Raw genomic sequence first — 144,179 nt, 5'->3', positions numbered from 1 at the left:
AAAAATAAGCATCTAATGCCTTCAAATTCTTTCAAAATAGTTGTTGCTTCACTCTTCTGGTCTTCTTGCAATGCTAGACGTGATTATATCCTTTGAACAGTCTTTGAAGCATTAACTCTTTTATCTTCTGATGATCTTCCGATCCTGATGAAAGACAACTTCTGATCAACTTGCTTCTGATGACGTCATCATTTCATGAGAACTTGACTTCATAATCACTTTTCTTCATACGCTTCAAGCTTTCTTTTTGTTGATTCCATTGCTCTTAATTTGTTCTTCCAGAACCAACAAAATATACTTAACCTTGTATTTGGTCCTGCACACTTGAACAAATATTCGCGTATCCAATTGATAATTTTTAATACCTTGTTATCATCAAAACTCTTAAAGGGTAATGTTAAACACATTTTGTTCCAACAATCTCCCCATTTTTGATGGTGACAAACACTTAGTATTTAAAAATGTTCAATTGTTGTTAATTTAATTAACAAGTTAACTTTAAGGGTATGAGGTTTGTAAGCTCCCCCTGAGTTCTATCCATGTTAATTAAGGCCCCGTTTGGATAAATAGCTTATAGAGATGCTTATAGCATTAAAACTTATAGACTAGAGCTTACATCATAAGCTCTTATACTCAATAAGCTCTTTATGTTTGGATGTGTTACTACATAAACAATTATAAAATATTAAAATAGTTTTAATTTAAAAATTAAAGAAACAAACCACGACTAAAAAGCTTTATAAGAACAGTATTAAAATATATTCATAATTATTTTTTATTTTTTTGAAAGATATTCATAATTTTATTATATATATACGAAACTATTAGAAATATGTTTGTAGAACTTGAATGAGTTCTATAGGCCATATGTGAAAATATTCAAAATTTTAAGATATGGTCTTTTTAAAAAAAAAAAAATTTAGACAAGACATGATTTATGAATGGTGGTAACAGCATAGTATAGTAACGTAAAAGAAGAAAGCTCATCACAGGATTGTTAATATTCATTAAATCTAAAGAAGGAAATCATAATTAATATTGTGAAAATGATTAGGTAGATGAGATCACATGATGATTATTATAATAAGACATAAATTTAGTTCATTAAATTTAGATAAAATGGAGGGTGAGGATGTGGAGTAACTTTTTAGACTTATTCTTGGAGTCAATATATCCCTACTCATATATATATATATATATTGACACGATATTTCTCAAAAGTTTTGGTATTTCTGTGTAAATTATTTTGAGAAAATGGTTGTAGAACTTGAATGAGTTTAACATTTTTTTTTTCCATTATGTTGAACGATTGTTGTAATTTACACAGAAATACCAGTAGTCATATATTTTATTTTGATCTGTTAAAAAAAAAAAACAATATATGTTTTTTTTTACAAAGAGTTTAATATTTATAAAAAAAAAAACAATGTATATAAATTAAATTAAAGTAAATTAACATAAAGATAAAGAAAGATGCTTTGGCGAAAAAGAAGAAGAAGATACTTGTGTTAATAAAGATAAGTAAAATACTGATCACCACCGCAAAAGACATATAATAAATAAAATAAAAAATATAGACTTTGAAAAAAAGAGAACAGCAAGAATCGAAGTGGGTGACATATATTTGGCCATAAGCTCCGTATAAGCTTATGAAAATATGGTATAAGCGGCTTATAAAATTGGTATAAACTATTTTTATTATTTACCCAAACGTATTTGAAAGAGCTTATGTTAGTAGATAAGCTCCAATAAGCTTAAAATAAGTCAGTCCAAACGAGGCTTAAATTCATCATTTAAAAACGAAATAACAATCAGAATTAATCTCACCTTAAATAGACTAAGAGATAAGAAGAATGTTCTATTAATTTAACTTGATTAGAATTAAATTAATGGGGCTCAGAGCCTATCATAAATACTATACATCCACCCCCCTTTTGTCATCAACAAAAGTTAAAGAAAAATATAAAGACAAAAAGTAAGAGATGAGAAAAACATAGTGAGAAATTCATTGAGTTCAGAAGCGCAAAAAATTAGTTCAGAAGCAAAATATTAGTTCAGAAACACATAAACATTTCAGAAGCTAAAAATGGTTCAGAAGCATATAAACATAGAAACTCAAGAGTAAAAACTAAACAAGCTAAAAGACAATGTGTGCAACTAAGGCTTGGCTTGTTTTTGGAACATTTCCATCATTTCTTGGAATTTCCTATTTGTGTTCTCAGATTACTTCCTCATTTTTTCCTTGAGATCATTATGGCTTCTTAACAAATTCTCTTCTCTAATCCTTGCTTCTTCAAGCTTTGCTTCTGTAGATGTCTTGTATACAAGCATCAATAGTTTCTTATCTAGAAGCTCTTTCTTCAGCTGCTTGTTTTCACTCTCTAGTTTAGCATTCCTTTGCAACAAAGACAAATATGGTGAGGCTTTCTTGACATTTATTTTAGATAACCAAGCTAGATCCAGCTCCATAGAGTGAATACCATAAGGAATAAAGGTGTCTTCACAAGAGTTCTTCTGACTTCAACTTCTTGCAAGTTACAAACAATCCCTCTTAGCCAGTCTTGGAGTTTGTTCTGAGAAGTGTCTTGAGCATCAAGAGATGATCTTTGAAGTCCAGTCAAGACAAAATCCACTCTTTCTTTCAACCTCCTCCATTGCTTTTCATAGTTATCTTCATGAACCAGATTGTTCCTTACTTGAACTAACTTGTTCAGGTCCTTAAATATGTTCTCACACATATTTGCTAGTATAGTAGAATCTAGAAACAGGGTGGGTGGAGAAAGGACATTTGTGGTTTTGGCAGGAGCACAAGTTTGAATAGCTAAGTTTGAAAATGAAAGAAGGTTAGTGGTAGAAGGTTTAGGGTTAGGTGTATGAGTTGTGGTCTCAGAAGGTTGATCAGGAACAAAATTTAAGACCACAGTAGAATATGAGCTTGTTGACTTACTAAGAAATCCAGGTTTGACCTAGGAGTTAGTTTGCTCATCCCTACCATCAGAAGAATCTGATGTGATCATAAAGTCAGTATCATTGATTTGGTTAAGAGAATTGTGAGACTTAGGTTGATCATCAATGATGTGTTCAGGAACATGTTGTTCAGGAACAGATTGACTTTTCTTGGCCATTTGTGAGTTTGGTGCTTGTTGTTGTGAGCTTTCTAAAGTAACTCCATCAGAAGCTACTTCAGAGGCTTTTTCTATATTGGGTTCAACACCAGGTAATTTGTAACACCCCGTTTCCCAAAATCAATTTAATTATAAATTATAAAATCAGAGTTCCACATTAAACGGCATGTCACACTACAAAATATAAATTCTTAAATAGATTAAAACTATTTAACAACATCCTTCATTAAACTGCAGCGGAATAATCTTTAAATTAAACTCCATTATCCAAAATAATCTTGGCATTAAGCCTCAACATAAAATATTCCATCAATCATAGGGCTACAACAACATTAACCAAAATTTGATACATAGAATGAATTTAAACAATGAAATCCCATCCCACGTATCAGAGCCCTAGACACTTGAGCCACCACCAACTACTCAGGATCACCTGCAAGTTACCCATAGGAAGGGCAACATTTTCAAGCAGAAGGGGTGAGATTCACAACAAAATATAGATAAAGAATACATCAATTGAATCTAACACCCTATCATAAATCATCAACATTATTATTGTTTATATAACATCATTTTCGCATCTTATCACAATATTAATTCATACACCTCTCAACAATATATACAACTTATCACCACTCCACTAAGACTCCTCTAAACACCCATGCATGTGGTACCAAAAATCAGGGCCGTGACCCACACCGCTGTCGAATGGTTAAAGCATTCTCAACAGGACATAAGTCCTCACCACTACACCACTTTGAGTAACTAGTACTCCACCACTTTGAACGACTAAGCATTCCAGAGCCGAAGCTCTCCCACTGTTATGTTAATGCAACTAATCCCCATAGAGTATATCTACATACCAACCAACCTAGACATATACATATATATGATTCACCAACCAACTTACACCTTTAAGGGAATTTAATTAAATACAACATTCATTCAGTCAGCATCCATTCATCAAAACCAACCAAAACATCCAGGGAAATATATATCAGCATACAAGCCATGCAATAATTCAACCAAATACACAATCCAAACAACAACAGAAATTAACCAACCAAATACTGGGCAGCTCGCCTCGCGAGCTCATCTACTCGCTATGGCGAGCTCAGAAAAACAGGTACTCGCCATGGCGAGTTGGAGGCGAACTCGAGGCGAACAGAAATATGGTGCTCTCGGGAAAATGACATTTTTCTCACTCAAACCTCAATTCTAAGCTCCCTAATCATCTTTTACACTTAAAACTTGCTCTAGTCCTCTTAAGAATCATCTAGGTACACGAAACTACCCAAAATACGGCTTATAACAACTTTTTCAAAATCCAGATTTTTACAAGGTTACTCGCCATGGCGAGCTGTATCACTCGCGAGGCGAGCGATGAAGTTGTTCACTCGCTATGGCGAGTAATGGCTACTCGCGAGGCGAGCGATGAACTTCTGTACGGGCAGAATGCAGGTTTTTCCCAAAAATCCCATTTTTCCTCAATTCACTCCCCAAATTAGTTTACAGATATGCAATGAAAGGTTTTATGCACCCAGAACCCATTTCTACCCTCAATTCCATGATTCCTACACCCAAAACTCCTTAATCAACAAAAACCTAATTTCTCCCAATCCTCACATAAACCTGTTAGAACAAAATCAACATTCAGAATCTATATAATTGCGGTAAACCTCACCCTTACCTTAGAATTGCAGAAAAAATACAGCAGCAAATGATTCCTAAGCTTCTCTCCCTTGCACTAGCTTTTCTCCCAAAACCAGACTGTTTTCACGTAAAACTGTTTTCTCTATTTTTCTTTCCTTTTCTCAACTCCCAAAATGTAACCTCCCACTCCCTAATTAGCAATTAACTCCCTACTAATTATGTTAATTATTTCATAACCCCCAAGATAATAATTAATCCTATTCTTATATTATTTTAATTATTTAATAAAATAATCATATAATAAATAAATATACACTACATAAATCACCAAAAATCACAAAAATGACACCACACAATTAAAAATAATTAAATAAAAATTAGAGTGTTACATAATTCACCTGAGTAGTGATTAGCAAGTTCATCCAACACAGATGTGTTTAACATTACTTTTGAGAGTTTTGATGATAACAAGGTATTAAAAATTGTCAATTGGATATGCTAATATTTGTTCAAGTGTACAGGACCATAGACAAAATTTGATATCATTATTAGGTTATGAAAGAGCAAATTAAGAGCTAAGGAATCAACAAAAAGGAAGCTTTAAGCATCTGAAGAGAGTGCTCCTGAAGTCAAAGTGCTCCTGAAGTGATGACGTCATCAGAAGCAAGTTCATCAGAAGCAAGATCACTAGAAGCTTCATTTCATCAGAAGATGCAAGACTTAGAGCTTCAAAGGTAGTTCAGTGGATTCAATCTCGTCTAAGCATTGCAAAAGACCAGAGGAGTAAAGCAACGACTATTTTGATAGGATTTGAAAGCATTGGATGCTTGTTCTTTGAAGAGCGTTGACATAGTACAATTGTACGAAGTGTACAACCACTATCTCTACTACTCAGTTTGTGTCTCTGCTTAAAGACAAGAATAACAGCTTTGCCTGCAACAATGTTTCTACATAGTGGGAATGGATTTGAAATTGATCTTTCATAAGACAATAACCATATCAGGCAAAAGATCATTAGTGATTGATAAAATCTTCAAACGACTCTTATTTTGATGTGCTGACAATTCACAACGTCTCTTTCACACCTCTATATAAAGGACTGAAGACTTAGAGAATGGCAAGACTCTACTACAACTTGAAAGCGCCAAAACTCTACTGAAATTGTTCTGCATCAAAAAGTTCACTTAGAATTTCTTATCAAAGTTCATATCTTAGTGTTATCATGGTTTTTGGGTGCCAAGCCATTAATTGGACTTGAACCTTTCGACCGTTGATATCTCTCTTTTTTCTTGGGAAGGGAAAAAGTGAGAAAAAACCCTTAGATCCTAAGTTCGGGGGTCGTTTTCGCTACGGGAAGGTGTTAGGCACCCGGAGCGATTATGGTACTCCATAAGAGCCGTTCTCCTAAGTTGATTTCTACGCTTTAGTTTTATTGCCTATTTGTAAAAAAGGGAAGGTATGATTAGTGAAGAATGGGGGTGAGAAGAAGTAAAATTTGATTTTATTTCGGCTTGGAGGAGTTTTGACTCATTGCCTACGTACCCTTTTAAGGGATCAAAACCGATCGTAGTTCATTCTCAAAAAATAGTTTTTGTTTTTGTTGGTTGATTTTAAGTTTGAAAAGAGATTTTGAAGAATAGAGATGAGAGGCCTCAAGGGCACGAGATTTGGAAAAAAGTGAGGTGGAGTTAGCTTTTTCAAAATGAAGTCCAAGTATAGTTAAAATTTATTAGAAATTTTACTTAAGAAAATAAAAGGGAAATAAGGAGTTTTGACTCCTATTTTATTTTCAAAAAAAGTTTTCAAGTGAGGTTATTTGCATATTTTGGAAAAAGTTGGATTTTCTCTAAGTGTTTAAACCTAAGCGTTCATCTAACCATACAATCCTAGCCATACATCTACACATGCAATCCTAGGCATACATCTAGGGTGAGTGTGTGCGTGCCGGTGCGTCATAGCGTCCATAGTCCATATTACAAAAGTTGCCTAAATACATTCTATGGCCCCTTTGCCAAGCTACAAACCAATGATGACAAATTACATCACCAAATGAATTAAAACTTGCAAAAATAAATGCTAGGCTAAAGAAAGTGAAGGGGTGGTGAAATGCTATGAAATGTATGACACATGAGATGAAATGGTTAGTAATCACAAAGCACAAAATAGTAGGAAATAAACAAAAAGGAAATTGCATAGGAAAAGCAAGAGAAAGTAATAAAGTGGTAACAAACCTAAAAAATTTGATATGATACCTAAAGGTACTTGTAACCCATAATCATCACATCATAGCAATTTTGAAAGAGATTTTGTTTCAAGCCATGACATGAAATTAATAGAGATACATGCAAGCAAAGTATCACACCAAATTCATAGAGGAATTTGACACTTCATTCCTTAAGACACACACTTGTTGCTTGCAAGACAAGAAATTTACCAAATCATACCCAAAAACCAGCAAGAAAGCACATGACCAGAGGCATATTCATCATAAGATTGGGTATCATTTATTCATGTCACACATCAAAGTGTCAAGAACAAAAACATAACCAAAATAATACCCAAAAATGTAAACACACATGGAAATTAGTTCATGCCGTTTTACCATTTTTTTTATGCAAAAATACCATAGAAATACCAAAAATATATCAAGAAACAACTAGGATTTTTTAGGAATTTTTTGTAAAAAAGGTGAGCAAGCAACAGGTGCAGATAGCAAAGACATATGGTGCAGATAGCAGGAAAATAACAAAAACCGTAAAAAACCTAAGCCCAAACCAAAGCCCAACACACAAAACTCAGATTGCACAGGAGACGTTGGATCAATCTAGAGGTTGAGAAAGAAAGGGAAGAACCGAAAATAAACCGGACCGGTTCAACTTTCTATATATATGCTTCTAATCTGGTTTTTTTTTCACTTTTTCCTCTTCCTTCTCTCTCTTCTCTCCTCTAGTGAGAGAAGCTCTCACTTCTCTCTAAGATTTCCGGTCATCTTCTCCGGTTAACTTCTCCGTTCCGGCGCGGCGGATGGCGGCGGCGCCACCGTGCCGGAAAATCAAACTGCTCCGATTCGAGAAATTTTTACATTTTTAGATATCCTTTTTTATATACTTCTCGAATCCGAACTTAGATTTTTCAAAAAAAGCTTGAATCGGAGTAGATCTGAGTTTGAATCTTGATGAAATTTTTGTAAAAGAAACGGTAGAAAAAGGAAGAGAAACGAACGAAGAGGATGCTTACCTCTTCTTGCTTTCTGTTACGGCCCTTGCTGCTTGTGCTTCGCGTGCTTGCTCGCGTCTTTGCTTGCTTGCGCGCGTGTTTGCTTGCTTGTTTGCTTGCTTGCGCGCGTGTTTGCTTGCGTGCGCGTTTGCTTGCGTGCGCGTTTGATTGCTCTTTTGCTTGCTGTTTCTTTGGTTCTGTTTTCTTCTTCTTCCTCTGTGCAGATTCGGTTTTCCTTCTTTTTTCCCTACCGTGATCGGTGCTTGAGTTCTTCACTTCCGGTGAGGAATTCGCACCTTGTATTGCGGTGGAATCGATTCAATGATGAAGATTCGTACACGAATCTCTGAGAATTGATGATGAATTTCAGTTAGGGTTCTTTGTGTTCTTGAGGAATTTTTGCTTTTGATCTAACAGAAAAGAGAGAGAAAATGGGAATTTGTTTTTGGTGATGTGTATTGTAATGAGTGGATCTCATCTATGTGGCACTGTGAACAGTATTTATAGCTGACATGTGTGAGTGATTGGACCATTAGAAAGCTGACATGTGGCATTGGAAAAAAAAAGAGGCGCTGCCTTGTAATTTTTGACTTGAAGGACCTGTTTGCAATTTTGAAAGAAATAGGGACTGGACTGAAAAAATAAAAGCAAGGACTGAAATGAAATAAAAAAACTTTTTGGACAAAAATGCAATTTTGGAACCTCAATTGAGGGACCAAAATGTAATTGAAATAAAATTGAATAAAAAACGCAATTTGACCAAACGTAAAGCGAAACAAAAATAAAATCGACAAAACGGACTAAAACGAACCAATGGCCTAAATGAGGTACTTCAAAGTAACCTCTCTATGCCGAAATTTTGTGTGAAATGACCAAAATGCCCCTAGGGCTAAAAATGACCTAAACAGATTCAAATTGACTTGACACTGACTCAGATGCAAGTTTGAAATGAATTTAACAAGGTTTACTGATGAAATGTTAAAAATCAATCTGAAAAGACTCAGAGACAGTCACAAGGATGAAAATGGGTTCCACTGCAGGAAATGACCAAAATACCCTTCTGTACGACTTTTTGCAAATTTTGAAATAAACTGTAGAAAAAGCAATGTAATGATTCAGAGACACTTTTGAATGACTTACAAGACAAGTAAAGACATTTCGAAAGGTTTTATGCAAGAAAAACATAGGTAAGATTGTGATTGAAAATACTGCGAGGCAGAGACAATTTGAACTGTGCAGTTGAAATTTGATAATTGGCAAAGTTTGAAATGAAATCGGGCCCAATATTTTTAGGTCCAAAAACAGGGTATAATAGCTGCCCCTATTTAAGTTTCTTTGTCTGGAGAGTCAAGAGACGGAGTCTTTGGCTTGACAGGACGAAGATACTTAAATATTAGCATTTGCACTGTGTTTGGACGTAAAAATACGCCTACCCATTTTCAAATTATATGCATGCCATGCATCATTTGGATTATGAATGCAAGACCTCATGGGGATTGGAATTAACAAAATATGTCGTATCCATTGCGGGATTGGTAGACATTGACAAAGATAGTGAATAACAGAGTAACGGGAGACTAGAAACAAGTTGGACAGGTACAAGCTGTTCTTGGATTCAAACTAGCCACTTGACCGGGGATGAAACAAACAGACAACTGCGAGTTGTTCTTATGGATTCGAACTGGTCACTTCACAGGGGATAGAGGTTACTGGACAAACATGAGTTGTTCTTATGGATTCGAACTGGTAACTCACTTGGGGACATTGGAAAGTGCGAGTTGTTCTTATGGATTCGAACTGGTGACCCGACTGGGAAAAAGAGAAAATTGGCAAGTACGAGTTGTTCTTACGGATTCGAACTGGTGACTCGACTGAAAACAAGGCAAATAGACAGGTGCAAGCTTGTTCTTGGATGCGAACTGGTTACTCCACCGGACCGAAACAGATAGACAGGTACAAGCTGCTCTTGGATTGAGCTAGTCACTTGACCAAACGGAAACATATTGACAGGTACAAGCTGCTCTTGGATTGAGCTGGGCACTCGACCGATAACATAAGCAAATTGACAGGTACAAGCTGTTCTCGGACTTGAACTAGCCACTTGACCAAACAGAAACATATTCACTGGGGATTGGTTTTTTGACGAAATATAGATTGAGATTGACTTGACGTCGATTTGAATTGAAAGGCAGAAATTGACCGATATTATTGGCTCACAAGGTTTTGACAGAGAACCTGACATGAGTATTGAATTGAGACTGATGTTGACATTGGAAGTGCGATATGCGTGGATGATATAACAGTTTCATTAAATGCATGGGCACGTAATATGCATGATTATGCATGTATGAATGCTTGTAATGCATGACTGTTGGCATTTTGTAGGCACGACTTCACGGGGAAGACAAGACATCAGAGTATTGGGCACGTAGTGGCTCGTGCTATATTACACATTCTTGGAAATCCTCTTTGGAGATGACGTCGTTGGGAGACGTGTCGGAACCATGGCTGAGGGCAGGTAGCTATGCAACTTGCTGGGGATAGAATCTTGGGAGACTCTACTGGAAATAATGCCGGATGTACCGTGGATGTCGCATCTGTGGTCAATGCTTTTTGCATGTTATTTTCTCAACTTTCATCATTCATTTTTTGCATCCCATTTTTGCATGGATCGCCCTTTCGGGTTTTCGATCCACCGGGGAAATAAATTCTTTTCAATGCCCCATTTTTGCCTGAATTGCCCTTTCGGGTTGTCAATCCAGCGGGGTGCTCATTTTTGCCTAAGTCGCCCTTTCGGGTTTTCAACTTAGCGAGCTCATTTATTTTCATGCATTTTCATTCTGTTTTTTCATTCTTGCCATTGACCACAGACTATCCTGGAGGAGAACCCGCTTGTAACATATATTGAAATAGTCATCAACATACTCTCGCTCATGCATGTTTCATTTGAATGTACCCTGTTGCTCAGGTTTGCTTTTCAAAATAGACAAAAAGTTTTCAATTTTTAAAAAAAATGTTTGTTTCAAGCATTGTCATTATCAAAATAGAAGGAAAATGTTTTGTATATAGCTTTGAAAGTAGAAGAAAATAGAGTTTTAAACAAAAGCACAGGCTCAATTTGATGTATAAGAGGGGTGGTCAGCCGAAGGCGTGACTCCACGGATTTACAAAGCTTGGAAAATGGTAATTTTATTGGTTGGTGGTACATTGAACACAGTGATCATGACATTTCCTAGAAACTTTGAATTCGCAAGCATTCGCTTTTGATGAAGATGGTCATTAACAGCTGCAGATGCCCCAAGGGGGACGGTGGTTGGCCAGATATAGTTACTTGCCTTTTGTTTCAACCTCATTTTTGCATGAACCGCCCTTCCGGGTTTTCGGCTCATCGAGACGCTCATTCTTGCCTGAGTTGTGTACAATCTCAGCGAGCTTTTCATATTTGTTTTTTTGTCCCTTATTTTTGCCTGGACCGCCCTTTCGGGTTTTCGATCCACCGGGAAGCGCATTTTTGCCTAGGCCGCCCTTTCGGGTTTTCGACCTACCACGCTGTTCTTTTCATATTTTTAGGCAAAGTATTTCTTGACTATATCGGCATTCACTGGATTTGGAAGTTCTACACCATCCATGTGTGTAAGGATTAAAGCACCACCGGAGAAGGCCTTCTTGACAACATAAGGACCTTCATAGTTAGGCGTCCACTTGCCCCTTGGGTCGGGTTGTTGGCTTATCCTCCTTTTCAATACAAGTTCCCCTACCTTGAATTCTCGAGGATGGACTTTCTTGTCAAAGGCAGTCTTCATTCTTGCTTGATATGACTGTCCACGAGCCATGGCATCCATACGTTTTTCCTCAATCAAATTCAACTGATCATACCGGCTTTGGCACCATTCAGCCTCGGATAACTTTGCTTCCATGATCACACGGAGAGATGGGATCTCCACTTCCAAAGGAAGAACTGCTTCCATACCATATACAAGAGAGAAAGGGGTTGCCCCGGTTGAACTGCGCACAGTAGTACGGTAGCCATGCAGAGCATAGGGTAGCATCTCATGCCAGTCCTTGTAAGTGGTTACCATCTTCTGGACAATTCTCTTGATATTCTTGTTGGCGGCCTCAACGGCACCATTCATCTGAGGTCTATAGGGAGAAGAGTTATGATGCTCAATTTTGAATTCTTCGCAAAGAGCTTGCACCACATTGTTGTTCAGGTTGGTACCATTGTCGGTAATGATCTTGCTGGGAACACCATATCGACAGATGATGTTGTTCCTGATAAACTTAGCTACCACTTGCTTGGTCACATTGGTATAAGATGCTGCTTCCACCCACTTGGTGAAGTAGTCAATTGCCACTAAGATGAAACGATGACCATTTGAAGCCTTCGGTTCAATTCTTCCAATCATGTCGATGCCCCATATTGAGAACGGCCATGGGGATGAAATAACATTGAGAGCATGCGGAGGCACATGGATCTTATCAGCATAGATTTGACATTTGTGGCACTTTCTGGCGTGCTGGTAGCAATCATGCTCCATGGCCATCCAGTAGTAACCTGCTCGCAACAACTTCCTTGACATAGTATGCCCTGTAGCATGGGTTCCAAAGGTACCGTCATGTACATCATGCATTAACTGCTCTGCTTCGTGTTCATCAACACATCTTAGCAATACCATGTCATAGTTTCTCTTGTACAGAATATCTCCATCTAACATGAATCTACTGGCCAATCTTCTCAAGGTCTTCTTGTCTTGTTTGGAAGCACCCGACGGATACTCACGGCTCAGCAAGAACTATTTGATGTCGTAGTACCAGGGTTTATAGTCAACCACATTTTCACCAGCCTGATCGATCACATCCCCAATAGCAAACACATGTGAAGGTCTTTCAAGGCGTTGCACTTTGATTATTGGCACATCATTCCAATGGTTTACTCGAAACATGGAGGATAGAGTAGCAAGAGCATCAGCCATTTGGTTCTCATCACGAGGAATATGGTGCAGCTCAACCTTTGTAAAATATGTCAGCAAACGTCTCGCATAATCACGATAAGGAATCAACTTAGCATGGTGGGTCTCCCATTCACCCTTTATCTGATTGATGACGAGCGCGGAATCTCCATAGATGTCGAGGTGTTTGATTCTCATGTCAATTGCTTCCTCGATCCCAAAGATGCATGCTTCATATTCAGCCATATTGTTGGTACATTCGAACAGAATTCGAGCGGTAAAAGGAATGTGATGCCCCTGTGGGGATACAATGACTGCCCCAATTCCTTTACCATAAGCATTGACAGCACCATCAAAGACTAAACCCCACTTGCTATTGGGATCTGGACCTTCATCAATCAACGGTTCTTCGCAGTCTTTGGATTTCAAATACATGATCTCTTCATCGGGGAAATCGAATTCAATTGGTTGGTAATCATCAAGAGGTTGGTAAGCAAGGTGATCGGCAAGAATGCTACCTTTGATTGCCTTTTGAGTTTTGAACACAATATCATATTCAGACAAAAGCATCTGCCAGCGTGCAATCTTCCCAGTAACAGCAGCTTTCTCAAAGATATACTTTATCGGATCCATTCTGGATATCAACCAAGTTGTATGATTCACCAAATAATGGCGCAGGCGTTTAGCAGCCCAAGCTAGAGCACAACAAGTCTTCTCAAGCATTGTATACCGAGTTTCACAGTCGGTGAACTTCTTGCTTAGATAGTAGATGGCATGTTCTTTCTTTCCAGTCTCATCTTGTTGACCAAGTACGCATCCCATGGATTCATCAAATACTGCCAAATACATAATCAAAGGCCTTCCTTCCACGGGTGGGACAAGGATAGGTGGTTCCAGCAGGTAACTCTTGATGCTATCAAAAGCTTCTTGACATTCATCATTCCATACAACAGGCTGATTCTTTCTGAGTAGCTTGAAGATCGGCCCGTAGGTTGCGGTCATGTGAGATATGAATCGGGAGATGTAATTCAAGCGTCCGAGGAAACCTCTGACTTGTTTCTCGGTCTGTGGAGCTGGCATCTCTCGGATGGCCCGGACCTTATCAGGATCGACTTCAATGCCTTTTTGGCTGACAATGAAGCCTAATAACTTCCCGGATCTGACGCCGAATGTACATTTGTTGGGATTCAATCGAAGCTTGTATTTTCTCAACCTTTCAAACATCCTTGTCAAATATTCAACATGCTGCTCCTCATCTGTTGACTTCACAATCATGTCATCCACATATACTTCGACTTCTTTGTGAATCATGTCATGAAACAGAGTAGTCATTCCCCTTTGGTAGGTAGCACCAGCATTAATTAGGCCGAACGGCATCACTTTGTAGCAGAAAGTACCCCATGGAGTGATAAAAGACGTCTTTTCTCTATCTTCAGGAGACATTTTGATCTGATTGTAACCGGAGAAACCGTCCATGAAGGAGAACACCTTAGACTGAGCAGTATTATCAACAAGCACATCAATATGAGGTAATGGAAAGTTGTCTTTTGGACTGGCTTTGTTCAGGTCTCTGAAGTCAACACACATCCGGACTTTACCATCCTTCTTTGGCACAGGTACAATATTGGCAACCCATTCAGGGTACTCAACTGTCATGAGGAAACCCGCATCAATCTGTTTTTGAACCTCGCTCTTAATCTTGAGAGCCATATCTGGATGAGTCCTTCTCAATTTCTGCCTGACGGGAGGACATTCAGGCTTGGTGGGGATCCGATGCTCCATAATCATAGGATCTAGACCTGGCATATCTTCATACGACCATGCAAAAATATCCGGATATTCCCGGAGGAGTTGGATGATCTTCTTTTTAACCCCTTCCTCTAGAGCAGCACCGATCTTGATTTCTCGCTTGTTCTCCTCGGTACCTATGTTGATAAGCTCAATCTCTTCCTGGTGAGGCTGAATGGCTTTCTTTTCTTGCTCAAGTAACCGAGTGATCTCATATGGTATATCACCATCCTCTTCATCTTCGGCTTCATACACAGGGAATTCAAAATTTGGAGGAACTGTAGGATTACTGTGTTCAACGGGTTTATTATGGTTCAAACTGCATAGAATGGTTGAATGATTTTAGAAAATGGTTTTTTTTCTTTTTATGCAGTTCTTTGAAATTGATAAGAAAAATAAAGATGTTTTGGTTTTTTCTGGTATTACCATTATTTCCAAGAAAAAAAGAAAAAAAAATCACTAAAAAATAAAAGTCGTGAAAGAAACGACGATTTTTGTTAATAACGGCGATGCCGAAACAAACACGCCCTTCCAGAAATATCACTTTCGCTTCGGGCAGAGCGAGAGGATGGTTATTTTGAAAAACAAAACACTTAAGCAACAAGACACATTATTCGGAAACATGCATGATTGAATGAATGTTGATGGCATCACAATTTCTCGCAATGCCTCCTGGTATAACAAACATAGGCCTAGGACTACATCCAGTCGCCTCTTCAGTAATTGCATTGATAAACTCAGCACTGTAGAAGATTCATGTGGCATTGTACTTGTAAGGAATAGCCTTTGTAGAAGTATAAGGTACTGGTCCGGGCAGCCTTATCACTTAGAGGCTCAACATTCTCTTTTGAAGGCACGCTCTTGACGGGCGGATCATGAAAGACTGGCACAATCACACAGACGTCGCTGACAGTCAAATGATTGTTGTTCATCAAGCTCTGGATGTCATTTTGAACAACGCAGCAACCCAAAGGATTACAGAATCATTCTTGGCAATTGGCATGATCATGGTCAAACAGAGAGGCTTGGCATAACTTGATGTGTAGTGGCACCAGAGGAGTTGTAACATTACGGACGTCAAGTCCGGGAGCTTCCTCATATACCTCAATCATGTTCACAGCAGCGTGATTTGGAAGAGGGTTGTCGAGGACATGTGGGACATTATTCTCAAAAGTCAGCTTTCCTTGATCAATGAGCTTCTTCACGATATACTTCAAAGCATAACATCCCTCGACATCATGACCTAGGGCACCCTGATGAAAATCACACTTGAGATCAGACCTGAACCTTGGAGGCAGCGGATCAGGTGAGGGCTTACCCTGTCTAGTTGTACAATGCCCTCTTTGGAGTAAAGTTGGAAGCAACTCAGCATACAACATTGGTATAGGAGGAAAAGTTGGTCTAGCATATTGCTGCTGCTGCTGTTGTTGAACCGGCAACTGTTGTTTCATCTGTTGAGCAACTGCATTGACGGGAACCTGAGGTTGGCCCGGTGGCAAAGGGTACTGATGATAAAACGGTGGGAAGAACGGATGCTGAGAGTACGGCACATATGGGTATGACGGAGGCATTTGAGCTGCATTGATAGGAGCAACGGTAGCCATTGATTGACCGGCTCCAGCTGACACCATTCCCACTTCCGTTTCTTTCTTCTTGTGGTGTCCATTACCATACCTCTTCGATGCATTCACAGAGGATTCAGCTTTCTCGAACACAATGATTCCATCCCTGACGGCTTCCTCAAGACGGGTTCCCATGGTGACCATCTCCGAAAAGTTGTTCGGGGCAGCGATGATCATTCTCTCAACATAATCCTTCTTCAAGGTCTTTAAGAACGTCTGGGTCATTTCTTCTTCATCTAAAGCAGGAGTGATACGGGCAGCTGCCCCTCTCCACCTTTGCGCATATTCACGGAAACTTTCCTCTTTCTTCTGAGATAGGGACCTGAGAAACTCCCTATTTGGCTTCAGTCGGGTGTTAAACCCATAGTGGCTCTTGAAAGCAGCGGCTAATTCATCAAAGGTATGGATGTCATTCTTGCTCAAACTAGTATACCACTCTGCGGCATCCTCCATCAAACTATCCTGAAAACAGTGGATCATAAGGGAATCATTGTCTTTGTAATTGCCCATCTTTCGGACGTATTTGATGATGTGGTTTTGAGGACAAGTTAGCCCGTTGTACCGGTCGAAGTCCGGGATTTTGAAATTTTTAGGAACATGCACTTTTGACACTAAGCAAAGGTCTTGAGTTTTGAAAGAGTCCGCATTCCCCCGATTGGCTTTAATCTCATGACGGAGTTCTTTAGCAAGTTCCTCCATCATCTCTTCCATGGTCTTGGTTACGGGGATGCTTCCGTGCTGCGTGTTGATGTTAACACCTTGGGGCAGGGTATGCACAAGAGGCTCAGTGACAGCTGCTGTTGTTTGTGGCAAAGTAGCATTGATGGAGCCAGCATTTGTTGCAGGGATCAGAACATTGTTAGCAGTGCCCGAAGCGCCTGCTGCAGTACTGGGAGTGAAGAACGGTGGAAGCCCATACGGAAACCCAACTGGCATAGCAAAGCGAGCGTCTGCAGAAGTGGTTGGGAGCACGCTTGTAGTCACCGGTGCAGTTGTGGCTGTAGGGATAGCTGTAGCTGATTGCTCTTGAGCAGCTAGCAGAGCAGTCATGACATCATGAGCTTTGGCCAATTCCTCCTTTAAAGTGGCTAACTCGGTGCGGAGCTGAGCGTTCTCTTCTTCCATAGCCTTTTTCTTTCTTCTGTATTCTCTGGTTCGATCGATTCTATCAGGTTCGTAGACCCTCTGAGCACGAGCCACTTTTCACACTGAGGCAGAGAAACCAGGAGAGAGTGAGCACTCGGAAGCCTTTGTGACCGATGCATGATGCATGATATGCAAATGCAAATGCGAAAGACTTATTTTTTTCATCGAAGGATTTTTAAACAAATTAGAAATCTTGCAAATAATCAAAACTACATAGTATTTTCAAAAGGAAGACTTCGAAATTTCAACAAGATAAACAAATGAAGCCCTCAAGCATAGGAAGTAGTCGGAAGATCATCGGACTCGGAATCTGAATCACAGTATCTGTCAAAGAAGTCTCGTCGTCCTCTGGCTCTCTTGGAATCCCTCATAAGCAGCTCGTCTTTCTCTTCCAATTCCCTCCGGGCCTTAGCTAGTTCTTTCTTCAACATCAGATTCTCATGAGTCTTCTGCTCATCTCTACCATCCAGAGTCATGATTAGATTCTCAGCTTGATCGTACCGAGCTTTCCACACTTGCTTCTCACGACTCTCCATAGCTAGATGCTCCTGATACATATCCTGAGTCGCGGGGAGCAAAGGTAGAGGCACAGATGGAGTAGATGAAGACACGTATCTCATAGCTGGATAAGGCATACCAATCTCCTCAGCTCGATCTATCACCCACTGAGTATAGGCCTCATGAGCAACACCAGATCTCACACCTAGATGCTTCACACTCTTCCTTCGAACCTTGGACCAAGCATCCATGAAAGCTTTCCTTTGTCCGGTAGGAGCATTCGTGTAGAAGAAGAACTCTGGAGATGTGGCAAGATTGATAGGCTTCGACTTCATAGAGAAACCAAACTGTCTCATAGCAAGCTCGGGGTTGTAGTTGATTCCTCCACGGGTACCAAGAAGAGGTACATTGAGAAAGTCTCCACAACCCATAATGATTTTCTTCACCTGAGCGGCAGGAGTGAGCCAGACGACCTCATTAGGAGTGAGGGCCATAATCCGCTGCGAGTAGGACCAGTTCTCCGAGTTGTCATGGAAGGAACTCGGAAGGTGCGAAATAAACCACCTATACAAAAGAGATATGCAGCAAAGAATATACCCACGGCCCTTGAGAGTCCTGTCATGAATGGCGTGGTAGGTATCCGCTAGCAAAGTAGGAACCGGGTTCTTGGAATGAAAGATCTCGATAGCATTCATGTCCACGAAGTTGTCGAGGTTCGGAAAGAGAAGGAACCCGTAGATAAGCAAAGCAAGAATAGCCTCGAGTGTATCCTGACGAGTAGTACTGAGATTAGCCTGATCAAGAAGATACTTTGAAGTGAACCCCCGGATGTGGGACTTGGTAATAAGATGGTTAGAGACGTCGGAAGTCTTGAGGTAGAGATCCTTAGCAATAACCAGAGGAGTAAGAGAAGTCCCGGGACCGGTGAAAGGCGTCTTCTCGGCTATAGGTAAACCCACTAGATTGGAGTAAGCCTCGAGAGTAGGAACCAACTGGAAGTCCGGGAAGGTGAAGCAACGGAAGCTTGGATCATAAAATTGCACTAGAGTGTGCACTAGCTTCTCGTCCACATCGGTTCGGAGCAAAGTAAGCAATCCCCCATACCGGAGTCGGAACCCTGTTTGACTCTTGACCTTGAGTGCCAACTCTCTTAAACTGACCAAATCCACTTCCTTGAACTTGTAGCACTTAGTCTTCTTCATACCTGTGATTATTTACAAAAATTTCCATTTGTTTAAACCCTTCGATGAATGCATGAAAAATGTTTATGCATGAATGCATGTATGCATGATTGTGTTGTTAAAGAACAAGGTGGGTTGAGTTTCAAAGTAACGGGGCCACGGATGGACACGGCGTCCGGTGAACTAAGGCTTTGGATAGTAGTAACCAAGGTTCTAACACAGTTCCCAAACTGCAACCTCTCTTACATATATCATGGTAGTACAGGACGACACCCGTTCCATGATTATTTGTGAGAAGGTCTAGTTTGAGTGTAGTATCGCGTGACGACTAAAGTTTGAGACAACACTCAATTTAGCCACCGCACTACGTCCTAAAAAAGGCTAGGATGGGCTTGGTAACTACGGTTCATAGCTTCGTCGAACAATTGAAAGTGAAGTGCCTAAGCATGACAACACACGCCGACAATATCACCTTCAAAATGCCTCAGCTATGTGAGATTGATCGCATAATCCAATACACGAGGCAACCCCCGGATCGAATTGTCGATTATATCTCTACCTAAACATAAGTTCACTCAGCCCGGGTATAGGACTTTTGATATTCTCACCCCACACGTCAAATGAAAATAAACAAGTATTCACATATGTAAGCAATAAAACAAAGCGTAAATATGAACTAAGGAAAACTAGGCGCGACCCGTTAAAAAGAGTCCCCAGTGAAGTCGCCATTTCTGTTATCATGGTTTTTGGGTGCCAAGCCATTAATTGGACTTGAACCTTTCGACCGTTGATATCTCTCTTTTTTCTTGGGAAGGGAAAAAGTGAGAAAAAACCCTTAGATCCTAAGTTCGGGGGTCGTTTTCGCTACGGGAAGGTGTTAGGCACCCGGAGCGATTATGGTACTCCATAAGAGCCGTTCTCCTAAGTTGATTTCTACGCTTTAGTTTTATTGCCTATTTGTAAAAAAGGGAAGGTATGATTAGTGAAGAATGGGGGTGAGAAGAAGTAAAATTTGATTTTATTTCGGCTTGGAGGAGTTTTGACTCATTGCCTACGTACCCTTTTAAGGGATCAAAACCGATCGTAGTTCATTCTCAAAAAATAGTTTTTGTTTTTGTTGGTTGATTTTAAGTTTGAAAAGAGATTTTGAAGAATAGAGATGAGAGGCCTCAAGGGCACGAGATTTGGAAAAAAGTGAGGTGGAGTTAGCTTTTTCAAAATGAAGTCCAAGTATAGTTAAAATTTATTAGAAATTTTACTTAAGAAAATAAAAGGGAAATAAGGAGTTTTGACTCCTATTTTATTTTCAAAAAAAGTTTTCAAGTGAGGTTATTTGCATATTTTGGAAAAAGTTGGATTTTCTCTAAGTGTTTAAACCTAAGCGTTCATCTAACCATACAATCCTAGCCATACATCTACACATGCAATCCTAGGCATACATCTAGGGTGAGTGTGTGCGTGCCGGTGCGTCATAGCGTCCATAGTCCATATTACAAAAGTTGCCTAAATACATTCTATGGCCCCTTTGCCAAGCTACAAACCAATGATGACAAATTACATCACCAAATGAATTAAAACTTGCAAAAATAAATGCTAGGCTAAAGTGTCATACCCCAAATTTTGACCTAAGGCCCCACTGACACACGTCTCCGAACTCGGATCAGACTCACATTTCAGTGAAAAATTCGGCAGGGAGGTATTTTGAAATACCTCATAAAGTTCCGAATCGGGCCCTCTTCTCTCAGTCTTTAATTATTTATTTCCATCTTTTATTTTTTTATTTATTTATTTTATTCTAGAATTCTAATTTTAATTTTAGTCCAAGATTAGATTAAATTTTTCTTTTTTATTTATTTTATTTAAAACCAAAAAATATAGATATTATCCTTTTATTATTAATTTTTCTTTTTTATTAAATCCCAAAATTGTCCAAAGTCCCAAAAATGTCCATGAGTCCCAAGAACAGTCCAGGTTCATGCGTAACAAATCACAAACCATCATCCTCATCCTCATCCAGTCTGTTACGCGCCTATCTCCATCTCAATCTCCTAAAATCTGCAATTTTTGTAACAAATTCTTGTCCCCAAACAGCACTATAAATACATAACCTGCATAACAAAGAAAAAGGCAGCAGAACACAACAGAACACGGGAACAACAAAAAACAGAGGACGGCATCGCAACACAACACACAACAGAAGCCAGAGAGACGCGCATAAGAAGCAAAATCGCACAAACACCCACACACGGCATCGCAACACGGCACAGGCGCACAACACACACACGTACACACGTACACGCACGTACACACACACGTACGCAACACGGCATCGCAGCACAGTTTCGGGCTATTACACAACAGGTTTCGTCAAACAGATCGCAAACCTCACTCAAAGCGGCCGATCCAGAAACAAACATCACAGAACCAAACGAATAAAGGTAGTAGTATCTCTTTCTTTTAGATCTAGGGTTGTTGGTTTTGATTCTGGAAATTTCAAATTCGTAAACGAATAGAGGAGAGAGAGTCGAGTGAAAATAGCAAAAAAAAATAGGAGCTTCTAGCTCCGGCACGGCAGCGCCGCCGCCTAGGCCGGCCCACCGTCGCGCCGGCCGCCCCTCACCTTCGCCGGAGAAGAAGAGAGAACAGAGAGCTAGAGAGAGGAAGAGAACGGAAGAGAGAGAAAGAAAATGAAAAATGAGAGAAAAAAAACCCTACAACCCTTATATATCCCCCAAACGGGTCAACCCATGACCCATGACCCATGACCCACGACCCGGTTCGTTTCCTTAAACCCAATTCTTTTTTTTTTCTGCTTTCTGCACACCCCTGTTTACCACTGCACCCCACCATGTGTTTGGACTTTTTTTATTTCTTTTTCGTATTTATTTATTTTTCTTAGCATTTTAATTTTATTGCAGACCTTAGAATGTAAATAGGTTTTTTATGTAATAGTCATAGATTTTATATTTCTAATTTAGGGTAGCCGCGCTTTTATTCTTTATGCTCCGTTAGTTTAACAATTATTCAAAAACAACAAAAACATGCAAATAACCAAAAAATCACAAAAAATATTTTTTATAATAAACCTTGATCCTAAATCAAGTGATCGTCCTTTTATTTTATTTTCTTAATCAAACTTCAATCAATCTAATCATCTTTGAGTCCTTTTTCTTTAAAAAACACAAACAAGCTTATTTTGCCACTTGGCTTTTATTTTTAAAACCTTTTTCAAAACTAATAAAAAACACACAACCAATCAAACGTCGTTTTCTACCCCGAACTACGAGGTTTTGATCCCTCACGGGTACGTAGGCAGAGGACCATGTCCTTCCAAATCAATAAAAAATGTAGATATTTAGGTCTTTATTTTCCACTTTAATTCCTTCTTTTCAAAATAAGCAAGCAAGTTATAGCACGAAAATTAAATAAAATCCAAGAGGTTCCCGTAGAGTACTACGGACATAAAGGGTGCTAGTACCTTCCCTTTATGTAACTAACCCCCAAACCCAAAATCTTTTCAATATGGGGTTGTTTGAACTTTTTCCCCCTTTTCATAATAAAATTAAATGTTCAGTCGTGAAATAATTAGTGAGTCAAAAGCTAATCAAATAGCCTTGATCTCCAAAAAATGACGCGACAGAAATGGCGACTTCACTGGGGATACCCCCTAAAGAGGGTTGAGCCTAACTTGGCCTTATTTAATTCTCTATGCTATAACTTGCTTACAACAAAAAAAAAAAAAAAAAAAAAAAAAAAAAAAAAAACAAAAGATGGAAATAGTTGTATATATCTTCTCTTTTCTTTCTTCCCTTCTTCTTAAATATGAGTGGTGAGATAAAGCCCTACACCCGGGCTTGAGAGAAACATAAGATAGGACGGTGGTATAACCAAAGTGCCTTTCCGAGAGTCAAGTCTCGTGTTTAGGTTCATGTGGTACAACCCCACTCAATGGAGGGATCTTGAAAGTAATTTATGTTGGCATGAATAGTCGTGTTGGCATTATATTTTCAAGTGACCGTCGAAGTTGAGGACCTTTAGTTACCCTTAACCCATCTTAGCCTTTTAAGACGTAGTGCGGTGGCTAATCAAGAGTAGTCTTGAATTAGTTGATACGCGATACTACACTCAAATGAAACTTTCCTACGGATATTATTGGATCAAGAGTAGTCTTGTAACCTGATAACATTCGAAAGTAGTTAATGACTTTGGGAACTTGGTAGAACCCGTGATACAGGTACATCTGAAACCATAGTCCCTACCAATTGGCATTGTTACCCTTAACTCCAACATTGTGGACTTAACCTCACCATGCATTCCATGTTCTTTAGCATAATCATGCATTCATTCATAAAAACTTCTTTTTTCTCTCACTAATATCGAAGGACTTAGATAAGTTCTTGTAAACATCCAAGATATGGACCTTGTAAGAAGGAACACCAAGAAATACAACTTCAAAAAATCTTAACTAAGTTTAAGCTTTTGTTAAGAACTTTTTTTCCTTGGTTTCGTTCTTACTTTTGAAAAGGGAACCAATTGGAACATCTTCACAATTTTCAAATAAAACAATGTTCCTCATCAAGTTTACAATTACTTTGACCAGTCCTTCAAAAAATGTGTCTATTTTTGCATAAGCATGACATGCATCATTTTGCATTCATAATTTCCAGTCTGAGTCTTACACTGTGTCTTTTCTGCAAGAGGTCAATCCATCTCAAAAGAGTCATGGCATCCTCGTCTGAAACCCACTCGCATTTACAACACTCGAACAATCATGAGGAAAAGATGGAGTTCCTCGAACAAGAAAAATCAATTGCTCCGTAAGGAAGTGGCATCCATGCGAACTAAGATGGATGAAATGACTGAATTGATGAAAGCATTGACGGCTGCACATAATCAACCGCCACCTCCTCCTCCTATCAGTACTCAGGCCGAAGCAACTGTCTCTATTGTCCCTGAATGGACGATACCTGTCAGTACTCCACAAAATTCAATGCCAGAAGGTCGTCCTTGGGGTGTCCCTATTTGTCTCAGTGAAGTATTCTGCCCTATTGCTTCTGAAACTCAGATGCCTACTCATCAATATGCAGCTCATGTTCCTCCGCTTCCTGTAAGAGCTCCTCCAGTTGTCATGAATTATTCAACACCTATGATGCATACCGTTCCACAAAATGAAGAACCCATCTTCCATTCAGGGAACATGGAGCCCGACGATAGAGTAAATGACTTGCGGGAAAAATATGATGAAATGCATCGAGAAGTGAGGGCTCTCCTCGGGAAAGAAAAATTTGGAAAGACCGCTTATGATTTCTGTTTGGTGCCGAATGTCCAGATACCTCACAAGTTCAAGATTCCAGATTTTGAGAAGTATAAAGGGAACTCCTGCCCTGAGGAACATCTGAAAATGTATGTAAGAAGGATGTATGCATATGCTCGGGACGATCAGGTCCTAATTTTCTACTTCCAAGAAAGCTTGACTGGCCCCGCCTCAAAATGGTACACGAATCTAGACAAAGCAAAAATCCAAACTTTTCGGGATCTATGTGAAGCTTTTGTGGAACAATACAGTTATAATGTGGATATGGCTCCAGACCGAAGCGATCTTCAGGCAATGACTCAGGGAGACAAGGAAACATTCAAGGAGTATGCCCAGCGATGGAGGGATACCGCTGCCCAAGTCATCCCGCGTGTAGAAGAGAAAGAAATGACCAAGCTCTTCTTAAAAACTCTCAATCAGTTCTACTACAAGAAGATGGTCGGAAGTACGCCCAAGAATTTTGCTGAGATGGTTGGTATGGGTGTACAGTTGGAAGAAGGGATCCGAGAAGGACGATTGGTCAATGAAAGTGTCCCCGCAGGCAGTTCAAAAAAGAAAGACCAAGAAGTGAATATGGCGAAAGGTCATCCTCGACGACAGGCTCATCCGCAATTAAATCCACCTCATCAGGCTCAGAAAACACCGCAGTATGATCCGATTCCTATGAAATATGCGGAGCTGCTTCCTTCATTGCTTGAAAGAAACCTTGTCCAGACCAGACCACCTCCGCCGATACCTAAGAAATTACCGGCTAGGTGGAGACCTGACCTCTTTTGTGCCTTCCATCAAGGGGCACAAGGTCATGACGTTGAGCATTGTTTCTCCTTGAAGATTGAAGTCCAGAAACTGATTGACGATGATGTTTTGCCTTTCAAGAATTTGAATCCGAGCGTGTAACTGCAATTGGGTTGATGTTTATGTCTTCTTCTGCTACTCGATTTGTTTCTAGTGATATGTTTGTTTTTTTACTACCTTTTCAAAAAAACATCCTTTCGTCCCGCCCGAGATGAAAGTGAACTGGTGTAGGGCTTTTTGCTTTAAGAATTGTCATCATTTATAAAAAAGGGTCGTTTTGATCCCGACTTTGCTTTTATTTTGTGCTTTTTCTTGGAAAATGGTAATACAAAAAACCAAAAAAAATCTTTCTTTAATCATTCTCAAATATCTGCATAATCATAACTTATACTTACTTGTCAAATTCAATAATCAAATCATGCATTAATAAACCCGTTGAACACAATAACCATGTACTCTCTACCAACTTTGAGTTCCTTGTATCCGAAGACGAAGAAGAGGAAAGTGAAGAGGCTCCCGATGAGATCTCTCGCATACTGGGGCATCATAAGCCGTCAAAGCTACAAAAATCATGAAGATAGTTCAGAGGATGGCAATCGCTTACAAAGACTAGCTCGAGGTGCTATCATTTTCTTTGCTCGGATATCCTGCTTCAGTACACATTTCAACAGGGGCATCCCCCCCTCCTTCCCTCAAGTATACAACATGGAGGTCGTGCTTCCCATGGAGGTCGAAGTCCCAACAATAGGAGTTCTGCCGAAGTCTAAAGCTTTATTAAACTTAAAATGCATGACGACCTTGTACAATCATGTCAAAAGAGGTTGAAACAAACTTCCAACAAGAAGGTTCGTCCCCGCAAATTTCAAGAAAGAGACTTTGTGCTCAAAAGGATACTATATTTCCAATCAGACTCCAGGGGCAAGTGGACGCCTAACTATGAAGGCTCATGTGCAATGACTTTTACAACTATGGATAGTGACAAACTTGCACTTCCTATGAATGCCGGTGCAGACAAGAAATACTCTGTCAAAAATAAAAGCTCGGTAAGTCGCAAACCTGAAAAGGCGGCTTAGGCAAAAATGAGCGTCTCGGTGGACTGAAAACCCGAAAAGGCGGTCCAGGCAAAAGTTAGAGACATGAACAAAAATGGTTATCCTGATAGATTGAAAACCCGAAAGGGCGATCTATGCAAAAGTTAAGGATCAAAAAGACAAAGTAACTGCATCCGGCCAAGCACAATCCACTTGGGGCATCCAGCTATCAAAAGACCTCCGACTCGAAGCATCTGCAGATCAAAGACTCGGAACAGGGGCATTCAAAGTTGTTAGGGAGAATAATGGTTACTGTGTTCAATGTACCCTCCCCATTACATTTACCATTTTTCCAAAATTTTCAAAAATCCGTGGAGCCATGCCCTTGGCAGGTCACCACTCAATTCATCAAACTTGAGCCTGTGCCCATTTATTTGGAACTCTCATTTATTCTATTTGCATAATTTCTTCTATGTTTGATAGCAATACTTAAAGCAAAAATTTCAAAATACAAAACTTTTTTTACATCTTTTGAAAAGTGTGAACAACAAACGCACCCCTTCGAACTCGTGAGTAGGTGAAGTGTACATCAACATTCGCCTTGAGAACGGTTACATTCCGGAGTAGAAACATGGCTAAATACTATGGAAATGACCTCTACTTTGAGCAAGATGCTGTCACAGTCCAAAAATACGAAAAAATATTCCCGGTGGACTGAAAACCCGAAAGGGCGGTCCAGGCAAAAGTTAGGGATTTAAAAAAATAAAGCAAAAAGGACATGACACTCTGTGTCGATTTACAAATGGCGACTTCTTCCATATCTTTTATTAACAATGGGCTTTACCCCCCAAGAGGCATCAGTTGCTACCCTGTGTCGGATCTTACACCGTCAACGGCTCGATTTGTTCACAATAGTATCATCTCCAAGGAAGTTTGCCGAGTGTTTGTACTGTGATGTCAGTCCGCCTCCCATCTTACCTGTCTTGTCTCGTTCCATCGAGTCACATGGCACATACGGTCTATACAGTCATACAGTCACACATTCATACATTCACATTCTACATTCATACAATCATGCATTCATCAATGTTTTGCATATATTCATACGTTTATGCGTACACAACATATGCATAACATCAATTCACACATAATTGCATCAATCATCCAGAATTTCGTTTTGGTCGTGTCTCTTCAGTTCGGTCTTAACTTATCGTTTTGTGAACCCGCAAGTTTTTAACAAATGAACGTCTTGTTTTACTTTCTTTATCAAAAGTGTCATCCCCAGCGTAGCTGTTCCAGAGATGTCACCAATCAAACATTTCAAGTGGCAAGTCCCAACCAACGGACAACTTGCATCTCACTTTTACCTTATTTCAAGTGGCAAGTCCCAACCAACGAACAGCTTGCATTTATCTCTTTACCTTATAACAAGTCACCAAGTCCACCAGCGGATGCTTGAGTTCACCCTTTTATCTCGTTTCAAACTATCAAAGTCCACCAACGGACCGCTTGAGGTTACCCTTTTATCTTGTTTTTTCCATTTGTCTTCGTACGACTATCTTACGGATAGTAGACAACGTCTGGTTTCGTCTTACCTTTTTACGACTACCATACGAGTAGTAGGTAATCTATGTCATTTGTCTTCCTACGACTATCTTACGGATAGTAGACAATGTCTTGTTTCGTCTTACCTTTTTACGACTACCATACGAGTAGTAGGTAATCTATGTCATTTGTCTTCATACGACTATGTTACGGATAGTAGACAATGTCTTCTGTGTCTTACCTTCATACGACTGTCTTACGGGTGGTAGGTAATCTCATTTATTTGTCTTTATACGGCTATCTTACAGATAGTGGACAATGTTTTCTTTCATCTTGCCTTCATACAACTATCATACGGGTAGTGAGGTAATACAACTCTTGTCTTCTTACATCTACCATACAGATAGTAGACAACTTTTTTCCCCCAATAGAACTACAATATTCCCCTAGCAGAGTCGGATCCCTTTCTCAAAGAATTTGGATATCCGTTGTCATTTCTCATTCGAGTCAAATTATCTTGCATTCATCACATCAACGCTTCCATGCACTCATACAACCACAAACTCATAACAATCATGCATTTACTGATAATCATGCATTCGTGCGTACACAACATGTGCACGACATCAATTCATACATAAACTCATCAATCGATTCGGTCATGTCACTTCGGTTCAGTCTTAGTTTACCATGGCGTCAAGCCGCAAGTTTCTACGAGTAAAGCGTCTTCCATTTCAAATTTCAAAGGTGTCATGCTCGGCGAAAAACCGTGCTAGGTCATGTCACTAATCAACGTCAATTTCAACTTTAGTTTCGAAGTGTCATCCCCGGCGGAAAGCCGTACTAGTCATGGCGCTAGTTAATCTCGATGTCAACTTCAACTTTAAGTATCATCCCCAGCATAGCTGTTCCAGAGATGTCACCAATCCAACTTTTCGAGCAACTAGTTCCAACAAACGAACAACTCATGTCAATCTTTTATCTTTATGCCCAGCGACCGATTCCAACAAACGAATAGCCTATGTTTTTTCTTTCGAGCAACTAGTTCCAACAAACGAACAACTCGTGTCAATCTTTTATCTTTATGACCAGCGACCAGTTCCAACTAACGAACAGCCTGTAACAAGTGGCCAATTTCAACCAACAAATAGCTTGTATCCTTCTATTATTTCATTTTCAAAACCAAGTCCACAAATGGACATTGGAGTCTGAACCATTGCACTTTGTTTCGAGATGTCGAGACAATGAGGAACAACCATCTTCCCCAGTGAAACCAGATTCCCCAGTAAAGTCGGATCCCTTTCTTCGAAGAATTTGGGTATCCCAATGTCTTTTCATTCCAGTCGAGCCGTCTTTGTCATCATGCATTCATAATTAAATCATGAGCATTCATAAACATCTTAGGTCAAAATTGGTGCACTTTTTGTATTTAAGTCTCTTCGGCTCGTCGAGTCAAAGATTTTACCTTCAAATCTCTGAGCGAAGAAACTTAAATAGGGGCATCTGTCATACCCCAAATTTTGACCTAAGGCCCCACTGACACACGTCTCCGAACTCGGATCAGACTCACATTTCAGTGAAAAATTCGGCAGGGAGGTATTTTGAAATACCTCATAAAGTTCCGAATCGGGCCCTCTTCTCTCAGTCTTTAATTATTTATTTCCATCTTTTATTTTTTTATTTATTTATTTTATTCTAGAATTCTAATTTTAATTTTAGTCCAAGATTAGATTAAATTTTTCTTTTTTATTTATTTTATTTAAAACCAAAAAATATAGATATTATCCTTTTATTATTAATTTTTCTTTTTTATTAAATCCCAAAATTGTCCAAAGTCCCAAAAATGTCCATGAGTCCCAAGAACAGTCCAGGTTCATGCGTAACAAATCACAAACCATCATCCTCATCCTCATCCAGTCTGTTACGCGCCTATCTCCATCTCAATCTCCTAAAATCTGCAATTTTTGTAACAAATTCTTGTCCCCAAACAGCACTATAAATACATAACCTGCATAACAAAGAAAAAGGCAGCAGAACACAACAGAACACGGGAACAACAAAAAACAGAGGACGGCATCGCAACACAACACACAACAGAAGCCAGAGAGACGCGCATAAGAAGCAAAATCGCACAAACACCCACACACGGCATCGCAACACGGCACAGGCGCACAACACACACACGTACACACGTACACGCACGTACACGCACGTACACACACACGTACGCAACACGGCATCGCAGCACAGTTTCGGGCTATTACACAACAGGTTTCGTCAAACAGATCGCAAACCTCACTCAAAGCGGCCGATCCAGAAACAAACATCACAGAACCAAACGAATAAAGGTAGTAGTATCTCTTTCTTTTAGATCTAGGGTTGTTGGTTTTGATTCTGGAAATTTCAAATTCGTAAACGAATAGAGGAGAGAGAGTCGAGTGAAAATAGCAAAAAAAAATAGGAGCTTCTAGCTCCGGCACGGCAGCGCCGCCGCCTAGGCCGGCCCACCGTCGCGCCGGCCGCCCCTCACCTTCGCCGGAGAAGAAGAGAGAACAGAGAGCTAGAGAGAGGAAGAGAACGGAAGAGAGAGAAAGAAAATGAAAAATGAGAGAAAAAAAACCCTACAACCCTTATATATCCCCCAAACGGGTCAACCCATGACCCATGACCCATGACCCACGACCCGGTTCGTTTCCTTAAACCCAATTCTTTTTTTTTTCTGCTTTCTGCACACCCCTGTTTACCACTGCACCCCACCATGTGTTTGGACTTTTTTTATTTCTTTTTCGTATTTATTTATTTTTCTTAGCATTTTAATTTTATTGCAGACCTTAGAATGTAAATAGGCTTTTTATGTAATAGTCATAGATTTTATATTTCTAATTTAGGGTAGCCGCGCTTTTATTCTTTATGCTCCGTTAGTTTAACAATTATTCAAAAACAACAAAAACATGCAAATAACCAAAAAATCACAAAAAATATTTTTTATAATAAACCTTGATCCTAAATCAAGTGATCGTCCTTTTATTTTATTTTCTTAATCAAACTTCAATCAATCTAATCATCTTTGAGTCCTTTTTCTTTAAAAAACACAAACAAGCTTATTTTGCCACTTGGCTTTTATTTTTAAAACCTTTTTCAAAACTAATAAAAAACACACAACCAATCAAACGTCGTTTTCTACCCCGAACTACGAGGTTTTGATCCCTCACGGGTACGTAGGCAGAGGACCATGTCCTTCCAAATCAATAAAAAATGTAGATATTTAGGTCTTTATTTTCCACTTTAATTCCTTCTTTTCAAAATAAGCAAGCAAGTTATAGCACGAAAATTAAATAAAATCCAAGAGGTTCCCGTAGAGTACTACGGACATAAAGGGTGCTAGTACCTTCCCTTTATGTAACTAACCCCCAAACCCAAAATCTTTTCAATATGGGGTTGTTTGAACTTTTTCCCCCTTTTCATAATAAAATTAAATGTTCAGTCGTGAAATAATTAGTGAGTCAAAAGCTAATCAAATAGCCTTGATCTCCAAAAAATGACGCGACATAAAGAAAGTGAAGGGGTGGTGGAATGCTATGAAATGTATGACACATGAGATGAAATGGTTAGTAATCACAAAGCACAAAATAGTAGGAAATAAACAAAAAGGAAATTGCATAGGAAAAGCAAGAGAAAGTAATAAAGTGGTAACAAACCTAAAAAATTTGATATGATACCTAAAGGTACTTGTAACCCATAATCATCACATCATAGCAATTTTGAAAGAGATTTTGTTTCAAGCCATGACATGAAATTAATAGAGATACATGCAAGCAAAGTATCACACCAAATTCATAGAGGAATTTGACACTTCATTCCTTAAGACACACACTTGTTGCTTGCAAGACAAGAAATTTACCAAATCATACCCAAAAACCAGCAAGAAAGCACATGACCAGAGGCATATTCATCATAAGATTGGGTATCATTTATTCATGTCACACATCAAAGTGTCAAGAACAAAAACATAACCAAAATAATACCCAAAAATGTAAACACACATGGAAATTAGTTCATGCCGTTTTACCATTTTTTTTATGCAAAAATACCATAGAAATACCAAAAATATATCAAGAAACAACTAGGATTTTTTAGGAATTTTTTGTAAAAAAGGTGAGCAAGCAACAGGTGCAGATAGCAAAGACATATGGTGCAGATAGCAGGAAAATAACAAAAAACGTAAAAAACCTAAGCCCAAACCAAAGCCCAACACACAAAACTCAGATTGCACAGGAGACGTTGGATCAATCTAGAGGTTGAGAAAGAAAGGGAAGAACCGAAAATAAACCGGACCGGTTCAACTTTCTATATATATGCTTCTAATCCGGTTTTTTTTTCACTTTTTCCTCTTCCTTCTCTCTCTTCTCTCCTCTAGTGAGAGAAGCTCTCACTTCTCTCTAAGATTTCCGGTCATCTTCTCCGGTTAACTTCTCCGTTCCGGCGCGGCGGATGGCGGCGGCGCCACCGTGCCGGAAAATCAAACTGCTCCGATTCGAGAAATTTTTACATTTTTAGATATCCTTTTTTATATACTTCTCGAATCCGAACTTAGATTTTTCAAAAAAAGCTTGAATCGGAGTAGATCTGAGTTTGAATCTTGATGAAATTTTTGTAAAAGAAACGGTAGAAAAAGGAAGAGAAACGAACGAAGAGGATGCTTACCTCTTCTTGCTTTCTGTTACGGCCCTTGCTGCTTGTGCTTCGCGTGCTTGCTCGCGTCTTTGCTTGCTTGCGCGCGTGTTTGCTTGCTTGTTTGCTTGCTTGCACGCGTGTTTGCTTGCGTGCGCGTTTGCTTGCGTGCGCGTTTGATTGCTCTTTTGCTTGCTGTTTCTTTGGTTCTGTTTTCTTCTTCTTCCTCTGTGCAGATTCGGTTTTCCTTCTTTTTTCCCTACCGTGATCGGTGCTTGAGTTCTTCACTTCCGGTGAGGAATTCGCACCTTGTATTGCGGTGGAATCGATTCAATGATGAAGATTCGTACACGAATCTCTGAGAATTGATGATGAATTTCAGTTAGGGTTCTTTGTGTTCTTGAGGAATTTTTGCTTTTGATCTAACAGAAAAGAGAGAGAAAATGGGAATTTGTTTTTGGTGATGTGTATTGTAATGAGTGGATCTCATCTATGTGGCACTGTGAACAGTATTTATAGCTGACATGTGTGAGTGATTGGACCATTAGAAAGCTGACATGTGGCATTGGAAAAAAAAAGAGGCGCTGCCTTGTAATTTTTGACTTGAAGGACCTGTTTGCAATTTTGAAAGAAATAGGGACTGGACTGAAAAAATAAAAGCAAGGACTGAAATGAAATAAAAAAACTTTTTGGACAAAAATGCAATTTTGGAACCTCAATTGAGGGACCAAAATGTAATTGAAATAAAATTGAATAAAAAACGCAATTTGACCAAACGTAAAGCGAAACAAAAATAAAATCGACAAAACGGACTAAAACGAACCAATGGCCTAAATGAGGTACTTCAAAGTAACCTCTCTATGCCGAAATTTTGTGTGAAATGACCAAAATGCCCCTAGGGCTAAAAATGACCTAAACAGATTCAAATTGACTTGACACTGACTCAGATGCAAGTTTGAAATGAATTTAACAAGGTTTACTGATGAAATGTTAAAAATCAATCTGAAAAGACTCAGAGACAGTCACAAGGATGAAAATGGGTTCCACTGCAGGAAATGACCAAAATACCCTTCTGTACGACTTTTTGCAAATTTTGAAATAAACTGTAGAAAAAGCAATGTAATGATTCAGAGACACTTTTGAATGACTTACAAGACAAGTAAAGACATTTCGAAAGGTTTTATGCAAGAAAAACATAGGTAAGATTGTGATTGAAAATACTGCGAGGCAGAGACAATTTGAACTGTGCAGTTGAAATTTGATAATTGGCAAAGTTTGAAATGAAATCGGGCCCAGTATTTTTAGGTCCAAAAACAGGGTATAACACTTAGAAATTCTACAGTCTTAAGAGTATGTATCTGAATTGTATTGTGAACACCACTCATTGTATATCAAGTGTTCAACCTCAAACAATTTTATGTGTAATTTTGTTTGAATTAGAAGTCTCTTGCAGTTGTGCTTGAGCATTAGAAGTTTCTTGACTGTGTTCAGGAGCATAGGAAGTCTCTTGCAGTTGTGCTTGAGCATTTGAAGTCTCTTGCTATTTTTAGCAGTGAGCATTTGTAATCAGATATTACATATTTAGTGAACTGTCCTTGGATGTGCAAAAAAAAAGTGTTCGCTAAAAAAAGTGTTCCTTGTACTCGACTCACTAACCTTAAATTCCTGGCTCCGCCCCTACTAGAGAGAGAAAACTAGGTCTGGCTTTACCTTCATTTTCTTTTATTTCCTCTCATATTATCTGATTTATCTTCTTTTATTTTCCTTAAAGACCGAAAATAATTTTTTCTTCTAAAGCACTAATTTGGAATATACCAGTTTTTCTTAAGAATAAATTAGTTTCACTCAAAGTAAAAATATTACTTGCAAAGAAAACAATGTTTTCTCTCTTGGAGAAGGTTAATAAGTCTCCTTTGAAAATTGGTTAAAGTACTAAAATACTCGTAAGTGAGTTTGCAATAAAAAATAATGTAACTATTACTCTCTTTGTCTCATAATACTGGAGCTTTTTGTTCATTTCACGCATATTAAGAAAAATGATATAACTGAAAGAGAGAGAAAAATGATCAGTTTTGAGTGTCTTGTAGAGTATTGGTGCATTTTCCATTATTATTGTTGAGATTTGGCTTCAAAATTGTGGTCTGGAAGAACAGAGAAATCGTGACACGAATTTGGCATCGTGACACGATTTCATGATGCCGTGAGCTGGTTTGCAGGGTGCCAAATCGTGACACGATTTGGGAAATCGTGACACGATTTGCAAACTTGCTCGTTAAGTTTCCATGATAAGGACTGGTCGTACCTTGGGACGTACGCACCAATCGTGACACGATCTGGAAATCGTGACACGATTTTATCAGTGGAAGGCTAGTATTTAAGTGTTCTTGTGCAGATTTTGAAGAGAGTTGGAAGAGAGAGAAACTTGGGAAATCAAAGGGAGTAACTCTAGGGTTTATGGTCTTTGATTAGAGCTTCTCTTGGGTTGGGAAACATTGTAAACACCTTGGTGAGTGTAAATCATTGAGTGTCTTGTTCTTGGTGAGATTGGGAGAAAAGGGTAGAAATTAGGGTTGTTCTTTGTGAACTTGTAAAATCTAATTTCTTGTAACCCTTTTGTATCTCTTTTGTAAGAACTCGTTGATAGTGGATTGGAGAGTTCAATCTCTCCTCCAGAGTAGGTCAAGTTTGGACCGAACTGGGTGAACAATCTTTGGTGTCTTTGTTTTCCTCTTCCCTCTCCTTTTATCTTGTGCTTGTGGTTTGTGTTTTTCACTTTGTTTCCTAGATTAGATCTAGGTGTTGTTATTGTTGATTATTGCTTGCACCCACTTAGTCATTGGTTACTACTTTCCTTTGCTCCACATATCATACTTTGTATTGGTGTGGTTTTGTACGGAATTCACAACAATTGGCGCCCACCGTGGGGCATAGGAGTGATTTGGTTTAGTGAGTACCATGGGTTCAAAGTGGGGTATCGAGAAGTTCACCGGGATTAACGATTTTGGGTTATGGAAGGTGAAGATGAAAGAGGTGTTGATACAACAAAAGTGTGAGAAAGCTTTGACTATAGTATTGATTATATGTGACTGCATTGTTCACCAAGAACATGATTGCTTACTGATTGATGTATTATATATATATTTCTATGTGAATATATGATATGTTGATGAATCTCGTTGTTAAGAGTCGTTGTGTCATAGTTGACCAAGTTGTGGAGTAAGTCATAATTATTTATGCACAGTTGTCGCTGTTCATGTCGTCGTTGTTGTAGTTGAGTTGTATGTTGATATACACAAAGTCGAGTCCATTGTACACTCATAAACCGTTGAGGGCTCATGCCCTGGAATGCTTTGTCATTCAACTGTTGAGGGCTCATGCCCCGGAATGCTTAGTCATTCAACGTGTTGAAAATAAGACCACGTCGTTGTTGTCGTTGATGTTGTTGTTGATGTTGTTGTTGATGTTGTCGTTGATGTTGTTGTTGATGTTGTCGTTGACGTTGTTGTTGATGTTGTCGTTGATGTCGTTGTTGATCATGTTGTTGTCGGTGTTGTTAACGGAGATATCGTCGTTGTTGTTGATTGTGTTAGTTGTTGTTGATGGAGATATTGAGTTGTTAAAATTGAAGAAGTATGAATATTATTATTGGATATATGTTGTTCATTATGTTATTTAATTAAGTTGATGATTTATATATCTATTATTATTGTTTGTGAATCTCACCCCTTCTGCTTGGAATTGTTGCCCTTCGTATGGGTAACTTGCAGGTATTGAAGAATATTAGAAGTGGTGGCTCAAGTGTCTTAGGGCTCTGATACGTAACGGGATGGGAAATTGTTGACATGTTTTCATTCCTTATGTATCATTATGAACCTATTGATGTTGATTTTAATCTTTAAAGATATTTTTGTTGAGGCCAGGTGCGAAAGATTTATTGGAAGTTGTTTAACGTTGAAAAATATTGTCCGCTGCGATGACTGTTATGATTTGACAGAACTATTATGAATAAATAGTATTTTATTCTATTTTAAGACTTTTTGAAAAGCAATGTAACACTCCGTTGTTGATTTAACTCTGATTTTATTTATTAATATAACTGTTGGGAAGTCGGGGTGTTACAAGAGGCGGTGGTAACAATACTCGTGATCAACCTTTGAGGTGGAGTGGCAAGGTGGAAGCATAGTGGAAGTACTCATTTGAAAGTTGAGGTAGAGAAAGCTCAACTTGATGTGGAGTTGATGACACCGAGAATGGTATGACTATGGAGGCTTTGGGTGTTTATGCTCTAGTTGTGAGCATGTGAATTCTTCATGAGGACGGAAGGTATTTCGGGGTTTGAAGAATGTATTGTGTGGCTTGTGTGATTACCTAAAAGATCAAGGGTGATCGGATGCAAGGTGATCCTCGAGGAAGCGGGAGACGTTCCGTGGTTGAAGATGGTTTGGTGTAGTCTTGTGGAGCAACTTGGTATAGTTGAATGCAAGGGAAAAGAAAAGGGGGATTGGTGGTTGATGGTTAAAGTGACATCACCATCAAATTAGAAGTCAAGGTGGAGAAATGTTGAGATTTGGCTTCAAATTTGTGGTCTGGAAGAACAGAGAAATCGTGACACGAATTTGGCATCGTGACACGATTTCGTGATGCCGTGAGCTGGTTTGCAGGGTGCCAAATCGTGACATGATTTGGGAAATCGTGACACGATTTGCAAACTTGCTCGTTAAGTTTCCATGATAAGGACTGGTCGTACCTTGGGACGTACGCACCAATCGTGACACGATTTTATCAGTGGAAGGCTAGTATTTAAGTGTTCTTGTGCAGATTTTGAAGAGAGTTGGAAGAGAGAGAAACTTGGGAAATCAAAGGGAGTAACTCTAGGCTTTAGGGTCTTTGATTAGAGCTTCTCTTGGGTTGGGAAACATTGTAAAGACCTTGGTGAGTGTAAACCATTGAGTGTCTTGTTCTTGGTGAGATTGGGAGAAAAGGGTAGAAATTAGGGTTGTTCTTTGTGAACTTATAAAATCTAATTTCTTGTAACCCTTTTGTATCTCTTTTGTAAGAACTCGTTGATAGTGGATTGGAGAGTTCAATCTCTCCTCCAGAGTAGGTCAAGTTTGGACCGAACTGGGTGAACAATCTTTGGTGTCTTTGTTTTCCTCTTCCCTCTTCTTTTATCTTGTGCTTGTGGTTTGTGCTTTTCACTTTGTTTCCTAGATTAGATCTAGGTGTTGTTATTGTTGATTATTGCTTGCACCCACTTAGTCATTGGTTACTACTTTCCTTTGCTCCACGTATCATACTTTGTATTGGTGTGGTTTTGTACAGAATTCACAACAATTATAAATACAAAATAGAATATATCTAATTGAGGATAATGAAAGTAGTATTAATTAAAAATATAATTGAAAAAATAATTAAGATTACGTTGAAAAGTAAAATGTGTCTATTATTTTGAAACAATTTTTTTTGTGTGCAAATAACTCAGTTATTTTGAGACAAAGGAACAAACCAAAAAAACTTGTATTACCAAAACTAGGTTTCTATTAGTAGATTTGATAGTCAACTGATTGGCAAGAAATCTAAAGTTGACTCGACTCATTGTCGAAGAAAAACTCGCACACTAAAGGAAACTAATGCACAAAATCTAGACCACGTCAAGAGGAAGATGCTTCCTTCATTGGGGCCCCACATAACCAATAATACATATAGACTTGTTGCTAAGAAGATGAAGTTGTGTTCTTTAGGGATGTTGCTTTCGATTTTCCATATCCACACATACTATAGACTTTTATCTTATGCAGTGACATATACGTAGAACAATACATGAATTAAAACATCAAAATTGCCGTTTGAGAATGAGATTGACCAACGAGCATATGCTAGTAGTCACACAACATTATAAAGGTTTATGATATTCATTCATTAGATCTCAAAAAAAAAAATATATTATGAGCTTGAAAAAATATTTAATTTCAAATTTCTTTGGTCCAAAAATGTGGATGGTCTTTCTTCTTATTTGCGGTTTGGTTGAGGGAACTCAATCTGCCACAATGACATCTCAACTTCAAATGGAAGCAAATGCTATATTAAATAGTGGATGGTGGAACACTTCTGATGCAAACTTCAATATCTCTAATCGTTGTAATTGGCATGGTATATCTTGCAACGATGCTGGAAGCATAATAGCAATCAACATAAATTACTCTTTGGGGAATGAACTTGCAACACTTAACTTGTCTACTTTCCACAATTTAGAAAGTCTTGTTATAAGGCCATTTAATCTATATGGGACTATCCCAAAAGAAATTGGTCATCTCTCCAAGCTCACTCATCTTGATTTGTCTAACAATCTTCTTATAGGTCTGGTACCTCCTTCACTAGGAAATCTCTCCAAGCTCACTCATCTTGACATCTCTTACAATAAACTTGTAGGTCAGGTACCTCATTCACTAGGAAACCTCTCCAAACTCACTCATCTTGATTTGTCTAACAATCTTCTTGCAGGTCAGGTACCTCCTTCACTAGGAAATCTCTCCAAGCTCACTCATCTTGACATCTCTTACAATAATCTTGTAGGTCAGGTACCTCATTCACTAGGAAACCCCTCCAAACTCACTCATCTTGATTTGTCTGCCAATATTCTTAAAGGTCAGGTACCTCATTCACTAGGAAATCTCTCCAAACTCACTCATCTTGATTTGTCTGCCAATATTCTTAAAGGTCAGCTACCTCCTTCACTAGGAAATCTCTCCAAACTCACTCATCTTGATTTGTCTGCCAATATTCTTAAAGGTCAGCTACCTCCTTCACTAGCAAATCTCTCCAAACTCACTCATCTTGATTTGTCTGCCAATATTCTTAAAGGTCAGGTACCTCATTCACTAGGAAATCTCTCCAAACTCACTCATCTTGATTTGTCTGCCAATATTCTTAAAGGTCAGCTACCTCCTTCACTAGGAAATCTCTCCAAACTCACTCATCTTGATTTGTCTGCCAATTTTCTTCAAGGTCATCTACCTCCTTCACTAGGAAATCTCTCCAAGCTCACTCATCTTGATTTGTCTGCCAATATTCTTAAAGGTCAGGTACCTCATTCACTAGGAAATCTCTCCAAACTCACTCATCTTGATTTGTCTGCCAATATTCTTAAAGGTCAGCTACCTCCTTCACTAGGAAATCTCTCCAAACTCACTCATCTTGATTTGTCTGCCAATTTTCTTCAAGGTCATCTACCTCCTTCACTAGGAAATCTCTCCAAGCTCACTCATCTTGATTTGTCTGTCAATTTTCTTGATGGTCAGGTACCTCCTTCACTAGGAAACCTCTCCAAACTCACTCATCTTAATTTGTCTGTCAATTTTCTTAAAGGTCAGCTACCTCCTTCACTAGGAAACCTCTCCAAACTCACTCATCTTGTTATTTATGGCAATTCTCTTGTAGGTAAGATACCTCCTTCAATAGGAAATCTTAGATCTTTAGAGTCCCTAGAGATTTCTAACAACAACATTCAAGGTTTCCTTCCTTTTGAGTTGGGGTTACTGAAAAATCTCACTACATTAGATCTGTCTCACAATAGACTCAATGGAAACCTGCCTATTTCTCTTAAAAATCTCACACAATTAATATACCTTAACTGCTCATATAATTTTTTCACTGGTTTCCTTCCATATAACTTTGATCAATTAACCAAATTGCAAGTTTTGTTGTTAAGTAGAAATTCCATTGGTGGGATCTTTCCAATTTCATTAAAAACCCTTGACATTTCCCACAATTTACTCATCGGTACGCTTCCTTCCAATTTGTTTCCATTTATTGATTATGAAACTTCCATGGACCTCAGTCACAACCACATTAGTGGTGAAATACCTTCTGAGCTTGGATATTTTCAACAACTTACTTTAAGAAATAATAATCTCACTGGAACAATTCCCCAATCTCTCTGTAAAGTCATTTATGTGGACATTTCATACAATTGTTTGAAGGGTCCCATTCCAAATTGTCTTCATACAACGAAGATCGAAAATTCTGATGTATGTTCATTTAACCAGTTCCAACCTTGGTCACCACACAAGAAAAATAATAAATTAAAGCACATTGTTGTCATTGTTATTCCGATACTTATTATTCTAGTCATAGTCTTCTTACTTCTCATATGTTTAAATCTTCATCATAATTCTTCTAAGAAGTTGCATGGAAACTCAACAAAAACAAAGAATGGAGATATGTTTTGTATATGGAATTATGATGGAATGATAGCATATGATGACATAATCAAAGCGACAGAAGACTTTGACATGAGATATTGTATTGGAACAGGAGCATATGGAAGTGTTTACAAGGCACAATTACCAAGTGGCAAGGTTGTTGCCTTAAAGAAACTTCACGGCTATGAAGCAGAGGTTCCATCTTTTGATGAGAGTTTCAGAAATGAAGTGAGAATTTTAACAGAAATAAAGCACAAACATATCGTGAAGCTTTATGGTTTCTGCTTGCACAAAAGAATCATGTTTTTGATCTATCAATACATGGATAGAGGAAGCTTATTCTCTGTCTTGTATGATGATGTAGAAGCCCTGCAATTCAAGTGGAGAAAAAGAGTTAACACTATTAAAGGAGTTGCATTTGCTCTTTCATATCTTCATCATGATTGCACTGCTCCAATAGTGCATCGAGATGTATCTACTAGCAATATCTTGCTAAACTCTGAGTGGCAGGCCAGTGTTTGTGACTTCGGCACAGCTCGACTCCTTCAATATGATTCATCCAATCGAACTATAGTTGCTGGAACTATTGGATATATAGCTCCGGGTAAATTAACCATTGATATTTTTTCTTTTCATATTCGGTTGTTTTCTTCATTTTTGTATTATGCTCATCGTGCATATTCATAACTCCTCATTAATAACATACATGTTCATTAGTTTTTCATGCTAAGTAGTAATTTTAAATTATTTTCTTTGGATTCTTTTAAATGCTCATTATATAATTTGATCAATGCAGAACTTGCCTATACTATGGCTGTGAATGAAAAGTGTGATGTATATAGTTTTGGTGTAGTGGCACTTGAAACTTTAGCTGGAAGGCACCCTGGGGATTTATTGTCATCACTTCAATCAACATCAACACAAAGTGTCAAACTATATCAAGTATTAGACCAGCGTCTTCCACTTCCAAATAATGAAATGGTTATACGTAACATAATTCATTTTGCCGTTGTTGCCTTTGCATGCTTAAATGTCAATCCTCGTTCTCGACCAACAATGAAATGTGTGTCGCAAAGTTTTGTCACCAAGCTTCCACGATTAAGTATTCCTTTCAGTGAAATTTCAGTGCAGCAACTAATGAGTGAAGAACTCAAAGCATTGTTTTATATTGCGAACCCTTGAAAGAAAACTTCAGAATGAATTAAGTTGAGTGTGTTATTATTCAATAATAAAGACATTGCCTTTTTATCCCCAAAAGTTGTTGAAAAATGCTGTAAAACTTTGTTGTTGTGATACATCAAACATAAGTATATATGTATTCACATTTCTGTTTTTGTATAAAATTGAATTACTTCTGTTTCAATTATTATGTTAACTGAATTAAAAGATAAAGGTATTGCAATTGATTCAATCAATATCTCAAGGTTTACAAATTCAACAAAAAAAATTCTTGATGTACTTGGTGATTATTATCAGATGCATTGCCTTACTAGTTAGCTTCCTCATTAGCTTGAGTGCAATGAGAGCAAGTGGCTAAGGATATCAGGAATGGCATTCTTATTCTGCTGTTCTTTTAGCCAATATGTCTCTAAACATTTTTTCTCTTGCTTCCTCATTAGCTTCTTTCCATTGTTCGAATATTTCACTCCAGAAAGCTATGGGACTCAAAACTCCCAAAATTTCACTCGTATTCAAACTCCAGTGTTCCATTAAAAATTCGGCATAGAATGATTGGCATTAAACACATAAAATGTTCAAAGGTGAGTGAATTGCTACTGCATAAAGGAGCATGAAACTAGCGAGTCCAAATTACACTACAGTGCTATAGCCACAATTTGACAACAGTTGGTACAAAAAGTGTATTGCAGAATAATACCAATTTATTTAAACCTTTAAATTCCACAACGCTATAGTGGTATGTCGCCGTTATAGTTGACATTTGGTCACACTTAGAACTAAATAGCATATCCCGAAACAATAGCAATTTGTTCAAATTTGGGAACATTGCTATTTGACAACACCGATATACCATGCTGAGAAGTCAAGTACAGACAACATCAAGAGCAGTGAATGCTTAAAGTTGAGTATACTACTATTGTTTTAAACTAGCAAGTACAAGTGTGCAATATAGACCACTGTTGTCAATTGTGGATCACAAAAAATAACGTTTTTTTTCAATAAAATCAGTGTTGTCGATGGAAGAAGGCCAAAAATATCAGACCAAATTGATATCAAGTCTGATTTTTAATTTTTAAGAGAGAAATGTTTTTTGTGTAGAGAGAAGACTTTTAGATGATATAGTAAGGAGAGGAAAACTAGAATTAGGTTGTTTGGACTTGTAGAGAGAAAACTTGTAGATGCTATAGTAAGGAGAGTAGATAAGATGGAAGATAGTCAGATTTCTAGAGGCAGAGGTAGACCTAAAAAACTATAAGAGAAACTATTTAGAAAAATCATTAGATTAATGAGTTGGATTAAAATATGGTTTATGATCGAACATTAAGGCTTAATTTGATCAATGTAGTCGGCCCCAATTAGTGGGATATGGCTTGCATGTTTTTGTGGTCTTAACCCTACGGTTCTTAGGAGAAAGGGTCTTAGATAATCCGGAAGGAGGTACATCTTTCCTATAATGTGGCGCTCTAAATGGATCGAGTTGAAAATAAAGAAACTCAACTCTCAAGCACAGAAATACATAGAAGAGATTGCGGCTATCGATCAACAAAAACAGTTTGATTTTTTGAAGTTTGCAGTAGACAATTTTGGTGTCAAGTCAGTACCTAGGTCTGAGGGAATTCAAAGGACTAAAGTAATGTGAAGAAAGAACAGGAGAAGAGCTGAAGAATTTGATTTATCATCATATATGTCTAACCATTGTTTTTTCTCGTACTATGGTATGGAATTACTTTGTTTATTGTAGTATTTTCTTTTGCCAATGTATTTTGCTTTGATAGTAATCTTTTTTTTTCTCTTCTGCTGTCCAGAGAATGAAAACCGAGCTCATGATGGTCCCGTAGAAGGTTTTCATGATGATGTCGTGGTAAGTAGCCATAAGATATGTTCCTACATTCCATGAGATTCTAAATTTTTAATCCTTTTTTTGAATCAGCAAATATATTAAGCAAGGCTAGCACAAGGAGTACAAAACCCGCAAAGGAGGAAAAAGAGTACATGAAAGAGGTAATGCTAAACGATATGTGGACAAGAGTACAGAACGTATGAAAAGGTAATGCCGATAATGTTGGGGAGATCAAGTTAAACGATATGTGGACATCTGTAGATCATCATAAAGATAATGATAAATCCTTCGTTAACATTATTGAAAATGTTGAAGCATTGTTGTCGCAAGTTGAGAATTTGAAAACTTGGATTGATACCGTGAAATATGAAAATCCTGGAAAGTTCTGTTCTGCAACTCAATCGAACATAGTTGGGCAATCTAATGGATTTAATCGTTCTGTTCATAATTCTGCTTCTTTTGCCGGTAAAGAAATTCCGGTTCCAGGTAGTTTTGCTAATGCTTCATCCCAGCATAAATCTGATTTATATGTCGAAGATCAACTTATGACCGACAATACATTATCAACTCGTGATGGGCTAACTCCTTCCATCGAATCTGCCAATAGGACCCAATTTGAGGTTCAGGGAGAAAATGTAAGCTTTATTATTTGAAATTTATTTCAACAATTTGTATGGCATTCGTGTTTTCCATTTTTGGCATTCATGTTTTCCATTTTTATTGCATAAGTTTCCACTGCCTGCACCATGCTATAGGTTTTGTTTAGTTTCTATTATGCAATCTATCCTTGAAGAAAGTTGTTCAAAATTCACAAGAGCTAATGTATATTTAAATTCTCTCAACCTGTCATAACCTGGCCATGGTATCTGTATTCTTTGTTGTGTACTTTTAAGTGTTGTCAACTGCGGATCACAAAAAATTGTGACTCGTTTCTCTCTTCCATGCGGATAATTTGAGTGTAAGTTTTTGTATGATTGAATTGTGACCCTTTTTTCTTAAGAGAAACTACTATTTATACAAATAGAAATAACTGCCTAGATTTGATTTAAAACTATAACTGCATAAAACTAACTAATCTTAGCCATTTGATTTGAATTTCAAATGTATATCGAACATATCCGTTATCTTCTGTCCTTATCCAAAAGGTAACCGCCTTTCGAAATCCTTCCGTCCATCGAATTGAGACACGCGCCTTCGATCATCTCAAGTAACATAATTTTGATAGAGACGTAAGATCAAATCCCTAGTTTTTGCTGGGTTGACCTTCTTTGACCGTATTAAATGATAGCCTTTAAAAATATTGGCTAACACCGCTATTCTTCCATCTACTAAGGTTATATGTTAGAATGGAAAACTTTGTCCATTTACTGTTATAGGATCATTGCAGACATTGTAAATTTGTAATGTTGTCATTTTCTTGTAATGTTACGATTCAGCTTGAGGAGAAATCCAATGAATCAGTTGAAGAGCAGAAATGCATTTCCCCAGCTCAAGTTTCAGACTCTGACATGGTCACATGACTCATTTCCCTAGGAACACAAGGAAGGTAAGGAGGAAGTTTGGTCCTTTGAGTTTGATTATTTCTTCAAGAGTTTGTGGATGCAAGATACAGTTATTTTTTAACTAGGAATTTGAAATATTAAAATTGTAAGTCACACTTTGTGGTTGGTTTAAGTAACACTCTTTTTAACAAGGGTGTTACTACTCTTGTAAAAATTAAGCTGTATTCTAGGTTTGAAGATGAAGAAGTGAGAGATGATTTTTTATATTTATGGGTTTTACAGTTGAGTTGAAGGGATGATTTTTTTTTTTCTCCTTTTGAGATTGTGTAATGAAGATGATGATGAATACGACGGAACAAAATGAAGAAAGATAAAATAAATTTTAAATTACATATTTAGTCTCGATGTATAAAGACGACTAAGAAGATGAAGAAAGACAAAAAAATTGAAGGAGAGGACCATGTTGAATGACAAGTGCAAAAATCAGGGACCATAATTTAAGGATTAGTAATTATGGGACTATAATTGAACAAAAAATATATTTAAGGGACTAAACATTCAATTTAACATATATTCTAATCTGAAGTATTATGAGTGTGTCATTGTACTGCACAACATTAAATTATGAGAGAGAGGACACAGCATTGAATCTCCAACAATAGAGATGAGAGGACTCAATGGTGTGTTTGTTTCAAGTTTACCAAATTTATTTCTAGGAATAACATTTCTTGGAATATAAAGATGGGAATTTTATTCCAAGGAATTTAGGAAAAATATGTTTGGTTAGCTTTATAATATTCCTAGGAACCATAAAAATAGGGATTATAATAGGTAAACTATTTATGAATTTATTTCCATCTCCATGAGAACTTTATTCCCACCCTTTTCCTTGGGAAATTTTTTTCTATTCCCAGGAACATTTTATACCTGGGAATAAAATTTAGTAAACTTGTAACAAACATAGGCATATACATTCCTATCATTTTATTCCCGGGAATCAACAATTATAACTTGAAACAAACACACCCCCTAAGATATGAGAATTGAGAGTGTTGAGTTGGTTTTAGCTTTTTTATTTATTTATTTATAAGTGAAACAAATACAAACAAACTTGATGATATTTGTTTGTTTCAGTTGACCGGTTCATCTAAAAATCAATTGAATATTTAATCTTTCAATATAAAACAAATAAACACCACAACAACAAGAAGATAAATTAACATCGCTGCATAAAACGGCAAACAACACATCGTCACATTCAGACAATGATATCACGAAGAAAAAAAAAAACCAGATCTACTTTATCTTCTTTCATTTTCCTTAAAGACCGAAAATAAGTTTTTTTTTCTTCTGAAGCACTAATTTGGTCCCATAATTACGGTTTTTCTTAGGAATACATTAGTTTCCCTCAAAAGTAAAAATAACTTGCAAAGAAAATGGTTTTATACGTTGGAGAAGGTTAATAAGTCTCCTTTGGGTATTGGTTAAGTACTAAAATAATTGTAAGTAAGTTTTGTATCAAAAAATTGTGTAATTAATCACTCCCTTGGTCTCATCATACCCAACTCTTTTGTTCGTTTTACGCATAATAAAAAAAATTGTATAATTGAAAGAGAGAGAGAAAAAAATGTCCGATTTTGAGTCTCTTGTCCAGTATTGATGCATTTTTCATTATTATAAATGTAAAGTAGAATATATTTAATTAAGAGTAATGAAAGTAATATTAATTAAAGTTATGAAAAATAAAATGTGTCTATTATTTTGAAACAAAAAATTTTTGCGCAAATAACTAAGTTATTTTGGGACGAAGGGACAAAGCTAAAAACTTGTAGATTTGTTAGTCAATATTGTAAGAGTACTCGTTAGCAAGAAACTCTGAAGTTGACTCATTGACGAAGAAAAACTCGCACACTAAAGGAAACTAATGCACAAAGTCTAGACCACGTCAAGAGGAAGATGCTTCCTTCATTGGGGCCCCCAATAACCAATAATACCACAAACTGGATGGGAAAAAAATAAATCATGTCTCCTTCAAGACTTATCAGAAAGCATGAGTGTTCAAACAGGATAGAAGAAATCTAAGTTGCACCTGCTACCTTTCCTTGATTTGTATTATAGTTTAATTTTTACCAAATGCTAATGTTAACATTGAAATAATTTAACTATGATGAACAGTTGATAAGTCCAATGATGTAGAGATTCAAAATTAGATTAGTGCTAATAATTTTTACACTACATGTTTGCCAAAATTATTTTCTATGTATGGTTTCTATTTTCTAATTTAATTCATTTAAACAACGTAACAGGCCCAAATTATTTGTAAGAGGGCTTTATACTGTTGTTATTGTTATTTTGTCTATATTTTGGACTTTTTTGGGCCCCAATAAGAGGGCTTTACCAAAAAAAATTAATTAAATTGAACTTTTTTGTTTTTTTCGCCTAATATTTTGTGTATATTTTGGAAGATTAAAAAGTGCAAAGAGCTTAGAGTTAAGTTGTATATTTGTTTTAAGATATTAAGGTAATGATTTTAACAACAAATCTTATTGACCGAAAGGATTGGCTGAGAAAAACCAAAAGCACTCAAATGATTGTAAGCAGTTGCGCACATTTGAATTTGTTAAGTTTATTTTGGATGAAAACCAATTTCGAACACCCGAAACTCACTATACATTCAGCTGTGTTCTGTCACGGTTCTTGAATACTCATTTTGCACTTTTCCGAAACACCTGCCAGGAACTTAGCTATAGCAGCGCGCGTTAATCTTGGATGCCTCATGGGATCCCGGCAACCATCATTCGTCTTGATGCAAACCATCTTCGGCTCTTTAGTAGCAGAGCCTTCTCCAAACTCAATGGTGATCGCATCCAGTGGTTTTAGACCGAAAATGTTGTAGTGAGCCCTTCAACACTCTCAACTGGCCTTTTTCCCAGCGGTTTTCTTGCTGGAGTATCAGTTGCTGCAACAGCCTCTCCCTTGTTGCTTGAATCACCTCCTTCAAGAGCCTCCAAAATTAAAATGAAGCATAACAGTTAGTTTCTTTGAGTAAATTAAAATGAAGCATAACAGTTAATTCAAATCTTTTAGAGCTGTTTGGTATCATTTTCTGGGCCATCGAGATGTTTCCACGTTTCTGCGGCTCGTTTGTATTCGTTCTTTTTGGTGTTCTATGGTGTTGCTTACACCTAGTTCTGCATAAATGAAATGAGAAGTTTCAGAAAGAAAAAAAAACATCAAAATTACAAGATATTGAGTTTAAAATATACATTGAAGAAACTATAAGAACATACTGCCACGCCGAATAGACAAATAATTTCTTATGTTCTTTCTTGCTTGCTTCTTTTCAGCTGATAATTTTAGATGATAGAAACCGCATTTTTACAGGCCTTTCATTATTATACTTAAAACCACAGTGCATGCTATTAAAACAGAAATATTTACTCATTCTTTCATTCTTTATGCTCCTATTATTGCATTAAAACAGAAACCTATATGATTATTCTTTGTTAAGAAAACCCATACGTGGAACGATCTATAATGGCTATTATCAACTGAAAAAGCTCATAAATTACCTGATCATCAAGCATGCATACCGCCAACTTCATTTGGATTGAAATGGTCCGGAGTAGTCCAGAGATTAATCACACGACCCTGGATTTGAATGTCAATCTTTCTACCAACAGATACTGATAAGGAGAATATGGCAGCCAAAACATAGAATATCATAAAAAGGTCAAATAAAGATAGCTCACCACATTGTCATTATGATATTCTATATTCATTGTCAGTTAAAAAGGTCAAATGGCAGCCAAAAGTTCATCACTGGAAGGTTTTTCACTGAACACATCTCTTCCTTTAGCTGCATTGCATCTTCAAGCTCTCTTCAACTGTATGACATTCGAAAACTTAGCTACGCTGGATAGAAATATCAAAATATTCTATAATATCAAGCTTCAACTGCAGAATCGGATACAAAACCACAGTAGAGGCCAAAGAAAAATGTTGAAGAATATCAAGCTTTCAACTACAATGAATTCAAATCAGTAAAAATAGCAGACACTTCTATAGACTCAAATCATTATGAATGAAAGATGAAAACAAAATGGCAATGGCCTCAAAGCTTTATTAAATTGTAAAAAATGAAGAAGGAGAAACCTTGAATGGTTAATAAATTCTAAAAAGGAACTACACATATATAAAATCCCCAAAAACAAAAAACAAATCAACTATGAAGAAAAAAATCCAAATCAGTAAGAACCAAAAAAATTGTATGACTGCCTAAACTCCGAGGCACATCATGCTTTGGGTCTGCAATTTCAAAGGCACATAAAGAAAAACTTTATGACTGCCTAAACTCTACCTTCATAGCTTGAACAGAGGGAGCATTTCCATTGAATACATGTGTGAGTGAGCGCAACTACAATGCCATTTTTGCCGTAATTTAACTGGACTGCATTGTCATATATCAAGCAATGCTGAGTTTGCTACCAATATCAATAAATTGACTCGTAAACAACATTTAGGAAACTCACCACTATATCAATCCATCACCTTTGACACTTATATGATTGAAGGTGAGAAAAACACAAGAAGGGGGGATTGAATTGTGTTTGCTTTTTCTTCGTTTTCTCCTACTGAAGTCACTGATCAGAAGCTGTTAGATTACAACTTCTAAGTGATGATCAGATTCTAGATCCAGCGGATAAAAACAGAGAGAGAGGGAGAGAAAAAAAAGACACAAAACAATTATACAGGTTCTTTCCACAAACCGAAAGTAGTCCTATCCCCCTTGCACTTCCAAGGAGAGTTCACTAAAAAATGTAATATCTGTAATTGCTCACTGCTAAAACTAACAAGAGACTTCAAACTACTCAAGCACACAAGCAAGAGTTTCCCTATGCTCCTGAACACAATCAAGAGACTTCATATGCTCAAGCACACAAGCAAGAGACTTCTATTAAACAGAATTACAAAGAAAAATGTTTGAGGTTGAACACTTGATATACAATCAGTAGTGCTCACAATACAAATCAGATACAGACTCTTAAGACTCTAGAATTTCTAAGATATTAACTTTGTTAAGAAATTCTAAGTGAACTTTGATTGCAGAACAATTTCAGCAGAGTTTTTGCGCTTTCAAATTGTTGTAGAGTCCTTGCCATTCTCTAAGTTTTCACCCCTTTATATAGAGCTGTGAAAGAGACGTTGTGAATTGCTAGCACATCAAAATAGAGTCGTTTGGAGTTTGATCAAATCACCAATGATCTTTTGCATGATTTGTTAATTGTCCTATGAAGGATCAATTTCAAATCCATTCCAAGTCTGGAGGAATATCGTTGCAAACATAGTTGTTATTCTTGTCTTATTGCAGACACAAAACAGAGTAGTGGAGATAGTGGTTGTACACTTCGTACAATTGTAGTTTTTCAACGCTCTTCAAAAAATAAGCATCTAATGCCTTCAAATTCTTTCAAAATAGTCGTTGCTTCACTCTTCTTGTCTTCTTGCAATGCTAGCCGTGATTAAATCCTTTGAACAGTCTTTGAAGCATTAACTCTTTCATCTTCTGATGATCTTCTGCTCCTGATGAAAGACAGCTTCTGGGGATGTAGCTTCTGATGAAGTGCTTCTGATCAACTTGCTTCTAATGACGTGATCATTTCATGAGAACTTGACTTCATAATCACTTTTCTTCATACGCTTCAAGCTTTCTTTTTGTTGATTCCATTGCTCTTAATTTGTTCTTCCAGAACCTACAAAATATACTTAACCTTGTATTTGGTCCTGCACACTTGAACAAATATTAGCGTATCCAATTGATAATTTTTAATACCTTGTTATCATCAAAACTCTTAAAGGGTAATTGATGACAGTCAGTCATTCACTGTTTTTAGTGTCATTTTCATGATATTTTGAGTTCACATGCAAGCTTAAACAGCAAAGAAAACAAGAAAAATAGAAGATTTTTGAAGAAAGCAAAATCGTGTCACGATTGTTGAAAACGTGTCACGATTTGGAGCACAGATGAGGTTCATTCGATATCGGTTAAAACGTGTCACGATGACTATTTCGTGACACGATTTTAGGAACATGTCGCACAAGGAAAGAAAATAATGTCACTACATGGAAGGTGCAAAAAGAAGAAATAAACGGGCTTGAGCAAAAGAAAAGATAAAAAAACCGTAACATGTTGAAAGAAAGAAAACTAGGTTACATTGCCTATATATATAACAAGAAAGCCACACACAAAAGGAGGAGATTACGGCATACAGTGATTCACGTTTTGTGATTCACAATTTGGAAAAGAAAAGAGCCGCACGCATCACGAGAAGGGAAGAAGGCATATGGATAGGGAAAAACTCATAATCGGTAGCAATTGAAAGAATTGAGGAGCAACGCCGACAACGACGAAACTCTATCGGTTTATTTTCTTTACTATGTTGTTTATGTATTTAACCATGTCTAGCTAATTTCCTTTGATTAGGTCTGAGATGATTCTATGTAACCCTTATTGAACCATGTTGCTGTGAAACTCTATTTATTGTGAATGACAATCTAGTTTTTATTCAATTCAATTGTTCTTAATGCTTTTTATATTCTGATCAAATATAAACATGATTTAGTGAGAATGAATGACTACTGACCATAGCTTTCTACTTAGACAAAATTGAATTGTTCTAATAATCATGGTTAGTCTAGGAATGGATAATCCTTTATTAGTGATATTAGGTTAACGTTCTTAAAACCTTCAAAGATTATTAGACCATCTAAGGAATTAGGGGCTGTAGTTTGAGAAGAGAGTCTTAACTCAAGGGATTGATTAGGACTATTTTGTTAACTATCGTGGAACTAGAAAATCATTCATAAGAATAGGTGCAGTATACCAATTAGGGGAACATAGATGATTCGAAAGACCTAGTCTCATCTCTTATATATATTTTCCAACACTATCTTTATTTTCTGTTTATTTAATTTTATGCAATCAAATCAAATCTACAAACAAAATAATTTACACATCCTAAATATTAACCTTATTGCTAAATTGAGATTAACACAGTCCTCGTGGGAACGATATTTTTACTACTTCAATAGTATTTAGTATACTTGCTAAAAAAATCTATCAGTAATGTTAAACACAGTTCTATCCATGTTAATTAAATTCATCATTTAAAAACGAAATAACACTCAGAATTAATCTCACCTTAAATAGACTAAGAGATTGGAAGAACGTTCTATTAATTTAACTTGATTAAAATTAAATTAATGGGGCTCAGAGCCTATCATAAATACTATACATCCACTCCCCTTTTGTTATCAACAAAAAGTTAAAGAAAAATATAAAGACAAAAAGTAAGAGATGAGAAAAACATAGTGAGCAATTCATTGAGTTCAGAAGCACAAAAAATTAGTTCAGAAGCAAAATATTAGTTCAGAAACACATAAACATTTCATAAGCTAAAAATGGTTCAGAAGCACATAAACATAGAAACTCAAGAGTAAAAACTAAACAAACTAAAAGACAATGTGTGCAACTAAGGCTTGGCTTGTTTCTGGAACATTTCCATCATTTCTTGGAGTTTCCTGTTTGTGTTCTCAAATTACTTCCTCAATTTTTCCTTGAGATCATTATGGCTTCGTAACAAATTCTCTTCTCTAATCCTTGCTTCTTCCAGTTTGCTTCTATAGATGTCATGTATACAAGCAGCAGCAGTTTCTGATCTATAAGCTCTTTTTTCAGCTGCTTGTTTTCACTCTCTAGTTCAACATTCCTTTGCAACAAAGACAAATCTGGTGAGGTTGTCTTGACATTTATTTTAGATAACCAAGATAGATCCGGCTCCATAGAGTGAACACCAGAAGGAGTAAAATCAGTAGCATTTCTGGCTCTTATGCATAAAGGTGTCTTCACAAGAGTTCTTTTTGACTTCAACTTCTTGCAAGTTACAAACAATCCCTCTTAGCCAATCTTGGAGTTTGTTTTGAGAAATGTCTTGAGCATCAAGAGATGATCTTTGAAGTCCAATTAAGACAAAATCCACTCTTTCTTTCAACCTCCTCCATTGCTTTTCATAGTTATCTTCATGAACCAGATTGTTCCTTACTTGAACTAACTTGTTCAGGTCCTGAAATATGTTCTCACACATATCTGCTAGTATAGTAGAATCTAGAAACAGGGTGGGTGGAGAAGGGACATTTTTGGTTTTGGCATGAGCACAAGTTTGAATAGCTAAGTTTGAAAATGAAAGAAGGTCAGTGGTAGAAGGTTTAGGGTTAGGTGTATGAGTTGTGGTGTCAGAAGGTTGATCAAGAAAAAAATTTAAGACCACAATAGAATATGAGCTTGTTGACTAATTACTAAGAAATCTTGGTTTAACCTAGGAGTTAGTTTTCTCATCCCTACCATCAGAAGAATCTGATGTGATCATAAAGTCGGTATCACTGATTTGGTTAAGAGAATTGTAAAACTCAGGTTGATCATCAATGATGTGTTCAGGAACATGTTGTTCAGGAACAGATTAACTTTTCTTGGCCATTTGTGAGTTTGGTGCTTGTTGTTGTGAGCTTTCTAAAGTAACTCCATCAGAAGCTACTTCAGAGGCTTTTTCTAGATTGGGTTTAACACCAGGTATAATTCACCTGAGTAATGATTAGCAAGTTCATCCAACACATATGAGTCAGAGGTTTGGTTGGTTGGTATGGGATGTGATGATTCAGTTGTTGGAACAAAATGTGTTTAACATTACCTTTGAGTTTTGATGATAACAATGTATTAAAAATTGTCAATTGGATATGCTAATATTTGTTCAAGTGTACAGGACCATAGACAAAAATTGATATCATTATTAGGTTATGAAAGAGCAAATTAAGAGCTAAGGAATCAACAAAAAGGAAGCTTTAAGCATCTGAAGAGAGTGCTCCTGAAGTCAAAGTTCTGAAGTGATGACGTCATCAGAAGCAAGATCACCAGAAGCTTAAGTTCTTCAGAAGATGCAAGACTTAGAGCTTCAAAGGCTGTTCAGTGGATTCAATCTCGTTCAAGCATTGCAAAAGACCAGAGGAGTGAAGCAACGACTATTTTGATAGGATTTGAAAGCATTGGATGCTTGTTCTTTGAAGAGCGTTGTCATAGTACAATTGTACGAAGTGTACAACCACTATCTCCACTACTCAGTTTGTGTCTCTGCTAAAAGACAAGAATAACAGCTCTGCCTACAACAATGTTTCTACATACTGAGAATGGATTTGAAATTGATCTTTCATAAGACAATAACCATATCAGGAAAAAGATCATTAGTGATTGATCAAAGCTTCAAACGACTCTTATTTTGATGTGCTGGCAATTCACAACGTCTCTTTCACACCTCTATATAAAGTGAAGACTTAGAGAATGGCAAGACTCTACAACAACTTGAAAGTGTCAAAACTCTACTGAAATTGTTCTGCATCAAAAAGTTCACTTAGAATTTCTTATCAAGGTTCATATCTTAGAAATTCTAGAGTCTTAAGAGTCTGTATCTGAATTGTATTGTGAACACCACTCATTGTATATCAAGTGTTCAACCTCAAACAATTTTATGTGTAATTCTGTTTGAATTAGAAGTCTCTTACAGTTGTGCTTGAGCATTAGAAGTCTCTTGACTGTGTTCAGGAGCATAGGAAGTCTCTTGAAGTTGTGTTTGAGAATTTGAAGTCTCTTGCTAGTTTTAGCAATGAGCATTTGTAATCAGATATTACATTTTTAGTGAACTGTCCTTGGATGTGCAAGGGGGACATGACTACTTCCGGTTTATGGAAGGAACCTGTATAATTGCTTTGTGTCTTTCTTCTCTCTTTCTCTATTTTATCTGCTGCATTTAGTTCTGAACATCACTTCAGAAGCAGAACTATATTTTCTTCTTAATGTAACACCCCGTTTTCCCAACATAAAAATTTCATACAAAAATCAGAGTTTTCAACATAAACGGAATGTCACACTTCTTTTCAAAAATCGTAAATGGAATAAATAACTATTTATCCTTCATAAATCAATAACATAATATTTAATACTTCGCAACGGAATTTATTCAACATCTAGAATAGTCTTTGGCACGAAGGCCTCATTAAAATATCTAATAAAAATCCAATTAACAACTTAATCTTGTAAATTCATAAACAATACGTAAGGAATAGAAAAACATGCAACAAAAGTTCTCATCCCTTTACGTATCAGAGCACCTAAAGACACACGAGAAAGAAAGCTCACACGACATCAACTATTCCTGGTTACCTGCTAGTTACCCATGGTGGGCAAACAGAAGGGGTGAGATTTCACAAACAATAATATTAAGCATATAATTCATCAATTACATTTAACAACATAAGCATCATCAATCATATTTAACAACTCATAGACAACATCATGTAATCATCATAATATTCATCATAGATAATAATATATCATAATTCACTTCTTTAATAGTTCATATAAAGAATCACAGCTTTAAACAATTTCATGATTTAACAACTTAACAACTCGACAACTTGACAACTTGACAACTCGACAACTTAACCTCTTGACTATGCAACTTAGACCTCTTATATGCATGTGGTACCAATACGGGGCATCAAGTCCCAATCTCTATTTGAGTATTATTATACTTCCAGAGCATCAAGCCCCAATCGCTATTTGAGTATTATTATACTTCCAGAGCATCAAGCCCCAATCGCTATTTGCTAATGCATGGACTCGACCTCTTAAATAGTCCAATAATTTGGAACATCATTATCAACATCTTAATCAACTTAGACTGACTCATGCAACTTAGTTAAATAACAATAGCAGCATAGGCAGATTACATCAACAGCAAGACATAAAAATATCAATTGCAATTCAACAACATCTTAAATATTCAATAATATCTCAAGTAATGCACATAAACAATGTATCACATCTTATTCAATCATCAACATCTTAAAACATCATACATAAATATAACACTTCATCAATCATGGATAATATCGTATTCACAAACATATACATATACATACTAATTCATCAATCATATTCAATTATTCACTGTGACCTACGTGCAGTAATTTGACCATAACTCAAGTTCTATAAATTCTTTTGAAGTCAAACCAACGGCACTAGAAAGCTAACATCCATACCTACAACTTTCGTGTTTATACCTAAGACCAATTATGTACCAATCAATACCAGTTTTCATTTAAAATTCGGACAAAGTTGTGCTGAAATTCATAAAAATTCACTAAGACCTCCTTGGAGTATTTTCATCATAACTCCTAAACCAAAAATCATTTTTACGCCAAACCAAAGCCATTGGAAAGGTAACAAAATTATCTACAACTTTCATTTTTACACCAAAACCCAGTTCAAAACAGAAACGTGTGAAAAAGACGCAAGAACATGAAACAGAAGATGCTGTCACTGTGCAGCTCTCGGGAAAAACTAATTTTTCACCCAAAAATCCCAATTTTGACTTCCCAATGCCCAAATTTGATTCCAAAATTTGTCTAAACATTTATATAGATCAAAAGAGACTCAAAACCATATAAAACTTGACCCAAAATATTATTTTAGAAAATCATCAAATAATCACTTTTAACCCTAATTCCCAAATTCTCAAAAACGAAAACCTACAACATGTTAAATCCAATTTTCAGAATCAATGACTTAAGATTATTGAATGTTAGTCCCACCCTTACCTTATAACTCAAAATCGCAGCAATCCTAGGTCTCTTGCTCTTCTCTTGGCTTTTTCTCCCTTTTTTCCAAAATTGATCGTACTTTATGTTTTTTCTAAACTAGGTTTCTCCTATTTATAACCCTTTTTCTATTTTATCTTATTTCTCTTTCTCCCCCAAAACTCTCTAAAATCTCATAACAAACTCTCAACTCAATCTTATTTCTATTTTCAAATCTTATTCTATTAAATAACAACATAAGCCACTTAATAAATCACATAATCAAATAAATATATTTTAAACTCTTCTTAATAAACTTTAGACTCAATTAAATAATTAAATAAATCAAATAATTCAAAGAGGGCGTTACACTTAACAGTGTTTCCAGCTTAGGAGAATTTGAAGAAAAAGCTAACACAATTCAACCCCCCTTCTTGTGTTTTTCTCACCTTCAATTGGTATCTAGAGCCTTGGTCTGTTGTCAAAACACTTAACAGTGGAATAGAAAAAGACAATCACACTGTTCTAGTGAAACTGACAAAGACAATCACACTATTCCATACGATTATGGAAACAACAAAAAATCTGACTTTGGAAAAGTTCCAAAGTTCAATGAAGATCCTGAAGAATTTTCCTGGTGGAAGACCAACTTTTATAGTCATGTCATGGTGTTAGATATTTGTATATTGATTTCACTTTTGCCTAAAACAAATATTCATGTGAGATGTTGAGCACGATGTGCCAACATCCTGGCATGGTTCAGTTGACCTGACCCTGCCTTGTTTTACGCACGTGCTATTTTATTTAAGGAATCCATGCCTTAATTCTTGTTGGTCAAGCTGCGTGTATTTAGCACAAGATCATATCGGTTTGTGATTTCCTAAGATTGTGTTGTCTACTTAGGAATGTTTGGAGGTGATCAGAATGTTCCTAATAATGTGAAGTATGGGACCTAGTTTCAAGACCAGATAACATAAATGTTATTGGAACAAAATGGATTTACAAGAACAAGTCAGATGAAAATGGGACAGTTACCAGGAATAAAGCAAGACTTGTTACTCAGGGGTACACTCAGATAGAAGGGCTAGATTTTGATGAAACATTTGCTCCTGTTGCTAGGTTAGAATCCATAAGGTTACTTTTGGGAGTAGCTTGCATTCTGAAGTTCAAGTTGTTCCAAATGGATGTGAAAAGTGTCTTCCTAAATGGGTACTTACATGAAGAGGTCTATGTTGAAAAACCTAAAGGGTTTATTAATCCTAATTTCCCTGATCATGTTTATAAGTTGAAGAAAGCTCTGTATTGGTTAAAACAAGCTCCCATAGCATGGCATTAAAGACTTACTGAATTCTTGATCAATCAAGGGTACATGAAAGGAGGAACAGACAAAACCCTGTTTGTTAAGGAAGAAATAGGGCGACTTATGATAGCTCAAATCTATGTTGATGACATTGTGTTTGGTGGAATGTCGAACCAGATGGTCCAACATTTCGTCCATCAGATGCAATCTGAATTTGAGATGGGTCTTGTGGGAGAATTAACTTATTTTCTTGGCTTCCAATCAAACAGATGGAAGACACTATATTTATCTCTCAAAGCAAGTATGCTAAAAACATTGTCAAGAAATTTGGCCTTGACAATGCAAGTCATAAGAGAACACCAGCAGCTACTCACTTAAAGCTGTCAAAAGATGAGAATGAAGTTGCAGTTGATCAAAGCATGTACAGAAGTATGATTGAGAGTCTGTTATATCTCACTGCAAGCAGACCTGATATAACTTGTGCTAGATATCAAACAGATCCTAAAATAAGTCATCTGACTCAACGGAAAAGGATCCTGAAGTACATCAATGGCCCCAATGACTATGGAATTTTGTATTCACACAGTGCAAACTCTAAGTTAATTGGATATTGTGATGTTGACTGGGCTGGTAATGCAGATGACAGAAAGAGTACCTCTGGAGGTTGTTTCTTTCTTGGAAATAATCTAGTCTCTTGGTTTAGCAAGAAACAAAATTTTGTATCTCTATCTACTGTTGAAGCAGAGTATATAGCAGCTGGTAGCATCTGTTCTCAGTTAGTTTGGATGAAGCAAATGCTGGAAGAGTATGATGTTAAACAAGGTGTTTTGACATTGTATTGTGACAACCTATCATCTCAAAGAATCCTATCCAACATAGCATAACAAAACACATTGATATAAGACATCATTACATCAGGGATCTTGTTGAAGAAAAGATTGTGACTCTTGAACATGTATCTACTGAAGAACAATTGGCTGACATTTTTACCAAGGCTTTGGATGTAAAACAATTTGAGAAGTTATGGAGCAAGTTGGGTATCTGCTTACATAAGGAGTTCTAGCAATTAATTCATATGGATCTGGGTCTCTCTCTGTTCTTATTTTGGCACATTTTATGGATAAAAAGGGGGAGTAAGATATCATTGTTGTTGTGTCAGGTGATGATAGCAGATTTGTATGCCTGAGTATGTTTAGCAGATAATGTGTCAGGTGATGTTAATGTGTCAGGTGATGTTGGAACACATCTCTGCAATGTGTGTATGCTTTAGTTTATGTCTGCTTGTGCCTGTGTTTTGAAGAACTCCTGATTTGGTGTTAGTATTTATGCATGCATGTTCTTATAATGGGCCAATAGAAGTTGCAACATCTGTCAGCTTCAAAGACTTCTGTTTATATATGCATGTATTCAGGGGGAGTGCTTGTGTCAGTAATCACTCAATGGTTGCATCTTTGAGGGGGAGTGATTCTGTGAATGTTCTGCAATTGCAAATGTATATGGAAATTTATTTTTTCCAATATCTGTGAATGTTTGATGGAAGGTTAGAACATTCTATGTAGCTTCTGCATGTTTAATGAGAATTTATGTTTCCTTGTGTTTCTGTTGCTGCAATGCTCTGATTTTCTAGTATGGCACCTATTTCTCTTATCTCCTGCATATTAATTACTCTTAAATTGCTTTATCATTATTATCCTTAATAAAAGGAAAAAAATAATATTTATGAACTATATAAAATTATTAAGTATAAAACTGCAAAAAACATATAGTTTAGGGACGATTTTGTTCGATTTAAAAGTGGAAGAACCAATTTCGTGAATTGGTCAAAGTGCAAGGACCAAGAGTGTAATTAAGCCTTAAATAAAAGAAGTAATGATGATTTTACTCAATTATTCTTATTAATTATTGATGTATTTTTTTTATCGTAAGTACAAAGTTGAGGGTAATAACTTGAGATTGATGCATGATCTTGTTGAAGAATTGTTTAATATGAAATCGGATCTAATCAGTTATTTGAAGATCTTCTTTCTAGATTTGATGGAGATTGAGTTACTTTGAAGGTGAAGAAGAAATTTCTGGGTTTTTAAATAGTTTTAAAAGTCGTCAAACAATATTTCTTCGTCAAACACTGTTGCGTTGAATGCTAGTTACTTAAAATTTAATGAAGGGAACGTATGAGTAGTTTTGCTTATTATATTTTGAATATAATTTGGTGGATGTTAGTCTAATTTTTCCTTTTTGTTTTAGACTTTTAGCCATTTTTCAAATTTCCTATATAATTGACAGGTTGAGCATATGGAGTGGGAACATTTCCTCGGTCAAATCTCTTATATAAAATCATTTAGTCTTCTACTTCCACCGTCTCAAATTATATGACGTTTTTGAACATTTCACACATATTAAGATATGTAATTAATATTGTGTGGGAAAGATATATTATTAGTTGTTTTACAAAATTATCCTTAATAAATGATATGGGAAAGATAAATGAAAGAATTGAAAAAAGAAAGAGTAATAAATAGTTAAGGATATAATAGAAAAAGTAACATTAATGTTTCATTGGTATTCTAAAGTGACATATAATTTGGGACAAATATTTTTTCTAAAGTGACATACAATTTAGGACGGAGGGAGTAATTGTCTGTAATATTCTATGGATGCCCCTTTTATATAATAGAAGTAATTATGATGCCGTAGGAAAAATAATACTCCATCCGTTTCAAAATGAGTGTCGTTTTAGCCAAAAAAATAATTTTAAAATGAATGTCGCTTTACATTTTCAATGCGACTTTAATTTTTTTCTTCCAACTTTACCTTTAATAAATACTCCAACTTTTCTCTCTCACACAATTTTCAATACAATTTTAAGTTTGTATTTTTCTGATAAGTAAGGTTATTTTAGTAAAATTGTTATGACATTTGACTACTTTATTTCATTTCTTAATTTGTGTGTAATTGGCTAGAGCGACACTCATTTTAAAATGGATGAGTGATCAATTGGTAGTCCAACTAGGGAGTAGAAGAAAAGTGAGGGATGGCTGGATGCCAAGTTGAAAGCGGCCGTTTTTATTTTTTCAACAGTTTTCAATACAAAAAATTCGTATAAACAAAACATAAAATTAGTAAAATAAAATCTTGCAACAATGTGGATGTGCCGGAGTGGTTATCGGGCATGACTAGAAATCATGTGGGCTTTGCCCCCGCAGGTTCGAATCCTGCCATCAAGACTAGTTTTAAAATGTTACTCGTAGGATCAAACTGGAAATGTTTTAATGTTCATCATATGAGATGAGTCTTTTATGAACAAGATGAAGAAAACCGTTTTTATGATGAGGATAATTGTCTTTCGACATAAATCAAAAGTAAGGTTTGAAGTTTAAAGTAAAAAACACTTTGAACTTAAAAGGCAAAGAAACTTAAAGAAAAATAAATTACATTGCATTGAATTAAAGATGCTTCATCAAATCTTTACATACACTTTGTGACTCTTTTCTCTTTACGCTGGTCCTTATCGGTGTTTTTGATAAACAATAAGGGTTGGTTTTAGTTATTACAAGCAGCATCAAAGCAGAAATTCTAGGACATGTTGTGCAAAGTTTTTAAGAAAATAAGGAGTGTGTGTTCATCAAATTCATAGGTTGCTTTATGAACAAGAAGAGACCGTATGGCGCTTTTCGACAGAAAAAGGTTTAAAATAAAAGAAAATGCAGTAAATGCAAGATAAAGGCTAAAAGTTAAAAACGCAGAAACTTCAAGAAAAGATAAATTACATTGCATTAAAAATAAAGGTTCAACAAATCATTTACATACATTTTGTATAACTCTTTTCTCTCTCGCCAGTACTTCGAGTGTTGTAGAATTTCTATAAGTGATTTGCGAACTATTTTCCTTATGAAAAACTACTATTTTTACATAGCAAAATAACTGGAAAAAGCCTCATTCCCCAATCAGCACTTCCTCCATTTGGACAACCGCTTGTCTCCCACATTTTCATTGAGAAATCCGCTTCTTTTTGAAATTCAAAATCTTCATGCCTCAACAGTAACTGCTTGGCTTCGACGGTCTTGTATTACTAACTCACGTCTTGTCAAACTCTAAGACTTTTAGACCCTTTCACGCTAAGTCCACATCTCGTCGAAATCCTCAAATTACAGGATCTAAGAGTAGACATTATACTACTTGAGGAAAATACGAGCATCATGCTGTTCTTACATGCACCATTATCTAAAGTTTTAAGTGGTTCTTACATGCATCTTGCGGTTCCATCACCGATGTGGGTTAAGGTAGACATGTTTAAATTGAAGCTATATATGGAAAATAACAATGTGGTTGGAGTTCATTTGATTCTCAAAGAAATAATCCATTAGATTGAAAGATGTTGTAATTAGAGAATGGCATTTGAGAAAGATTGAAAGAGATTGATGTCCTATGCTATGAATGTTGTTTATCAACATCCAACCACCAGTCGATGAGTCAATCCAGTGCAAACCTTTGGTATAACCCTTAACAAAAACGTCATTCCTTTTTTCTTACGAGAAAAAATAAACATTATGGATATAATAATTAATGACTTTGCATCTCGAAGTGCTTCTAGAAAATGTTATCTACCATATAAACACGCCATTGCGGCTTATGGCGTCGCGATGATGGCCATCCCTTCACAAATTGGCCATGGTGGTTGTCAAAAAAGAAGAAGAGAGAGAATACTCAATCATTTCTTGATTATAGAAATTAAGAACACACATTGCAACTATTTTCATTTGTCTGTATGCAAAGTCCTTCCCTAAGCACATTCGTGGTCCAGCCTGCATTGAAACATGGAAACTTACACACTATAATGTGTCATAAAAAAAAGGTCTTATCAAGCAATAAAATTTGAAGGAAAACAAATTTACAAATTACATGGAATGCTACGAATTTGAATGGTGATTCAGGCTGGAAAATTCCGTTGTTAATCCATCTTTCAGGACAAAATTCATCGACGTCTTCCCCCCAGATGGAAGACATTCGACCCATAGCATAGGCCAAGTAGTACACTCCATCGCCCTTTTCCACTTTGTGTCCATCGGGAAGAACATCCGGCGCATCAGCAGTTCTTCCATCCTTGAAAAATAGTATCATAACAAGACACAAAATCTAATATATAATGTTGTTTATAGGTGCATTTTAACATGGAAATATTTAGATTACAGTCACATGAAAGGAAAGCACTTAGGGACACAAGTCTTAAGATTCCAAATTGGATCAACATAGCGCCAATAAATTAAAGCATTTGATTCATCAAATGCTTTCATGAATTCAGTTCCCTTTGCTTGATCCTTCTAAGCAATTCAATTCTGTTCCAAATCCAACTTTGAATATAGAGTCCAATGCACATCTCATTTGTAAGTCCTAAGAATAATAGAAAATTGTATATACATCATGCTTTGTATTGTAATATTATATGTTTTGGGACATATCGTTATTGAATAAAAAACGTAAGTCCTACGTTGAATAAAGATAAGGTATAAAATGAGTTTATAAAAAGTGATATTCCTTGTCAGCCGGTTTTGTAAAAATGTGTACGGCTCAATGTAAAAACCTAATAATCTCTTGCAGATATTAGAAGCCTTGACTAAAAGCTTCCTCAACATAAACTTGAATATTTTTAGGAAAATAAAACTACTCACTTGCATATCAAAAACCAGACCCTCATGAGAAAATTCTGATATAACTCTAACCAACTTGGAAGCATTCTTTCTGAACACAGAACAACTAAAATCTCGAAGAACTCTTGTAGAAAATTCATAGCTAGCAATTTTCCTCTGTTGCTTCCACTTGTCACCATCAACAGCAAAAATCCCCTCACCAAAAAGATCAGTAATAATATCTTGATTATACTTACCTTTAGAATACTTATCAAAATTGGTTTTCAATATATGTTCAATATTTCTCACATCTATTCTGTACAACTCACTTTGATTTGGTGCAAGAAGCCTCATAGTTGGATGAGTTTTTGCTAATTGAGCATGGTAATCATGGAGTTTCTTGAAGTAGAATAGTTGGTTGAACACTGTGCCTTTTACAGGTGCATATTTTGGGTCCCCTATGGATTTTCCTTTGAAGATTGTCATCATGATGAAACATATGGCTAGGAAAATTGCTAGAAAAAAGAAGGCTATGAAAGTCAACAAGGTGTACAAAATATCCATTACTTTCTTGTGTTTTTTCTTTAGAGACTATGAATTTTGATCATAGAAAAAGTAGCTTACTGTAAATATAATCCAAGAGAAGTTTGATCATCTATGCTCCAGACAAAATGACCTCTACTAAATATTGTTGAAGTAATTTTTCAACAAGCATTGATATGTAATATACACTTAAAAATTAAATATATGATGTAATTGGAAGGAATTTGGATTCTCCGTGATCAAGACCTCGCGCATTTACGCAATCATGACACAGGTGACCATTAGATCAAGATCGAATACTCCAAATTTAAACATAAATACTTATATAATCCTTAAAATTAATCTAAAATAAAACATAGGCCAACCAATCTCGATCCAACGACCACCAATGAAACTCCTCTTTCTATAAATTTGGTTTGTGTTTTGTTTAAAAAATCTATAGAGTTTAGATATTTACATGTAAATATTTTAGTGGATGTTATAGTGTAGTTTCTCCTTATTATTTTAGTCTTATTTTTCATAAGACAAGTTGAGCATATGGAGTGGGAACATTCCAAAGCTCAAATATGTTGTATATGAAAGCATCTTTATGTTATTTATCAAACGGTCAGAGAATGATAAAACTTGTAATTCTCTATAATAATCTATGGATAATAATAGAAATAAATCTTATGTGGTAGTGTGCATGATATTACTGAACTTCTATTTAGGCCTAATTTCATTTTTACAGCGAACAAATACAAACAGTTTTAAAATTTGACTCAAGTGGTTTCGTGGTGTAGTTGGTTATCACGTCAGTCTAACACACTGAAGGTCCCCAGTTCGAGCCTGGGCGAAGCCATTTTTTTTTTTAAAATTTTCAATTTTGGTTTTCATATCACTCTTCAAGCAAAAGTGTGAATATGCATCCCAAAAAATAGTGATTATTTTTTCTGCCTGGACTTTTAAATACTTGGAGTGGAAAACGTTGCACTCATAACATAAATTACACAGATTGATATACATCATTGTTGGATTTGGATTCTTGTGCGGTGCGTATCGTCTTCTTACCAGCAAGGTCCCTCATCAGGTGGTTGTGGTCCTGGATTACTTTTGGAATCAAGATATCCCTTTGAAGGTGTCTTTGTTTGTTTGGCTATTATTGCGGAATAGATTGCCTAAGGACAATTTACAAACATCGTATTATTCCACAAGATGTTCAGCTTTGTGTGGATGGGTGCGGTCACTAAGAATCTGCGGCTCACCCATTTTCTGAATTGTATTGTGTTTGGATCGTTGTGGTATTACGTGCTTCGGTGGCTAAGCTTTGTTTCGGCCTCCCCGTATGTTGTTTCCGATCATTTACATTAGTTTGCCTATTTAGCCGGTACTTCAAAATCGAAACGCTCTTTTATGATTATGATTTGAAGTGCTTGCATTTGGATTATTTGAAAAGAACGAAATAACAAGATTTTCTCTAACAAGGCTTGTCCGACATTCCAACTTTTAGATCGTGTTAAGCTCATCTCCTTCTGGTGGTCGAAGGCAAAATTCAGCAACATTGCTTTTGACTATCACAATTGGTGGCTTAGTCCTTTGATGTGCTGTTTCTTGTTTTCTGTTAATATTGTATCTTTGTTGACTTTTGCTCTTCTCTAGAGTACATCTTGTGCTTGAAAAAGTACAGTGTGGTAGTAATATAATTCATTTTGCCGTCTTAAAGAAAAACATAAATTACACACCAACACTTAAATTCTTATTATTATGACATAGATTTCTATAATTAACTTCAATTACACAAATTACATCATTTTCACATACAAATATATGAAACTTTCGTGTTAATATAATTCATTTTGACTTGTTAATAATACCAAATACGTGAAACTTAGAAAGAAAAAAAGAAAACAAAAAGCAAAAAAGACATGATATTGAGATAAAAGATTGGAAAGAATACAATTTTATATTGAAATTGTGCGTGGAATTTCTTGCAAATAGATGTTATTTATAATACAGTGTAGATAGCAAAATTAACAATATTTTTAATAGTCCCTGAAAAAATTATTTAATAGTAACTATCTAATTGACAAATCAAAGGAGAAAAAAAGTCATATATTGATTGTCAAATAAATGAAATGAAATGACACTTAAAGGATTATGTCCTATATTGTCAAAAATATAAAAATAAAATAAAAAATAAAAAATAAAAATAAAAATCATGATTATTGATCAATGGTTGATTGAAGCTTTTGATACATTATATTGAAGAAACTATGTTAAGTGAAAATCCGTCATAATAAAACATGATGAAGTTAATATGTCTTCTTATAAGAAAAGGTTTGTCCAAATTAGATGATGTGAATCAATTGTATGCAACCTTTAGGATGATGTTTAACATATCGGGAGATTTGTTTAAAAGCATCAATTAGGATTCATCAAATAAGAGTTCATGTGTAATATATCATTTGTGCAAGACAAAAGTTCATAAAATAAATATTGATAAAGACTAAATCAATTTATTGAGATTAGTTTTTCAACATATCAATTCATTAAAAATATTCAATCAACCTAAGGTGTCTAAAATTTAACATCTTGATTCTATATCAAATACAAAACCTTGTCTCGACTAAAAATTATATTGTTGATGTTGAACGTCTTGAAGTCGTAAAATGTAGACACATGCTCTCCAATGGGACCCTGAGAAAGTACATCAACAATTAACAATTAGATACAAATAAAAAAGAAAATCAGCCCTATAATCTACAACCAAATGATTAAACTTTTATGCTTTTAAAACAAATCAAATACTTGTTATTACAAAAAAAAAAAATATATATATATATATATATATATATATATGGGGGAAGAGACACATGAAAATAATGAAAAACAAATTGCCTATATATAGGGAAAAAAATCAAGGCATGATCCATTTTGATTGGTTGATGAAAACTAAATGAGTCATGGTTCATCTTGATTGGCTAATAAAAAAATGAATGAGTCATAATTCAATTTGATTGGATGATAAAAAAGCATTAAATGAGATGAAGAATGTGAAGATGCCACATGTACTTTTCAAAAATATTAAGGCAGATGTTTATAATAGAGATGGTACAATTATTATACTCCCTCCGTTTCAAAATGAGTATCACTTTAGCAAAAAAAAATTCTTTCAAAATGAATGTCACTTTACATTTCCAATGCAACTTTAGTTTTTTTCTTCCAACTTTTCTCTCACACAATTTTTAATGCAACTTTAGTGTTGTCTTTTTCTTATAAAGTAAGGACAGTTTAGTAAAAGTGTTATATTGAGAGTGATACTTTACCGTTGCAACTTGCAATATACACAAAAATGGGTGTACACTATGGAGTATTAAGCATGACATGTCCATTCCAAAAATAAACATGACAAGTGAGTAGGTATTAGTATGACTCTCATTTCTAGTGTCTATAATAAGGTCCCGCAATGCAAATAGAAGTAAATGGTGGAATACATCTCTAACATTTCATTTTTAATAACTCATATATATAGGGAAGGGAATGTCTGTGCAGACAAATTTGTAAACATAGGTCTCTCTTTGAATTCTCTTGTAATCTATGACACTCTTTCTGTGGAGGTCAGAGCAGATTATGTGCAAAATAGACTAGGAATGCCTAGTTTCAGGTTCACGTTTGCTTGAGAATGTCTTGGCTTGGTCCCCCCTTCTCCTTTTTGTATCAATTTTTCTTTAATACATTTTGGTGAGTGCTTCTCACAAGATTAAAAAAAAAAAGAAGTAAATGGTGTACATCACATCGACCTAACCTATAGTAATCTATATAATATAAATTTAGGACCCATTTCATAGACTTTTATGAAAATAAATTACTATTGTTTTGGTGGTGCCACATGTCCCTTTCTTTTTTACAAATGCTCTCACCATATTCATTCTCACAAAATACTCTCACCACAATCATCCTCACATATTTGTATTTAATGTTCATGTATAAAAGGAAGTTTTACGATATCAAATTCTATTACTTGAATTTATATTAGAAATCAAACCTTTCGAATTCAAAAAGTACAAATTTGAATCAAATATTTTTTTTTAATAATCAAATAGTTTAAATTAAAATTATTTCAAAAAAAATAGTTTGAATTAAAATATTTGAATTCAAAGATTAAAATAAAACAATTGATTGAGTTATTCAAATTTATTTTTTATTAATAATAACGCATAATAGTGTTTATTCAAAAAAAAAAAACATCAAATAATGTTAGACATTTCTGACTTTTTATTTTCGTTTACAATATCAAATTCTATTATTTAAATTTATATTAGAAATCAAACATTTCGAATTCAAAAAGTACAAATTTGAATCAATTTTTTTTTTTTTTAATAATCAAACAGTTTAAATTAAAACTCTTTCAAAAAAGATAGTTTGAATTAAAATATTTGAATTCAAAGATTAAAATAAAACAATTGATTGAATTATTCAAAAAAAAATTTATTAATAATAACACATAAGTGTTTATTCAAAAAAAAAACATCAAATAATGCTAAGGCATTATAAATCTTTCAAGCTTGCTCATGACATGTGGCGCTATGAAGTAAACCAAGCATTCTCATGAATTTGACATTTAATGCTATTAATTTTATTTGTATTTGAGTTTTATAAAATTATTCTAATTTGATGTGTTGCTATTCATGGAATATTAAATATATAATATATCTTAACAATTATTTTAAATGAATTTTTTCTTTTCACACACATATACACATGAATCTATTTATATCCAAATTATTTTGTGTTTGAAATTAAAAGTAACAAAACCAAATGATACACTTCATTGTATTTTGTATTTTTGTTCTTAAAAAATAGCATATGTTGTATTTTCATTAAAAAAATAAAGAAGTTCATATGTTGTAATATTATTAAAAAATTGGGTCAAACTTAAATATCACTATAATCTAAAAACAATAATGAAAACAAACTATTAATAAAAATTATTTTTTTTAATGAAACATTTAGTGAGAAAATATTCACTATTATCACTGACCAAAATTTTAATTGTTTATGCTTGGATCATTACATATATTATAATAATAAAAAAAAACACATAATCAGAAGAAAAAAAATGACCTCTATTTTAAATGATTATGTTACATATATATGTCAAAATCACCTCTAACTTAGCATAGGAGATTTCCTAAAAAAAAAAACTTAGAATAGGAGACTTTTTTATGATACGCTTTTAATGGCTATTAAAACAATTTATGGACATTAAAATTGATTCATGACCAAATAATTTTGTAAATGAATACCCTGCATAGAACAATTGTTGTTTTTTATCCTTCAAAAAAAAAACAATTGTTTTTTAGGAATGTTAAAAAAATAATGGTTATTATACCAAATTACGGTGTGAAACAAGTCTATAAATTAGAAATATGGATTGAGATAATTTCACATCACAATTCACAACTTTTATCCCCCGTTTTTTATTCTTTGTTCTTCTTCTTCTTTTTTAACTTTGATATCAATGCTCCAAGATTTATATTTCCTTTATGTTGTGACTTTGATGAATCAAATGTTCAGACAAAGATTGTTTAGTCTTTTTATTCTTTTTTCTTCATATTTTTTTTCATTGATGTCAATGTTTCAAGAGTAATATTTCCTTCATGCTGCGATTTTGATGAATCAAATGTTCACATAAAAAGTAGTTTCTTCGTCTCTCCTATAAAAAAACTATTCATCTCTCCTTTTTTTTTTTTTTCATGTGACTTATTTTATTCTTCCTTATGCTTTTATGACATTGTTATGCTTTTTTGTTTTCGTAATTATTCTTTTTAAATTTATGGATGGTTTATAAATGAATACTATAGTTTTTTTTTTTTTTTTACGTTTGTGGTTCCTATGCATATAGGGTATTGAATCAAGAAATCACGAACAAGCACAAAAAATAAGAATATGGAGATATTATTTTATAGATGAAACCGATTATATGATGGTTGAGTTCAAGACAACATATTCTTCACACGAGGGCCTAGGGGAAAAGAAAGATGACATTATGACAAACTTTGAGATTCCAAAGAAATTAGTCGTTCTTAGAAAAGAATCTAGATAAAAAATTTTCTATGATGAGTCACTCTTTTATGTCTCTTATACAAAGAAGGATTGTGTAGTTTTTTGGTATGATTTATATGTAATCGGCAGGAACCCTAGGATGAATTTAGCAACTGAAGTTGTATCGAAATCACGCCTCGGCAGTTAGCAAACCCAATGGTAAAACAAAAATGAGAAACTTGATCATGGAATATCTAATATGTACGCGCTCAAACACCAAAATTCATCACAAAACTAATTAAACAGTTCAAAAAAATAATTTGAAATTGATTGAGATGATTCAACCAGCTTGGATGTTCGTTAATTTGGAAATCAAATGGACTACTGAAATGTCATGGCTCATTCCCCCACCTAGTAAAATGCATTCAACAGATGTCCTTGATACCGTCGGTATCTCTGCCTTTCAATTCAATACACTTTTTAAACATAAAATGGCCTAAAGATCAATCACAAGAGACAATTTCTGGATCCTGTTCAACAAGAAGTCTCCTTGCTTAATGGTTTGCTTGGTAAAGAGCATTATTAGCATCAGGGCGGCTAGTTTCAAGAACACCTGCATCTTTATCAATCTTACAGTGAAGTTTCCCAGCTGCGATAAAACGTGATAGCTCCCTGGAAACAAATAAATGTAATGAGCAGCCTCCCACAACATTGTAAATCTAATCAAAATGCTAAAAACGAAAAACCAAGTCATTTGGGATGCATTCGCTTACACATCAATAAAATCCACAGATACTCCAAACGCTTTTGCCATGGCTTCAATTATCATGTAAGATTCCAAAAACTGGGAATAAATGACAGTTCTGATCTCTCTCATGTAATACCGGAAGTGTGGATGCAAATAGCGGTCCAAATTAATTTGCTCCGTCAGGCCAGCTGAAATGAATTTCAAAATAAAACAAATATATGAACATAGAAGCAAAAAGATAAGAATGAATTATTTATCAGCACTTGTATTAACTTAGCACAAAGTGTCTCTTGTGATATCATAGAAAATTACTGTGATTCGAACAATGTCTACTCACCAAATGCTGAGAAGAAAGACTTGTATTGACAACCATATAAGGAGTCCAAAAACTCTTTTAAGATGTGGAATTTTTTCAATCACTGTGAAGATCTCGGGAGCATCCACTACCTGATGCAAATTAGTCTAGTTAATACTTACTTGCCAAGAAACAACAAAACAACAGTTAAAAGAAAAGATAAATGGTGTAATGGCGACATAAAAAAAAAAAATAGAAGTACCTTTTGCTTTAACGAAACTCTATCCAATGTTATGATGCTTGTCAAAACAGTGTAAAATATAAAGGTGTCATAGGGAAAAAGTTCATAGGTAGTGGTTGAAATAGAATCCAGGAACAATGTGGCAGCCTTCTCGAAATTTCGAGTCGACATGCACTAGAGGCCTTCATACACTTTCAGCCTATTCTTCCTTTCCCTGTCACCACCTTCTTCAAACAAGCTGTCATATGGTACAAACAGTTGGACAACCAATTCTTAACAGAAAATTATAGCAAAGGATATTAACTAGAGATATTTGAGATTCAAAGAATTACCTTTTAGCTTTGTCAATGCTTTTGGAAATGAGATCAAAATCCATGCCAAAGAAACCAAGCTGCAATGTATAAAATACCAGGTCCATCTTCTGCCCAACTGCAACAGTCTTGGTTTCTGTTATCTTGAGATGTTCCAAGGCTTTCTCCTGCAACAGTGTAAAATAAATTATAATAGATATACATACCTTGTCCCCAATCCAGATGAAAAACAAGGATTTTGCCAAGTGAGCCTCACAAACTTCACTCTCACCTAAGTTTTCCTCCGCATCAGCAATCCTAAAATGAGACATTCATATGAACTATCATTAGTGCAAGGATAATAAAATTTGAAATTTTCAAATAATAGTTTTGTATCTCAAGGAATTTTGATTTGAAAAAATGCAATTCCTATGACACATCTGGCCCAACCTTTGCATTTTCTATTCTCCCAGTATTCTAGGTTTTGGACTTGTGCTTACTGAGTTGTAATCTTTTCACTGAAACTTACTAATATATCTTTGTCTATCTTGAAATAGAAGAGCAATATATCCTAGAAAGCATGTTGAGTAATGAGTAATTAATAATAACCGCAGAGGCAGGCTAAATTTCATCCATCGGGAATTCTAAGTTCAGGCGACAAGTAGATAGAATCACTTTTGAAGATATGGCTCTCACAGTCACAGCCAAATAGCAAAGCAACGAAGAGGGTTCACTGTAGGACATCTTCAGTCTGGTAGCATCATTGCAGCCTCCTCAAGTGAGGTGGACATTGACTATGGTGCTACTGTGCCTTCTCTGCCAGAGTGAAAATGAAAGTTTTGGTAAACATTATCTCATTTTCATCTGTCAGCTCAAAGGCTGGTGATTTTTCAGGGCACAACGGTCATTGGCTTAATCTTATTGCAAGTAACACTGTAAATGATTGCAGAATGACAATTTACATGATGCTACATCATTGGAACCATTAAGATATGTATTTATTGATCCTTTTCTTTCTTGGTTATTTAATTGTCTATGAAGTAATATTAGTCCAACTATAAGCTTAGTTCTATATGGATGTATGGTGACTTTTCACTATATAAAATACAAATTATTCATCATTTTTAGGTATATGTATACTTTTTACATTTATTATCCAAAACTGTTTCTTTCCTTGATTATGGTGATTTACAAGGCATCTACCATTCACCGGGCATGTTTTGAGGCTAGCTATTATGGTGGCCCATAAGCCATTGGTGACATTGGGTATATAGCATGAATTTAATACTACTACAACTACAATTATAATAATAATATTAATGAAAAACCCCAGAATAAGCAAGGTTTGACCAGGTCACAATATGTAAAAATAAACTCCAGTAGAAACGCTAATTTGATTTAAAAGCACTCTATATATAGTTTAATAATACAAATGTATACACATAATAACACATCTTTTTCCCCCCAACAAAGACTCATTATACTCAACTAGTCAACTTTCATATTAAAATCGACATATGATCTGAATGGCATAAATTGTTTTCACAAAAATAATATTCCGTTCAACTTCAATCAAACTGCTAGACGGGGAAACCTTAATTGTAGAGATTCTTGAATAGGGAACACGTGGATTCACAACTCCAAACATACTTCTTTAGCAGGAATTCAGCATCTTACTTTGTTTTAGTAAGGTTTGTACATCAAGATAAGCTAATCAACGCAGTTTACAAGCGATGAAGATGTTGCGATAATGAGCGATAACAAACATCAATCATATGAAAGGTCAGAGACTGAAGATTACATGTAACCCAACTCGTCATACCAAGAGACAAGCTTATCAAAATTGTCGTTCAAGGCAATTCCTGCCTTGGCATCAAAGATGCTTGACCTGGAACATTGATTACACACAAAATTAACTCAATTGTGATGACTATAATTCTATGAAGAAATAGAAAACAAACATTAGCAACCAGCGTAATTGACATTTCTAAACTGCCTACTAGTATAATATTTACCTGGTATCACCGATAAAGTCAGTGGAGACAACATCATCCTCGGTGTAACCAAGGATTCCTTTCAAGTTGCCCTCGGACTCCTCCCTGCAAAAACAGAAATGTTAAAAATCATAGATCTAAGAACATTAAGTCCTACTAAACTATAGTCCAAGCAAAATACTTCATCAGAAGGGGTGACACTGCATTGTTCACTTACTTGATAGCAGCTTTGATTTGATCATAGGTGGCAGCCTTCTCGAGCCTCACTGTAAGGTCAACAGCTGAGACATCTACAGTTGGGACACAGAATGCCATTCCAGTCAACTTTCCATTCAGAGCAGGAAGCACTTTGCCAACAGCCTAGTAGGACACACAGAATGAAAACCACGTCCAGAGAATCACTACAGTAAACGACACAATAACGGTGGACAAAAGTCTGAAAACCGAGTCAAATAGTCTCACCTTAGTAGCTCCAGTGCTGATAGGAATGATGTTAAATGAGGCAGCTCTTCCACCTCTCCGGTCTTTGGCTGATGGCCCATCAACAGTCTTCTGGCTAGCTGAATGGCAAATAATATAACAGCATGAAAAAATGAATTAGGAACCAAATAATACAACAGATCCAACAGCAACCCACTAACACTAAACCTACCAGTGATAGATTGAACAGTGGTCATCAAACCCTCAATAATGCCAAACCTGTCATTAATAACCTACAAAATAAACAGGAAACGCTTAAGACCTCATACGGCAAACAACATGGATATTAGAGGATAAAATATCAGTTGGCTCGTAATACCTTTGCAAGTGGTGCAAGGCAGTTGGTAGTGCAGCTAGCATTGGAGACGATATCAAACTCTGGCTTGTATTCCTTCTCGTTAACACCAACAACAAACATGGGAGCATCCTTACTAGGGGCAGAAATTATGACCTTGGCACCACCCTAGATCAAACAAACAAAAACATAAATATTCCCACTACACTTTATACAAAACTAATCAATGAGAACCTCCATAAGATTGAGTAAATAGACGATACAATAAAACATTGCAAGTTGTGGCCTGCTAGAAACAGTGTGATATTGCAACCATTGTTGTCAGTCGTAGGTAGCAGAATATAACAGTTTGTTAAAATTCCACCATGCAATGGTGATATAGTGCCACTATAGCAACTATTCGACAACATTTGTTATACTAAATTGTGTATCGCATAAAATAGCTGTGTCCAAAACCCACTACACTATAGTGGTACAACGCCAGTATAGCTGCTATTTAAGAACACTGATTGCAACATTGATCTGAATAACGATATGACATGCATGTTTTAAAAGAGACAAATGTTACGGCAGTATGCAAAAAACAAGAAAACCATGAGCATGTTAAGAAAATAGATATAAACAAAACATGCACCGCATAATAATAAGCAACAAAAGAGTGTAGCCAAAGAAATACAAACCCCAAGAGTGGAGAAATTATAGAAAATGCAGAAAGGAGGCAAAGAAGAAAATGAAGAAATTATAGAGTGGAGTTATAGCGAGAAACAATATGAACAGACAACTATTATAACATTCAAGCAAAACGCAATACCTTGATTGCTGCACCGAAGGCCGATTCAGTAACCTTCTGCAAGCAGCACGAACTAATCATTGCTTGATTGCCTTCACGAGTCTCGTGCAAGATCAATGGGGTCCCTGGAGTGGGCCATGGAATTTTATTGGGAATTGTAGTTTTGGAAGGCCCTGCCATGGGGGTTTGATACCAGGGAGTTGAAAATATTGAGAATTGAGGATTTGAAAGAATGGCACAGGAGTAGGACCCATAATAGGTGACTTTCTTGATGAACGGAACAAAATAAACCTGGCACTTGATCAGACCCCATTTTAAAGTATTCATTCGCCATGTATATAGACATGTACATATAACTGATCTTATGTTCAAATACCTTCGCGAGTACCATCAAACCATCGGTGAATGGAGTGACGTATTGTTGGCTGGATTGGTTAAAACTTGAGTAAGTGTCTGACTGGCAAGCGCTCAAGAAGACGCTCAAATCTCTTCCAGATCGCGGAGGAAGATTCAAGAGATCCGGAAGAGATTTGGGCGTCTTCTTGAGAGCTTGTGACTTACTCAAGTTTTAACCAATCCACCCAACAATACGTCACTTCATTCACTGATGGTTTGATTTGATGATACTGACTGTTCATCAAGAAAGTTTGCAGTTTCTAGGATACCATCCACTTATTATGGGTCCTACTCCTACCATTCTTTAGCATTGATTCCCAATTGATTACTATAACCAAAAGCTTCAATCCACCATAATGACATGAGTAAAATCTAGAAATATAAAAAAGATTAATGAGATCAACAACGAACAACATCATAATCTTAACATAGACTTGGTTTGCACACAAATTTGCTATCAAGACACGAGTAATCAAAAAACTCAGACACGTGTTAAAACAACTTCAGCTTTTATAAGGTACTAGTTGAGAGACCCTAAAGCACGTTTTCTATTCCATTCAAATTTAAGCAAATTTAAGTAAGAGGGTGCTATTTTAAACAACAAACTATTTTGGCCGAACAAAAACGTGTAGCTTGACTCAGAAAAAATAGGAAGTAAATAATAATAATAATAATAATAATAATAATAACTTTCAAATATTACCTTCAATCACGGTTTATAGCCATCGAACATACCACAAATTTGGTACTCTACATGACCTGTGAGATCGTGGTATTGAACAGCCTGCCGGTCCCCATGACCAATAAATAAGACATCATGACTACTGTAGTATGAAACATGTGAGTTGAGTTTGAAATGGTTGAATAAATGTATATCGATATGAGGTCAACATAATCGGTGTGGTTTTAATCGCATGAACATCTTTATCGACATCAGACGCGACGCGAACAACGATGCGGTGACGCCTTATTATCAATTTGAAAATATTTAGTTTTGTGTATTCATCATATCGTGATGTCAATCTCGAACATTGACTGGAACACATTCGTTTTTAATCCAAAATGTAGTACGTGCTAATGTGTAAACAAAAGGTAAAGTTACCCGTGCGTCTGCGCACGGGTCGAACACTAGTAAATAAACAAAGCGATCACCAAGTTTGAGCTTCAACGCCCACTTACACAACTTCCGCACCACATAAGCCTTTGGAGGCGTCGGAATAGTTGCATCAGTTATCATTTTGATGTTATTGGGTAAAAACCCGTAGTCTTGAATTAAGAATCTACGAAACTTTTGACCCATAGGGATTGTTGACCCTTGAAGGATGTTTTTGGGACATGATTGTGAAGATGGACACGTGAGATAAGAAAAAGTAACAATAACCGAATAACTTGTAATTAGGGTTTTGTTGATAGCGAGAGAAAAAGATGAATAGGACGAGTGTTAACGGTGGAATGGGTTTTTGGGGTTGATGGTGAGGTGAGAGATGGTTGGGATTAGGTTTGAGGAAGTGTCCATGGCAAAAGGGTTTTGGGGTTGAAATCATAGTTTTAAAACTCGGCTCGGTCATCGACTCGGCAGGGGTACTGGGTCAATGGTCGAACCACTGAGTCATTGGTCGAACCGCATGACTGAACCGGATCAACTCGGATGACTCGGTTAGATAACTCGGTCGTGAGATTAAATTTATATAGCTATCTAACCGGATTAAATCGGTGACTCGTTCACTTAAAAACTAAAAAAAATGACATATAATATCTATATTAATATTTGTACAGCTATATTTTATTGACAAGAAATATATCAATATTAATATAATATGTAGATTTTCTCCGAGTCAAATTTAATCTATTGACTATAATACAATTACCAATCAAATACAAAAATTAATTTTAAGCACAAAATTGATTTTTATAAAAAAGAAAAAAGAAAAAAACTCCACTATTTTTATTTTTGACAAAAGAAATATGCTATTAATTACAACAATATTTACAAGGTAGTGTAATTTTTTGGTGTTAAAAATAATTATATATAAGTTTAAATATAAATTGCAATATATCATTAAGCTAAAATTAAGAAAAATATCATTGAAACATTAAAAATAAGAAGCAAAACAGTAACAAAATTATGAAATATATCATTAAAAATAATTGTGAATTTCAATGTTTTATAAAAAAGAAATATGAATTATTGTGACATTTTGCAATTGAATTTAATATAATAAATAAGAATCATAACAACAACACAATTGAAGGATTGGTGTGGTGGTTAATGCATTCCATATTTAAGCTTGATGTTGCCAGTACGATACCCACACAAGGCAAATTTTGCCCCCTATGTTTTATCTCCTTTGTAAAGGTGACCTTTTGACCAATTTTGACTGGGTAAACGCTTGTGTGGATCAAATTGATGAACTTAGAAGAGGTCCAAATGTCTACGTAGCTGGGTTACAATATTATGATTTAAAATAAATCGAATTTGGATTTTAGAGAATCTGTTGGTTCGCAATTAAGGTTTAGGAAAACGTATACGTGATGTGTGGAGCAAATATCAATGACAACCAATAACCAAATGTAAATAAACACAAGCAATAACAACAATATAGATCTAGTCTATAAACCAAGTGCATAGCAAAACCACAATCCAAAGCAAGGAATAAACAAGATAAAGAGAGAGTAAAGAAAAGATAACAACACCAAAAAATGTTCACCCAGTTCGGTCCAACTTGACCTACTTTGGAGGAGAGATTGATCTCTCTAATCCACTATCAATGAGTTCTTACAAAGAGATACAAATGGGTTACAAGAAATTAGCTTCAACAAGCTCACAAAGAACAACCTTAATTTCTACCCATTTTCTCAATCTCACCAATGAACAAAACACTCATGATTTTCACTCTCCCAAGGTGTTTACAATTGTTTCCTAAGTCTAGAATCTAACCCCAAAAGAGTATCAACCCTTAGCCTTTGATTTCACTAAGGATCTTCTCTTTTGATTTCACAAGACTCACCGAAGTTGCTCACAATATATGTTCTCTTTTGCACACATATTTTGTACTAAATTGATTGTAATCGTCGTATAGAATACTTCTAAAAACCTCTCAAAAAAGAAAAGGAAGAAGAATATCTATAAAAAAATTGAAAGGTGGCTCTTAGTTTTTTTATATAAAAGTAACATTTTAACCTTTTTTATATGCTAACCCTCCGATTCAACACAATTAGTAGAGCTGTCAAAACAGGCCGGCCCTAGCAGGCTTTGGGCTTTAGCGGGCCAGGCTAAAAAGCCCGGTTGACAAAACGGGCTTGAAATATACTACCCGAGCCCGGCCCTACACGGGCCGCGGGCTAAACAGGCCGGCCCGTATTTATTTTTTTTATTTTTTTTATTTTAAAAAAGTACTATAAAACACTGCTATTATTTTTTTATAAATGATATTTTTAATATGTTTAAATAATGTCTAGCACAAAAATAAATTGTAAACATTTTCGTACAAACGTCGTAAACTAAAATGACGAGGAAAATGATTTTAAATAAATTAGATATGTTATGGTTATAGATATTTATATATTCGATCTTTAAAACTATAAATAACGAAATGAATAAATATAATTTTATATTACATTTATATTTGTGTTAATTCATTGAATTTTCACTTTTGATTTTTACTTTGATAATCAACTAAGTAAATAATTATTTGAAAAATATATATAATTTATAGAATTGTTTTTTGTTATGCGGGCTAACGGGCTACCCGCGGCCCGTTCGGGCTAGCCCTAACGGGTAAAAGCCCTATTAAAATTTGGGCTAAACGGGCCGGCCCGTTTTGACAGCTCTAACAATTAGAAAAGATCAATGTCTCCGAAGGAAATTTGATTACACATGCCACAATCAAATTATGTTATAATATCACTTTATGATTTTTTTTTCAAAATTATCTTTGAGAAAATATAATTTGATTTGTTACACAAGTTTGATTGTGACATTGTAAACCTATTAAATCTTTATAATAAAATAGAAAAAAAAATAATATACAATATATATTTCCATAATATATATAATAGGCCAAGTGAAAGGTTAGGTATCAGGGGAATCTGAAGCATTCTAACTAGGTTGACACCCAACATAAACTTCCATCCTCTACCGCCTTTCCAATATGTAATATTATTCAAAAAGGAAAAAGTATGTATAAAATAGGGGGACTAGACCAATACTCTCATAAAACCAAAAAGAAATGACAAAAAGGAAAGACTAAAAATGGCTACGGAAATCTAAAGTTATGCAACCCATATTTGTCTCTAGCAAAATCAACCGCAGTGAAGCAGACATAGTTTGATACCAAGTAGTGGCAATCAAGTAGTGGCAGTCAAGTCGTGTCCCAAAAAAGCCATAGTGTCTGCACAACAGTTTCCTTCCTAGTAAATATGGGAGCAGATTATGCATATACATAAAATACTTATGCACTTTCTAAAGAAAATTATACGCAAACGTACAACTCTTAAGAATTGACAAGAATACGTAGACTGTATTAGAAGTGTTTGGAATAATTTCTTCATGATAACACAATTCATCACACATCATTCGTTGTGTTGCAAAATATTTTTCCCAAAAGAGACATGGAAGTTGGTCTCAACTATAAAAAAAACTACATATCGTTTAAAGAAGAAAAACTCTACGACCAAGTAAGGAGAATGGTTGTTACTATTTAAAACTTACAATAAACTGTTATGCTAACACAATTTGGTGAAACGGTGTATTAATTTTAACATAATTGAGGATCTTTTGCTTTAATTGTCTGATTGGAATTCAGAGTTGATAGTGTGCAATGATGCATAATTTTATTAGTTAATTAATGGTAGCTTGCGTGGCATATAATATAATATTTGGGTGTTGATGACATATATATAAAATAATACAATCATATATAATCATATATAAAGGAGGAGAAATGTTATCAAGTGTCTTTAAAATACTTTTAAATCTTTAGAATACACTTTTAAAGAAAAAATACTAATAAGTGTCTTTAAAGTACCTTTTAAAAGTTTAAAATAAAAATGTTATTTTAAAAATTTTGTATACAACACATTAAAACATTAAAAATTATTTTTTTACATAAAATTTATCATTTGTTTTTTTTAATCCTTAACGAATGTCATGCAAGTGCTCGACTCCATATAAAAGGAGATAATTTTTTTTACTCAACGGGATATCATTTCTCAAGAATACAATGACAATGAAAAAAGACAAAAAAAAAAATCTGTCCAGTGATCGTTTGATTAGATTTCCACTTCAACTTGGTGTGGTGATCGTCAACGTGTTTTATGTTATTAACTTGGATGCTATGAATTTATTTGCAAATATCATGCTGAATTTGTGTTTGTTTCTATATTCTCTAAAAAATTGAACGAATTAATAACATGATCAAAGAGATTAGGGAGAATTTGCCGCCTATTTAGATCTCACAAAGCTCAAAAAATTAATTGTGCATGAGAAGGACACCCAATTTACACAAAAAAAAAGAGAGAGATGAAGATCCATTTCATATGAGAAATTAGAAATAAACTTGAGACTTTAGAGCTTGATACAAAGGAAAAATCTTTAAATGATTTGATCAAAAATAGTAAATGAATACATAAAATGCTCTCTATATAGGGCTTGTGAGAGACCAGCCAACTAATTTTACGTTAACGAACTCTAACTATTTTCTTTATTAACAAACTCTAACTTCTTATTTTCGAAAATATAGTTTCTTTTAGTAAAAAAAATTGTATCATTTACCTTTTTTTAGGAAATGTATCAGTTACTTATTGAGTCGAGATGTGACTTTTTGATTCAAAGTAACACTTGGGGAAGAATTGATCTTCAATATTGAGTCAAGATATGACTTTTTAATTCGAAGTAACAGTTGGGGAAGAATTGATCTTCAATATTTGATTTATATTTTGGACCCCCAAATCAATTCTAAGAAAAGAAAAAACAAGGTTAACAACATTTTAAATTGTTGTGCTCGGTAAAAAAACATTAAACATGTGGTTATGAGTTCAATCACTAAATAACTTATATGAAATATGACGTGTTCAAATATCTTTAATGATTTGTTTCTAACTTTCGGATGAAAGATATATTGGACATTTCGTCTAAGTGTCTAAAGTGGATTATGATGAATTCAAGAATTCTTAATTTTGTGTGGAATAAAATCAATTTTGGATTATTCATAAATCCTAACTCAATCGATAAAAATGTCAAAACTGATAGGTCGGATGTCGTGACCAAAGTTTAAACCCTGACCCCTCGCTTGTGTGTGTGTGGTTCAATGATCATTTGTCATTTTGTCTATCTCCATGATTTATTTCTACTTTTTTTTAGCAAATTTATTTCTACTTTTCACATTTTTAAAAGATTACTACCAAATCCATTCAAGAAAAAAAAAAGATTACCACCAAATAATTTTATAAAGCAAGTGAAAAGTGGTTGAGTTGGACCGAGCTACTAATTTTAGGGTACGGCTTTTCTCCCAACAATTTTTGCTCATTCCCAACAAAATAGTCTAACGTGAGTTAACTCACACATGAGTATTTTGTGTTGAAAATGACCAAAAATTGTTATAAGAAGAGCAAATTTCCTAATTTTATACCCCAAGTGAAGTGAGAATGTTGTTTGGTTTTGTTCATGTGACAAAAAAGTCACCTAACAAGTTACACCCGGTTGAACAATTTGAGGGGCTTATCAAGAGTAGTGTTATTTAAACAACCAATTTAGTAACAACTTATTTGACAACCATAATTTACAAAGAAAAAGTAGTATTGGCACGAAAATCGAGAGATAAAGTAAAAAATGATGTGAGTATGAGAGAGAAAATTGTCACAAAAGTTGTTACCAAATAGATGTTCAAATATCATTTCTCGCTTATCAAACAATTACCTTACAAGTTTAAATTGGACAAAAGTCAATGATGTCTCGCATTCAAAATAATATTGATGTATGACTAATTAGGTGTAATATAAAAATAAAATAAAAACTAATAGTAGATGTAATATTTCTACTCTTTCTGTTGTCATGTAGAGATGTTTGTAGTTCTTCTATTAAGCATCTGTTTGGTTTAGTAGTGAGACAATCAAACATGCGTTTTTAATCAAATTTACCGTGGAAATAAGAATCTGCCGTAGTTTAGGGGGTTAAAACTGTCAAAGATCCAATACATTGGGGGCTGTTTTGTATTTTAATTAGTTAGGGGCTAAAATTGCCAAAGATCCATTACATAGGGGGCTGTTTTGTATTTTAATTAATTAAGGGCCAAAATCGCAACTTCTTGAAACATAGGGGGCCAAAAGTGTAATTAAACCTTTTTTTTTTCTCTTTCACCTCTTTCGTTAAACAACGGTTTAAAGTCTAAATAAGAAGTTTTATGTCACTAGTCACAACAGTTGCATTTGAAGATGTCATTGCATTACTCTCAAATATTAATACACTCTCACTTTTCATTTTTCGATTTTGTTTTTGTTAATGTTTTAATTAGGAGTTTTATGTTGTTTCTAGGACTTTTTGTTGAACCAAAAATAATATTTTTTTATAAAAAAAAAAAAGTCTATGTAGTACCAACATATGTACTCAATTTTTACTTTTACTTCAAGTGTGGTGACACATAGCACAACATACAATCCAGAATCATATACTTATCAAATAATTTTGCCCATTTGAAACTTCAGTATTCTAATAAGCAGCAATCATTTCAACAGAAGTCAATCTTTTGAAACGACGGTCTACAGAATTTGACCGAACTAGGATAACTGGTTCACTTCAGACCGGACGGTTCAATTTTAAAATCTCTGTTTTTTTTTTCTTTATTTTTTTTCCCATCCGTTGCTTCTTCTTCTCTATATAAGTGAAGTTATTCAGAACAAAAGGTAGTTACTACGTTTTATATAACCTCTAAAACATGTCGGAGAGTGACGGCGGCGTCACTGGAGAAAGTGTGATAGTTGAACCTTCATCATCATGGAAACTGAATGTGAAGGAGTTTAACTTACCACATGATCATCATAACCGTCAACCACGTTCCTTCACTTTCAGTGGCCTTGTTCGCAAACCCAATAACAGTAAGTATAGTAATCCCTCCACTCTTTCTTTCTCCATTTTCTTCTTCTGAATGTCTCCATCTTTGTGGCGTTAGTGTGTCGGTGTCTGACACAGACATTGTGTGATAAACGTTCATTTTTTTCATTTTCTCAAATTATTACTAGTGTCCAAGTGTTAGTGTCGTTCATTGGTCTCAATTTTTTCTCTTTCATCTCTTTTGTTAAACAACACTTTATAGTCAAAATAAAAGGTTTTAGTTGAAGATGTCCTTGCATTACTCTCAAATATTAATACACTCTCAATTTTCATTTTTCGATCTTGTTTTTGTTAATATTTTAATTACGAATTTTATGTTGTTTCTAGTACTTTTTGTCGTACCATAGATAATATTTTCTTAAAAAAGAGTCTATGTAGTGTATGAGTCTTTTTTAGGGGTATTAAAGATGTATTAGTGTTAGTGTCTGTTAATAACGCATATTTTTGCATCATTATTGTCGTATCTGGTGTCGGTGTCTATTTTTATGTACGTGATTCTTAGGAAAAGTTTGTGTTCACTATTTTATGCTTTTTTTGATTGTGTTGGTGGTATCACCTTTTCACCAATTACGTGCCTATATGAACCATGTACTCATATAGGATATACTATAATCGATGAAGTAATTAAAAAGTATCAGTGTTGGGTTGGTTTCATATAATAATTGTTTAAGTGGTTTTTTTTTTTTTTTTGCGGTCTTCTTGGTGAGGGTGATAATATTTGGGTTGTGTGTGTTGCTTTTTCCGTTTATGTTTGGAATTTGGATTGTATTAGTTTTAGTTGGGTTTTAAAGATATCCCTTGTGAGTAAGAGAATATACCATCAATTTCCTTTCAATTCAAAAATCAGCAATAACAAAACGGACACTCCTCAGATTAAGTGTATTCCAATATCAAATGCATGTCGGCATTTATACTAACACATGATTACATCAAATTATGTCATTTGTTCAAATTATTAGTGTTTGTGTCCGTGTCGTGTCCAGTGTTTATGCTTCATAACAAAAGGTGTGATTCATAATTTGAATTTGTCTTTTTACCTCTAATTAAGTATGATATGTTGAGTTAAGAAATTGGAGCATAATCCCTTTGAAGATCAGACTCTAATACCCTTTATCTTTTCTTAATTAAAGTATATGCAAAATGCAAAAGGTTGTCAAGATTTTCGTATGCTAGTATTGAAAAATTGTCGATTTTATGATGACTAGAATCACTAACATGTGAGCACTATGATTCTCAGGATGAATTGAAGCAACTAGCAAAAAGTGAGAGGCTAGCAGTTAATGTGTCAAATGCAGTTAACTTGGTACTATTTGCAGCAAAGGTATATGCATCAATTGAGAGCAGACCCATGTATGATAATTGGAGCCGGAAAGTACTGGAGTAACCGTGACGGAAGAAGGACCGTCACTAGGATGCACGAAGAAGGGACTGGTTTGATCCATGGAAGGATCAATTGGAGGAACAGGAGCCAAACGAGGCGGCATGACAAATAACGGAAGCGAAACTTAGATCGTTTACACAGCGAATGATACCATGTTAAGAAAGGTAAAATTCATATAAAGAAGAACAGAAATATGTGAATGGAAATTATTCTCATTGAATTGAAAAGTGGAAATACAATTCTGATATATAGAGAAAGATGGAGCGTGCAAACGGATAATATCGATAGAAGAACTCTTACCGATAGCAAAGAGTTCTTCTATCAATATTATCTGTTTGATCCAATTCTTTATTTATGGCTGAGATTTGTTTGTTCAACAAGCCCTTTAGGTAGTTTGCATGGCAGAGCTCGTTGAATATCGATTTTCCTCTGATACATATAAAGTGGAGTTGAGTGTTGGCTTAGTTATATGTGTAGTGGATGGAGCTGTGAAGTTTGAATACGCAATTCACAATATTATCTTTAAACATTTCACAATAATTTTCATTTATTATCTTTATCAAATTCTAGATTATAATTAATGAACATAAAGATTTGAGTTATGTTATATAGAGAGAGTGATTTCAAGAGATATAGAGGAAAAAAATGAAGTTAAAAAAAAAAGTAATGATGTACATATAATCATCCTTTTACTTCAATAATAATTGAAGAAAACTTTTTTTTATTGAAGAAAAGTTGGTAAGTCCTAACTTAGTTTATAGCTATCATAAACATTATTTATTTGATTGATGTCTCAACCTCGAATGTCTCAATTCTTCATACTTTAAAAGTGTGTAAATCTAATTAGTAGACTATTTGAACTCAAAATATAAGAAGGGGTAAAAAACAAGGTCATGTTAAGAAAAACAAAAGTAGACAATTTTGCATTTAAAAGAGTATTACTCTATTTTGAAATTTAAAAAAATTTGCGTATCCACGTACAATAAAAAAAATTCCGAGAAATAAAAATAAGTTTAAAATTTTGCATTCAAAAGAGTATTATATCTTAAATTTTAAAAATATGATACCATAAAATTATTAAAATTTATTTTGCGGAATTTTTAAAATTTAAGATATGATACCGTAAAATTATTTTAACAAAAATAAAAAAAAAATATTTTTCGTACAATAAAAGGTAGGAGAATGCTAACTAGTGTCGTAAGGGTAATGGTTAAGCATTTAAAACAAGTAAATTTCCATGAAAAAATTGTGTAATCATCATTTTATCAAAATAACATCTTATATTTTTAAGATAAAATTTCTATTTGTAGACTCCTTAAGTAATAGTAGAAAATTTTGTATTCAAATACATCAACTTTATATGACCAATTTGTCTCTTGTAAAAAGGACCGGAGGAGTATTATTTTTTTTCAAATTTGACTAGTTATCATTTTCCAAGAAAAAAAATTGGTAATAACTTTAAATCTTTAATATTGGTAATATTTATTCAACAAAAGTCAATCTTTTGAAACGACGGTCTACGAAATTTTGACCGAACCAGGATGACTGGTTCACTTCAGACCGGACGGTTCAATTTCAAAATCTCTAGTTTTTTTTCTTTATTTTTTCCCATCTGTTGCTTCTTCTCTATATAAGTGAAGTTATTCATAGCAAAAGGTAGTTACTACGTTTTACATAACTTGTAAAACATGTCGGAGAGTGACGACAGCGCCACCGGAGAAAGTGTGAGAGTTGAACCTTCATCATCATGGAAACTGAATGTGAAGGAGTTTAAGTTACCACATCATCACCATGATCATCATAACCGTCAACCACGTTCCTTCACTTTCAGTGGCCTTGTTCGCAAACCCAATAACAGTAAGTATAGTAATCCCTCCACTCTTTCTTTCTCTATTTTCTTCTTCTCCATCTTTGTGACGTTAGTGTGTCGGTGTCTTACACAAACATTGTGTGATAAACGTTCATTTTTATCATTTTCTCAAATTATTACTAATGTCCAAGTGTTAGTGTCGTTCATTGGTCTCAATTTTTTCTCTTTCATCTCTTTTGTTAAACAACACTTTATAATCTAAATAAAAGGTTTTAGTTGAAGATGTCATTCCATTGCTCTCAAATATTAATACACTCTCAAAGTTTGTGTTCCCCATTTTATTCTTGTTTTGATTGTGTAGTTGGTATCACCTTTTCACCAATTACGTGCCTATATGAACCATGTACTCATATATGATATACTATAGTCACCGAAGTAATTAAAAAACATCTTTCATGAGTGTTAGGTTGGTTCCATATTGTTGAATAATTTTTTAGTGGTTTTTTTTTTTTTTTTTTTTTTTTTACAGTCTTCTTGGTGATGGTGAGAATATTTGGGTTGTGTGTGTTGTTTTTTCCGTTTATGTTTGGAATTTGGATTGTATTAGTTTTAGTTGGGTTCTAAAGATATCCCGTGTGAATAACAGAATATACCATCAATTTCTTTTCAATTCAATATTCACAATAACAAACGGACAATCGGATTAGGTGTGTCCCATTATTGGACATGCGTCGGTGTCCGACACCAACATATATGATTACACTGAATCATGTCATTTTTTCAAATTATTACTGGTGTAAGTGTTGTATCCGGTAGCAAAAAGTATGATTGAGATTCATAATTTGAGTGTGTTAAAAATATCATTGTGATTCATGTATAATGCATGTAAAGAAATTAGGTTCTTATTTCTGAACACACTATGTCATTTGTTGTTGAAGTATATTATACAGAAGAAAAATTACATGCTCAAAGCTTAAGCAGTTATTGAAGTTTCTTGAACTAAGAGAATAAGTGTGTTTACCCCTAATTAAGAATGATGTGCTGTGTTACGAAACTGGAGCATATTTCCTTTGAAGATAGATCAGCCTCTAATACCCTTTATCTTTTCTTAAAGTATATGCAAAAGCTTGTCCACTTATCAAATTTTGGACCATTTACTTTTTATAATAGCAAATGTGCTTTAAACTCCTTTAGTATCGCTTAGATCATCAACCGAACTGTTGTGTGCAAGTGTGAGTTATATGTCTCACATCGGATAGTTATATGAGATTGTTATTCAACAGTGTTATTTATTATATGCTTTACTTTAATTCAATATTGTCTTTGTGAAGTGATTTTCTTTTTGAGAGTTTTTTTGGTTGTGTTTGATTTCAGAGAAGCAACGCAAGGTAGCAGAATACTATAAACAACAGGAGAAGCTCCTTGAGGGCTATAATGACATGGATACTATGACTGAAACAGGACTTTTTCCAGGAAGTCTTACCGAGGTAGATTGTTTATTTTGTCACCATAATTGCGGGCGCGATTGATACCAATGTGCCACCAATAACACGACTGAAAAACGCTCCTTGATTTTGTAGCAAATGTGGCCAATGCGGAAGCAATTTCTGTTGTCATTTCATTACAGAGACCTCTAAAACATTTACAATATGGTTGCAGTTTTGTAGCATAGTTTCTAAATGTAACTGACTAAGTTTAAAAAACCTCATAAAATAGCATGCATCTGAACTTGATAATCACAAACACATGTTGAATAATTTGTCAAGATTTTCGTATGCTAGTATTGAAAAATTGTCGATTTTATGATGACTAGAATCACTAATATGTGAGCACTATGATTCTCAGGATGAATTGAAGCAACTAGCAAAACGTGAGAGGCTAGCAGTTAATGTGTCAAATGCAGTCAACTTGGTGCTATTTGCAGCGAAGGTATATGCATCAATTGAGAGCAGATCATTAGCTGTGATTGCTTCCACCTTGGATTCTCTCTTGGATCTTTTGTCGGGGTTCATATTGTGGTTCACTGCCAATGCCATGAAAACACCAAACCATTTTCACTATCCAATTGGAAAGAAACGGATGCAGCCGGTGGTACGTCTTTAAGTTTTAACCTTTTTAATAGTTTAAATTGGCAAGTCTAGTGTAGCAATAGTATCGTATTATCACGGTTCATGAGAGTGAAAATGAGACTAATTGGATACAAGACTAATTGGGTGCAGCATCAATATTGTGGCAGTGGCAGTGGCAGTGCCCACTGTTTTGGGTGTAAATCACAGAGAAATCCGTAACACAATGTAGTGGGTGCAACACTTGCATCATGCAACAATCGACTCTATATTGCTCACACAAATTATTTTTCTATCTTCCTTTTTCTTTATATCATAGATTTTAACTGATGCTAAGAAAAAATAGATTCACAACACAACAACCACAATAAGCACAGCAACAGCTCCAATGCCCGTAATGGCAATCCCCGCAACTGTTATCCCAACCGGAATTTAAAACCATGATACAAATATTGACTTAAGACGTTTTATGCAGGGTATCATTGTTTTTGCATCAGTGATGGCGACCTTGGGATTGCAGATTTTGATTGAGTCTGGCAGGCAAATTATTGCAAAGGTAATTGAGATTAGTACTTGTTTCACTGTGAATGAGTAATAAAGCTTTTGTTTTAGATATTTTGTGAGCCTTACTTGTAATCTTGATTTTTTTAATGTCTTGTTTCATTCTTTCTCTTATAGACTAAACCTGAAATGGATCATAGTGAGTTGGGATGGATGATTGCGATCATGGTATCTGTAACCGTTGTGAAGTTCGTTTTAATGGTATACTGTCGAAGGTTTACAAACGAGATTGTAAAAGCCTATGCGCAGGATCACTGTTTCGATGTTATTACTAATTCAGTTGGATTAGCTGCTGCTGTGTTAGCTGTCAAGTTCTATTGGTGGATTGATCCATTGGGAGCTATTATTGTGAGTTCGTTACTACCACTAAATGGATTTTATAGTTAGTAATCTCTAATTTAGTTTGCATATTTCACTAGTCTTACATATTTTCCTTGACTTGCACCTAATTCCTCAAGTAAACTAGTAATTATTTCTGGGGCACGGATTCCTTGCAACAACAAGCAATAATCAATCCCATCCATTATTTTTAGATCTTATGGCTCAGATCGCACAATCACTAAATCAGTTTTAAACAATCTCGATCATTGATTTAGATAAGACAATCGAGTTTTGCAGGGAATTCATTTTGTCTGTAGACGCGCCCACTCTCCTACTTTGTCCCTCATGTATTGTCATTTATGTCTCGTTTTTTCAAATTTGTCCTATAAGTGCGTAACGTTCTGTATCATTATTAATAGCGTAGACTAATGAAATAGGTGTCACAAGACATTAGCGACTACTTGTTATTTTTGTTTACTTGTGGACAAAGTAAGAGTGTGTAAGTTCATGAACAAAATTGATGGTTTATTCGTTATTTATTACCGCCAGTCAGTTTCATGATTGATCTAATGACTATGATATTGTGAATACCGAATGTAGATAGCACTGTACACAATTAATACATGGGTGAAGACAGTGATTGAGAATGTATCATCTCTTATCGGAAGGACAGCGCCACCTGATTTTCTAGGAAAGTTGACATATCTAATATGGAATCACCATGAAGAGGTTAAGCACATAGATACTGTGAGAGCATACACATTTGGTGCTCATTATTTTGTTGAAGTGGACATTGTTTTGCCAGAAGATATGCCTTTAAATCAAGCACACAATATTGGTGAGACACTTCAAGAGAAACTTGAGCAACTTCCTGAAGTTGAAAGAGCTTTTGTGCACATTGATTTTGAATATACTCATAGGCCTGAACACAAGATGATGGTGTAATGTAACACATTGATTATCTCTTTTCTTTTTTGTTGTTGTAAATTATTATGGCCTGAGCCTGACATTATAATGCTTGAATGCTTGATGCAAAACCTTGGTAACAAGTTTAGAACTATATGTTGGAACAAAATGTGTTTCACAATGAACCTTATTGAGTTTTGATGATAACAAGGTATTAAAAATTGTCAATTGGTTATTACTAATAATTGTTCAAGTGTACAGGACCAAAGGCTACTCAAGTTATTTCAATAGGTCTTGGAAGAACAATGGAAAGAAAAAGAAATTCTGAGCATCTGAAGAAAACTGCTCCTGAAGCTAAACTGCTCCTGAAGAGATGACGTCATCAGAAGCAGAAAGTCATCAGAAGCAAAAGTTTTCATCAGAAGCAATATCTTCACCAGAAGCTACATTTGATCTTTTAATCAAACTGAAGATTCAAAGTAGCTGATTCTCAATTCAGTCTTATCAAAGAAGAATGAAGAATTGAAAGGGAGGTATCAACGGATATATGGATAGCACTGAGCACTTGTCTCTCATTAATAGAGTTGACAAAGTACAAGTGTACAACCACTACCTCCACTACTCTGTTTTCTGTCTACGCTACAAGACAAAACAACAGCCATGCCTGCAGAATTTGTACACTCAAGATGGGAATGAATTTGAAGCTTATTCTTCAAAGGACTACACCCAAATCAGGCAAAGGATCACTGGTGGATAATCAAAGGATTTCAAACGACTCTTTAGACGTGCTGATTATCTCAACGTCTCTTTCACACCTCTATATAAAGGAATGAAGACTTGAAGATTTTAGAGAGAGATACATAAGTTTAAAAGCGCCAAAACTCTGTCAATTTGATTCTAAAAAGCACACTGAATTTCTGCACTGATTTGATACATCTTAGAAATTCAAAGTCTAGAGTCTTTTCTGTATTGTATTGTGAACACCACTGATTGTATATCAAGTGTTCAATTCAAACTCAATTCTCTGTATTTTTGTTTGATTAGAAGTCTCTTGCCTGCGTGCTTGAGCATTAGAAGTCTCTTGCTTAGTGCTTGAGCATTGGAAGACTCTTGCGTGTGTGCTTGAGCATTGTTTTGTGAAGTCTCATACTTTGAAAGTATTGAGCAGTTGTAATCTTGTGATTATAGTGAAATCTCCTTGGAAGTGCAAGGGGGACTGGACTACTTCCGTGTTGTGGAAGGAACCAGGATAACTGCCTGTGTCTTTGTCTTTCTTTTCTCTGCTCTGTTCTTTTCCGCTGCAATCTGACTCTGATCATTTCATCAGAAGCAATCAAACTGCTTCTGAAGTTTTATCAGAAGAAGAATCCTTTTTTAAGAGAAAAAGAAAACACAACTCAACCCCCCCTTCTTGTGTTTTTCACCTTCAATTGGTATCAGAGCTTGCTCTGTTATCACAGCACTTAACCGTGTTACAGTTCAAGATCTATTAGAAAAACATGTCTGGAGATGAGGAATCAGTTACTACAAAATACACAAGTGTCAAGCATGACTATGATACTGCTGACAAGAAAACAGACTCTGGAAAAGCTCCAAAGTTTAATGGAGATCCAGAAGAGTTTTCATGGTGGAAAACTAATATGTACAACTTTATCATGGGATTGGATGAAGAGCTATGGGATATACTGGAAGATGGAGTTGATGATCTGGATTTGGATGAAGAAGGAGCTGCTATAGACAGAAGAATACATACTCCTGCTCAGAAGAAGCTTTATAAGAAACATCACAAGATAAGAGGAATCATTGTGGCTTCTATACCTCGCACCGAATACATGAAAATGAGTGACAAATCTACTGCGAAGGCTATGTTTGCTTCTCTATGTGCAAACTTTGAAGGCAGCAAGAAAGTAAAAGAGGCTAAAGCTTTGATGCTAGTTCATCAGTATGAACTTTTCAGAATGAAGGATGATGAGAGTATAGAAGAAATGTACTCAAGATTTCAAACTTTAGTTTCTGGATTGCAGATACTGAAGAAAAGCTATGTTGCTTCTGATCATGTTAGTAAGATTTTGAGAAGCTTACCTTCAAGATGGAGACCCAAAGTAACTGCTATTGAGGAAGCTAAGGATCTAAATACTTTAAGTGTTGAAGATCTTGTTAGCTCACTCAAAGTGCATGAAATGAGTTTAAATGAGCATGAAACCTCTAAGAAGAGTAAATCCATTGCTTTACCATCTAAAGGAAAGACCTCAAAGTCTTCCAAAGCCTACAAAGCCAGTGAATCTGAAGAAGAATCACCTGATGGAGATTCTGATGAAGATCAATCTGTAAAGATGGCTATGCTGTCCAACAAGCTTGAGTATCTGGCAAGGAAGCAGAAGAAATTTTTGAGCAAGAGAGGTAGCTACAAGAACTTCAAGAAAGAAGATCAGAAGGGATGCTTCAATTGTAAGAAGCCTGGTCATTTCATTGCTGATTGCCCTGATCTTCAGAAGGAGAAGTTTAAAGGCAAATCCAAGAAATCAAGCTTCAACTCCAGTAAATTCAGAAAGCAAATCAAAAAGAGCTTGATGGCGACCTGGGAAGATTTGGATAGTGAATCTGGTTCTGATAAAGAAGAAGCTGATGATGATGCTAAGGCAGCCGTTGGGTTAGTGGCAACAGTATCATCAGAAGCAGTATCAGAAGCTGAATCAGATTCAGAAGATGAAAATGAGGTGTGCTTAAGGGCAAGAGAGAAACAAAGGTCATGGTACCTAGACAGCGGATGTTCAAGGCACATGACTGGAGAGAAAGCTTTGTTCCTTACCCTTACAATGAAAGATGGAGGAGAAGTGAAGTTTGGTGGCAACCAAACTGGAAAGATCATTGGTACATGTACTATTGGTAATTCCTCCATCTCAATTAATAATGTGTGGCTAGTAGATGGTCTGAAGCATAACCTATTGAGCATTAGTCAATTTTGTGACAATGGGTATGATGTAACGTTCAGTAAGACCAACTGCACACTAGTCAACAAGGATGACAAATCCATTACATTCAAGGGAAAGAGAGTTGAGAATGTCTATAAAATAAATTTCTCTGATCTGGCTGATCAGAAGGTAGTTTGCCTTCTGTCAATGAATGATAAAAAATGGGTATGGCATAAAAGGTTGGGACATGCTAATTGGAGATTAATTTCTAAAATTAGCAAGTTACAACTGGTCAAAGGATTGCCTAACATTGATTATCATTCAGATGCACTTTGTGGTGCATGTCAGAAAGGGAAAATTGTGAAAAGTTCTTTCAAATCTAAAGACATTGTATCAACCTCCAGACCCTTAGAATTACTCCATATTGATCTTTTTGGTCCAGTTAACACTGCATCTTTATATGGAAGTAAATACGGATTAGTCATTGTTGATGATTACAGCAGATGGACTTGGGTAAAATTCATTAAAAGTAAAGACTATGCATGTGAAGTGTTTAGCAGCTTCTGCACTCAAATACAATCTGAAAAAGAATTGAAAATTTTGAAAGTCAGAAGTGATCATGGTGGAGAATTTGAAAATGAGCCATTTGAACTTTTTTGTGAAAAACATGGGATTCTCCATGAGTTTTCTTCTCCTAGAACTCCACAACAAAATGGGGTTGTAGAAAGAAAGAACAGAACCTTACAAGAAATGGCCAGAACCATGATCCATGAAAACAACTTAGCTAAACATTTTTGGGCAGAAGCAGTCAATACTTCATGTTATATTCAAAATAGGATCTATATCAGACCTATGTTGGAGAAAACAGCATATGAACTCTTTAAAGGAAGAAGACCCAATATCTCTTACTTTCATCAGTTTGGATGTACTTGTTACATCTTAAACACTAAAGACTATCTGAAGAAATTTGATGCCAAGGCTCAAAGAGGAATCTTTTTAGGTTACTCTGAAAGGTCAAAGGCATACAGAGTGTATAATTCAGAAACACAATGTGTTGAAGAATCTATGCATGTAAAATTTGATGATAGAGAGCCTGGAAGTAAAACTTCAGAGCAAAGTGAAAGTAATGCAGGTACAACTGATTCTGAAGATGCATCAGAATCTGATCAACCTTCTGATTCTGAAAAGTATACAGAAGTTGAATCTTGTCCAGAAGCTGAAATCACTCCAGAAGCTGAGTCTAATTCAGAAGCAGAACCTAGCCCAAAAGTACAGAATGAAAGTGCTTCTGAGGACTTTCAAGATAACACTCAGCAGGTTATTCAACCTAAATTCAAGCACAAATCTTCACATCCTGAGGAGTTAATCATTGGAAGCAAAGATAGTCCTAGAAGAACAAGATCACATTTTAGACAAGAAGAGTCTTTAATAGGACTGCTTTCAATAATTGAGCCTAAAACTGTTGAAGAAGCTCTCTCAGATGATGGATGGATATTAGCTATGCAAGAAGAGCTAAATCAATTCCAAAGGAATGATGTGTGGGATCTGGTACCCAAACCTTCTCAGAAGAACATTATTGGAACAAAATGGGTATTCAGAAACAAGCTGAATGAACAAGGAGAAGTAACCAGAAACAAAGCCAGACTTGTTGCTCAAGGCTACAGTCAACAAGAAGGCATTGATTACACTGAAACATTTGCTCCAGTTGCAAGATTGGAAGCAATCAGGTTACTTCTATCCTACGCAATTAATCATGGCATAATATTATATCAAATGGATGTCAAAAGTGCTTTTCTTAATGGTGTCATTGAAGAAGAAGTGTATGTTAAACAACCTCCTGGGTTTGAGGATCTTAAGCATCCTGACCATGTTTATAAACTTAAGAAATCACTATATGGCTTGAAACAAGCTCCCAGAGCTTGGTATGATAGACTAAGTAATTTCTTAATTAAAAATGATTTTGAAAGAGGACAAGTTGACACAACACTCTTCAGAAGGACTCTTAAGAAAGATATTTTGATTGTGCAAATATATGTTGATGATATAATATTTGGTTCTACTAATGCATCTCTTTGCAAAGAATTTTCTAAGTTAATGCAGGATGAATTTGAAATGAGTATGATGGGAGAATTGAAATTCTTTCTGGGAATTCAAATCAACCAAAGTAAAGAAGGAGTATATGTTCATCAAACAAAATATACAAAGGAGCTTCTGAAGAAGTTCAAGCTAGAAGATTGTAAAGTGATGAACACTCCAATGCATCCAACCTGCACCTTAAGCAAAGAAGATACTGGAACAGTAGTAGACCAGAAGCTATACAGAGGTATGATTGGTTCTCTGTTATACCTCACTGCATCTAGACCTGATATTTTATTCAGTGTATGCTTGTGTGCAAGATTTCAATCAGATCCTAGAGAATCTCATTTAACTGCAGTTAAGAGAATCTTCAGGTATCTGAAAGGAACAACTAATCTTGGACTCCTGTATAGGAAATCCCTAGATTATAAGTTGATTGGATTCTGTGATGCTGATTATGCTGGTGATAGGATTGAAAGAAAATCAACCAGTGGAAATTGTCAATTCCTGGGAGAGAATCTGATATCCTGGGCAAGCAAAAGACAAGCAACTATTGCTATGTCTACAGCAGAAGCAGAGTACATTTCAGCTGCAAGTTGTTGCACACAACTACTTTGGATGAAACATCAGTTGGAAGACTATCAGATCAATGCTAACAGTATTCCCATTTATTGTGATAATACTGCTGCTATTTGTTTGTCAAAGAATCCAATTCTACATTCAAGAGCCAAGCATATTGAAATCAAACACCATTTTATCAGAGACTATGTTCAAAAAGGAATTTTAGATATACAATTCATTGATACTGAACATCAATGGGCTGATATATTTACAAAACCTTTGTCTGTTGAAAGATTTGATTTTATTAAGAAAAATTTGAACATGCATTTTGTGTCTGATTGAAAAATTGCTTGCCTCTGAATAAGAAGTTTGGTTCTGAAGTTTATTCAGGAGCATTTTGGTTCATCAGAAGCTCTTAACTGAGGTTCTGAGGAAAATGTGCTTCTGAAGATGACGTCAGCACTAAAACTTCAGAAGTGTTATTCTTTGCTTCTGAATAGCTTGGTTAGTGGGAACGTTGGTAGTTACTTTATGTAAACAGCTGTCCCATTACCCAAAAAGTAGTTTTCTGAAGAGTCTCTGACGTGGTCTATTTGTATTGGAGTATAACAAAAAGGGCAATGATGTTTTATTCGCTTTTTAACATACTTACACGCGCCCCCAATTTGTCATTAATGCTGTGTTTGTTTGTCCCTTCTGAATTACAAACGTTTTAATAAAAACACTAAGTCATTTCACACACTTCTCACTTCACAACAAACACTTTCTAATTTCTTCTCAACCCTCTGTGTAAGTAAGCACATTCTCTCAACCTCTCAAAACACCTTAGAACCCTAATTCTACTTAAAATCAATGGCATCTTCAAGTTCTGCCGGTGGTTCTTCATCGAATATGGATATAGATACTCCTGCTTATGAAATCAAAGGAAGAACTATGTCGATTGAGGAATGGGATCTAATCATTCAAGCGGAAAATCCAGTGGATTTCACTTCTCTAACTCATCATGGATGCGACTTGGTAAGATTCTACAAAAAGCAGAAGCTGATGAGTTACTTCAGTCTTCTCAACGGTCCTACTTATGAAGTGCTTGTCAGACAATTCTGGGTAAGAGCTTCAGTGTTTGACAAAGTTGCTGCTAAACAGGAAGAAGCTCAGATGATTCTGGTTGATCCTACTTTGGAGGGAAAAACCAGAGAAGAAATGGGTCTACTCGCCTTCACTGGGACTGAGATTAGATCAAACGTCATGGGGATTCCTGTAACAATCAATGAGCATGTGATTGCTCAAGCCATGAGAAGGGATGCTTCTGGGACATACGATGGAGAAGAGATTCCTAACCCCAGAACAAGCCCATGGAAGGAGATAGTAAACAACACTATCTACGGATCAAAGGATGCTAAGCCTTACAGCACCTTAAGCATGGAAAAGAAAATGCTGCTGAAGATCCAAAATGAAAACATTTTTCCCAAAGGTGGAGGAAATGATCAACCTTCACTTGGTCACAAAGTCTTTCTGCATCACACCATCTCTCAGGAAACAACAATGAATGTTCCCAAGTATATGTTTAAATACATGATCAAGGAACTCAAGAAGAGCCAGATGGAGAACAGGAAGTTTGTTCCCTATGGAAGGCTGCTCTCCATAATCTTTCAAGAAGGAGGACTCCTAAGTGCCCTGAAAGACGTGGGTATTTATGATAATCAGAAGCTGGGAGCAGTCACAGGAAAAATAATCAATGGGGCAACTCTAGTCAAGATGAGGCTGATTTCAACTTGCAAGAAACTAGATACAGATATGCATGAATCTGATGTCATATCTGATCTAGTCACTCATCACATCCCTATCTGCAAGAAAGATCCCCTGGATGTGCAGAGGGCCTACATCTTGGACTACTACAAGAGCTACAACAAGAAAATCAGCCTGAAAGATATCCCAGAAGAAATGTATGGTGGTGATCTGCCTGTGGCCAAAGGCAGAAAATCTAAAAAGAAGCAGATCACCAAGGAAGAATACCTTGCTGAAGATGCTACCGAGGTGGGTGCTCAGAAGCATAAGAAAGCTAAGAAGGAAAAATCTGCTATGTCCACCATTCTTGAGGAAGTGGAGGATTTGGATGATGTCCCTCTTATCAGAAAAAGGACAAGGAGTACTCAAGAAACAGCAGAACAGCCTGCTTCTGAACAAGCTGGTTCTGAACAAGCTGCTTCTGAAAAGCCTTCAAGTCCCAAAAATAAAAGAGAAGCTGCTCTTCAGACCATCCAAAGGAAGAGATCTAATTTAACAAGAAATCTGAAGACAGCTGAAGGAAGAAGGGAAGAAATGTTGAAAGAACTGGAAGAGAACTGGGATGAAGACTCAAGCCCCAAGAAGGCAAAAAGGACTGCAACTTCTGAGCCCATAGTCATGCCCAGTTTTGAAATGACTGAAGAAATGAGGCAGTACGCTAGAGAGGTTTCTGCATCCAAGATAGCAGAAAAGAAAAGGTTGAAGGAAGTGTTTGAGAAAGAAAGGGATGAGCGTCTCAAGGCTGCAGGGTATGTGCCTACTCCTGACATTGCTGCTTTAGCGTCTGAGTTAGAAACAGTTCAGTATGGAGCAACTCTGCTTTCTCAAGCCTTGAAGAATAAGCAAGCTTCAGGAGCAACTTCATCAGATCCAGTTTCAACAGCTCCAGAAGCAATTCATCCAGAAGCTCAGTCCTCAGGTAATCCATCTAAAGCTCCAACTAATACTCAGTCTCTATCTCTACCCTCTTCACCCTCTTCATCATCCACAGAATCAGATGACCAACCCCTTAGCCAACATATAAACAAGCTTCTAAAAACCAAACCTACCAAACTAACAGAGTATGGAACACTTGACTATGAGAGTACTCAAATAGAATTTTCAAAAAATAGGATAAAACTTTGTGAGAAATTCAATTTGCCTACTACTCATCCACTATATCCAGATACTCCAGAACCTGTTAGTATACAACAACCTGAACCTACCCAAACAAACTCACCAAATAACCAATCTCCACAAAAAGCCTCTGAAGTAGCTTCAGATGCAACTACTTCAGAAACCCCCCAACACCAAGAATCCTCAACCCTTCACAACTTAGAAAAACATCTAGGTGGTGAAATGCAACCAACACCCACTAAGGCCTCTAAGACAGTTTCTGAGAAGACTGTCTTGGAAACCCAAACAGAAACCCAAACGGAAACCCAAACAGAAACCCAAACAGAAACCCAAACAGAAACCCAAACCATCCCTGAGCAAACTGCTTCTGAACAAGTTGCTCCTGACCAAACAACTTCTGACCAAACAACAGAACAACAACAACAACCAGATTCACCCACTATAATAGACTTAACCTCTGACCAACCTTCCACATCAAATACAACTCAAACTGAACCTTCACCCATCCCTGACCATATCCTGGAGTCCGAGTATATAGAGGAACAACTGATCAGACTTAGTGATGAGATTCAGGCACTGATTCTTCGCAGAACAGTTCCTGCACCTCCTATTCACTATTATGATCAGTGGATGGATCTACAGAAGAGCTTTGATGAGCTGCTGGATCAGCTTAGAACTAAATGTGTGTCATCTCACTCTGCTATGTTGAAGAAGCTTTTGGATGATATGCATGAAGCAGCTAAGGAGAAAGAGCTGAATTTTGTGCCTCTGCTGGACATCACTCCTTTCTATCCAGAAGAAGAGTACATCACTAGGGCTGCTAGAATTCAGGCTGGATATAAACGAAGAATGAGGGAAAAGGATGAGCTACTTCAGAAGAAGGATGATCAGATCAAGTATCTCTTAGAACAGTTGTATAAGCAAGCCCAACCTTAGTTGCACACCCAACTCTAGCTTGTTTTTTACTTTTGTTCTTCGTAGCTGTGTCCTTGTATCTTAATCTTCTTTATATATATTATCATTGTTTCTGGATCTTGTGCTTTTTCACCTTCAATATGTTTTACAAGCTTTAACTCTGATGATATTTACTGTTTAATGCTGCTTGCTCTGATACTCTTTCTTTTGTTTCTATTCTTTTTGTTGATGACAAAAGGGGGAGTAAATGTATAGTATTTGTTAAGGCACTGAGTCCTACTATAACCTCTTCTAAATTTCTTTTAAATACTTCTGATTTGATTTTATAAGTATTTTATTGAAATTTAATTAATAAGAATAGAACTTAGGGGGAGCTTACAAACCTCACCTTAAAGATCTATTAGACTCAGGGGGAGCTTACAAACCTCTGTCCCAGTAGTCAACTTATTAATTAGATCAACAACAATTGAACATTTTAAATACTATTGTTTGTCATCATCAAAAAGGGGGAGATTGTTGGAACAAAATGTGTTTCACAATGAACCTTATTGAGTTTTGATGATAACAAGGTATTAAAAATTGTCAATTGGTTATTACTAATAATTGTTCAAGTGTACAGGACCAAAGGCTACTCAAGTTATTTCAATAGGTCTTGGAAGAACAATGGAAAGAAAAAGAAATTCTGAGCATCTGAAGAAAACTGCTCCTGAAGCTAAACTGCTCCTGAAGAGATGACGTCATCAGAAGCAGAAAGTCATCAGAAGCAAAAGTTTTCATCAGAAGCAATATCTTCACCAGAAGCTACATTTGATCTTTTAATCAAACTGAAGATTCAAAGTAGCTGATTCTCAATTCAGTCTTATCAAAGAAGAACGAAGAATTGAAAGGGAGGTATCAACGGATATATGGATAGCACTGAGCAGTTGTCTCTCATTAATAGAGTTGACAAAGTACAAGTGTACAACCACTACCTCCACTACTCTGTTTTCTGTCTACGCTACAAGACAAAACAACAGCCATGCCTGCAGAATTTGTTCACTCAAGATGGGAATGAATTTGAAGCTTATTCTTCAAAGGACTACACCCAAATCAGGCAAAGGATCACTGGTGGATAATCAAAGGATTTCAAACGACTCTTTAGACGTGCTGATTATCTCAACGTCTCTTTCACACCTCTATATAAAGGAATGAAGACTTGAAGATTTTAGAGAGAGATACATAAGTTTAAAAGCGCCAAAACTCTGTCAATTTGATTCTAAAAAGCACACTGAATTTCTGCACTGATTTGATACATCTTAGAAATTCAAAGTCTAGAGTCTTTTCTGTATTGTATTGTGAACACCACTGATTGTATATCAAGTGTTCAATTCAAACTCAATTCTCTGTATTTTTGTTTGATTAGAAGTCTCTTGCCTGCGTGCTTGAGCATTAGAAGTCTCTTGCTTAGTGCTTGAGCATTGGAAGACTCTTGCGTGTGTGCTTGAGCATTGTTTTGTGAAGTCTCATACTTTGAAAGTATTGAGCAGTTGTAATCTTGTGATTATAGTGAAATCTCCTTGGAAGTGCAAGGGGGACTGGACTACTTCCGTGTTGTAGAAGGAACCAGGATAACTGCCTGTGTCTTTGTCTTTCTTTTCTCTGCTCTGTTCTTTTCCGCTGCAATCTGACTCTGATCATTTCATCAGAAGCAATCAAACTGCTTCTGAAGTTTTATCAGAAGAAGAATCCTTTTTTAAGAGAAAAAGAAAACACAATTCAACCCCCCCTTCTTGTGTTTTTCACCTTCACTATATTGGTCTTTTATACTTACATTGTTATCTCTTTAACTTGACAATAGTCTCTATTGTTATCTTGTAAGCTATGTTATGATCAGTTGAGCAAAATCTTACTAGTTTGAATTGTTTACTCTTTTATTGTCTTCACTTAACATTTTTAATTAACTATAGATTTAAAGCATATGCATTGTCACTAAAATAAAAAATACGCAAAGTTAATATAAATCTTAAATTTTGCCAAGTCTAACATTTGAATCTAGATCAAGGAGGATATGAGCCCTTCATCCTAACCAACTAAGTTGGGAGAAACACATGTAATCAACAAGTTATATTACATATTTATAACTAAATTGAATTTTTTTTAGACTCTTTTTAACATGAAATTTTGAGGCTAGAGTCTGAACCTTGGGTTGACCGGCCTATAGTTAATGGAAAGAATATGTTCTCTAATGGATAAGGAATAATATGGCTACATTCTCCGCGACTCGTAGAGGAGAGACTTAATAGTATAAAATTAATAAGGGGATAATAGAGGGAGAAACGTGAGAGATATGATGTATACATGATGCGATTAATAAACTAAGTAATTGAACTCTATTAGTTAATAAACTCTCGCTAGAACCAATCATTAAGGATAACCAAATTCGATTCCTAATGAATAATTTTACTTATCTTTAGTTGAACTCTGAATTATTAGGACCCCTCCCTATAAATCGGAAGATTAATACAAAAAAGAAAATGATATTATTAGGAAATGAAATATTAGAGAAAGGAGAATACTTTGAAATCTCATATGGCAAAGTAAAACTCCCCACTATTCACCTTAAAAATGAATTTTAACCATTAAACTATTTAAAAAAAACACTTTAATTGTTCCATTGAATACCACATTACTTTTTAATAAAAAAATACCACATGACTTTTTTTTATTGAGACGATAGTTCACAAGTCTTTCAAAATTATTAGAAATCATTATCTAATAGTACACCTTTTTATTTTTTGACTCAGCCTAATACAAGCTTTTTATAAAAATTGATTTACAAAAAGTTGATAAAACCATGATTAAATTTCCCCTAAAATTGTTCCAAAAATAAATAAATAAATAAACTTTTGAAATGAAGTTAAATGTTTAATGAATTTCATCAATATACGAATTGATTGTCAAAATCCAATTTAATTTTTGTGTAGAACAAATTTTTGCCATATTTTATTAATCTTTTGATCAAACTTCGTCTTACTAAACTTTTCTTAATTTTGTAGAAATTAAATATATTCCTTTGTAGATAGATGAGATGACAAAGTTACCATAAACTAACACACATAAAGTGGAGGTACTAGGGTTCGAACTCCCAATCATGACGTCCGGCCTAATAATTTTGACATTTTTGCCGGTTAAACTAGAACTTATGAGACGAAATTAAATGTTACTACCTCCGTCCCTAATTATAAGACCCTTTTGAGAATTTTTTTTTTGGTCCCTTTTTATAAGACTCCTTTTCTATTTTCAACTACATTAATTATTTCTTTACCTACATGCCCCTGTTTATTATACATCTTTTTCTTCAATCAGCAATAAATAGAATGTTTAAAACATAAGCCAACCCTCTTTCTTAAAGGATAAAATTATAAAAACAATAGTAATTACAAACATATTTAATACAAATATCCATTATCTTAATTCCTATTATTTTTTTAAAAGGTCTTATAATTAGTGACGGAGATAGTATTTATTAAAAGTAATAATGACATGTGCATGTGTGACGAAGTAAAGAAAACATTTAACATACGTGCCCACGTGAGAACAAGAAAATATTCAAAGAAAGAAGCCAATACATATTTTAATTCATTTGATTTGATTTCATGGCTACATTCAACACCACTCATAATGCTTAAACAACATCCTCAAATTTTCTTACAACACACACATTCTCTCTTATTCTCTCTCTCTCTCTTCAATCTCTTCAACAAAAAATAAACCATTGCATTAACCATTCAAAATTCAATGGCTTTTCCTCTATGCAATCTCAATCTCAATCTTTCTCTATTACCTCAATCCAAATCAAGATTCAAACACAAACCCTTTCACCAATCACTTTCTTCTTCAAAACCCATTTCTCAATGCTCTTTATTCTTCACTTCTTCTTCTTCAGTCGAAAGTTTCACTGCACAGGTTGCTCAGGTGAATTCACCATTAGCTACTCAAGATAAACAGAATCAGCATCAGAAGGATGAGTTTTATCTCAATCTTGGTGTTGCTGTTAGGACCCTTCGTGAGGATATGCCTTTAATCTTTGTTAAAGACCTTAATTATGATATTTATAGGTAATTTTCTCATCTGGGTATGTAAAGTTTCTTGCTTTTGATGTGAATATATATGGTTTTTAATTTGAATTGTGTTATTTCTAGGTGAAAAAAATTGGGTTTTTAATGTGGGAAAAAAATTGGATTTTTAATGTTGGGTTTGGTAAATTTAGAGATGATGTAACATTTATAGACCCTTTGGATGTGAATATATGGTTTTTAATTGGAATTAAGTTAATTCTGAGTAGTCTGTAAGGCCTAGCTCAACTGGCAAATGCCGATATAACTAGGCCAGACACCTTCACCTAGGTTCGAACGACTCGCAGTGGAGTGGTGTATGTGAGTTTAAAACTCATTGCCACTTTGTATGGATAAAAAAAAGTTAATTTTGAGTGGAAAATAATTGGGTTTTTATTTTGTGCAAAATGAGTTGGAATTTTAATGTTGGGTTTGATAATTTTTCAGGGATGATGTAACATTTTTGGACCCTTTGAACACATTTACTGGTATTGAGAAGTACAAATTGATCTTTTGGGCATTGAGGTTTCATGGTAGAATTTTGTTTCGTGAGATTGGTTTGGATGTATACAGAATATGGCAGCCTTCAGAGAATGTGATATTGATCAGGTGGAACTTGAGGGGTGTGCCTAGGGTTCCATGGGAAGCTAAAGGTGAATTTCAAGGTACTTCGCGGTATAAATTGGATAGAAATGGTAAAATTTATGAACACAAAGTTGATAATTTGGCATTCAACTTTCCACAGAAGATGATGAAACCGGTTTCGGTTTTGGATTTGGTTACTGCTTGCCCTGCTAGTCCAAATCCAACATTTTCATGGGGTCCTTTGGATTCTAGTTCATCTTCATGGATAGAATTATATCAAGCAGTTAAGGGCACATTGGATGAAGAAAGACAGTTGATACCACAAGATGGTCTGGCCACATGTTCGTAGTGGCTGATCACTTAACGAATTGTTTTGTTTTCGTTGACCATGTATAGTATAGATTATAATAGGTTAGATGTAATGAATTTGGTCGATAGCGTGAATTTGAAATGTTTCTCTCAATAGTCAAGAGTGTATATAGATAGGGAAGGATGAATAAGAGTTTAAGTTACTCATTCTATATGCTATACAGATAGAGATGGAGAAATTTCATATGTTTGATGTGTTTTATACATATATGAGGTAGATTTATATGCTATACTCAGAATTTTATTATTTAGAAATTAACTTTAATTCTCTTACAGAATTGAATCTTGTCTTTTGTTTTTATGTGTCTTATATGTATGTATATATACTTTTACAACAGATCTCAATTATATATGAAAACAATCTTATAATATTGGTTTCCATTTTTCTTGGACCAGTGTTGGTCAGATGCAAAGATCTTGTTGACATGTTTTTCTTTTTACTGGCGATTAACTATAACTACGCCATATATGTTCTATTGAGACAAGTGACAGTAATTAAATTAGCACGGGCATCATCGCTTGTTTTAGGTGTGTCCCATGGTTGACACACATCGGACACCAACACCTGAAGGTGTATGTGTCTGTGCTCGTGTCTATGTATGTGTTGAAGCTTCATTGATTGTATAAGCTATGGTGGTATCAACATTTTTTCAACATCTGTTATAGTTATAACAGAGAATGGTTTGTTAGTTTTTGTCTTAAATGTTGTATCTCTTGTTAGTTTTACTGCCTAAATAGTACTGTTGTTATTGTTGTAAAGTTGGCACGATTCTTGCCCCTTACGACACTCTTTCCTTGGTTTCATGGCAGTTCCTTCACTTTGAAAATTCAAAGGGTTGATAAAGTTCCTTCCCTTTCTTCTCCACTTCCTTTTTGGGGGTTACATGGAAGTTATTTAGATTGTTCTTTTTGACTTTAATGATATTGGAAGACTATTTTGTTGTGAAGGATGCTTAAGGAGAAAATAGCACTTGTTGGAAAACAAGTTCCTCCTTTACACTTCTAAGTTACATTTTTAATGAGTGTTCATTGTCTTGTGTTTGTTGCAAATCTTCTTTGCTAAGAAATTTGGTGATCATGACTTGGCTCCTATTACTAACTAAATGTGCCTGTCTTTCCGTTCTTTTTAATGCGCCAACGTTTAAAAATTATTAACGGTTTTTTTTTTTTTATGAAATTTTTATTTGGATTAAAATTAAAAATATAAATGTTTGTTGCTTTCAAGTTATAACAAATCAAACTAATCATGATTATTTATTTCAATGACACCAACAATATAAAAAAAATGATTTAAATTCTTTTTTTTAATGACATCAACAACAATCTTTATTATAGAAAAAATTGTTTAAGGGTATAAAACTAAGTATAAATATACTCATCTAGTTTTTTTTTTTTTGCTCGTGGTCGGGGTTTGAACCCCATACTTTGCATATTTTATGCATTGTTCCAACCAACTGAGCTAAGTTCACTAGGACATAGACAAATATATATTTCTATCGTGTTTGTTACATTTTTTTAATATTTAAATTTATTTTTATCCATCTGTTACATGTGTTATTTGTATTTAAAATTGAGGTCATTTTTCGAAAAAAAAATTCAGCCCAAAAGAACTTTTCTTTTAGGAATCAGCCTAAAAGAGCTTAAAGAGGTAGTTTTCTTTATATATAGTATAGTTTTCTTTATATATAGTATGGATTATTATTATTTTTTGAAGAATCAAAAATGGATTATAAAAACAACGGCAGTGAGCCCTCTTTAGTACAAGGTGTACTCAAAAGGTCACTCCAAAATTACAAGTTGTCAATGTATAAAACCAAAAATAAAGGTCAGTCGATACTCAGACATTGTAACAGGTCCGACCACCTTCTTTAAGTACCAAAAACAAAAGCGGCATTATTAGCCTTTAGCCACCTCAAAGAATTAAATTTAACATTTTCTTTATAGATTATTATTATTATTATTATTATTATTATTATTATTATTATTATTATTTATTCTATAATAATACCTATATATATATATAGGAATACATAATTTCGGGTTGGATTTTTATCTTCCAATTATACGCTTCATTTAAATTATTCCAAATATAATTTTATATTTTGTATGATATTATTATTTAAATTTTTTATTAAACAAATATAGTTATATCCCATTATAATATTGAATGAATTTCTTCTCTTACACTATTGAGAAAATATAAGAAGAAATTTAAAAAATTGGTTGTGAGTTATACAATAAAAAAATGGGAAAAGGAAATTTTATTATACAGGCTTGACGGGCCAATAAACCCTCTCACCGTCCCACTTTAGCAAGTTATGCTCTTGAGTTGACTAATAGTGTCGAATTTAAAATCTCATCTCGTCCCACACAAAAAAAAAATTAATCAGTTCAACCGAATCCAACTCATTTTGTCATCCTATAATAAAGCAATGACTCATTGTTAAGAATCTTAAAAAAAAATCATCGAGAATCTTGATTAAATAATAAATTAAGAAAATAAAACAAGAAAAAGCACCATTTAAAAGTGGTTTAGCATTATTTGCACGCCGCTACTCTTAACCGTTCCAAAGTGCACCACTAACGCCTCCATTCGATTTAAAACCACCGCCGCTGGAGGATTCACTGCATTCATGAACCACGTTCCATGCATTTTACATTTTGAACCCCCTGGTTTTATTTTTTGCACCACCCAAACCAATTTCAGTTCATCTACCCACTAGCTGGCGGCACAACTGCAACCACCACCTCTCGCCGCCGCCGCGACCACACTCCCAATAAGGAACCATTCAATCCACCACTATCTCTTTTGTAGCCTACATCAACGTTGAAACAACACCAAGGTAATGGATTTCATAAATCAAATTTTTTATTTGGGAAATTTCTACAATTGCTTCTGAAAATTGATTCTCTCTAAGTCTCAACTCTTTAAACTAGCACCGCCTTCTCATCTCCGGTGCCGCCCATTCGTCTCCACGCCTCCGTCTCCGACCAAGCTGCTGCTGTCGCCTCCTTCTTCTTCATTTGGTGTGTTCTCTTCTTCCTATTCACCTTTTCACTGTTTTCAAGAAAATCTTAATCTGTTTTTTCTTTTCTTTTTGTTTCATGCGATTTTGGATTAAAATTGTTAATTCATTTGTTGAATTGATGGAATATCCTTTTTGTTGCTGTTAGGAAATTGATATGATATTTAGTTTTATGTTTAATTTGTTCCCGGGTTTGACATTAACTATAAAGCACTAACATGAACACAAGACACCGACACCGGTAATACTTTGGAAAAGTCGAATAATTTTGATGGTTGGACACAAGACACTGCTTCAATTTAATGTGTCAGCGCTACTACATTGGCGAAGATCGTGCCTTTAGGCTCGCATAATACATTGTTTGCTTTTAGTTATCTCTTGCATGTTTTTTCATATAGTTGAGAACTGCATTGTCGTCGAATATTTGTCTCAACACATGCGCTCCCAGTCTGCTACAAGCTATACGCGATGCTCGAGTTTTTTTTTTCTTTCTTTTCATTAAGGGGCTGTGACTTGATACCCTAATAACTGTCGACATTAGGAGAAATTGTAGGCGTACTGTCAGGTACCGGGTTTAGGCTGAAGCCCAACTATTGTGCTAAATAGGAGAGTTGGTTACATTTACTGAGGTCGCTAGTTTGTTAGAGGGGAATGACAGTTATATGAAGGATTGGGATAGTGATAGAGGATTGAAACAACACCAAGGTAATGGATTTCATAAATCAAATTTTTGATTTGGGAAATTTCTACAATTGCTTCTGAATTTTTTTTTTTGTTTTTGTTGAAATATGCAAGTGGGAATTTGGTCAATTGGTTCTTACTTAGTTACTTACGATTGAATCAGTATAGAATGGTTAATCATATTGGGTCAAATGATTTTTCAATTTGGTCTACAATGCTTATTGGAACCTAACAAACCACAATAGTGCCAACATGATTTGTTGGTACATGAATTAATCAACTACCAAAAACTAAAAATTATGTAACAAACAATAATTAAAGCTTAGTACTAATGCTTCTGGATTGTAATTTTATAGTGCTAAGTTTGTGAATAATGAGAAAGTGAAATGGGGTTTGTTTGTAGCACTGACATGAAGAACTTGTTCGTTTTGATTAAGACCAGAAATTATCTGAGAATACATGATTTGGGAAAAATCTTTTTAGTGTAATGTAATTTATTGAATATATATTTTTTTATATGTTATTATAATTATTAGTTAATTAAAGTAGCGATCTTTGTATATTGGTTTATTGGTTACATTGACCTCTGCTTGTTGTAATGGTTTCACATTAAAATCTGATTTTTGTGTTGAAATGTCTTTTTTGCACCAACAGGTAGGGATGCTAAAATTTGATTTTAGTGCAAAATAGAAGCGTCAATCCCATTCATAGATACACGCCATCAATGGAAACAACAAAACGTTTAAACCCCACAACAAAAATGACAACAACCAAGAAGAAGAAAACCAATCAAACCCCAGAGAACAAATTCCAATTCGAGCTCAATTCATGTTCCAAATCAAAGGACTTTCGCGGCGCAGTCTCTTTATTTGATGATGCTGTTTCAAACAACACCCGTGTCAACCAACACCACCTCAACGCACTACTCTACCTCTGTTCCAACGCTGTCACAGACCCTTCCCTTAAACAACTCGCCTTAGATTACGGTTTTCGCATATTCAACCACATGTCCTCCCTAAACATCACCCCTAACGAAGCCACTGTTGCCACTGTCGCGAGACTCGCTGCAGCTAATGGTGATGGTAATCGTGCATTTGAATTGGTGAAGAATATTGGTAATTACAATGTTGCCCCTAGGCTACGGACTTACGATCCTGCATTGTTCTGCTTTTGTGAATTACTTGATGCTGATAAAGCCTATGAAGTTGAGGAACATATGAATAGTGTTGGGGTTAGTTTGGAAGAAGCGGAAATTGCAGCACTTTTGAAGGTTAGTGCGAAGAAGGGTAGGGCTGATAGGGTTTACATGTATCTCCACAAGCTAAGGAGTGGTGTGACGTGTGTAGAGGAATCGACGGCGACGGTTATTGAGGAGTGGTTTCAGAGCAGCGAGGCGCGTGAGGTTGGTGAGGGGGATTTGGATGTGACGAGGGTTAGGGAGGCGGTTTTGAGGAATGGAGGAGGGTGGCATGGTTTAGGGTGGGTTGGAAAAGGGGATTGGGTTGTGTCGAGAATGAGTGTTGATGATGATGGGATTTGTTGTGGATGTGGTGAGCAATTGGTTTGTGTGGATATTGATGATGAGGAGATGGAGAAATTTGCTTCGTCTGTTGCGGCATTGGCTGTGGAGCGTGAGGTCAAGGCAAATTTTAGTGAATTTCAGGTGAGTGAATGACTAGCTACAAAATAATTTCAAATTGTACTAGTGAGTATAATTGGTTTAAGGCATGAAGGTAAAGGTAGCGATCTTTAAAAACTAATTATATGTGGCTTCGATAATGTATTGGTATGCTTTCCCCTTTTTCAAACATACACTGGTGACATGTCTTTATATCAAATAACATTGTTTTAGTTCCAGCCAAAGAAATGTTATCAACACTGTTTTTACTGATCGTTTTGCAAAAAATTGATTAAGTTGTCTCATAAATACATCAACTTTTAAAGCGTGTGTCAACTTTTTTACAGAATGGATCAGTAATAGAGAGAGCATTTTAACATTCTTTTAAAGTTATAATTGTAACTTGTTTCTGACGATTCTGTCCTCTTTTTGGCAACTACTAGGGATGGCTTGAGAAACATGGCTGTTATGAAGCCATAGTGGATGGTGCAAATGTTGGGCTCTACCAGCAAAATTTTGCTGACGGTGGATTTAGCACTAATCAGGTATTATGTCTATGTTAGGGTCTTTTTTCCTGTTCCTTTACTGTCAATTGAAGTTATTCAATTTCCTGCTCTTGGTTGATAAAGAAACTTTACAGTTCATGCCACTGATTGTGTCTGTATGTCGATTATATGATAATATAGCTTGATGATGTTGTGAAAGAATTGTACAATCAGAGTGGGAAAAAATGGCCGTTGGTTGTCCTGCACAACAAGCGTGTGAAAGGGCTGATGGAAAATCCTTCCAGCCGAAAACTGGTAGAGGAGTGGATGAAAAACGGTGTGCTATATACAACTCCAAATGGATCGAATGATGATTGGTAAATTGCAAAATTATTTTTAAGTTTTGATCATGTCTTCATCTTAGGACAACATTATTGTTTCTTAAAATGTTTGAATGTTTCTTTACTATAACTGCAAATTTAATTCCTTAATATTTGGACTTCATGTTGGATTAAGTGATGGCACTACTTAAAAATACTGCTTGGTTGCTGTTTGTTAACTATACCAAGTTTTTGTACACATAGATTTCTAGGTGTTATTTGTAGCCGCACCGATGTAAATTATATTTGGTTTTAGATAGGACCCTTGTTGAGAAGGTGGGCTCAAAGGGACAGTTAGCACATCTGTTGTCCATGCCCATAGCGTAGGGAGTTTATTTTAAGAGAAATAGAGGACAGGATAGGAATGTTCACATAGCTGAGTGAGAGGAGAGAAGCAGGAAAATGAATTGTGTAAGGGAAGGATGCTGAGTGGAGAGAGAAAAATATCAAGTGGAATCATTGAGTTTGTTAGGGGCAGAGAGCAGGGTCGTAGCTACCTTATAGAGAGGGGTAGCTTTGGCTACCCCAAAAATTATATTTTTATTTGTATTAGTAAGTGTATTTTGTGTTTAGCAACCCCAATAAAATATATTTAGCTACCTCAAATAAGTTTATTTGTGTAAAGTTCATAGAACTAAAATACTTAAAAGATTACCACTTGTTTAAAATATTTATGTTGTCTTATTTTGACATTTTCGTTATCTTAAGCAACGAAAAAAAATATATTTTTAGCAAAGAAAATTGTAAAGATAAACTAAAAAAATAAAATTACCTAGTTGTTTAAATTTTAAATATAGATAAAGTCAATTATAGATGAACTTGACTCTTTGAAGTGTTGTTGAGCTCTTTTTTTTTTTTAATAAATAGCTATTTTTGTGTTACTTTAATTTACATTTTATATAAGTAAAATGATTGTGATTTTTTCTTATGAATTAAATTTAATATATTAATTTTAAAAAAAAAAAATCTTATGTTTGGCCACTCCGCCAAAATTGGCTTGCTTCGCCGCTGGCAGAGAGCATTGGTTCTTTGAAGAAGGTTAGCTCTGGGGATAATATGGATAATGTTCATGGATACTGTCAGAAGTTCCACATTCCTCTTGCATAATTTTGCAACCAATTTCTGATATCTTGATTCTGTCATGGACAATATCTACGGGTAACATGTTCGTGCCTTATGCTATTATGTCAAGATCTCACATTGATTAAAGGTACATGCAAAATAGTGCTCGTGAGGCATGGACAATCTTAGTCCCTTGTGTTGGCTTGAGGTTGAGTTAGACCTACTCCAAAATTTTAAGATGGCATTAGAGTCAATACTATATCAGATGTTGGACAAATCCTAGATGTCCAATCCTAAAAACTATACACTTCCGAGCTCCAGTCTTTGGCATAAGAGGGTGCATTGATATCACATGTCAACTAGTGGTATGACAGAAATGGTCCTTGTAAGGCTCAAACAATTCTCACCCCTTGAGGTAGCATTTGGAGTTGAGTTAGGCCTAGTCAAAAAGTCTAAGAAGTAGCTTTCTTAATGTTGTAGTTTTTATTTTTAATGGTGCTATTAATATATTTTTATTTCAGATCGTGCTAATTATTTGGTCCAAATAATTTGTATGTGTAGTTAAATTCACCTCTAACTAATTCATCACTTCGATGCAATTTCATTATACACTATTCCTTTTTACATTGGTCAGCATTTTGTTTTGAATCTTTCAATCACTATTATGTAAAATCTCTGTTTACATTATTCAAATTTATCACCTTCTATGTTGCATTTGGATTTTATGCACTTAATTTATCTTTTGGGTTTCAGGTATTGGCTCTATGCTACTGTAAAACTCAGGTGTTTGCTTGTGACAAATGATGAAATGCGAGATCACATATTTGAACTCCTGGGAAGCAACTTTTTCAACCAGTGGAAAGAAAGACATCAGGTAATATATTTCTTATTTCTAAGATAGCTTATTCTAGCATCAGCAAGGAGTTGTTGCCTGCTCACGACTCTGAGAAAATTCTTCCTTGATAATTTAAGTTTTCAGATTTTTGTTTCCGTCCCGTATCTGCTGTATTACAGTTTGGTCTGAGCACTTTACCTCATCTACCTTCTTTCAAAATTGGTTATTGGGAGAAAAACTTTTGATCTGTTTTAAGTTGTAGAAACACCATAAATAATTTCTATTAATTTCATGACATTGTTGTCCGAGGTAGTGTCAATTGTTTCCCATTGATAGAGCCTTCAAAGTTGAACCATGTATCATACAAAGTCTGATTTGGCGATATAAGATTTTTACGTTGTGCCTGTATTTTCTGTGACAAGTTTGTTTTCTTTATCTACAGGTTCACTACACTTTTGTTAAGGGGAACTTGAAACTTCAGATGCCACCACCATATTCGTTGGTAATCCAGGTAATATTTTGTATGTGCCATGATATTTGTTTAGTGCTGTCATTCTACTGTTCTTTCTGTGGGTCTCATGAATTTTAATAAATTGAAATGGATGTGGTGGAAAAAGTGTGTTAAGAATGTATTTCTAGCATTTCTCTTTTAAGAATTCCTATGAAGAAATAACTCGAATTGGTTAAGGGTCTATTTAGAAATTCAATTAGGTAACTGCTAGCAAACAAGGGTTCAAGAGCATTAGCATTACTCTAAGATGTCATATCAAACATGAAAGTCCTAAATTCAGAAACTATTTCTGATCCTTGAACAAAATCTAAAACTGTGTTGCAGGAATCAGAGAAAGGATCATGGCATGTGCCTTTGGCAGTGGACACTAGCAACGAGTCTTCAAAACCTTGGCTGTGCATTACACGGGCAAGTGCTGATGATGCTACTACTGCTTCTAATGGTGTGGATACTTCTGGAAATAATCACATTCATATTGACCAGCCACAAAAAATAGCAGATGAAGTCCTTAGCTTAGATTCCCAAGTCATTGAGAATAACAGTACTTCTGTGACTGGTAAAAGAAAAGAGAGATCTGATCCTTCCTGATAATTCTTTCCATGGCACGATCTTTCAATTTTGACAGCTTTCAGGGTTGCTGGTGGGCAGTGGCTGTAAAGATGGTTCATGATGTGAACAGCCGCTACCTGTCTAGTGTCGATTGAGCTCTCTACACTTTACATGATTTTAAACCATTTGAATCAAAGGCTTATTTAGATTATCATTTGGCATAATTTATGATTTAATTCATTTTGTCTGCCATATCTTATACGGAAAAAGGGATTGGTGTTTTTTTAAACCGAGGCCTATTTCAACTGTTATGTACTTGTTATAATGTTGGTAGTTTTTATTTACTATTGTCCCTTATGAATATTCGTTGCAAGGTAATGAGGAATATAATGAAAAATTTGAGAGTTAGATGATGTGGTTACCCTTGCAAGAGTGTGAAATTTCATTGGCTTCCCTCTTGTAGAATATAACTTTGTAACTTGGATAAATTGAGAGAGAAAAGATTTATATTTTGAGATAATAGTTCATCTTATGATTCGTCAACTTGTGATCAAACGACACTATCCACAACCATTTTTGAATTTAGCTCGATCATTTTCTATTTTGTAGAAATGATTACAGGGTTTTAATTTGAAAGCATTGTTTCTTTACTGAAGATTCATAATTGTGTCCTACTTGTTAAAACAAAGTTGTTCTATGTATGATTTTCATCACTCTTGTTGACCCAGCGTCACAATTGATTTTGCATAACTCTTTGCTCATACAATCTGACACCCACATAGACACACGTCTGATTCTTTGGCGCTCCTAAAAAATCCAAAATTATACTTGTCTTTTAAAATTTGTACGCGTAAATAAGTGAAAAAATTATACTCCATTTGGTCCTAATAAGAGATATTTGGGTCAACAAAAGTTGATGGTATATGGTTCAAAATATTTCTTATAAATAAGATTGGAGGGAGTATATCATACATTATTGGTGTAGAAAATGATAAAAGTGAGACATAAACACACAAAACTCGTAAATATATTCACACACAGATACCTTCTAATCAATCTTTTGGAGGAGTTAGAGGGTTTTGTTCAGACAAATGAGGAGGATAGTTGGAGATGGAAGTTGGGGGAGGAAGGTAGGTTCTCGGTGAAGTCTTTATATTCTAAGTTGGAGGATGTGTTTTTGGGGGAGAATAGGTGGCCGGAGGAGGAAAGGAAGGTTTTTAGACAAATTTGGAAGTCCGGGGCGCCATCAAAAGTGATGGCTTTTTCGTGGAAGCTCCTTCTTTTTCGTATTCCTACTAGGGTTAATTTGGAAGTTAGGAATTGTCTTCCACCGGGGGAAGGAGCTAACTGTTTTTGGTGTGTGTCGGGGAGGGAATCATCCATTCACATTTTCCTTCATTGTGATATGGCAAGGGAAATTTGGTTGAGCTGGACTAATCGGTTCTTTTTGATCCCGCCGAATTTCTTTATCCATTGGGAGTGTTGGAGTGCGGGAGGGTTCCATAAGAAGATTCGAAGGGGTTGGAGAATGTTTTGGCAAGCAACAATGTGGGTTATTTGGAAAGCCCGCAACGATCGTTTTTTCAACAATGTGGTAAAAGGAGTGGAGGAGCTAGTGGACGAAATTCAAGTGCTATCTTGGAGGTGGGCTATGGGTAGAATGGATATGCCGATTTGTATGTTTTATGAATGGGTGTGGTGCCCGGAGGAATGTTTGCGGAGGTAAGGGGAGAGGCAGGGTGTGGTTCAGGCTGTTTAGGCGCTGATGCAGGTGCTGTTTGTATTGCTGCCCTCTGCTGTTGCTGTTCTGGTGCGCTGCAGTGTGTGTTTTCATGCTGGTTTTTGACTGATGTTTCGGCCTGCTAGAGGAGGATGCAGGAGGTTCTTGTTTTGGTGTTGTTTGCTGCTTGAGTTTTGCTGTGTTGACGTGAAGGAGCTTTAGTGGATCTGCTATGAGACTGAAATTTAGTGCTTTAATTGGATTTCATAGGCATAACATTTCTGTGTGTATGGCTCTTGTTTGCGGTTGGGTTCTGTTTCTGTAGGTGTTTCGGCCTCCGCTTTTGGTGTTTTGTGGATGTAACGCTTTAGCGTATAGGCGGCATTTTTGTTATTTTTCTTTCCGTCTTTAAGCATCTTGCTAGAGTTTCGGTTTAAATAATATTGGCTGATTAAAAAAATAAAAAAAAATCACACATACAAAATCACCATAACTCTAATTTTTCATAAGTCGATCATCAGATGCACTTGACAATGAGCCACAAGGTTTTATCAATTCCAACTTAGCCTAAAATGCCTAAGAAAATAAGCTTGTAATTCAATTCACAATTTTTAGTTACAACTGCTCCATATGATGATCACTAATAGGAAAAAACTGATTTTTTTTTGCAATAAACATGAAGATTTGAAAGGAAAACAAACATGCCTGCGCAATATTATGGTAGGAGCTTCAAGGTTTTAAATGAGTGCACTTCCATTTTATCAACGTTTGACATTATATACGACCAATATATAAAACCTAACCATAATACACATTATGACTCTGGTAATTATTAAGCTGATGACCACATTCAGCCATATAGTCAAAAGGTCCCATCTCATGATAAAGAGACCATTTTCCTGAAACAAAATCCAAAATGTAGATTTCAAATGTTTTGTATAAATCTTTAGCCACAATGCAAGAAAGGCGACTTCCCATCAATAAGTAGTAGTTTGGATTCGGACGATTCAACACAGGGGGAAGTGGATATTCTTGCACAATAATTTCCTTGTCAACATCCAGAACAATCACTTTTTTTTTTTGCTATCATGTAAATATCATTGCCTCCACTAAAAAGTATTTTCAATAAAAAATCCAATTTAAAGGAACAGTTTTTTCTAGCTATCTCTTTCCATGAGTTATCTATTCCAATTCTTAGCACATAGAAAACATAACAAGAAATATCAGAAACCTTAAGGTGATGTACAAAGAAAAGCTTGAATTTGCCGAAGCGAGGAACACGTGCTATAGTACATTGCCAACTAAAAAATCTATGTTGCCGAGAAACGGGTAAAGGAGGAATTCTAAGCCAGAAGTTGATGGTAGGGTTCGCTACGAACATATGTCCATTCTTAGTCGAAAGTAGCAATATGCCATCACATGTACTGATTATATTTCCCATTTTTGGAGGTGTTCCCAAATCAGTCCTTTCAAATTGGCCATTCACATCATCTTCAAGTTCCAAGAAATAAGAAGTGTCGTTTGACGTACGGTTTTCAACATAAAGACCAGGTTTAAAACCTGCACGGCGCTCCCACGCTTCAGCAAAATGGGAGCTGCCAATATCAGTAGCCCAAGGTTTGCATACATACCTTGCAGAGTTAATCAGACAGTTAGAAGGAGCAAAAGTAAGGATATGAAACATCAAATGTTGAGGGAGAAACAACTTTGAAATCACTTTGCAACTCTTAATACTATTTGAGTTTTCGTTCATATTCTGTTTGGCATGATCATGTGAAATGAACTTCTCTTTGGATTGACTGCATATAATATAATCCCAACAAACACATTAGTTAAACCATCAATTATAAATAATTAAATGAAATATGAATATAATCTATACATAATTTAATTGAGAATGAAGATTTATATATCCATCTATATTGAGCAATTTGTTTTAACAAAAAAAAATCTAAAATAAAATATGATAATATTTAACATTCATCTATTTATTTTCCAATGAAATACTGAAAACTAGTGTAATCAAATCCAAGACCCACTCTTCACCAAAAAAAAAAAAACCAAGACCCACTTACCAATCATCCTTAAATACTATAGAAGATAAAGAGATGTTTGTATGTGAATTAGCTATTTTAAAATAATAATAATATATTACGTTTAAAACCCTTTTTGTGTCCAAAGAATCTATAGACTATAGTGTATCTGAGGTACAAAGAAGAAAAAGGTTTCGTTAGGACATTTCTCTTAATTATAACATGCGTCAAACACGCTTAATCTAATGAGTGTTTGTGCTTCATAGCAAAACACGCAATTTATAACAATTGAGATAATCACAAAAACAAAAAATTGAGATAATTATAAATATAAAAGGATTTCATGGTTGATTCAATTGATAAAGAGTTGACTTATATCTTGCAAGGGCATGGATTCAACTCCAGCTTCCAACATAACTATCACTTTTGATGGACGATATATAAGTATACCTTTAAACCTTTTATAAGTCTTGAGGCTTGCCCTAACCCTAACGAATCTCGGAACACAACTCAACTAAATTTTAGTCTACCAAAAATATTTCACAAAACGGTTTTAGATAAAGCAAATAATGATATCAGGATATCTTCTTATATATTAAAGTTAACATGTAAGCCCTAATTTTAACCTAAACCCTATTGCATAATTTTACTGTTTTAACCCTAATGTTCACACCTAATCTCCTATTTTCATGAACAATCTTCTTATATATTAAAGTTAACATGTAAGCCCAAATTTTAACCTAAACCCTATTGCATAATTTTACTGTTTTAACCCTAATGTTCACACCTAATCTCCTATTTTCATGAACAATCCTAATGCTCTCTCCTAATCTTCTTATATATTAAAGTTAACAAGTAACCCTAATTTTAACCTAAACCCTATTGCATAATTTTACTGTTTTAACCCTAATGTTCACACCTAATCTCCTATTTTCATGAACAATCCTATTGCTCTCACCTAATCTTCTTATATATTAAAGGTAACCCGTAAGCCCTAATTTTAACCTAAATCCTATTGCATAATTTTACCGTTTTAACCCTAATGCTCACACCTAATCTTATATTTTCATGAACAACCCTAATGCTCACACCTAATCTCATATTTTCATGAGCCCTAATTTTAACCTAAACCCTGTTGCATAATTTTACCGTTTTAACCCTAATGCTCACACCTAATCTTCTATTTTCATGAACAACGCTAATGCCCACACCTAATCTCCTATTTTCATGAACAAAGCAAATCGGCATCGCTTTATTTCCCCTATTTCTTCAAAACAAATCGCCCTATTTCTTCAACAAAACAAATCGCCCTATTGGAATAAAAGGGTTTTGAAAGATTATAGCAACATTTTTTTTGTTAATATTACACTTTTCATCCAAATTAGAACTGAACTCTCTTTGTTAAATATTTACCACAAAATGCACCTGAATTTTGCAATCTATATAAACAGGTGGAAGAAACATTTCAACAAACAGTTAAAGGGTATCATTTACGGTAAAGGCCAAATATTCGATAAAAGGAAAATTATTTAAATATAACATTTTACATGTTGAGGTTAAGAATGAACTATTTTTAGGTACATAATATAACATTAACATATAATTCTTACAAAAGAATGAAGTAACATTTTTTCAAAAAAAAAAAGAAAAATATGAAGTAACATACCAATAATATAATATTGACATATAATTTTAACAAAAGAATGAAGTAACACATCTTCTTATATATTAAAGTTAACACTTAAGCATATTTTAGCCCTAATTTTAACCTAAACCTATTGCATAAATTTACTATTTTAACCCTGATGCTAAATTCATTTGTTTAACCTTATTCTCAATTTCTCGAGACATCTTCTTATATATTAAAGTTAACACAGAAGCATATTTTAGCCCTAATTTTAACCTAAACCTATTGCATAAATTTACTATTTTAACCCTGATGCTAAATTCCTTTGTTTAACCTTATTGAATTTTCCCCCTTCTCAATTTTTCGATACATCTTCTTATATATTAAAGTTAACACTTAAGCATATTTTAGCCCTAATTTTAACATAAACCTATTGCATAAATTTACTATTTTAACCCTGATGCTAAATTATTTTGTTTAACCTTATTGAATTTTCCCCCTTCTCAATTTCTCGATACATCTTCTTATATATTAAAGTTAACACAGAAGCATATTTTAGCCCTAATTTTAACCTAAATCTATTGCATAAATTTACGATTTTAACCCTGATGCTAAATTCCTTTGTTTAACCTTATTGAATTTTCCCCCTTCTCAATTTCTCGATACATCTTCTTATCTTCTTATATATTAAAGTTAACACTTAAGCATATTTTAGCCCTAATTTTAACCTAAACATATTGCATAAATTTACTATTTTAACCCTGATGCTAAATTCATTTGTTTAACCTTATTGAATTTTGCCCCTTCTCAATTTCTCGATACATCTTCTTATATATTAAAGTTAACACAGAAGCATATTTTAGCCCTAATTTTAACCTAAACCTATTGCATAAATTTACTATTTTAACCCTGATGCTAAATTCATTTGTTTAACCTTATTAAATTTTCCCCCTTCTCAATTTCTCGATACATCTTTTTATATATTAAAGTTAACTAAACATATTTTGAATCAATTATAGAAATTTCTTTCAACCTAATTTTTGTCTTTTGGCAAAATCTCTTCTGTTATTAAATTATAGATTGCTGCTCAATGTCACTAAAAATATTTTGAATCAATTATACAATTTCCTTCTATAGTTGTATTTAAAATTATTAAAGTTAACTAAACATATTTTGAATCAATTATAGAAATTTCTTTCAACCTAATTTTTGTCTTTTGGCAAAATCTCTTCTGTTATTAAATTATAGATTGCTGTTCAATGTCACTAAAAATATTTTGAATCAATTATACAATTTCCTTCTATAGTTGTATTTAAAATTATGACATTAAAATTATAAGTTGGGACTGTATTATAAAATGTTGCTTTTGTCTACTACACTTACAATGTATATGACCCGTGCGGCAGCACGGGTGGACGATCTAGTGAAGGTATGTGAATGAGTATGATACCTAAAGAAGCTCCCTTTATCGCCGTCTCCACTCGCTTTCTCTCTGCTTCCCATTGTTTCAGTTTTAGACATACAAGGGCAATCACCACTTTTGTTTTGTTTTTTTATTCTATATAATATATTCTATTATGGAAAATCTTTACATTAATTACTTATCACACAATTAATAAGAATTATGCTTCTTTTTTTTTGAGAAATAATAAGAATTATGCTTGGATTGATTGAGTTTGGAAAAATTAATGTGTCACCGTGATATTTTATTAAAAATAAATTCTAAAGTTTCTTGTTAGAGTTTAGAAAAATTAATGTGGCACCGTGATAAAGTATTTTTTTTATTAGAGCCTGCCTAAGCCTTTATCTTTATTAATTATTGAAATTATTAGTAACCAAAAAAAAAGTATTGAAATTATTTACTTTATACATTAGCAATGCAACAATACTCCATCCTTCCCAATACCATGGTGCACAATGAAAACAGATGTTCATATTATCTTTTAATTGATTGAAGTTATAAGAAAGTATTAACCTCATGTATCCTACCAAACAATATGTTTTTGATAAAACCTAACTTTTATAGCTGGAACTAAGGTTGTGTGAGAATCCAACCTGGTAAAAGGATTTCAGCTATAAAAACCTCAAGAACAAAAAAATGAAGAGGTTACTACATTCAAAGAGGAGAAGAATCTGACACTATATTACAGAAGTATAATTCTCCAGTACAAGTCAAATCAACGGGGAAGTCTATCCAACGGTTTAACTGCTGCAACCCCACCGAGCTCCTTTCTGGAATATTTTTCATAAGCCACCGTTAACTTTCCCTTCCCAGCAGCTTTATGGAATTTCAGTATCATATCAGCACAATCCCTGCAATTATTGCAGTTAGCATAAACTAAAATCACACAATTTTGAAACTGAAAAAGATAAATGGTAGAATAAGTGCCTGATCTGTGAAACTTCATAACGTGCATGCTTTTGAAGTAGCGGTGTCCATGATGGGGTTATTTGCAGTGTACAGCGCGCGACATAGAGAGCTGATGCGCATAGTAATGAAGGCTTGAACGCTAAAGCTTCATATTCAACTAAGCATAGGTCAATGAGAAAGAATGCCATGTGTTCAAGCTGTGAAAATAAATAACAAACAAAAAATGTTAGAAATCAAACATACATGCATAAAGAATCAATTAGAATGACCAATTTATTATCCAAAATAAACCAGTCCTCTGTCAATCAGTATGTCTGTCGAGTGTGCATACCTTCATATCTGATTGTGCAGCCTTGAGAAACCTTATCAGAAAAACGTAAGGAGTGGGAGCATTAAGACGGAACTTCAATTTTCTAAGAATAAGCTTTTCCTGAACAGAAAAATTCATTCCACATATTAGTTAGAATATAATAGTAAGAACCATGTTTGAACCTAATACAAGTGCAAATAAAAATAGAAAATTGAACAAAATCAGCAAGATTTCGGAATTTATCAACTGGACCAGTTGAAAATTAAAGATGGGAAGAAACAGAATATGATGTATCATTCAACGGTATTTCCTCTGATCAAGATGGACCAGAGATGGAAAACAATCCTGTGATCAACATTATTCAAGAGAGTCTGACCCTCTCCCAAGTAACCCAACTCTTTCTGCCTTAGGTTCCTACTTCTGCTCCTTGTCTATTTCTCCAGTTGTAGATCCATTTCTTTACTTTGCAATTTTCTTAAGGTTTTCATTATTTTGGTTGACTTAACTATGCATGAAATGTATTGAGATCATTCTCAAAATTTAAACATGACATGAGCTATTACAGGCCTATGAAATGCTTGTTACAAGAATTGCATACCATTCCAAGCATTTGATCTCTTGTATACGACTCAGCTGAGATGCTAATCAAATCCTTTACCTAGAAACAAATGAGACAATAAAAATTACAATCGTCACAATGAATCACACCCTCTTTTCTTTAAAATAAATGTTTGAAATGACTTCTCACCCTTGGATGCCAAAAGTCCTCATACTTTGATGCCAACAAAAGTGATGTAAGACCAACTAACTGCATATCACTCGTTTTTATATGCACTTGGGACAGATATTGATCCAACAATGTCACTGTCAGATATAGTGTTTCGGGCATCAAATCATATTTGAAGTGCACCTGTAAAATCCATGAAATAAGCTGAGAAAAAAGACTAGTGATGTTGCATCTACAAAAGAAAATTATCAGCAAATAAATGGATAAAAAGATCTATTAACATCTAAAAGAGGGAAAAATACAGAACAATATATAAAGAAAGGACAAGGACAAAAGACAATAAATATTAAGGATGATGGAAATTAGTTATGTACCTCAATTAGCCAGTTGACCAATACTCCCCGCATATGAGGAGTAATCTCTGTCTGAATTGACATGTAATTTGATAGAGCTTGGCTATGTGCCTGCGATTGGAAGTAATTTTTAAAAAACAAATATCAGTTGCAGTTAGAGAGAAAGGATAAAATATAATATAAATTTGTATGTGGCAAACTAAAAGCTCATGGTAGCATTATGCTTATGCCAATGAGGAAGCGCCAAAATCATCGAAACCATGGCACAAATAAGATTGCATCACACTTTCTGATAAGATAATTAAGTATCTAGTATCTAGTAATAACATATGAGATCAAAAGAGACACCAAAATAAAATGCGATTTATTCATGTTCACAATTGAGGCCCCGATATAGGATTCTTGGATAAAAACGTAGACATTGACTATATTGACTGCAAGATATGATTGGCATGTATTGTGCATATTAATTATGATAATTCCTGCAAGATTGGGATGACTTCCGGACATAACCCTCAAAAGAAGAGAGATCAAATAAGCTAGCAACTGTCAGCCACTAAAAATGCAACGGTGCTAAATAGGTCAAGTTTATAATATAAAAGCAGATATATCTCAACGCTCAGATGTTTTTGATATATAAAATTATTAACTAATTCTATAATTAGTGGAGCTATAAAATCCTACAGCAATTTTATAGGGAAATAAGAACAGAAGGACAAGCATGTAAAATCAGAGGTATACAATTTCAAATTTCAATGAGTAAGTAAAATCAGAAGCTTGATCAATATTACCTCAGTAACCCAATAGTACTGATATATAGCATCGATGTATTCAGAAACTTCTAGATGATTACATTCATCGTCTATACTTGGTAGGTTATCCTGCTCCCTAACTTCACCATTTTCCTTGAGAATCTGCAAATTAAGGCTTACTTTCATTTTAAAATTTCAGAGGATCTTAACAAAACGTGGTTTAATACCATTGAGCTTGATACCTTAGATTTTTCCATTAATGAAGTTGTATAAGATTTCCGACGGCTGGAACTTTTTCTTGGAATCAACTCCGATAAATCCGTTTTCAGACTGCTCTCCCCATCAGATGGTTGATGTCTTTGATTTGTGTCATCAGAGATGACAACTAAATTATTCTCAGGAATCAACTCTGATAAATCTATTTTCAGACTGCACTCCCCATCAGATGGTTGATGTCTTTGATTTGCATCATTGGAAAAGACCACTGAACTGTTATCAGAAAGAGACGAAGTAACTTTTTCCTCATCCTTAGAGGCAATTGTACTAGTTGGTTTTGATTTGTTCTGGCCTGATATGGATTTAGATTTGAGAGTCCTCTGAGATGTAGAAGCCTTGACTGTGGTCTTAACAACAGGCTGCATACAAAAAGGCAAAAATCAGTTTCAAACTTTACTCACTGCATTAGAAACGTACTCTTAAAAGTTAAGAAACAAAAACACAAATGTGGTGGAAATTATTCGCTAATGGAATAGAAGCTTAAAATCACAAAATGAACCAAGAAATATATTGAGCATAACATCTTTAACAAGCATGTTAACCAAACATTAGCTGCAAATTTTTCTGACAGGCACACAACACAATAGTTCGCTCTTATTAACTATACGAGCATAGGAAATAAATTCCAAATGTAATACAAGATAAGCATTGATATGAAAATAGCTTTTAAAATAAATAAACAAATTAAATGAAAAATTCCACAGAACAATTGAAAAACCAATCAACCAAATAAATCAATCAGAGCGGGCAATAAACAAAGTACAGCCAACATACCTTGACGGATTTTCTTGAGGAGACTTGGTAAGCATTACTTGTAACCCTACACCCCAGATAAAATGACCAATTAATAACAACAAATCACATCCTCTAAATTAACTATTAGAAGTTTTGATAAAATCAAAGAGAAGTAGTAGCAGTTATCTTGTATAGCGAAGAGAAACAGTAGTTACTGAAGAATACGAGCAGGTCAGCTATAAACAGGGATATCTAGTAGCTCTGAATTCCAAAAAAAAATTGAGGGTTTTCTTATTCAAAAATTTTGTTTACTAAGAAATCATGTATGTGCCCTCACCTAAGTCAGTATTTATGTATTCTGTAGTATATAGTTTTCTGTCAGTGTATTGGGTACGGGTGCATCAGTCTTTGTATCTTTACGTAATATTATGTATCATATGGTTCTAGCTCTCACTCAGAGTTAGTCTAAGTTATTGAATTCTATTTCATTGTTCGAGAAGAATCTCTCTCTCTCTCTCTCTCTCTCTCTCTCTCTCTCTCTCTCTCTCTCTCTCTCTCTCTCACTCCTTTTAAGTTTTTCTTTTCTTGTAGTCTTCTTTTTTAGGGCTTGAACTGTATTAATGGCTAAATCTACTCAAATTCATGATCTACCGTGTCCTCTAATGGCAACCATACTGGAAAACTTGCTACACTCCTCCAGTTTAGTCTAGGCTAACTTAAATTCATGAGTTGTAGGTCATTAGTACCAATTATTACATGCTAACTTGTTTACACTCCTTCAGTTTTACAACTTGAAGACCAATCAAACAGACAAAATGTACTAAAAGTACGAAATTACAATCAGAGGCATAAGCATAAACTAATAATATGAGCACTTATTAATTATCACATACATTTGAACAAAGCCATCACTAACTCTAGTCTTCCATAGATTGCTCCTTGCATTAGTTAGTTGGGAACTAACTCTTCTTCCTGTTGTTAGCTTACCTGAAAATCAGCAGTAGTTAAGTTCAATCAACATAGAATAAGTCAGCTCATTGACATTTTTATAGTTCTTATCAATATCATGGCTTCTTACTTGGAAGACCCCTTTGGCCATTGGCTGTTTCAGAACTTCCAGCATTTTCCTAAAAGGAAGTAAAATGAAACACAAGAAAAGGAAAAGTATTTTAAAAAATAAAATCAATTAAATAAGAAAAAATCTGGCAATCCGAATAAGCACAAATTTGTGGAGGAAATGATATTGTATTTCTATTATTCACCACCAGGAAAGACAAATTGTTTTTTGAAGAACACCAGGAAAGACAAATTGTAAACAGAATTATGCTAACCTTTGTGTTATTCATCTCTACCCTGTTTACCCTCCTTGGAACTGGCAGAGACTTCCTTGAAGTGCTTGGAACAGACAAATAAACGTTCTGGTTTTAGTCGCATGTTGTTCATAAAACTTACACAAATTAACATAATGAAATTCACAAACCTTGTAGTTGTAGGTAACATAGGTTTCCTTGCAAACCTAAAAAGAAAGAAAAAAAGTGTCGGGATAATTTATAGAACAACATGCTTGGAATAAAAAATAAAAAACATAAATAGCTTAACGTCCAGTTAAATTTGAGATAAACAAGAGACGGGATCTCAAGTACCTATCCTTTGTGGCAACTGATTGACCTCCATTTGAACTATTCTTCTGATCACCTAAAGAAGCTCTTAAACCTGTAACTGGCAGAGACTTCCTTGAAGTGCTGGAAGAAACATATGAACGTTCAGGTTTTAGTCGCATGTTTGTCATAAAACTTTCACAAACAAATCAACAAAATGAAATTCACAAAACCTTGTAGTTGTAGGTAACATAGGCTTCCTTGCAAACCTAAAAGGAAAAAAGCAGTGTCAGGATAATTTCTAGAATAACATGCTTGGGATGATAAATAACAAACAAATAAATTAATATCCAATTAAATGTGAGTAAACAAGAGACGGGATCTCAAGTACCTATCCTTTGTGGCAACTGGTTGACCTCCATTTGATGAACTATTCTTCCGATCACCTAAAGAAACCCTTAAACCTGTGCCTACAAATTATTAGATGAAGGAAGAAAAACAGCTAAAACTGTTCAACCATACAATATAAAGGTCTAGGGGAAATAAGTCACCTCCACTGGGAGCATCTAATTGAACTCCACCATGACTAGGACTTCTTATTTCTCTAACCTGATTTGAGGAAGAAAAGTAATCAGTACTTCATGTATGTTACTTTTCAAATATCACCATCCCAACAAGAAAAACATCCATAGAAGTTCCATGGTTAATGTTGGTGAATGTAGAAAATGGTTAATGGTTAAAAGGGGTGAAAAGGCAATAGGTATAAAGTTAGTGGCCAGCTGATTCTGCTATCATATGGCTTGACTGCCTAAAACTATTGAATCTACCAGCAAACCTCCAGAAGCTTATCTTCTATACATGACTCAAGGCAGGGAAATTTCTTAAGTCTTTGCAAAGTACATTTATTTACTAAAGAAGAGAGTCCAATACTCAGCTACAACAAGGATATCTACCAAAAAATCCTAGTCAGCCACATCTACATCCTCTTGACATTGTTGTTATATCTGGAGATCCATTTCATAGCCACTACTTCATTAAAATTAAAATAATATGCCACATAACAGTAGAACCTCTCTCTAAAGAAAAGAGGAGCTGGGGACAACAAGTGCAATTGAGAAACGAAAGGAAAAAAAAAACAGATAAATGATTTACAGCAATAGCAAACAAACAACAACAACCAAGCCCTATACCACCAAGGGGAGTCGGCTACATGGATCAACTTACGCCATAATAGTCTATCATCAACCATATTTTGGTCCAACTCATTAATGTAAAAGGGAACTGTATACCAATTGAGCTAGGCGGACATTTTTATTTACCACAATAACAAATAGATCCAAAAACTTATCTTCCCAATAAACAAGATGATTGATTTTATAGGGCTTTTTCACATTCATTTCTTTATTATTAATTAATATTCTTAGAAGTGATTTTGTAGATTATATAGCCAAGAACATGATTCCATCATTGGGGCATCAAGCGCATTAATTAATATATATTTTTTTAAGAGGAGTAGAGAACATTAATTAGTACAAGTAAAAGGAGTGTTCCTTTAGCTGAACAACTGATTGAGTAAACAAAAACAAAACACAGGCTTAACAAGATATTCGAAGAGTGTGACTTTCCATACCGTAAAAGATTTCCTCAAAGGGATGCCCACTGTTTTAGTTTTTGAACCTGCTGAAACCCTGGTAAGGCACATAAAACAATAAATAACAGACATTCAGTTAAGGAAGAATGCATTAGAAGAAATGCTAAAAAAGTTATTTAGGTTGCTATTAGATTTTCCGGTGAACAGTAAGAATCACCAAGATAAAGGTCCCAGAAAGAATGTCAAGTAAATCCCAACAGTAACCTAGCAAAAAATATACTTAAACAAGCTTCCCTTCCTAACCTTCTAATGACCCACAATAAAGAAGGTTCTTACTTAATTTTGGAGATATTACGCTTAGCAGCTGTCGTAGAGCTTCCTTGAGCATTGGTAACATCAGTCAATGCCTTTCTCGCATTCATATTTCCTACCAAAAGTCAAAATAAGTGAAAATGATGAATGTGCTTTGCAACATGTTTGTCAAGTTTTGTGCAGGTAAAACTTACCAGAAGCTCCATATGTTTTGCTACTTTTCTCCATGCTTTTGAAATCACCCTTCATCATTAGGTTGCAAAACAATTATACACGCAGTAAGCAATGGCATGCTCAAGGATACAACATGTATAGACACTTTCCAAGTATTTCCAAATATTGTGAGTATTTAGAAAGTATTAGAGGTTTAGAATGTATATTACCTTTGAGTTACTGGTAGCATTCGATATAACCCCTTTATTAGCTGCTATAGCACTCTTTCTACATGAATTACAAAATGAGATGAGAGAGAAAATAGATCAATATGTTGCTCTATTGTACCCAAGAAACTACACCTAAAGAAAATACATGACACTCTGCTATTCTGTATGTTATCATGGTTTCTAAAAAACAATTATGTGCATTGAAATACAATAATAATACACACAAAAACAAAACTAGAAAGCTATTCTGGTACTATAGTATTCTTTCTACATAAATTACAAAGTGAGAGGAGAAAAAAAAAATTAGATCACCATGTTGTTTATGGCATTCATGAAACTACGCCCAGATGAAATATCTGACACTGTCATATTGTATGTTATCATGGTTTCTACGCATCGAAATACAATACACACACATATAAATCAAGGCATCAGCTTTGGACCTTAAACGATACAATTTTGGGACAACCCTGTTGTTCAATTAAAACCACGAGCCTAAACAAACAAATAACAACAACAACAATAATAAAAGCAAATAAAACCGACAGAGCCCGCAAAACTAAATTCACTTCCACTACAACAGAACAACTAAAGAGCACCATTGTTCATGTAATATCTTAAAAAACAATGCACATGTAGCCTTTCTTCACCATTACATGCAATCAATCAGATATCAAAACTATCCTTTCTTTTCAAAATTTCTTTGGAATAGGTATCATATCATACCTTGAAGCTGCGCCAACTTCTCTCACAGATGTCCTAAAGAAAGAATTTGAATTAGTTCTAAACAATTCGTACCCAATTACATATAAAAGAAGAGAAATTAAACACATACATGGTAGACCCATCACCAACTTGAATCCGATCATTTTCGGAAAAAACCTTGAAATTCTTACCACCACCCACTGTTTCATATAAATCAAACAATATAAAAAATTCAATTAAATCAAAATAATAATCAATCCGGTGAATAACACTTCAAATTCACAAACAAACAAAAAAATTATACCAGTTGGACGCGATTCAGAGGGTCGTGTTGAGCCCAATCTGGATTTTACCTGAAACATGCAAGAACGAAACAAGATCGTCAGAAAAAAGAGAAAGAAAAGAAAAGGTTGATTTGTGTGAAATTAGGGTTTATCTGAGAAATTAGGGTTGAAATTTACCTTGAGAGTAACCATTGAGGTTTGGAAGAGAAACACGATGGATGATGCAGTTCGCAGAGAACGAGCGAATGAAAATTACTTTACCGTTGGAATCTCTCAAATTTGAATCTCAAATCAATAACACCGCGTTATGTGTCTTTACAAACATTTTGAATTCACCTCATTTTACCTTAATACCCCGACTCAAGTCTAGAGACTTTTTTCTCTTTATTTTTGTTGTATATAGAGAGAGGGATTTGGATTTGGATCGTCTCATGCACTTTCTCTGCGTCTGTCTATCATCATCTCAGCCACTCATCTACAATTTTCTCTCTTTTCAAAACTGATGTTATTTATTTCTTTATTTGTTGTGAGCTCTCAGCCGTTGGATGAAACACATGAGGGATGGCTGAACAATAAAGGCAGGAGAGGATCCATTTCCGAGGGATTTCAAACGTAAAAAAAAAAAAGGAGAGAGAGAGAGAGAGACGAATTCAAGTTCTCTCTTGTTGCTTTTCCACTATATTCTGTTCGGTTACAATCTCAATCATTCAATCACTTTTCAATAATTTTTACTGTATATAGTGAAACGAGTGGTCATTTTATAGTAGAGGATATGGTCCCGAGAAAAAATTCAGCAAGTTTAAGAATTTTTTTAAATAGAAGAAATGACAATAGTCATTTCAGACCTCACATAAGTGAAAGAGCCTAGGTTCAACCTTTGATCACAACGTCTTGTCTAACAATTTCGATATTTTTATTTGATGAATTAAGACTTGTGGACAAAACTTTTTTAATTCTTGAGAAAATATTTTCTATTTTTATTATTTGATGGACATATCAAATAAGTGTTTTTATGTCACACTATTTATTTTAAATATCTTACAAGAGTGGGTGATATAACGAAATAATGGATTTTGATAGAATTTTAGTGTAAAACAGGGGTCTCCAAAGGTTGAGTTAGATTCGTTTGGGTTAGATGTAAAACTCGTATCTTTTAAATCAAACTCCAACCAACCCAACTCTATCCAAGCAGTTCATTTTAGTCAAGTCATTATCAGCTCTATAGTTTGGGATAAGACGTAATTGTGTTAAATTTAGGTCCTATGACGTTTTCTTTTAAGTGTTGTTTAATTATTGATTTTCTGTTTCTATTTAATTGTCGTTTTGATCTTTTAAGAGTATAATTTGTCAATTATACAATTTTTCAATAAAACTAATTAATGATATAAATTTAGATAATTTAATTTTTTTAACAAAGTTTGTTATTTTAAAAACAAAACTTTGTTGGTTTATTAATGATGTTTCAACACAAATATTTAAATTTGGCAAATGAATAATATTAACACTCAATTCTATGTCACACAACGTGAATTTAGTGTTGGCTGAAGTCATAATTGAAGTCTAAATTTTGATTAAAGAAGTTGGAGGAAAGTTGAAGAACGCAGTTATATTTTGATTAATGTGAAGTTAAAAACATTAATATATATTACATTGGCTATGAGATTAATAAAACCCTTATAAAAGATAGTTCAAGTAATGGAACATTAAGTGAGACTTAACTGTGAAATTACATTAACATAAAGATCATTATTTTTAAAAGTATTAGTAGTCAAACTTTAATATAATTTGGGATAGTAATAAAACTTAGATACTCTTATGTATGTAGACTGATGATTCTTACAAAAAAAAAGTATGTAGACTGATGATCACGTCTCATGTGTCGTAGATATGAAATAATAGGAGTAATACTTATACTACATTGACCCATCATGAGAATACTACATAGTATGTTATGAAGGTGTCATAAGATATTCTTATAGTGAAAATGGTGTATACCACTAATAGACCTGAAACCACTAGGATCCTTATATGTGGACTCAAATGTTTTACTTTCATTCAAACATTATTTGTCATATGATAATAATAAAGTTGGCTAAGGGCTAGTTGACTAATCATGTTAAGGGGCATGAGTATCCTAGATGAGATTTGTCCCTCATGTATGTATAACAAAAGAAATATCTTTAGGTCTCTTAATCGAATATGATTGTAAAATCACATGGCTATGCTGAATTAAGTCAATATGGATATTGGACTTATTTGTCACTCAGTATATTCCGGAATCAAAATATAAATATTGGGCTACACAAGGGTGACACAATATATGTTGTGTTCAATATAGATATAAGGGCAAATGGATGATTATACGCATGCTCGTTATTATGAAAAAAGTTTTGTCAGATCACATGACATTCTCGTCACTTTGGTAGCAACGATGTATTGCTAAATGAAACTTATTTAGAATAAATGAAACTTATTTAGAAATTAATAAGTAAGGACTTATTGGTAATTAAATTAATAACTATGATTTATTAATTAAATTACAAAATGTAGTACATCGTAAGGTACATTGCGTTTAAGTGGAATGTTGTACAACATAGACTATGGTGCACACAAGTGAGTCTATAAATAGAACTCACTTGTGATGAGTTCAGTTATCACTTTACAAAACCATAAACTACAAACCATAGTTCTCTCAGAACTTCTGATCATTTGGCTAGTATCGAAAATTAGAGGAGATATGTTTGTGTGGACCAGTGGAGACATTGTTGTGTTGCTTTGCTTGTAATCAAAATCGTTTCTCCATTTTAAGAAGTAACACACTTTCGGTGACTCTTGTCAAATTCGTAATAATAGAAGAAAAGAAAAACAAAATTTTAAATTTTTGCTGCATATTGTAATCATGATTTCCCTTCGCACACATGATCTAATGGTTGCATTTTCAAAAAAAAAAAAGATCAAACAATTAATACTAAACAAATTAACAAGGTATTTGATAGATCACCGACAATGTATGTCCACCTTATCAATAAAGGTTAAAAGTTAGTAGAATTGAACAAACTTGACTAATGGAGGTAAGTTATGGAACCAGAACAAAATTAAACCAATATAATACCTCAAATAATTAAGGACCGAATATTCAATTTAGCCAATTTTTTTTAATAAATAAGTCACTCATTGTATAATCTATTAAAAAAAAACAAAATTACATTTTTAGTTCCTTAACTTAATTTTAAATAACATTTTAATGCTTTATCTTTTTTCAGTTCAATTTTGTCATTTTGGGGCATTTACATATATTTTCAAGTTTAAAATTCATGTTTTTATTTTGTTATGGTCTCTTAATATTTAAATCTACGGTCTTTCATCTATATTTATATATTAGATTTAAAGTTTGAAAATCCATATATAAATAGAACAAAATGACAAAATTAAAATAAAAGACTAAAATGTTATTTGAAATTAAGTTAAAAGAATGTAATAAAAAAAAAAGTTAAGAGATTAAAATTGTAATCTTGTCAAAGTAAAAAAAAAGTCACCAAAGATATTGTAATATACTCCCTCTGGTTCTATTTATAAGATAAAATTAACTTTTTAAATACATTGAATAATATATGTATCTAGTCAAGAACTAAACCAAATACATAAATTATTTAATATATCTAAAATGTAAATAGGACCGGAGAGAATATCCTACAATATATTACACGCAAGGATATCATATCATTTCGCTCTGAGTATAAACCCTGAGAAGAGAGTTTGGGAGTTCCATCAACGCACGAAGGGTGAAAATGAAGCAGTTACTCACCAAATCCCTCTCCGTTTGTTCTTTGCCATCCACCCTTCAACAAATTGCTTCTCATCAACCCAAAGGTACCTATCATTTTCTCTTTTTTATATAAGCTATAAGCTGTTTTCATAAGCTGCAACTTAAAACATGTCATAAGCTGTTTCCATATGCTCTTTCAAACCAGACGAGCTTATGTGGAAGATAACCCAACTTAATTAGATTCTTTTCCTTGACTCAATAACTTTTATTTCAGTATACCATCTAATCTAATTAGTCCCCAACTTTCTAAGACGCTATCCAATAGGCAATAGGTTCATGAGATTATGAATATTTCAAAAAGGTCCCTCACTCTGTCAAATTTTACTCATATTATTCCTCATGCAAAATTTTAGGGATCGAATTGATAGTAAGTTGTTAAAATATATGGACTTAATTGAAGGTAAGTTGTTAAAATATTTGAAAAATTCATAATGTCAGAAACCTACCTCAGAGTGTCTTATAGATACTCATACAAAAACAACAACAACAAATGCCAAACCTTGTCCCACTCGGCTAGATGGATCTGGGGGTGTTCAAGAAAACCAGTTTCTCCTAACCAAATTTTACCAGTGGAGGTGGAGATGTGGTTATGTATGCCCTGTAATTGGTTAGTCATGTGATAGAATTTCTATTCATTCTCTTCCATTTTTTATATTCGGCGGAACATGTTCGGAAATTGAGAGTTAAAAACTAAACACAATGTCCCACATTGGGTAGAACTTGTGTAGTTTGAATTGAAAAAAGTGGTAGTAAGCACTAGAAAAAATATATATTGATATATTTTATTAGAAATGTTAAATTAAATAATTAATTTAATCATTACTTTTTGACAAATAATTTAATCATTATTAGAAAGTGCTTTCTTAGTCCCAAGTTTTGCTTAAATATTTTGGTGCACAATCTAAAATATTTTGGTATGCAATCTAATATATTTTGATATTTGATATGAGTAAGCAATAGAAAAATATATATTGATGTATTTTAATTGGAAATGTTAAATTAAATAATTAATTTAATCATTATTAGAAAGTGATTTCTTAGTCCCCAAGTTTTGCTAAAATATTTTGGAACACAATCTGAAATATTTTGGTATGCAATGTAATATATTTTGATACTTTGATCTGAAATATATTTTGGTAGTCAATAATATATTTTAGTACTCAATAATATATTTTTATACTCAATTTGATATATTTTGGTACTCAATTTGAGATATTTTTGTACTTAATCTAATATGTGAATTATTTGTTCCGAAAGTATCTCACATATGTTGTGAATTTTCTCTATAAATAGAAAGATCCATAGTGCATTCCACACACCGAAAAATATTCTAAAACTTCAAATCCTTTCCTTCTCTCCCCCATTCAACTTGTGTTGACGAGTTTCTCGTGTGGTATTCGTACCATATTAGAGTAAAATTATTTTTCCTTCCTCTAAGCCAAAAAAATTCCAGTTATAATTCCCTAGAAATTTTAAATATAATGTAATATGTATTTTCTAATTATTATTTTCCCCCAAGGTCAAAGCATTCTCATTCAGAATGGACGTCTCTGCAACAGCAAAACCATTTCTTGGATAAGGTATTTAATTTCTAATAATAGCTTTACATTTTTGGGCATTGGATGCTGAATTCTTTGGGGATAATTGAATTTTACCATCCCTTTTTTCATCTTTGATTTTGTTGAATATCATAGAGTATCCATTCGCAGATGGATCATTGACATCCCACTCCAAATCTGGGGACTAATGTTGACTTGTCTGTAGATTTGTTCGACATGAAATATTATAGGGAAAAGTTGCAGGATTTTTGTTAGTAGTAATTTCATTGAATCAATCAAAACCAAAGTGTTTTTTGTTTCAACTCTTCTCTTTCTCCAATCGAGATAGAGAAGAATCTTTGGACACTTGGTCAAAGGGGATGAAATTACTACCAACACAAATCCTACAACTTTTCTCCTATAATTTCATGTTGAACAAATCTACACACGACAAGTCCACATTAGTCCCCAAATTGGGAGTGGGATGACAATGATCCATCTGCAAATGGATACTCTATGATATTCAACAAAATCAAAGATGAAAAAGGGTGGTAATATTCAATCATCCCCAAAGAATTTAACATCCAATGCCAAAGCTCTTATTAGAAAGATCCTCCTATCCAAGAAATGGTTTTGCTGTTACAGAAACGTCCATTTTGACAATGCTTTGAACTCTAAACTGACATGGATAGTAATTTGGTTAGGAGACCTTTGATCTCAAGTGTCCAAGATTCTTCTCTTTCTCAATAGGAGAAAGTTGAGAAAGAGAAGAGTTGAAAGAAAATGCACTTTGGTTTTGATGGATTCAATGAAAAACTAGATTTAAACCAATTCAATAAAAGCGGGTTTAAGATGAATTCAAGAAAAACCCGTTTTTGCATCTAATCTGTTTGTAAACCGGTTTTTTAATTAAAACCGGTTCGAACCGGACTGGAACCACTTTGCCTCCTAAACTGTTTTTATTTTTATTTTAAAATTCTTCAGCTATCAAACTAAAACCATTCAAGTGGATTGGTTCTTATGATTTGGTTAACCATGCACACCCCTACGTGGATCAAACATTGCCATAATGTTATATCGGTAACCATATTTCTATCTAACTCATCTATATTTTTTAATTATAGATACATATAGTATTATAGATTATGTGAACAGTAATACATGGGAAAGTTATTTTTTCTTTTAAGCTTACTGAAATATTTTATGAATAGTTTGGGTTTGGTAGGTGTTGCAAAGGTTGTGCTAAAGAAGGGGAAGACGCAACTCTTTAAGGATGGAAACCCAATGGTATACAGTGGAGCTGTCGATAGAATTATCGGTAGGCCGCCTCCTAAGACAGGCGATATTGTTCTAGTATCAGATGGGACTGAGAAACCAATAGGCTGGGGCTTGTACAACTCGGTTTCTATGTTCTCTGTTCGGCTCATGCAGCTTGAAGACGAAGCTACCAGGTTTTGGCATATGATTATTTGTTCATCGCTCTTTGTTTCAGCTTAGTCCGTTGACTTGGTCTTTTATATTTAATTTTTATTTTGACAGTGATTTAGCATGTGCATTGAACATGGAGAAACTGCTTCAAACAAGAATTGACGCTGCTGTTGAATTGCGTAGAAGGTTGGGTCTTCCCTCTGTCCATACGAATGCGTATCGTCTAATCAATAGTGAGGGTGACAGGTGAGAGACGAAGGGTTGAACTTTTCCTCTTCATGTTTCCTTTTGTCAATTTTAAATAGGTACATTTTTTCACATTATTTTGACAACATACTCTTACACCTTACCTTTTATGATAGAAAGAAGACAATTTTTTATGTATGGCTAAACCACCTTTTTTTTAACATGTTTCCTTTTAAAGATTCATATGTTAAATAGGTCTGAATGTCTGATCGCAAATAACCACTCTTTTTTCCTTCCAACTTTTTAATGATAGTGCTTCCAAAAAGTTTATTTGGATGATGTCGAATTGGGTTTTACTGGTTTTGCAACAGATTATCAGGGTTGATTGTTGATGTATTTGGAGATATAGCTGTGGTAGCGTCATCTGCTGCTTGGGTTGAGAAGTACAAATCAGAGATAGAGACATGCATAAGGAAAATAAACTATATCAATCATATAAATTGGAGGCCATCTATTGATATTTTAAAGGAAGACGGAGTTAATGTGTCTGATTCAACGGAAATGCTTTCATCTACTTGTCCTGAAAGAACGAAGGTATGTTGTGATCCATTAAAATGTTCATCAAAATTTTGAATTATTTCTTTTTTCTATGTACTTATCCTAATGTAATTAGAATGGCATTGTACATGATAGTAGATTAGTAGATTAGTGCCGCTAGAAGGATAAGTACATACCTTTCACTGGTCTTATTATTTTCTTCATGTACTTTTTGTTTCTTATTGATGTATGGCAGAAGGTATGCAATGTGTCATAAAGTTGAAATATAGCTGAACCAAACATTTTAATCGAAGTGTTTTAATTTGACAAAATTAGCTAAATGTTAATTATTTGATGTCATTCAGAAAAGACACTAAAAAATATCTACTTAATAAGTAAATAATTTACGGGCCGTTTACTTTGCGAAAACATTTTCTATTTTCTTTTCCTAACATTCATGTTAGTTTTACTTATCGAAAAGGAAAAAAGAGATTCTTGAAATGTACAAATGTCTTTCATTTCCGAAAACAATGAAAAGGTCAAGAATTATTTTCATTCTTTCCTGAAATGCATCATTCCTAACTAGCATTAAAAGCCTCTTTTCTTTTGTTAACTAGTAAAACTAACACAAATTTTAGGAAATGAAAATAGAAAATGTTTTCACAAAGTAAACTAGCTTAGTATTGAAGGTTTTGTTCACCTTACATTATGCAATTTATATTTTGTACCTTAACACATGTTTTAAAGATCTGAGAAGATGGGACTCATATATTCACCACTTAAACGTTGTGTGGGTTTTGGGGTGGGTGGGAGCGTATTACTGATTAACCGATCATAATCAAGTTGGGATTTGGGATAACGAACACGGAGATGTGAAATTCATTAAGTTTGAGATTTTTGATGTTTGATGTTCTTCTCTTTCAGATTATGGAAAATGGAATTGTGTACACAATTTCACTGAAAGGACAGAAGACTGGGTTCTATGCAGATCAGCGCGAGAGTCGCCAGTTTATATCAAGAGTTTCAGATGGTCAAAAGGTTCTTGATCTTTGTTGCTATAGTGGTGGTTTTGCTCTAAATGCAGTGCGTGGTGGTGCTCTAAATGTCACCGGTACATTCTATGATGCTAATTCCTTCTTCACTATCATTGTCTATGATTGACAATTTACTGTTATAAATAATTTGGCTCTTTTTAGAAAGAAAGGAAGCCTACAAATACTGAGAATTAAAGACTAGTTCAAGAAAAGTAGGCCCAACCCAACAAGTCAAAACAACCTAATAACCATTCTTTGCTACTTCTGATCGGGTTGTTTTAAACTCGATGAATTTCTTTTCCCTCACTTAAAATATTCCAGAAGTAGCTTTGAGATTCATCCTCATTCCAGGACCAACATGCTTGGATCTAACCCAGTATCCACTCCTATGCCATCTGGCCTCAAACTCACCAAAGTTGCTACTGACCTTATGCGAGATCCCTTCATGCTCAGATATGTGGTTGGTGCCTTGCAGTATGCCACTTTGCCAGTTTATGGCTAATCCCTTGGAATCTTATTGGATGACAGTCAAATGATTCGTAACGTATTTAAAAGGCCAGTCAGCTTGGCCTTCGTTTTTACCCCACCTCCACTCACAAACCCCCTTATCTCAAGGCCTTTTGTGATGCAGGTCTCGATGATAGACGCTCTACCTCTGGGGCTGCTATCTACTTTGCTCCCAATGTCATCTCTTGTTGGTCACAAAAGCAACCAGTTGTAGCTTTGTCCAGCACTGAAGCTGAGTACTGTAGTCTTGCCCATATTATAGATGAGCTTCTTTGGGTGCAGACATTACTCACAGAACTCTGTGTTCCCCACACACCCTCCATCCATATGCTGTGATAATCAATCTACTGTCCTTTTGGCACATATATTTAGACATGTGATCTATTGTATTCACCCACACGCCAATTAGAGATAACTAACACTGTTAGGTCATTATCACAGCTGTCCACTCTCATTCTTGCATACACCTGCTATAGAAGAAAATCAGGTCTCGAGCATCTATATAAGCTGAAACTCGTCTCTTTGTAACTAACAATTTCAGCAATGAAAATCCAGTTACCCTAGAATCTAATGAAGGGCAATATAGAATTTTCTTGACTCTACATTATAACTTGACCTTTTTACGGACTCCCTGTTAGAAGTCTTAACTTATCTGTATAATATTATTAGTGCAAGTTGAGACTTAAGAGACCAATAAACTGATTTAATAATTCTAGTTATGTTGACAATTTTGTTAGGTGTTGACTCATCGCTGCCAGCTCTTGAGCTTGCTAAAGAAAATGTTGCACTTAACAACATTGATCCAGGAAGAATATCCTTTTTGAAAGAAGATGCAACTCAATTTATGAAGGGAGCTCTTATGAGAGATGAATCTTGGGATATTGTCATCATTGATCCTCCTAAACTGGCACCTTCGAAAAAGGTATCAATTATGGTTGCAAAATATATGTTTTGACATACTTTAACACTTGGGCTTCCTAAAGAAGAGTAATTGGGTTTCTCTGCCGTTGAAATGTGATAAAGTTTATTTGCTTTTCATTTTTATTATCTCCAATGATGCTATATTATCATCATTATGAATTTGGTCATTATATGGTACTTTTATGCTTCCTGTGTATGATTAAGTTTTTGCAAAAATATGTGATGTAATAAAAAAAAAAAATCCATTTTCAAGTGAGTAAAAATATTTTGTTACTTGACAAAAAAAAAAAAATCTGTTACAAATTGGGTACTGTATTACAAAGAATGCGGAAAACCCTTACAAATATGGAGGGAAAATTCCCCAAGAAAAGTCAAACATTGGCCATTGGGACCACAGTCCTTTCTCTTAGTTTTGCACTGTCTTTAGTAGTCAGAACCATTTCCTACAACTGCAAATCCATTGAAGCATTGCTCTCTTTGCTCATTGATGCAACAACAGTAGCAATAAACTCACCCTTTTTTACTCACCCTTTTTAATCTACTATTGTTACAATACAACCTTTTGAACCATTTATGTTGCATTACCGCCTGAACTCTGACAGTTACTAGGCGAGAAAGTGACCACATGTCACACATTGACACATCTGTCTTTTCTAAATTAGGCCTTACTAATCGTTGCAATTTTTGCCTACAAAATATTAAGTTCATGCATGTAAGAAAAAGAATGCATCAACAACACGCTCCCATTATGATGGATCATGTTAATGATGCATTTGGCTTTGACCCTTCTTAGGAACTCCCTCTGTTCTCTCACCTTTGCCAGAGGTGGACACATTGAAGTTGTGTATGGAAATGCTAACTCATGATTGTTGTGGATCTTTGCTCCATCTCTGTTAATTGTTGACTTTCATTTAAAAAAAAAAACTTCGGTTGGTTCTTCAATTTTTATTCCTATTTTAAGATCAGTTGATTTAGAAGCACTCATCAATGGGAGCTGCTTAGAATCTTTGTCTTCTGTATGCATTGGACATGTTCTTACTGCATCGGTAACAAGTGGTCTATTATTCCGTTTTATGAGCCACTTGTTCTAGATTAGGTTTGGTCATTTGTGGAGAAGGCTTATAGCAACACAGCACTGGTAGGGAGGGTTGACTCATTAGAGAATCTTCTCATAGGTAGAGGTAAAGGGTGGGCTGAGGAAAACTATAGTTCAAATCATGAGAATATCAGGTGAACATCTTTGACATAAATAGCTGGCCTCATATAGTAGGAAAGGAACTTAAGCTGTCGTTGTTGGTTGATATTGATTCTGCATGTGATATTTAAAGCCTTGGACTATGTACTAATGAAACCAGTGCTTTACTTGAATTTACTTGGAACTAGAAGTGATTGCAAGAGTGAATATCTTGAAATTTATTTTGTGATCTGGAGTTATCATCAAAGTTTTGGAATTTGCAATACAGCTTTTTGTTGGTTGATATTGATTCTGCATGTGATATTTAAAGCCTCGGACTATGTACTAATGAAACCAGTGCTTTACTTGAATTTACTTGGAACTAGAAGTGATTGCAAGAGTGAATATCTTGAAATTTATTGTGTGATCTGGAGTTATCATCAAAGTTTTGGAATTTGCAATACAGCTTTTTGTTGGTTGATATTGATTCTGCATGTGATATTTAAAGCCTCGGACTATGTACTAATGAAACCAGTGCTTTACTTGAATTTACTTGGAACTAGAAGTGATTGCAAGAGTGAATATCTTGAAATTTATTGTGTGATCTGGAGTTATCACCAAAGTTTTGGAATTTGCAATACACCGTTGCTTCTGCTCATTTTCAACTTTCAGCTTTTTGCCGTGGAATTGAAATTTAAGCGTAAATTTTTTTTTGCTACAGGTTCTACATGGTGCATCAGGTATGTACAGAAATTTGAATTCGTTAGCCATGCAACTTACAAAAAGAGGTGGTCTTTTGATGACCTGTTCCTGTTCTGGAGCTGTGACCCAAAGTGGCATATTCATGCGTATCCTACAGGTATCCAGCATATAGACTATTGTTATATTTTGTTTGAGTTAGAAGAAAAAGAAAGGGTGAGGAGGAACGGAGGGGAAAGAAAGGAGAGGAGAGTGTAAAACTTTAGCCTGTTGAATACTATGTATAATATGTGAAGGGGGATGAAATGGAATTTATTTAACTTGAGAAGTTGACAATTTTACTCTTCTGTTTTTTGATAAAATTTATTCTTTTTTAAAAACTTATATAAACTTGCAAATCTAAGATATAGTGTCCAATTACAAAATTAGACAGTATGAGTTGAAAGACTATTATAGCACAAGGGCATGATAGTGACCCTTATATTATCAAAATTCTCATGAAAGATACAAACAAATTGGACAGATATAAGAGTGTTGAATGATGCAATCAAATTTGTAAGAGATAAATATCTGGTCCAAGTGGTTATTAATAATACAGCATCTCTCAAGGTTAGTAGGTTGAAAGGTGGATACCATTAGAATTCAAATCATCTTATGATTCATTATATTATATATTAGGAAATTGAGTTGGCTTAACTAGTCTTGTAAATATTATTAGCATGAAAACCACCCAGGAAATGTGAGGGATGCTAATTGTAAAAAATGTATGCTCACAATGGATGAAGTTTGAACTTTTCTGCAAAAAAAATTACGATATAAATTTAGTTTAAAAAAGTAATACGAAAAAGTTTCTACTCGCATTTTCACTCCCATTTTGATTATTCACTGCATCAGTCGGTGTGTGACATGGAAGTTTTTGGTACCATTTATCTGTTTGCAATAATCAAGTGCTGAGGCTAATCAGTAGACATTTTTAAATGAGTTTAGTGGGTAGACATTTTACTAAGAGTATATTACTCAATCCAAGTTAATTAATTATTACATTTTCTGGTTTTTCTAGGGTGCAGCATCTATGGCAAAGAGAAAAATCACTGTTCTAAGAGATGCTGGAGCTGCTTGTGATCATCCTATTGATCCATCATACCCGGAAGGCGCATACCTAACCAACATTCTGTTGAGAGTTTCATAGTTTTGTTTGTATTTGTAGGTTAATTCTATATTTTGATGCGATTTTGCAGAATTTATTTTTCAGTCACTGAGAAGAGAATGTGTTTACTCAAATCAGTTGAAAGAAAAACAATAGGATTAGGTTTTATTTACTTAGTTATTGATTGTCAAACTGAATTAATTCATTCTTGAAGCCAAGGTCATGATTCTTTGCAAATTGCCATATGGTGAGACACATAATGACATGAATGAGGGATGAATTAAGAAATATTAACAGAATCCTTCTATACCAGGATGCTTTCTTAAACATGTCTTCGGATTAACGTACCATTATATTAACCTTAATCATTTTTATAAGAAACAAAAGACAATCGTCAAGATGAAACTAGTTTATTTAAATGTGATGCAACTGATGCATGTTGGTTTTTAATTTGGTATAATTAAGGGTATGAAAGAAATGTGAACAATTAAGTGTTAAAAATTTAATTATATTTTTATAATTAAGACAAAATGATCTAATTACAAAAGGACCTTAACTAGGAGGTAGTTTTTAGTCAAAATAAAATCTTGCAACTGAACATTATTTAGACTGAACAACTATTTTTAGAGCATATATAATTACTTACGTTAATAATATATGTTTGTAAACTACAGTCACCTTAGAATGAAGCATTGAATCTTGCTTGATTAAAGCAATTAATCATGACTAAGA

General features: G+C 34.9%; 8 protein-coding genes, 2 non-coding genes and 2 pseudogenes across 14 annotated transcripts; 8 read left to right on the top strand and 4 right to left on the bottom strand.

The window, feature by feature from the left end:
• The first annotated feature begins 38,581 nt into the window (after positions 1–38,581).
• Positions 38,582–42,098, top strand: LOC25501173 (probable leucine-rich repeat receptor-like protein kinase At1g35710). Its single transcript, XM_039829031.1, has 2 exons — positions 38,582–41,339; positions 41,532–42,098. The coding sequence occupies exons 1-2, from the start codon at positions 38,582–38,584 to the stop codon at positions 41,915–41,917; spliced, it is 3,144 nt and encodes a 1,047-aa protein (XP_039684965.1). The 3' UTR covers positions 41,918–42,098.
• Positions 42,099–58,510: 16,412 nt separating this feature from the next.
• LOC120577479 (secreted RxLR effector protein 161-like) lies at positions 58,511–59,304 on the top strand. Its single transcript, XM_039829030.1, has 2 exons — positions 58,511–59,076; positions 59,160–59,304. Exons 1-2 carry the CDS (start codon positions 58,511–58,513, stop codon positions 59,302–59,304), a joined length of 711 nt encoding a protein of 236 aa, XP_039684964.1.
• Positions 59,305–61,383: 2,079 nt separating this feature from the next.
• TRNAS-AGA (transfer RNA serine (anticodon AGA)) lies at positions 61,384–61,467 on the top strand. The gene has a single exon. It is a non-coding gene; the product is annotated as a tRNA-Ser (tRNA).
• Positions 61,468–62,896: 1,429 nt separating this feature from the next.
• Positions 62,897–64,553, bottom strand: LOC25501164 (cytochrome P450 704C1-like; annotated as a pseudogene).
• A 622-nt stretch (positions 64,554–65,175) lies between these two features.
• Positions 65,176–65,249, top strand: TRNAV-AAC (transfer RNA valine (anticodon AAC)). Its single transcript has one exon. It is a non-coding gene; the product is annotated as a tRNA-Val (tRNA).
• Positions 65,250–70,764: 5,515 nt separating this feature from the next.
• On the bottom strand, positions 70,765–72,353 carry LOC120575804 (26S proteasome non-ATPase regulatory subunit 6-like; annotated as a pseudogene).
• Positions 72,354–73,371: 1,018 nt separating this feature from the next.
• Positions 73,372–76,023, bottom strand: LOC25501162 (glyceraldehyde-3-phosphate dehydrogenase, cytosolic). The gene is made up of 7 exons (XM_039829538.1): positions 75,587–76,023; positions 74,800–74,943; positions 74,653–74,713; positions 74,463–74,560; positions 74,218–74,360; positions 74,022–74,105; positions 73,372–73,894 (listed from the first exon to the last, which is right to left on the bottom strand). The coding sequence occupies exons 1-7, from the start codon at positions 75,890–75,892 to the stop codon at positions 73,804–73,806; spliced, it is 927 nt and encodes a 308-aa protein (XP_039685472.1). The 5' UTR covers positions 75,893–76,023; the 3' UTR covers positions 73,372–73,803.
• Positions 76,024–87,128: 11,105 nt separating this feature from the next.
• On the top strand, positions 87,129–91,236 carry LOC25501161 (metal tolerance protein 9). Its single transcript, XM_013589868.3, has 6 exons — positions 87,129–87,306; positions 88,634–88,746; positions 89,105–89,350; positions 89,801–89,881; positions 90,004–90,234; positions 90,808–91,236. Exons 1-6 carry the CDS (start codon positions 87,138–87,140, stop codon positions 91,150–91,152), a joined length of 1,185 nt encoding a protein of 394 aa, XP_013445322.1. The 5' UTR covers positions 87,129–87,137; the 3' UTR covers positions 91,153–91,236.
• Positions 91,237–104,133: 12,897 nt separating this feature from the next.
• Positions 104,134–105,799, top strand: LOC25501160 (uncharacterized). Its single transcript, XM_013589867.3, has 2 exons — positions 104,134–104,575; positions 105,020–105,799. Exons 1-2 carry the CDS (start codon positions 104,256–104,258, stop codon positions 105,504–105,506), a joined length of 807 nt encoding a protein of 268 aa, XP_013445321.1. The 5' UTR covers positions 104,134–104,255; the 3' UTR covers positions 105,507–105,799.
• A 2,257-nt stretch (positions 105,800–108,056) lies between these two features.
• On the top strand, positions 108,057–115,090 carry LOC112417117 (proteinaceous RNase P 2). Of its 2 annotated transcripts, none has more exons than XM_039828870.1 (8): positions 108,057–108,369; positions 108,464–108,553; positions 109,888–110,896; positions 111,295–111,396; positions 111,538–111,713; positions 113,532–113,652; positions 114,056–114,124; positions 114,449–115,090. In XM_039828870.1, exons 3-8 carry the CDS (start codon positions 109,958–109,960, stop codon positions 114,710–114,712), a joined length of 1,671 nt encoding a protein of 556 aa, XP_039684804.1. In that variant the 5' UTR covers positions 108,057–108,369; positions 108,464–108,553; positions 109,888–109,957; the 3' UTR covers positions 114,713–115,090. The 2 variants fall into 2 exon arrangements, with proteins under 2 accessions (XP_039684804.1, XP_039684803.1); XM_039828869.1 differs by having other exon boundaries at positions 108,445–108,553.
• A 6,871-nt stretch (positions 115,091–121,961) lies between these two features.
• On the bottom strand, positions 121,962–130,805 carry LOC120577746 (putative cyclin-B3-1). Of its 3 annotated transcripts, none has more exons than XM_039829659.1 (25): positions 130,628–130,805; positions 130,471–130,519; positions 130,297–130,366; positions 130,188–130,220; positions 129,462–129,519; positions 129,273–129,321; positions 129,103–129,193; positions 128,806–128,863; positions 127,727–127,784; positions 127,567–127,639; positions 127,409–127,444; positions 127,221–127,319; positions 127,058–127,093; positions 126,909–126,963; positions 126,656–126,704; positions 126,471–126,564; positions 125,617–125,662; positions 124,809–125,201; positions 124,606–124,728; positions 123,836–123,925; positions 123,483–123,644; positions 123,333–123,392; positions 122,756–122,854; positions 122,443–122,621; positions 121,962–122,366 (listed from the first exon to the last, which is right to left on the bottom strand). In XM_039829659.1, the coding sequence occupies exons 1-25, from the start codon at positions 130,640–130,642 to the stop codon at positions 122,231–122,233; spliced, it is 2,211 nt and encodes a 736-aa protein (XP_039685593.1). In that variant the 5' UTR covers positions 130,643–130,805; the 3' UTR covers positions 121,962–122,230. The 3 variants fall into 3 exon arrangements, with proteins under 3 accessions (XP_039685593.1, XP_039685592.1, XP_039685594.1); XM_039829658.1 differs by having other exon boundaries at positions 126,909–126,972; positions 130,628–130,804; XM_039829660.1 differs by lacking the exons at positions 127,058–127,093; positions 127,221–127,319 and having other exon boundaries at positions 126,909–126,972; positions 130,628–130,804.
• Positions 130,806–134,161: 3,356 nt separating this feature from the next.
• LOC120577709 (ribosomal RNA large subunit methyltransferase I) lies at positions 134,162–143,759 on the top strand. 2 transcript variants are annotated; one of them, XM_039829514.1, is made up of 9 exons: positions 134,188–134,320; positions 136,799–136,894; positions 137,026–137,265; positions 137,354–137,488; positions 137,800–138,022; positions 138,890–139,076; positions 140,244–140,428; positions 142,323–142,460; positions 143,361–143,759. In XM_039829514.1, the coding sequence occupies exons 2-9, from the start codon at positions 136,884–136,886 to the stop codon at positions 143,487–143,489; spliced, it is 1,248 nt and encodes a 415-aa protein (XP_039685448.1). In that variant the 5' UTR covers positions 134,188–134,320; positions 136,799–136,883; the 3' UTR covers positions 143,490–143,759. The 2 variants fall into 2 exon arrangements, with proteins under 2 accessions (XP_039685447.1, XP_039685448.1); XM_039829513.1 differs by lacking the exon at positions 136,799–136,894 and having other exon boundaries at positions 134,162–134,320; positions 137,040–137,265.
• The last annotated feature ends 420 nt before the right edge of the window (positions 143,760–144,179 follow it).

This window comes from Medicago truncatula, chromosome 8 (assembly GCF_003473485.1).
Source record: "Medicago truncatula cultivar Jemalong A17 chromosome 8, MtrunA17r5.0-ANR, whole genome shotgun sequence".
Taxonomy (NCBI): domain Eukaryota; kingdom Viridiplantae; phylum Streptophyta; class Magnoliopsida; order Fabales; family Fabaceae; genus Medicago; species Medicago truncatula.
This window is presented reverse-complemented; position numbering and strand designations above follow the sequence as displayed.

Coding starts and splice junctions, on each gene's coding strand:
- LOC25501173 (XM_039829031.1), top strand. CDS start 38,582: ATGACATCTCAACTTCAAATGGAAGCAAATGCTATATTAAATAGTGGA. Junction 41,340..41,531: donor TATTGGATATATAGCTCCGG/GTAAATTAACCA, acceptor TGATCAATGCAG/AACTTGCCTATACTATGGCT.
- LOC120577479 (XM_039829030.1), top strand. CDS start 58,511: ATGGAAGACACTATATTTATCTCTCAAAGCAAGTATGCTAAAAACATT. Junction 59,077..59,159: donor AAACAAGGTGTTTTGACATT/GTATTGTGACAA, acceptor TCATTACATCAG/GGATCTTGTTGAAGAAAAGA.
- LOC25501162 (XM_039829538.1), bottom strand. CDS start 75,892: ATGAATACTTTAAAATGGGGTCTGATCAAGTGCCAGGTTTATTTTGTT. Junction 74,944..75,586: donor CCTTCGGTGCAGCAATCAAG/GTATTGCGTTTT, acceptor TGTTTGATCTAG/GGTGGTGCCAAGGTCATAAT. Junction 74,106..74,217: donor CAAATCAAAGCTGCTATCAA/GTAAGTGAACAA, acceptor CTGTTTTTGCAG/GGAGGAGTCCGAGGGCAACT.
- LOC25501161 (XM_013589868.3), top strand. CDS start 87,138: ATGTCGGAGAGTGACGACAGCGCCACCGGAGAAAGTGTGAGAGTTGAA. Junction 87,307..88,633: donor TGTTCGCAAACCCAATAACA/GTAAGTATAGTA, acceptor GTTTGATTTCAG/AGAAGCAACGCAAGGTAGCA. Junction 90,235..90,807: donor ATCCATTGGGAGCTATTATT/GTGAGTTCGTTA, acceptor TACCGAATGTAG/ATAGCACTGTACACAATTAA.
- LOC25501160 (XM_013589867.3), top strand. CDS start 104,256: ATGGCTTTTCCTCTATGCAATCTCAATCTCAATCTTTCTCTATTACCT. Junction 104,576..105,019: donor CTTAATTATGATATTTATAG/GTAATTTTCTCA, acceptor ATAATTTTTCAG/GGATGATGTAACATTTTTGG.
- LOC112417117 (XM_039828870.1), top strand. CDS start 109,958: ATGGAAACAACAAAACGTTTAAACCCCACAACAAAAATGACAACAACC. Junction 111,714..113,531: donor AATGGATCGAATGATGATTG/GTAAATTGCAAA, acceptor TTTGGGTTTCAG/GTATTGGCTCTATGCTACTG. Junction 114,125..114,448: donor CATATTCGTTGGTAATCCAG/GTAATATTTTGT, acceptor ACTGTGTTGCAG/GAATCAGAGAAAGGATCATG.
- LOC120577746 (XM_039829658.1), bottom strand. Junction 129,194..129,272: donor CAAAACATATGGAGCTTCTG/GTAAGTTTTACC, acceptor GACTTTTGGTAG/GAAATATGAATGCGAGAAAG. Junction 123,926..124,605: donor AGTACTATTGGGTTACTGAG/GTAATATTGATC, acceptor TTCCAATCGCAG/GCACATAGCCAAGCTCTATC.
- LOC120577709 (XM_039829513.1), top strand. CDS start 134,239: ATGAAGCAGTTACTCACCAAATCCCTCTCCGTTTGTTCTTTGCCATCC. Junction 134,321..137,039: donor TGCTTCTCATCAACCCAAAG/GTACCTATCATT, acceptor TGGGTTTGGTAG/GTGTTGCAAAGGTTGTGCTA. Junction 137,266..137,353: donor CTTGAAGACGAAGCTACCAG/GTTTTGGCATAT, acceptor TTATTTTGACAG/TGATTTAGCATGTGCATTGA.